Here is a 144,179-nt window from a genome sequence, read left to right on the forward strand (position 1 = left end):
GATATTGTCAGACAATAAATTCTTTGTCAACATTGGCAGAATTGATCTCACAAGACAGGGTGCATATATTGTGTATAGGGAAGTACAGAATGGAGGTAATTTCATCACAGGGTGTATGGAGAGTGCAGTACGGGGCTATATACATCACGTGTAAAGTGAGCACAGTAGTAAATATATAACAATATAGATCACGGAGTTAATATGGAGTACAGTAGGGGGTATATACATCACGGTGTGTATATAGGGAGTGGAGTAGGAATATATAAATCACTTGGTAACTAGAGGTACAGTAGGGGGTACATAAATCACAGGGTTCAAAGAGGTACTGTAGGGGGTATATAAATCACGGGGTACAAAGAGGTACTGTAGGGGAGATGTAAATCACGGGGTACATAGTGGTAAAAAGTACATGTGGTTAGGGACCGGACGACCCACTGTACTACCCAGATGTAACGCTGGCTACAGCCGCTGGCCTCTGTCCACCAAATACCCACAACTATATGCCTGGGAGCACACGGGAGATCGGGGGTGACAGACACCCACTCAGCAACCTGGGACATACAGGACAAAGCCGGACACCAGGGGCCACCAGTTCAAGTGGTTGTTTATGGTGGGCTACTCGACTAGCTCAGGTACTGACCGACAGAAGGTCAGGTACCTGGTTAGTCTTCCCTAGGGTAGAAGAAATTTGACGAACTGAGCCTCGTCACGTGTTCTTGGAGGGGCCTGCTGGCCAGCCTCTTACCAAAAGACAATGGGCCCTGTGACGGTACAATCCGTTACTCCGTCAAGCATTCCCTTCTTCCCATAAAAACAAAAATCACCAAGTAATCCACAGAGTAATAACTTGCTGGTCTCGCCAAATAATCCACACATGAGCCAAGGCTTAATGCTGGAACAAGACTGATTTACTGGCACACAGAACTCACAATTTATGCAACACAAAACTCCTCCTCTGGGCCAGGCTAGATAATTGAGTTTTAGCAATATACATAGCTCAATTATCTGCTGGCCAGAACATTTACAGTTTAACATACTTTTTACCTAACATTCATAACTCTAAAACCATACATCACATTCACATATTCACAATCAATCCATTCAGGGGAACAACATATTAAAAAAATGGCATGAATCAGACCGGGTTTTCAAAAGTTAGTAAAAGTATATTTTGTTCCCCTGACTGGCAGCATATCAATCTGGCTCAAACAGGTTTTACAGAGGCCTCTATCCTGGAGACAAAGGGGAAAGTAATCCAATTACCCAGGGCTAGAGGCAGACTCCATTGAGCACATGGTTGCAAAAAGACATAAAACACTTTAAAATACAGAAAGTCACCTTTTACACATAACGCACAGACATTTCACATATCCCCAGATAGCTGGGATCTGAACGCACAAAACTACCGAATAGCGCTCAGATCCTATTCACACAGTTCAATTGCCATGGAGCTAAAGTCTTTCCCATAGTCTTTCATTATATGAATAGGCTCCATGGCATAGCTATCTGGGGGTATCACCGCTCACACAGGGCAAGCACCGAATGGCCCCACTGTGTTTAAAGGGCCAGAATGAGTGACATGCACTCCGTTAGGGCCGAATACTGTTTTTAAAGGGCCCAATCTCCCAGGGCCATAGTCCAAAGGCAGGAGGCGGGCAGCCAGGCTTTTCCAATGCAATGTGGCGAGATTGCTCTCGTCACAGGCCCTTTAAAAAATGATGTGAGCAGACTTCAAACCCCACCCTGGAGCTTGTTAAGCCTAATTCCTACTTTGTAGCAATTCCCACTGTAGTGTTCTAAGTGTTCGTCTGGGTGGCCACAATTCCTATGGACGACCACGAGGTGGCAGCCATCTTGTTCGCATGAATGCAGGCAGCGGTGTTTGGGCATGAAACTCCCGAACAATGCCAGCATCGCCTGCGTTCGATTCTACAACACTTAGAAAGTGTTAGTTCGGTAGATACGTTCCCACGAACAAGGGGATCAAGCTCCAGGGTAAGACTATTGACTCTGTTCAGTAGTTTGTTTGTTTTTAAACTACCGAACTAGACAGACCGCAAGCCCTGTGTGGCGGAACCAGCCTCGCCACTGGGCATTGGAGAAGACTGATTGCCAGCCTCCTGCCCTGTGACTATGGCCCCTGAAATGTATTGCCCTTTAAGAAACTTATTTGGGCTTATTGGATTTTGAAACACTTTTTATGCCCCTTTGAATACATGGGAAGGTGTGCTCCTCCCCCATTTCCTGTCTATTGTTCTCCAGCAGGGCGTTGTCCCAGGGACACTGCCAGACCAGTTGGAACTTTCTGTTTTGACCCTCCTCTGTCTCTCATCAGCCCTTGCTATGGTTTAACCCCATGGCGATTTGACTGTGTTTGTGGGAGCTGAGCGCTGTTCGGATATAGTGAGCGCTCAGATCCAAACTATGAATGTGGGGGTTCTGTTCAGTGTGATGGGGATTATGTATTTTTATGTGTTTTTACTGTTGTTGTAAATGGAGATAATTTCTGTATGCTGGAGATATTTTCTGTATGCTGGAGATAATTGGCTTACCACACCCAAGCCATGCTTGCAGTTGGTCAAAAAGGGACTTCTAACTAACTTTTGACCCACTGGACCAATTTGTATGATTTTGACATTTGTTTGTATTTGGGGTATTTGGATTCTGAAAATGTAAGTTTTTTTTTTTTTTTTAATTCTTTATTTTTGTGGTGCATTCAGTTAATACAGTCGCTTGTTGTGCCACAATAGCAATAACAAGTAGAGTGGGTGACATTGTTTAAACAGGCTTGTGGAATAGAGGTACTGCACACATTTTTTTTTTTTAACAGATAAGTAAACAGGATTGTCTCCTGGGCTTCATAAAAACAAAAGGCAACTTTTCTTGGCTAACAGATAAGCATCGCCCAGTAGTCACAATAAAAGGAAAACAGGCTAGGACATGGAATTACATGACTGAGCTAAACACATCTATCGTGGTGTCTGCCTATGCAGGGTCATTGTGTAAATGTAATTTTATATGTGCTACACTGGGTGAAAATACGATAAGATTAAAATAGGTAACCAGGGAATACAGGCTAGTTCCTCATGTCTAAGGTATAGAATTTATTTTGGTAACTCAGAGAGGCTGGCTAGGCATGAAGGGTAAAACACGATAATAAAATGTTGCTTGTCATATTTATGTTTCGAAAGTATGGAGCCATCTCTACATGGCTCACTATGTTTGATGCAATATATGTGTACATAGAAGTCGCGCTGGCATTAGCTATTAAGGTAAGAGTCACTGGTAACGTTCTGTCCCTACGGCAGCAACTAAAGAAAAATGTTGTGGTTACTTGATGCGGGTAGTCCGCACAGCGATGTCTGTAAGTGTACCCTCCAGATGCAGGTGAGGCTCCTTAGTCGATGCCCATTGCATGGACGTGTCTCTTGCCGTCGACGTTTGACTCCTCGAATGCGCCCCTGGACTGGGACTCTGCTCCAGCAGCATTCAGTGGAGTGTTTAGCTGTGCGGCTCCCCGGTTTGCGGTTGTAACTTGGAGGGACGGGGTCAAGCTCCGCCGAGCGCCAGTTCTAGGGTCAGGTGAGTAGCTGGCGTGGAAGGCTGGTTTAGTGGTCTTTGTGTCATTAATGTGGGGGCAAGTGCAGTCGCCCATGTAACATGGCGTTGTTTCCTGCCCATGGGAGCAGCGGTGTTTGCGTAGCCTGGCGGCCTTCCCGGATGCCTGTGGTGGGTGTCTATAATGGCGCCGGCGGGTCACTGGACGAATCCATGTAGCCACTAGTTTTGCTGCCCGGCGGTAAGTCATTCCGCGTTCGCGCAGCATAGTCCAGAGGCTCTCGCAAAGCCGGTCAAATTCCCCCAGGGGGTGCGTATGTGCTCCGCTTTTGGGGTCCTCGCTGGGTGGCCATCTTAGCTGCGTCCCAGTGGCCTGGTGGTTGCTGGAGCTGTTCCGCCCGTGTGGGACAGTCCCCACTTTGGTTTTGCTGCTGTGTCTCAAGCTTAAAATACCGGGATATCCCTCACCGGCAGGGGGGGGAGTGTACCGGGGAGACCTCCGAGTGAGTGGCTGCAGGCGGCGTGGATATCAGGCGCCTCCCTCACTTCGTCTGAGTAGACCTCGGATCTATCCCCGGTAAGATGCCTCCGATTTCGGTCGGGATCATTGACGCTTGGCTCTGCATTTAAGTGCTCACTTCTCTAGGTCGTCTTGCATAAAAGAAAGCACTTTGGTGCTGAATAAACACAGGTTCTGCTTGACCCTCAAAGCGACGTGTCGTCTCGTTCTTGGGGGTGATCTGATTGCATGCTGTTACAATTCAACTGCCAGGGGTGTAAACTGTTTGTATGTTTTTTCCTGTTCGGCTGTTTACAGCATTCGTGTGGTTCTGGTTCAGGAGTTTGGAGAATTTGTGTGATTTGCAGTTCGGGAGATTGGTGCTTGCAGTAGCTGCGCATCTATCTGGAAGGGGAATATCGCCTAAATGGATTTTACCCCTTGTGTGCCTGGGGGATCCGTTACACCCAGATTCTCTGGAACTGTTTTGGGCATGGGACCATGCGGGCGTTTGGTCAGTCAAATTATGACTTCCAGGAAATTCCTGAACCCCTGAACTATGTGGGTATGATGGTTATCCAGATCAGGGCTATCAGGGGATTTAACTTTTGTGGGGATTGAGTATTTTAGGGGTTTTGTAAAAATGTATGTTTTCTGTGCCTGGAGCTAATGGAGTTTAATACAGTGCTGACTCAATTATCTCCAAGGCATAGGGAGGGATAGGCCTATTTTGTATTTTGGAAGTGTCCTTGACCTGAGAGCCAATGTGTATATGTTTTTACTGTAGTCTACTCAGGCCCATGGCGGAGAAATTGTGTATATACTGTAGTCTAGGTTCATGTTTGGGGGGATTGGAGAGCTATATTCACTCTGGCGATTACTATAATCACTATACGCCGTTGGATCACAACGATTGCTCTTGTAAGAGCAGCTTGCTTCGCTCTCTGGACTAGGAGAGGTCTACTCACTGATCTTGGTGTAGCGGAGAGCTGATTTCCCACAGCCTATTTCCGCTGGTAATTCCAGAAAGGCGCAGGAACAAGTAGTAAATCCAATAGAGTAGCAGGCACAATCAGCAAAACAATCCAGTAATATCCCATCACCTTTCCCAATAACTGGACGACACACAGTATCAGGAGTAGAACTGAGGCTTTATTTCACATACCCTGCTTTTATGCGGTTCTCCCCTGCAAGGTAGAAACCCACAATAATTATTACAGTACCCAATCAAATAGACGTTACCTACCACACATCTCCTCCCCTCAGCTTAACAGATAACATAATTAAAATGTACACATTTTTCCCCAATTCTTAGATGTACCCCAAATATACTAGGTACACCCCTAAATGTGGTATCCCCTGGTAGCCCTGATCTGGGTGAGCAACATATTCAAAAATCACCCAGATCGGACCAGGGGTTCGGGAGTTATGTGGAAGTAAAGATTTGACCGACCTGTACAGGCAGCAGTAGCCAAAAACAGTTCCATAAGTTTTGGCCTTGCGGTCGATCTCTGTTCGTGCGTTTAAAGTCCCAAAAATATATGCCATCCAGGGTTGAGCTGGCATTCGGATGAATCCCCTGGTTCGGGAGTTTCAAATCGGTAGTTTCTGGAGCCCTGGATGTCTTAGCGGTGTTCGGGTAGTCGAGTGTCCGATTTGAGTTCCAGACACTCGACGACCAAACACCGCTGTTCGTGTGTTAAGATGGCCGCCGCCACGTGTTCGGCTGTCGAAATGGCGGCCACCCAGGGATTACAGCAAAGCATTCGTGCTTTTTAACCAGGGGAATGTAATTGACGAACAGGGAGGTTAATTACAGCCACACTTCACATCATGGTGGTCCGGTTGTTCGGTACTTTGGTTCGGATGGTGAATGCAGCTGTTTAATGAAGATTTGTATGGCTTTTTACCGAACAACCAGACGAATGCTATTAAGGTATCATACATCCACATGAAAGTCTCTATAATAAGTTCATATGGAAATCTTTTGTGGTCAAATAAGAAATACGAAGAAAATATGCTGGACAGTCAGAGGGGTTCTGCTACACTTGGGTCCAGGGTGGGTGGAGGACAGCGAGACCCCAACCAAGCTGTGGCGTTTTGGGGGCTGTACCTTGACAATTGCTGTGCTTCACCTGACCCTGATCAGACATCAGCAGAGTATATAAACAGAGTATATAAACACAGCCTCGCTCAGTGAACTTTATCAAGTCTTTGATCCTGTTGTGTGTTACGTTTCTGTGTTCCAGATCAACAATTTCATATTGACCCCAGCTTCTGACTTTGTTCATCCTGGCATCCCTTGACTTCGGCTACTCTTCGTTGATCCTGACCTCTGGCATCCTTTGACTTTGGCTATCCCTTGACTATCCTGCTGCTTGTGTCCTTGCCTGTACTGCGACTTGGAGCTTTATCCTGCACAGCCCCCGTAGCTTTCTTATCTGGTCACCTTGGACTATGTCTATCTGTAAGGGTGAGCAACATATCTATGCTACAGACTCCCATCAGGTAAGAACCCTGACAAAAGACTTGATCAACATAGAGTCCGCAGAAATATGCAAGCAGCTTACCCAGCAAGTGTCCAGCCTTGCCCAGACTGTTTCGGAGTAGCAGCGAGAAGTTCTGATACTTAAAGGCGCTGTACGCCCAGTCCCAGAACCTGCTTATCCTGAACCGTTCGTCGTTATGCCTGAGAAATTTGACAGTGGCCGTACTTCCTTCCAGTACTTTAGGGTAGACTGTGAATTGTTATTTGCTTTGAAGCCTCGGACTTATGTTAACGACTTATAATGTCCCAGATTCCTAGAAACAGTGAGAACCAGTACCAACACTACTCCCCCCGTTTGCCTCCTTATGATCTGGTTCCTAGGAAGACTCAACAGGTAACCCATATTCCTTTCGACCCTGAGGAACATATGGAAATAGGACTTCTCTACTGCAAAGTGGCGCGTGAAGAAAGAGCCCGGAGGAGAAGCCAAGGTCTCTTTTTTTACTGTGGAGAAAGATTTTAAAAGACTTGCTGCCCCTTTAAATTGTATTGGAGCAGTTCTGCAGCTTTAAATTGGCACTTCGGATGCAGCCGAAGTGCCGAAGTAGTCGAAGTGGCCGCCATTCGACAAACGAACACGTGGCGGCGGCCATCTTTGTTCATTCGAACGAGGTCAGCGGTATGTGTAGCCAAATCCATGGAACTGAAGTCAACTACACATTTCAATGAACACCGCTGACCCTTACCTTCTCTTACACTCCGTTTTCAGCTGCAGAGACTAAGTCCCGTTCGGCAGTTTAACTCACTGCTATACTAAGCTAAATGCACGAACGGCCCTGTTCGTGCATTCGAATGGGACTTAGTCGTAATTTTTCTGTGTAAATAAGGGACTCCCAGCTAACTTTTTATCTACTGGATGGATTTGTCTGATTTTTGAGAGAGTGTTTATGTTTAAAGTGTGCTGATTCATTTTATGAAGATTGGATGTATATTTTTAAAGCTATAGTACATGTATAAAAACTTAATTTTTCCTGCTTGTGATAATTATGTTAACCCATTGTGTACCATAATTATATCACAGGCAGAGGGGGAGGATTTTGTGTATAATTGCTGGGAGTGTTTTCTGTAATGTACGTGTGTTATTGGTTGTTCTGTAAAACCCTGTGGGCAGTACTATGTGTGTAGATTGTGAATAAAAGAGGCTGTATGTGCCAGTACAGTCAGTTCTGCTTGACCTCAAAACGAAGTGTCGTCTCATTATTGGGGGAATTGGATTGTATGCTGATTGCCAGGAGTGTAAGCTGATTGTATGATTTTCATGTTCAGTTGTTTCCAGCATTTATATGCTTGAGAGCATTCATATGCTTCTCCAGTTCGGTGGTTGGGATGTCTGCTGCAGTGCTTGGAGTCCTCAGGAAGCGCTAGGAGCATCCTTCAACGTAGGTACCCAGTCAGGGTGCCAGGTGGTTCGTTACAAGCAGCATATCTGCGCTACAGACTCCCAACTCCGGTAAGACCCTGATATATACATCACAGGGTACATAGAGCTACAGTAGGGGTATATACATCACGGGGTACAGAGAGGTACAGTAAGGGTAAATACATCACGGAGTATATACATAGGGTTATATACATCATGGGACACAGAGTACAGTCGGGCGTATATACATCACGGGGTACAGTAGGGAGTATATACATTGCGGGGTACAGAGAGGTACAGTAGGGGTATATGCATCACAAGGTAGATAGAGGTACAGTAGGGGGTATATACATCGCGTGGTGCAGAGAGGTACAGTAGGGGGTATATGCATTGCGGGGTACAGAGAGGTACAGTAGGGTATATACATCTTGGGGTACAGTGAGGTACAGTAGGGGAATATACATCTCGGGGTACAGAGAGGTACAGTAGGTGTATATACATCGCGGGGTACAGAAGGGGTACAGTAGGAGTACAGAGAGGTTCAGAAGGGGTACAGAGAGGTACAGTTGGGGTGCAGAGGTACAGTAGGGGGTATATACATCGCGGGGTACAGGGAGGTACAGTAGGGTTATATACATTGCGGGGTACAGAGAGGTAAAGTAGGGGTCTATACACATTGCGGGGTACAGAGAGGTACAGTAGGGTATATACATCTTGGGGTACAGTGAGGTACAGTAGGGGAATATACATCTCGGGGTACAGAGAGGTACAGTAGGTGTATATACATCGCGGGGTACAGAAGGGGTACAGTAGGAGTACAGAGAGGTACAGCTGGGGTGCAGAGGTACAGTAGGGGGTATATACATCGCGGGGTACAGGGAGGTACAGTAGGGGTTATATACATTGCGGGGTACAGAGAGGTAAAGTAGGGGTCTATACACATTGCGGGGTACAGAGAGGTACAGTAGGGTATATACATCTTGGGGTACAGTGAGGTACAGTAGGGGAATATACATCTCGGGGTACAGAGAGGTACAGTAGGTGTATATACATCGCGGGGTACAGAAGGGGTACAGTTGGGGTATATACATTGTGGGGTACAAAGAGGTACTGTAAGGGGTACAGTAGGGGTGCAGAGAGGTACAGTTGGGGTACAGAGAGGTACAGCAGGGGGTACAGTAGGGGTACAGCAGGGGGTGCAGAGAGGTGCAGCAGGGGTGCAGAGAGGTGCAGCAGGGGGTGCAGAGAGGTGCAGCAGGGGGTGCAGAGAGGTACAGTAGGGGGGTGCAGAGAGGTACAGTAGGGGGGTGCAGAGAGGTACAGTAGGGGGGTGCAGAGAGGTACAGTAGGGGGGTGCAGAGAGGTACAGTAGGGGGTGCAGAGAGGTACAGTAGGGGGTGCAGAGAGGTACAGTAGGGGGGTGCAGAGAAGTACAGTAGGGGGTGCAGAGAGGTACAGTAGGGGGGTGCAGAGAGGTACAGTAGGGGGTGCAGAGAGGTACAGTAGGGGGTGCAGAGAGGTACAGTAGGGGGGTGCAGAGAGGTACAGTAGGGGGTGCAGAGAGGTACAGTAGGGGGTGCAGAGAGGTACAGTAGGGGGTGCAGAGAGGTACAGTAGGGGGTGCAGAGAGGTACAGTAGGGGGTGCAGAGAGGTGCAGCAGGGGGTGCAGAGAGGTACAGCAGGGGGTGCAGAGAGGTACAGCAGGGGGTGCAGAGAGGTACAGTAGGGGGTGCAGAGAGGTACAGTAGGGGGTGCAGAGAGGTACAGTAGGGGGTGCAGAGAGGTACAGTAAGGGGGTGCAGAGAGGTACAGTAGGGGGTGCAGAGAGGTACAGTAGGGGGTGCAGAGAGGTACAGTAGGGGGTGCAGAGAGGTACAGTAGGGGGTGCAGAGAGGTACAGTAGGGGGTGCAGAGAGGTACAGTAGGGGGTGCAGAGAGGTACAGTAGGGGGTGCAGAGAGGTACAGTAGGGGGTGCAGAGAGGTACAGTAGGGGGTGCAGAGAGGTACAGTAGGGGTGCAGAGAGGTACAGTAGGGGGTGCAGAGAGGTACAGTAGGGGGGTGCAGAGAGGTACAGTAGGGGGGTGCAGAGAGGTACAGTAGGGGTGCAGAGAGGTACAGTAGGGGGGTGCAGAGAGGTACAGTAGGGGGTGCAGAGAGGTACAGTAGGGGGTGCAGAGAGGTACAGTAGGGGGTGCAGAGAGGTACAGTAGGGGGTGCAGAGAGGTACAGTAGGGGGTGCAGAGAGGTACAGTAGGGGGTGCAGAGAGGTACAGTAGAGGGTGCAGAGAGGTACAGTAGGGGGTGCAGAGAGGTACAGTAGGGGGTGCAGAGAGGTACAGTAGGGGGTGCAGAGAGGTACAGTAGGGGGTGCAGAGAGGTACAGTAGGGGGTGCAGAGAGGTACAGTAGAGGGTGCAGAGAGGTACATAATATTAATGTGTATAGCTATAATAATATAATGCCAGTCTCACACAGTCTCTATAACACTATATACAGCGATATCATAATAATAATATAATAATAAATAGATATAATTATAATAATATGGATATTACAGTCTGTGATTATTTACCCCCAGCCGGTCAGTCTGTCAGTCTGTCAGTCCGTCCGTCCGTCCCGTCAATCCTTCCCCCCGGCTCGGTGGCTCCTACTTACCGGCCACATTAGCCTCTCCCGGCCGCGGCCTCTACGGGACAGTAGCTCCGCCCACTTCCGGGCTCGGTGGGAATTAAACTACAACTCCCAGCATGCACCGGGACAGCGCGGTCCGTCACTTTTATTAACCCGCGATCTCCTGTGCCGAGATTAAAGGTTCCGCCTACTGTTTACATCACATCATATAATATATATACACATCTAATATTATTAATATCACACATCATATAATATATATACACATCTAATATTAATATCACACATTATATAATATATATATACACATCTAATATTATTAATATCACACATCATATAATATATATACACATCTAATATTATTAATATCACACATCATATAATATATATACACATCTAATATTATTAATATCACACATCATATAATATATACACACATCTAATATTATTAATATCACACATCATATAATATATACACACATCTAATATTATTAATATTACACATCATATAATATATATACACATCTAATATTATTAATATCACACATCATATAATATATATACACATCTAATATTATTAATATCACACATCATATAATATATATACACACATCTAATATTATTAATATCACACATCATATAATATATACACACATCTAATATTATTAATATCACACATCATATAATATATACACACATCTAATATTATTAATATCACACATCATATAATATATATACACATCTAATATTATTAATATCATACATCATATAATATATATACACATCTAATATTATTAATATCATACATCATATAATATATATACACATCTAATATTATTAATATCACACATCATATAATATATACACACATCTAATATTATTAATATCACACATCATATAATATATATATACACATCTAATATTATTAATATCATACATCATATAATATATATACACATCTAATATTATTAATATCACACATCATATAATATATACACACATCTAATATTATTATTATCACACATCATATAATATATATACACATCTAATATTAATATCACACATTATATAATATATATATACACATCTAATATTATTAATATCACACATCATATAATATATATATACACATCTAATATTATTAATATCACACATCATATAATATATATACACATCTAATATTATTAATATCACACATCATATAATATATATACACATCTAATATTATTAATATCACACATCATATAATATATATGCACATCTAATATTATTAATATCATACATCATATAATATATATACACATCTAATATTATTAATATCACACATCATATAATATATATATATATACACATCTAATATTATTATCATACATCATATAATATATATACACACATCTAATATTATTAATATCACACATCATATAATATATATATATATATACATCTAATATTATTAATATCACACATCATATAATATATATACACATCTAATATTATTAATATCATACATCATATAATATATATACACATCTAATATTATTAATATCATACATCATATAATATATATACACATCTAATATTATTAATATCATACATCATATAATATATATACACATCTAATATTATTAATATCATACATCATATAATATATATACACATCTAATATTATTAATATCACACATCATATAATATATATACACATCTAATATTATTAATATCACACATCATATAATATATATATACACATCTAATATTATTAATATCACACATCATATAATATATATATACACATCTAATATTATTAATATCACACATCATATAATATATCTATATACACATCTAATATTATTAATATCACACATCATATAATATATATATATACACATCTAATATTATTAATATCACACATCATATAATATATATACATCTAATATTATTAATATCACACATCATATAATATATACACACATCTAATATTATTAATATCACACATCATATAATATATATATACACATCTAATATTATTAATATCACACATCATATAATATATATATATACACATCTAATATTATTAATATCACACATCATATAATATATATATACACATCTAATATTATTAATATCACACATCATATAATATATCTATATACACATCTAATATTATTAATATCACACATCATATAATATATATATACACATCTAATATTATTAATATCATACATCATATAATATATATACACATCTAATATTATTAATATCATACATCATATAATATATATACACATCTAATATTATTAATATCATACATCATATAATATATATACACATCTAATATTATTAATATCACACATCATATAATATATACACACATCTAATATTATTAATATCACACATCATATAATATATATACACATCTAATATTAATATCACACATCATATAATATATATACACACATCTAATATTATTAATATCACACATCATATAATATATATATATACACATCTAATATTATTAATATCATACATCATATAATATATATATATATATATATATATATACACACATCTAATATTATTAATATCACACATCATATAATATATTCACACATCTAATATTATTAATATCACACATCATATAATATATATACACATCTAATATTATTAATATCACACATCATATAATATATATACACACATCTAATATTATTAATATCATACATCATATAATATATACACACATCTAATATTATTAATATCACACATCATATAATATATATACACATCTAATATTATTAATATCATACATCATATAATATATATATACACACATCTATTATTAATATCATACATCATATAATATATACACACATCTAATATTATTAATATCACACATCATATAATATATATATATATATATATATACACACATCTAATATTATTCATATCATACATCATATACTATATATATACACATCTAATATTATTAATATCATACATCATATAATATATACACACATCTAATATTATTAATATCACACATCATATAATATATATACACATCTAATATTATTAATATCATACATCATATAATATATATATATACACATCTAATATTATTAATATCATACATCATGTAATATATATACACACATCTAATTTTATTAATATCACACATCATATAATATATATATACACACATCTAATATTATTCATATCATACATCATATACTATATATATACACATCTAATATTATTAATATCATACATCATATAATATATATATATATATACACACATCTAATATTATTAATATCACACATCATATAATATATTCACACATCTAATATTATTAATATCACACATCATATAATATATATACACATCTAATATTATTAATATCACACATCATATAATATATATACACACATCTAATATTATTAATATCATACATCATATAATATATACACACATCTAATATTATTAATATCACACATCATATAATATATATACACATCTAATATTATTAATATCATACATCATATAATATATATATACACACATCTAATATTATTAATATCATACATCATATAATATATACACACATCTAATATTATTAATATCACACATCATATAATATATATACACATCTAATATTATTAATATCATACATCATATAATATATATATATACACATCTAATATTATTAATATCACACATCATATAATATATATATACACATCTAATATTATTATCACACATCATATAATATATATACATCTAATATTATTAATATCATACATCATATAATATATATATACACATCTAATATCATTAATATCATACATCATATTATATATATATATACACATCTAATATTATTAATATCATACATCATATTATATATATATATACACATCTAATATTATTAATATCATTGACGTCACGGGAGAGGCGGGCACTATTCCCTTTAAAAATCTCGGCGGTCACGGAATCTCCTTACCGCTCTTGACAAAGGCGCCACATAGCGCCGAAACGCGCGTCGAGTAGGACGCTAAGCTTAGGCTGATACTTCAATACCATTTGAGTAGGACGCTAGACTTAGGCTTAGGTTTATTTTTTAATAACACTATGGGTTGTTAATTCGTGGGTGTCTGGCTTGTCTGTCTGGGAGACGTCTTTTACTGCTTAGGAGGCAGGGGAACCCCTTTTTTGGACCCATCTACTAGGTTAGCTATCTTTAATATAGCAGTAATTTATTCACTCTTTGTACCTCTTCTAATTAATTGCTTATTACTACTGCAACATTGTATCCCTACTTAGACTATTATTATTGGGATACCAGGATATTGTAAGCACCGGACTAAAGAGCAATACATTTACTTTTTGTTGCAACTTTGCCTGTAATTCTCTTTCCATAAGCCCTTATGATTTGGGCTTTGAAGCTGTCTACTACCTATGTGAATTGAGAAATGTGGGTATCTATACACAAGGGGGATAATTGAGACTAAGATTTAACTTAGATACACTCTTTCACCCCATGTATTATACTATGATCCCAATCACCCTCACCAGTGCAATCAGTACGTTTTTCAGCAATTGAGAATTATTCACTAATTAGGATTAAGTCCTGACTCAGACTCCAGGAAAGGACACTCTGTCAATTGTGTACTCTTCCCAGAATAGCAGTTCTGAACTTTCTATGCAGGCACTCCTTTACTATATGCTCTACTGAGAAGCTAACCTTTAGGTGGATGTACGGTCCCATTACCTCACAGTATCTTCCACAGTGATATTTATACTGTATTTATTCTGCTGCCTTCTATACTGACATTGAAGTCTAACAAGCTAGACCTCACCTTTAGACTCCAACCCAGGGTATTTTATACATTCTCTTCACGATTACTTTGTTTTCTTTTCGATTAAAGATTTATTTATTTTGCTTTTTACACCAGGGGAGCTTAACTATTATCCTCTTATATGGGCACACCCTCAGTTTAGCGTTATTTGGAAGCTGGACCTTTGCTCTCCCTCCCAAATACCTTGACTTCTGGGACTTCTTTACTATTTATTGCTCTCGGTTATGCCCATTATCTGTTGCCCATTTAGTCCTTCGCTTGACTCCAGGGCTAGATGTATCTAACTCTGTAGTCATTTTTCTCTCTTTAGGCAACTCATGTATGATTGGTGCATTGTGTAATTACTGTAAATCCCTCCCTTGCATGGGAGAAAGCTTTAAAAGAAGGTTGAGTGATTAAAAGTTCAGTTCTGCTCCTGATGCTGTGTGTCGTCCAGTCATTGGGATTGATGTTGGGATATTATTGGATTGTCTTACCTGCTGGAATTATTGCCTCATGGATTTTTAATACTTGTTCCTGAGCCTCACTGGGATCTTGAGTGGAGATAACCTGTGGAATATCAGCTCTCCGCTACATTGGGTAAAACCGATATTTCTAACGCTTTCAAGCTCCTACCTATTCACCCATCCCTGTGGCACTTACACGGCATCAGGTGGGAAAACAAATACTATTGTTCTACTCGGCTTACTTTCTGAGCCAAAAGCAGCCCAAAACTATTTTGACATATTTGCTGACACACTATGTTGGCTACTTCTTAACATTACTAATTTCCCCTCAGTTCTGCATAATTTGGACGACTTCCTTACTATAGAACCACCTCAGTCCTGTCCAGTCAGTCTCCAGAAGACCCTAGGCGTATTTGCAGCATTGGGGGTACCACTTTCCCAAGAAAAAACAATATAGGCCCTACCACTAATCTTACTTTCCTGGGTATTCACCTGGACACTGTTACTTTACAGGCTAGTTTACCAGGGGAGAAGGTGTGGCAAATTATAGAGATGGTGGAATATTTTCTGGTTAAGGACACGTGTACCAGGTCAGACCTACAATCCTTACTGGGCACGTTGAACTTCGCCATGAAAATTATCCCTCATTTCTAGATTGTTGGAGCTTTCTCCTTCTACTCAATACCGACACCAGCTCCTTATCACTAGATGCTCACGCCAAGGCAGATCTACACATGTGGCTGCAGTTCCTATCTCATTGGAATGGGAAAGCCATATTTCTCACTAGACATGTGAAATTCGTTTCGTTCCAAATAGGAATTCGGACGAATTTCGGAAATTCGGGTACTTCCGAATCTCCGATTGGCGATGTCCCGAAGTTCTGAAATTACCGAATTTCCGAAGTGCTGAAGTGCCGAAGATCCGAAGTGTCAAAGTGCCGAAGTTCCGAAGCCCAGTATTGCCTAAGAATGTTACATTGTATACAATTTTAAATAAAAAGTATACAAACATAGCCTGGATTCACCTGTAAGCATTTGCAACACTTACAACAATCAAGTAACATACATTCATATAAAATGTAAGTTACTTAGCCTGTCAATGTAATGACAGGAATGAATAAGTAGATAACTCCCTAATTCCCACGGTATTAGGGAGCTAACTACTAAAAGGCTGAAAGACCTAAATTGGTCTTTCAGACAAATTTACTAATACTAAGTAAAGATTACTTAGTATTAGAAAATTATGCCCCTACTCGCTATACCGCGAGTAGGGGCATGTCTATTAAACAGTGAGCAGCCTGTGGCTGCTCACTGTAACAAAAAAAAAAATAAGGTGCCCCCTTAGTTTGACGCCCCCCCCCCGGCCCCCACCCCTGAGCGGCGAGTGGGGGCCCTAATGTAAAATAATGGGGGGGGACCTATTGTCCTCCCCCCGGGCCCCCACCCCTGAGCGGTGGGTGGGGGCCCTAAATCAGAATAAGGAGGGAGGACCTAATGTCCTCCCACCTGAGCGGTGGGTGGGGGCCCTAAATTATAATAAGGGGGGGGACCTAATGTCCTCCCCTGGCTCCCACCCCTGAGCGGTGGGTGGGGGCCCTAAACTAGAATAAGTTCCCCCTTATGTCCTCCCCCCTGGCCCCCACCCCTGAGCGGTGGGTGGGGGCCGTACAGTAAAATAAGGGGGGGGGGAACCTAGTGTCCTCCCCCATTGCCCCCACCCCTCAGCGGCAGGAGGGGGCCGTAAATACTAATAAGGAGGGGGGACCTAAGGTCCTCCCCCCTGGCCCCTACCCTTGAGCGGCGGGTGGGGGCCCTAAAAAAATGTCCCCCCCTTAGGTGACTAGGGGTCCCCAAACCCCTAGTCACCCCTCCCCCCAATAAAAATTATCCCCCTACCTAACCCCCTCACCCTAAAAATAATGAGGGGGGACCTTTAACTAAGTACCTGTAAAATAAAATAAAACTTACCATTCAATGTTTTCTTTCTTCTAAAATCTTCTTTTTTAAGCCCCAAAAAAGGCCAAATAAAAAAACCATAATAACGACGCAATTATAAAAAAAAAAAAACTAGCGCAAAAAAAAAAATCCATCTTCACCCATGGAGGGCTCCGCGCAGACTGAGCTCTGAAGGGCGGGGGAAGGCTTATAAAGCCTTGCCCCGCCCTGCAATTAGTCTCAGAGCACTCTGATTGGTGGGTTTAAGCCATCCAATCAGAGTGCTCTGACAGGTAAGTCTCTACATTTACCTGTCACAGCACTCTGATTGCTTGGTTTGAAATCCACCAATCAGAGTGCTCTGTGTCATTTTACACAGCGTGGGAAAGTTCTTTGGAATTTTCCCACGCTGTGTAAAATGACACAGAGCACTCTGATTGGTGGATTAAGTGTTATGAGTCAAATTGAGGAGTGTTAGGAGTCAAATTGAGGAGTGTTATGAGTGTTATGAGTCAAATTACACAGCGTGGCTTAAACCCACCAATCAGAGAGCTCTGAGCCTAATTGTAGGGTGGGGCAAGGCTTTATAAGCCTTCCCCCACCCTGCAGAGCTCAGTCTGCGCGGAGCCCTCCATGAGTGAAGAAGGATTTTTTTTTGCGCTCGTTTTTTTTTTTTTTTTTTTAATTGCGTCGGTTTTTTATTTGGCCTTTTTTATTGGGCCCCCACCCGCCGCTCAGGGGTGGCGGCCAGGGGGGAGGACATTGGACATTAGGTCCCCCCCTTATTAGTTTTTAGGGCCCCCACCCGCCTCTCAGGGGTGGGGGCCAGGGGGGAGGACATTAGGTCCCCCCCCTTATTAGTATTTAGGGCCCCCACCCGCCGCTCAGGGGTGGGGGCCGGGGGGGGCACTATTTTTTATAATTTTTTTTAAACAGTGAGCAGTCACAGGCTGCTCACTGTTTACTAGACATGCCCCTACTCGCGGTATAGCGAGTAGGGGCAAAATTTACTAATACTAAGTAATCTTTCCTTAGTATTAGTAAATTTGGCTGAAAGACCAATTTCAGGTCTTTCAGCCTTTTGGCAGATAACTCCCTGATACCGTGGGAATTAGGGAGTTATCTACCGAGCGGCTGCAAGAGAAGTCCCAAAATGCCGAAGTTCAGAAGTGTCGAAGTTGCCGAATTTACGAGGTGTCGAAGTGCCGAAGTTCCGAAGTGCTGAAGTGCCGAAGTTCCAAAGTTGCCGAATTTCCGAAGTGCTGAAGTGCCAAAGTTCCAAAGTTGCCGAATTTCCGAAGTGCTGAAGTGCCAAAGTTCCAAAGTTGCCGAAGTTCCGAAGTCTTGAAGTGCCAAATTGCCGAGGTCCCGAATTGTGAAAATCCCGAATTTCGGAATGCCAAACCGAACCAATTTTTTTTCCCATGCACATGCCTATTTCTCACACCTCTATCAGACTCCTCACCGGTCATCTGGACTGATGCCGCAGCTCACACAGGGTTTGCGGCCATCTTCGGAAATAACTGGTTCAGAGATTCCTGGCCAGTAGAAACCCTTGGTTTACCCTCATTTAACACTACATCAGCCCTATTCAAAATCTATCTGATTGTGGCAGCCTCCAGAGTATGGGGACACCTATGGCAGGGGAAAGCAGTAAATGCTTTTCCGATAACAAAGCAGCCTCTGACATAATAAACAAGAGCCTCACTCACCATAATGAAATTAATCAGAAGGCTAACTTGGTTAGCAGCAACACAGCAATTCCACATCACATGCATACACATCCCAGGAAGCATCAATACAGCCGCTGACACATTGTCTCGATTGAACTTACAGGTCTTCTTCAGGACCCATCCCTCAGCCAACACCAGACCGGTGTCAGGATTACAGAATGATCCAGCACGTAGAATTGTGTAACACAGATGACTGATAGGTAACGTATACCGGACCTTAGAATGGCCGGACTAACGTACCAAAGAATAGTCAGGAATAGCCGAGGTCAAGGGATACAGAAAGAGACACAACGATTAGGAAAAGGCAGGGGTCAGGGATACCAGAAAACAGGGAAGTTCAAATCAATGCCAAAGTCAAATAACCAGAATGAATAATGCGCTCTCGGGCAACCACAAGGGAAACCACGAAAGGGCACTGAGCAGGATGAGAACTGGGCCTAAATACCCCTCCTCTAGATCTGATGGGCTGTAACCGGCCTTTGACCCCAAAGCAGTTACCAGGTTCCCATATGCATAATTGCTGCTCAGCATTAACCCTTCTGTGGATTTGGTTGCTGCTCGGCACAACTTTTCCTGTGTGGACAGTAAATGCCATTAACTACATTTTTATAAGCGGATGAATACGTGACAACTGGTCAGCACCCCCTCATTCCAAGACCTCATCCTGGACTAAAGAGACTGCTGTCACACAGCAGATACCTAGCCGGAGCAGCCCTCTCCACTAACACGTCCCGTGCATACAATCGAGCATTCACCCTATATACCAAGTTCACTACAGATTATCAGATAAGCGACACTCATTCACTAGACTCTATCATTGCAATTATCTCCTTTTGCCACCTTAACCTTAAATTATCATTAAACACTATAAAGCTATACCTCTCATGTATTCAACACCACATCATTAGCGTCTACCCTAGCTCAAACCCCTTTATGTCTTCTTATCCCGTCAAAAACATGTTGAAAGGCATACAACGATAAGACATACTCACTACCTCTTCCAGACTTCTTATAGACGGTCCCAAGTTTAGCGCACTCTCCAATATCCTGGACTCCAAGCCATTCAAAATCAATACTAATCTGGTTATCAAAAGAGCAGCTTATCTAGCCTTTTATGGTTTCCTACGACCAAATGACTTCACCACCAATAGTATCACGGGTCATCACCAGCACCTCAAAATAACAAACCTCCAAAGCCATACAGACCACTACATACTCAGCATAGATCACACCAAAACAAATCAGCTAGGTCCACCTACCAAGGTCTGCTATTATCCCACCGGTAATCTAAGGTGGCCCGTCACATTATTCGACACATATCTTGCTACTCTGGTAGGTCTCGGTCCTAATACTCCACTACTATCATTACACGGTAACCCTTTTACCACAGCAAAATTCATACATTACATCAGAACTCTGTTCATCAGACCCCACAGGATTTTCTGGACACTCATTCAGAATTGGAGCCGCTTCGGCGGCTTCAAGCCACAACGTCCCAACTCACATAATTAAAAGACTAGGGTTGTGGAAATCTGCTGTATACACCACTTACATTCCACAACCAGAACAAGAATTAAGATCAGCATTTAAAAGGTCTAGCGATGTAACTCATGTTTAATAAAGTTATTTGTTTACTCCAACCTTTTTGCCCTCTTTAATTACAGGCCTACCCCATACGTTGGTTCCGGCACACCACGACCGACTGTTAAATTCTTATGTACTTATCTTACGGCTTTTGTCCCCGACTACGAATAAAAAGGCGTAGCCTGTAATTGTGGGAGGGGTTACCCGGCTATAAAAGCTCAGGCCCCCTCCTAATCAGAACTGTTATCACTGGGTTCAACCCTTTATCACTATTCATGTGTAGGCCCTTTTTTATTTCAGGCCTACTCCATATGACGGTTCCAGGACACCACAATCGACTGTTAAATTCTTATGTACTTATCTTACCTTATGGCTTTTGTCCCGGACTACAATGTAATTATGTGTGTGCTTATGTTGCTCGCCCCTCTCAGGTCCAGTGGGGAATGCCCCTGGAATACGTCACCAGAAACCCCTTGCATGGGGACTTGCATAAAAAGCCAGCTGTGGCTCCAGTTTTACCCTCAACATAGAGCCTAGTCTCGTGTTTGTAGGGACAAGCTATACCTGCTTCTGTACCGCTTGGATTAATACTTGGGAATGCTTCAGCACTCTTCTTACTAGGGAGAAATGACATCTCTGGCGACGGAAACCCCTCCACTCCCGTGGTGGCCGTTACACAAAGCACTCTTCGAACACGTTCGACATTGCAGCCATCCAGACCTCGCCTTGTCTTTAGTGCTTTCCCATTTACTTAGAGACTTAGTTCCCCAAACCAGGGTGGACTCTAATGTCCCTCATCCGGTGGAGGATTCTGCATATTCTGATGCCCCCACTGGATGGCCAGCTAAACCTGCTACATTGGAAAGGGTCTAGTACCTCACAACATGAAAGGAAGGTCCCAGCAAAGCGTTGAAAGAGGACTGAGGATCAGAAGACCTCTCGTATGCTAACATGCAGTCTCGCCTCACTGACGATGGAGACTCACTGCCTCCCCGACGTTTATCAGTGTTGGAAGCCAGTCACTTCACTTCTGAGGAGAAGAGAGGTGGCAGGAAGCTCTGGAAGATTCTACTTATGTTAGGGGATACGTGGTGGACGTCCTCCACAGAGCACATAGAACACCGCTCCATTGGAGAATAGAGAACTCTTGCTAGATGCCATTTTTCAATCAGAGAATCATTTGACAGCTCTTCAGAACGGTTGCTCCCAGATCATCTGTCAGTTTTCACATTTTTGGCTGTGCAAACCCCTTGAACGGGAGGTCTGTAATCGTTTACAGACGGAATGCCCCAGGCCTTGTCTGCTGGACAAGATCACGCAGAATCCCGAATTTGACTCCACTGTGTCCATTTTCCTATCTAGGATTGAAGCTTGCCCAAGATAAACTGCTGAATGTCCTTGGGCTCTTGGCAAGGTTCTACTATTGGCAAATTAAGCTTTTTCCCAGGGCACATCATTGGACCTGGCTTGTATCAGGGACTGGGCCTTGCAAGCCATTTGCCTCCTGGGCAACCCCATCATAGCACTGTGTACAGAGTATAGAAGGGCAGTCCTGCTTTAAATCAACTCCAAGATTAAGGTTAGAATGAGTTGGGCCCACAAGCCCTCAGGCAAAACGGCTCCTGTTTGGCGAACAATTTATCTGGGAGATTCAGAAGCATGTCAACCTTTTCACTCCATGGTGGCTCTTTAGCTCTACACTGGCATGTGTTTATGGCAGGGCAGTTCGGCAGCCAGTTTTGACCTACCAGCCCCAGAGGACATTAAACCTAATCTTCAATTCACTAGCATTTAGGGAGTGAATTGTTTGTGCATTCTCTACGCCAAAGTGCATAACTTTGCATTTTTTCTACATTTGAGTGCCCAGTCCCCAAATCTATATCAATCCCCCTGTGGCGAAGTATTATCCTACTCACATTGTATTATACAGAGTTTTGTGTCATCTGCAAACACTGAAACATGACTTTCAATGCCTATTTCAAATTATTTATAAACATAAGCAGTCCCAAAATAGATCCCTGAGGGACACTGTAATGGCTACCCAAGTTGTAGAGGGGTATCAGCCGTTGGAGACATTATTTTTCCCGGGAAGATGCTGTGCTGAAGTGGAGTTTCGCTGAATCCGAGTAGAGAGTAAAGCAGAGCTCTTAAAAGAGCTAGTGATTTTGCTGAGCAGGTTCCCTTTCAATAACGAGACGAGGCTACGTTTTGAAGGGTGAAGTAGAACTCTTTTAATCAGCACCAAAGGGCTTTCTTTTATGCAGGTTTTACACACATACAGTAGTACCACCCACAGGGTTTTGTAAAACAACCAATAAAACACGTAATATACAGTTAAACACTCCCATTCATTCCCACAAAAATATACTTTTTACACATGTACTGTAACTTTAAAACTATACATCCAATCTCCATAAAAATTATTAATATATTAATACTCAGCATACTTCAAATATGAACACTGTCAAAAATCATACAAATCCCTTCAGTAGTTAAAAAGTTAGCCGGAAGTCCTTTGCGACCGACCACAAGCACATTTTCCTGCCCAAAACAGTTCCATTGATTTGGGCTGAGCGGTCGGTCAATTTCCCTCAGAAAAATGACTAAGTCCTATTCGCATGCACGAACGGGGCACCGTTCGTGAAAATATTTTAGTCTCACTGTGTGTTCAAATTGCCGAATGGGACTTAGAAGCTGCGACTGAAAACTGAGTGGAGGAGAAGGTAAGGGTCAGCAGTGTTCATTCAAATGTGTAGCCGATTTCAGTTCCATGGATTCAGGGGCACACACCGCTGACCGCGTACGACTGAATAAAGATAGCCGCCGCTTATTATTACAGGTCTGGGGACATAGTATTTGTTACGAAGTGCCCTTCGCCACTTGTGCCTGGAGAGGACTAATTACCAGCCTCTTGCCGTATGACTATGGTCCATGGGAGACTTTGCCAGTTAGAAATACCATTTGGACTTATTGGTTTTTTAAAAGACTGTTCTGGCCCTTTAAATGGTACTGGCACAGTTCTGCAACTTCCAATAACTGTCATATATACAAACACTGTCTGTCTTTAACTGTCATTTTGTTTTCCTCTGAGGAGGAGTGGTTTTGCTGCATGAGTGCTGTTGCTTTTGTGTGCTCATTAAACAGACCTGCTTGACCCTTTCTTGAAGCCTTTGCTCATGCTTGGGGGATGGGATAAGTCTGCAGTGCTGATGGTGTAGGTTGGAGTGCTTGGAGTCCTCGGCAAGCACTAGGAGCATCGATTGGCGGAGGTACTCGGTCGGAGTGCCAGCAGGTCCGTCACAGTCTTAAAGGGGCATTGTTCATCCAGGGGAACAGGGCAATTTGTAACTTAAAGGAACAGTGACAAAATACATTTTGTCACAACACGATTAATCCTTTTCAGTGAATGCAAATAAACAAATAGTCTTTGTTCACAGTTCCATGCAGCAAATATAAAGTTTAAACATGGGTTTTAGTGCACACAGTTGAGTTTAGGGTTTCCAGGCAATAATAGGGGGTTTTGTTCCAGACACCACTTACCACTTTTGTCCAGCTTGAAAATTTACCATTAATGGCAACTCGTTCTACTCTATCCTTAAGTCAATGTTCTACCCAAGAACAAGAATATTCATCTAGACCAATTTCTTTTAGTTTGAACACTAACCAACTGTGAGAAACCATATTGAATGCCTTGTCAAAATCCAAGCAGATCACATCCACTGCAACACCCTGATCTATACTCCTACTTACTTCTTCATAGAATGCAATTAGGTTAGTTTGACATGACCTATGTTTTATAAAACCATGAATTCCTGAAAATTATCCCTTAATAGACGTTCAAATAATTTCCCAGTCACAGAAATAAAGGGACTCTATAGTCACCAAGACATCTTTAGCTTAATGAAGCAGTTTTGGTGCAAGATCATGCCCCTGTAGTCTGACTGCTCAATTCTCTGACATAAGTAGTTACATTTATTTATAAATCACTCTGTTTATGCAGCCCTAGTCACGCCTCCCTGCATGTCACTTACACCGCCTTCCTAAACACTTCCTGCAAAGAGTCATCTAATGTTTACACTTCCTTAATTTTAAACTATTTTTATTTTGGAATTTCTTATCTTCTCTACTAATAGCTTGTAAGACCCTGCAGGTTAAAGTTAGATTTACAGAGCAAGAAATAAAAACTTTAAAAGTAAGTTACATCGGACTGAATGCGAAAATATTTAGTTTTCATGCAGACTGTGTCAGTCACAGCCAGGGGAGGTGTGGCTAGGGTTGCAGAAACAGAAACAAAAGTGATTTAACTCCTAAATGGCAGAGAATTAACAGTGAAACTGCAGGGGCATGATCTGTACACAAACCTTCATAAAACTAAAGTTGATTTGGTGAATAGACATGTGCAATTCATTTAGTTTCAAATGCAAATTCGGACAAACTTAGGAAATTCGGACATTCGGATGCTTCCGAATGTCCGAACGGACGAATTTCAGAAGTGTCGAATTTCGGAAGGTCCGAAGTGCTTTGGATTTCTGACAAGTGGCAAAACAGGAGAGGGTAGGGTTATGGGGTAGGGTTATGGGTTAGTGGTTGGAGTAGGGTTAGGGTAGGGGAGCCCCATATGTAGCTGGAGGTGAGTAAAGGAAACCAGAGGACAGGTATATAAAGTAAGTTTCAAAGAAGTTTAATTGAATTTTATAACATGACAGGAGGCTTCGTATTTGCTTAAGACTTTCTTTACTTAAGCTTCACAGCAGCACTTTTTTACTTAGTAACAGGGTAACCAATCAGAAAAAAGATAACATGGCATAAAAGTCCCTCCCTGTGACGTCACTCCCTCTTTCTTTGCTGCTTCACACCAGTACAGGTCAGAGTGCCACTGTCTCCTACTTTCTGTGGGTTTTTCTGTGGTTCACTTATTAATTTTCTGTCATCTGTTTTACATCATTCACTATTATTATATACTGTTATATTTGTTCTAATATTTCTTATCCTTGGGCTTTTATTTATCCACCTTATTTATCCTTTGCCTATACTTTCCTAAAACACTATTGAGATTTTTATGTTTTTCACTACATCTAAATTCTATCTTTTGTATTCCGATTCTTTATAACTGTTTTCCGTTTTCTAATATCTGTTTGCTACCTCTTTTAGTCCGGTTTGCGAGCGGCATTCTGTGCCCCGTTTTTCCCGGGCTTTTGGGCTGTGGAGAACGCCTCCATCAGCTCTCAGTGCGCACGGCGGCCATCTTGGATCTCGCACTCATCCGCGAGGTCCAAGCGGCCTCCTCGTTCGCTTGTGCGCATGCGCGAGATCGCGGCGGCCATTTTCTTGGTTCCGCGATCTGCAATCTCTCCGGCCGTGCGGCGGCCATTTTTTGCCGCATTTCGCGGCGTTTTCATATTTAACTTATCTATATGATTAAATGCAAACATTCAAGTATACCTGCTCAGTACTATATATAACTTAAATTACAGGTTTAAGTGTTCTCTACTTCCCTCTACTCACCATAGGAGGGATTTTAAAATACCTTTAGAACAACCACAATCTATTTCAGACTATCCCCCCTGGTGAAAATTTGTTTATACTACATTAACCTATATTCTCATTGAATAAAACAATCCTTGTTTATATTACTGAATACCTTGGAATACATATAGGGTAAATTCCCTGTCTATACCTTTGACTAAATACAACCCATACTTATACTGTGGATGGGTATAGGGAAAAATCCCTACACAAGATTTATGATTGCTGTTTACTTATACAGCCCATGATTGGCCCGCTTTGTCTGTGCCTCCATACCTCTATACGGGTCTGTATAATTATTCCCAGAGGTTATTTATGCTGGGTGACCCCCAGTTTCAGCTTGCACTGTGGATTTATAACATATTGTGATATATGGTGACGGCCTTAAGATACATTCTAATGCTGGCCTATTCTGCCCCATAGGTCTCAACACTGTTGCTATGGAGGCTTCAAATCAAGATCAAAACCTGCAAGCAATTATTAATGCGGCTGTAGCCGTTTCACTAGAAAAGGCCCTGGCTCGGGTGCTGCCCATTGAGCCAAAGGATCCACAAATATCTGAACCCCCGCTTTCTGACGAAGAAGCGGTGGAGTCCGATTCCACAAAAATAAACCCTTCCAAACCCAATAAGAGATATTGGAAAGGGAATGGGCCAGAACCTCTCAAACGCAAGGGGAAAGAACCGGCGAAACGCCTCAAACAGTCAGACACTAAAGAGAAGCACTCAGTCCAGCCCACTCTATCGGAAGAGGAGGAAGATTCTTTCGACCTACACCCCTTAGCCATCCTAGATGAATGGCAAGCTGACCACTCCTCTGAAGATGAGGAAGACTGGCCCGAGACATCGTTTAAAGGAGCACCTCTCCTTCAAACTGCTATGGGAGATCTCACAACTGAAGATATGGTACCCAGTTCCAATCCTTCTGGGGACGCTGAATCCTTTCTGGATTCGTTTGGTCAACCTCTTTTCGACCCAAGACAGATCAGATACCCTCGATCATCTGAATGGTCACTCCCAGACCATCTCTCCAAGTATATACATTTTTGGATCAGGAGACCCCTAGATCGGGAAGTCCGCAAGCGCCTAAGAGCCGAATGTCCTAGACCTTCTCTACCGGACAAGGTCGCTGTCACCCCAGAGTTTGACACACTGCTCTACACATATATGGCCAGATCCGGCCGTGACCCTAAAAAGGGCATTGAGCGCAGCTTGCGCCTCACGCAAGACAAAATGCTAGATATCCTGGGACCCCTGGCCAAAATTCTTCTACTGGCTGATGAAGCCCTTTCTAATGAAGATCCTTTAGACCCATCCGTGATAAGAGAATGGGCACTACGCTCAATTTGCCTGCTGGGCAATGCAAATACATCTCTCTGTACCGAGCGTAGAAAAGCAGTGCTGCTGCGTATGGATGCCAAGTTAGCTGACTTGGGAACAAAAGAATTGGGTCCCAAGGCCAAAGGCTTGTTGTTTGGAGAACCCTACATTAAAGAATTACATAAACATGTAAACTTATACGCCACACTAAACAAGGCGCAGTCATCCATGAAAAGGGTATTCCATCATCAACCCTCACGGGTTTTTGGCAGGGCTGGCCGTACAAGGGGTCGTACAGTCAGCCGCTTCTGGTCCACAAATCAACGCCAGAGAACCCCCACTTCACCATTCTTCCCCAACTATCAATCAAGGGGCTCCTACACCCAAAGGGCGGATAGGGGAAGAGGATACAGAGCCCGCGGACGCAACAGATACCCAACAGGTGAGATTCCCTATCTTTCACCTTTCTACTGTTTATCATGCGGGCAGGTTGTCACTTTGTGTAGACATGTGGAAGACGCTGTCTTCAGATACCTGGGTTCTAAACACAGTTCAAGGTTATTCCATAGAGTTTCATTCTCTCCCTTCTCAAACAGGTTATCCTCTCTATCCAACGATGTCAAAATCTCAGAATCGTCTTCTCGATTCAGAACTACGTTCTCTTCTAACAAAAGGAGCGATTCAACCTGCTCCCCTCGACGAAGCTTCCTCAGCTCCGTCTTCTTGGTCAAAAAGAAATCTGGGGAATACCGCCCAGTAATCAACCTTCGCCAACTGAATACTTTCGTGGTTTACAGGCACTTCAAAATGGAAGGAATACATCTCCTCAGAGACATTCTCCGACCAGGCGATTGGTTCACCCGACTCGATCTCAAGGATGCTTACCTCTCTGTATCAGTACATCCATCCAGTCGGCGTTTTCTCCGCTTTCCTTGGCACCACCGGATTTTTCAATTCACCTGCCTTCCATTCGGCCTGAGTTCCGCCCCGTGGTGCTTCACCAAACTACTCAAACCAGTCACCGCACATCTTCGAGAAAGGGGCATTCGTTGCCTAATCTACCTCGACGACCTCTTGCTACTCTGCGAAGACGTATCCAGGCTGCGTTCACAGACGAACTGTGGCGAAACCAGCTTCGCCACTGTGAACTGGAGAGGCCTGGCTGCTGGCCTCCTGCCCGCTGACTATGGCCCCTGGACGTGTTGCACTTTAGAAACTATATTTGGGCAGGTAATAATTTGTATTGCTGCTGCTGGCCCTTTAAAAGCATCTATGGACATATTGGGACTTTTGGGACTACTGTCCCTTTAAGACTGTGATACATATTCTAGTGTACTGCCTGTAATATTATATGTGTATTAAGTTTAACCTGGGATATGTATGCAGCATTCATCTGATTGTTCGGTAGAATCACTCCATTTATTATATTGAGTGAAACTACCGAACAACCAGACCACCCAGGAATAGGTGTGCCTCCAATTACAGTTTGCAACAATGTTGCAAACGGGTAATTGGCAATCCATGTAATGTATCCTTTGTCCTCTGGGTGGCCGCCATTCGGGAAACAAACACGTGGCGGCGGCCATCTTAAACTACCGAACAGCGGTGTTTTGCCGTCGAGTGTCTGGAACTAAAATCGGACACTTGACTAGGCAAACACCGCTGAGACCTCCATACTTCCAGAAATTCGTATGGAAACTACCGAATGACCCGCCGTTCGGTAGAAAGAACCCCACAAACAAGGGAATTCATTCTAACCCTCTCCAGGCTCTATAACACAGGCAATTCGCCTGTTTTCATTCCCTTGTTTGTGACCGACCGCAGGGCCAAAATGCATGGAACTGATTTCGGATACTTTACCCATGCGGTCGGTCAATACTTTAAAGTTCCATAACTCCTGAACCATTTATCCGAATGGGCTGATTCTTGCATATGTTGTCCCCCTGAATAAGGGCTATCAGGGGATACCTGTTTTGGAGGTGTAGCATATGTATTTGGGGTACATCCAGGAATTGGGGAAAAAGGTGTACAGTATAATTGTGTTAAGTGTTAATCTAAGGGGAGGAAATGTGTGGGAGGTACATCCATGTGATTGGTTAATTTCATCCTCCCCCTGGGAGTGTCCTGTATGTACTTGTTGGTAATAAAAGCCAGACTGGGTGTCCCAGTCTGGAGTTCCTGCTTAACCCTCAAAATGAAGTGTCGTCTCGTTCTTGGGGGGGATTGGATTGTAAGCTGACTGCCAAGAGTGTAAGCCGATTGTATGCTTTTCTTGTTCAGCTGTTCCAGTTCGGAGTGTTATTTCGTATCCAGCTCGTGAGTTCTGATGTTCTGCAGTAGCTGTGCCTGTCTATGGAAAAGGGGATTATCGCCTAAACGCATTTTTCCCCTTGTATGCTGAAACGGTCCGTTACAATTGGTGGCAAGCGGCGGGATCGTTCCCACAGCCAGAAGGACAGCTACAGAACACCAATTCCTTGGAGTTACAAATTGAGGGCAACGTTAGCATTCGTGCAGCGCCCCTGGCAGCAGAGGTATCCAGCGACTTGGAGCAGACAAGTATGGAAGGCTCTGACGCTGAAGATGATTTTATGGCCAAGGTGAGGCAGCAAGTGGCCCAGTATGGGGGTTATATATCCATGGACACATTCCAGGGGATCTGGAACCAGGTCATGGCTGAGCAAAACTCAAAGATGGACGAAGAGTATGATGAGCAGGAAGAGTGGTACAGCAGCAGAGTAGAGGCTGCATCCGAGGAGGTTAGCCGCCCCCCCCCGAGGCGGCAGGAAGAACCCGAAGTAGGGGTCCTCATAGATTGGTCCTGTGAGGAACCACAACAGGCAGGTGGAGATGGGACCGAGGTCTCTCTACCGGCCCTACAGGGATGCTGGGCAGTCGGCCCAGATCCCCAGCGGCAGAGTAAGTCCCAGGGAGCTAAAGGTGTCGTCCTTCCTCCCCAGCGGCAGATTGTATCTCAGGGAGCTGAAGGTGCCGTCCTTCCTCCCCAGCGGCAGTGTGTGTCCCAGGGAGATGAAGGTGTCGTCCTTCCTCCCCAGCGGCAGGCTGAGTTACAGGGGGCAGAGGTTGTTGTTCCTGCCCCCCAGCAGAAAAGTGATGTGCCAAGAAGGCAGTGTGAAGGGAAGGGAGAGGAGAGCAGCGTCCTCCCTCCCCAGCGGCAGTGTGTGTCTCCGGGAGCTGATGGTGTCGTCCATCCTCCCCAGCGGCAGGCTGAGTTACAGGGGGCAGAGGTTGTTGTTCCTGCCCCCCAGCAGCAAAGTGATATGCCAAGAAGGCAGTGTGAAGGGAAGGGAGAGGAGAGCAGTGTCCTCCCTCCCCAGCGGCAGTGTGTGCCCCAGGGAGCAGAAGGTGCAGTCCTTCCTCCCCAGCGGCAGTGTGTGTCTCCGGGAGCTGATGGTGTCGTCCATCCTCCCCAGCGGCAGGCTGAGTTACAGGGGGCAGAGGTTGTTGTTCCTGCCCCCCAGCAGCAAAGTGATGTGCCAGGAAGGCAGTGTGAAGTAAAGGGAGAGGAGAGCCGTGTCCTCCCTCCCCAGCGGCAGGGTGTGTCTCAGGGAGCAGAAGGTGCAATCCTTCCTCCCCAGCGGCAGTGTGTACCCCAGGGAGCTGATGGTGTCGTCCTTCCTCCCCAGCGGCCGTGTGTACCCCAGGGAGCAGAAGGTGCCATCCTTTCTCCCCAGCGGCAGTTTGCCATCCAGAGAGAGGAACTTGTTACACCCTCTCTCCCACGGCAACCTAACCCACCAAGGGGAGATGTTAAGCCCCACAACTGTGCAGATGGGACCGTAGTCTCTGCACTTACAGCACAAGGGATAGGGACGGTCGGTCCTGTTCCCCAGCCTCAGTGTGATGGATCCAAAGGGGAGACAGTCGGTCTCCCCCTCCAGCAGTCGAGCTGTGCACCTAAAGGGGAGACAGCCAGTCTCCAGCAACCAGACGCCCACCAGACTACTCCCGTGGTAGTGCTGGCAACAGGACAGAGTACCGCTGGTCTCTGCCCCCTCAGCAACCCACCAAGGCAGCCTACCCGTCTCCCACCCAGCAGTGGTGAAACACCAGAACTTGGACAAAATCCTTTCTCACCCAGATGTAGTAACCGGTTAGTGTGGGTGGGCTGCTCTGTTATTTCTGTTTTGTGGGTGGGTTGCTGGACTAACCAGGGCACTGACCGGCAGAAAGTCAGGTACCCTGTTAGTCTAATTGGCAAAGGGGAGAAATGTGGCGAAACCAGCTTCGCCACTGTGAACTGGAGAGGCCTGGCTGCTGGCCTCCTGCCCGCTGACTATGGCCCCTGGACGTGTTGCACTTTAGAAACTATATTTGGGCAGGTAATAATTTGTATTGCTGCTGCTGGCCCTTTAAAAGCATCTATGGACATATTGGGACTTTTGGGACTACTGTCCCTTTAAGACTGTGATACATATTCTAGTGTACTGCCTGTAATATTATATGTGTATTAAGTTTAACCTGGGATATGTATGCAGCATTCATCTGATTGTTCGGTAGAATCACTCCATTTATTATATTGAGTGAAACTACCGAACAACCAGACCACCCAGGAATAAGTGTGCCTCCAATTACAGTTTGCAACAATGTTGCAAACGGGTAATTGGCAATCCATGTAATGTATCCTTTGTCCTCTGGGTGGCCGCCATTCGGGAAACAAACACGTGGCGGCGGCCATCTTAAACTACCGAACAGCGGTGTTTTGCCGTCGAGTGTCTGGAACTAAAATCGGACACTTGACTAGGCAAACACCGCTGAGACCTCCATACTTCCAGAAATTCGTATGGAAACTACCGAATGACCCGCCGTTCGGTAGAAAGAACCCCACAAACAAGGGAATTCATTCTAACCCTCTCCAGGCTCTATAACACAGGCAATTCGCCTGTTTTCATTCCCTTGTTTGTGACCGACCGCAGGGCCAAAATGCATGGAACTGATTTCGGATACTTTACCCATGCGGTCGGTCAATACTTTAAAGTTCCATAACTCCTGAACCATTTATCCGAATGGGCTGATTCTTGCATATGTTGTCCCCCTGAATAAGGGCTATCAGGGGATACCTGTTTTGGAGGTGTAGCATATGTATTTGGGGTACATCCAGGAATTGGGGAAAAAGGTGTACAGTATAATTGTGTTAAGTGTTAATCTAAGGGGAGGAAATGTGTGGGAGGTACATCCATGTGATTGGTTAATTTCATCCTCCCCCTGGGAGTGTCCTGTATGTACTTGTTGGTAATAAAAGCCAGACTGGGTGTCCCAGTCTGGAGTTCCTGCTTAACCCTCAAAATGAAGTGTCGTCTCGTTCTTGGGGGGGATTGGATTGTAAGCTGACTGCCAAGAGTGTAAGCCGATTGTATGCTTTTCTTGTTCAGCTGTTCCAGTTCGGAGTGTTATTTCGTATCCAGCTCGTGAGTTCTGATGTTCTGCAGTAGCTGTGCCTGTCTATGGAAAAGGGGATTATCGCCTAAACGCATTTTTCCCCTTGTATGCTGAAACGGTCCGTTACACGAACTATACATCTTTATTGATCGAATCTTTGGGATTTGTCATCAACCAAGAGAAATCATCACTGGCCCCATCCAGAGTCATTCAATTTCTCGGCTTCGAGATCGACTCTTCAACCTGTGTCCTTCGCCTGCCTCAATCCAAGTTAACTGCGATCAGGAAAGAACTACGCAAAACGCTTCGTCAAGCAGATCTACCCCTCCGAGGTTTGGCTCGGATCGTAGGCCTACTTTCAGCCTCCATTCAGGCAATCTACCCAGGTCCACTACACTATCGGGCCATGCAACGCTTGAAAGCTCGATTCCTCCGGACCCACCCATCATACGATCAGAGGGTCCCGATCACCACCGAAGTGAGGGAGGAACTTTACTGGTGGCTCCGCCACATGTCTGCCTGGAACGGCAAGGCAATTTTCGGTCCCACTCCGGACTTCGTGGTGGAATCAGACGCGAGCCTTCTAGGCTGGGGCGCAACCTGCCATACATCATCCACCGGAGGACCATGGACCAACACAGAACATTCCCTCCACATCAATTGCCTGGAGTTAATAGCCGGCTCTTTCGCAATTCGCAGTTTGACCAATCATCTCTCAAACTGCTGTATTCTCCTTCGGATGGACAATATCTCAGCCGTCCAATACATCAACAAATTAGGCGGAGCCAGATCTCACATCCTCTCCGAAGTGACAAAGGACATCTACGAATTTTGCTTCCAACGCAACATCACACTTCAAGCAGAATATCTTCCAGGGGAGACGAACGTTACCGCGGATTGGTTCTCCCGACATTGGAGAGACGCCAGCGACTGGCGCCTACACAGGACAATCTTCCTTCGCATCTCCAAACTCAGGGGCCCGTTTGTTCTAGATCTATTCGCCTCCCGGACGAATTTTCAAGTCCCTCGTTTCTTCAGCTGGCTCCCAGACCCAGAATGCTCGGCAGTGGATGCCTTCCTTCAGAGGTGGCCGACAACGGGAGCCTATGCCTTCCCTCCATTTGCGATGATCTCCAGAATCCTTCTTCAGGTTCGCAGACAACAGGTCATGCTGGTTCTACTCACCCCACTCTGGCGGGGCCAAGCCTGGTTTCCAGATCTCCTGGACCTCTCCTGTCGACATCCTTTACTGCTACCTCCATGGCCCAATCTCCTAGAGGACCCTCAAGGGAATCCTCATCCAATGATACTGCAAGACCACCTCCACCTAGTAGCTTGGACTCTTTCAGGGGAACCTGGCATTTCGGAGAACTATCGCAGAGAACTAAGGAACTCCTCTGGGATTCATGGGCCCCTGGCACCAGAAGATGCTACCTTTCCTCCTGGAACACTTGGTGCAATTGGTGCCTGGAACGGCATACCGATCCCCTTACTGCCCCTAGACAGTTCATATTGAATTTCCTCTCTCATCTATTCGACCTGGGCCGATCCTACCGATCCATCAACGTTGCCCGGTCAGCCATCTCGGCAGCCCACGTTCCCCTAGAAGGAACTCCAGTGGGCCAGGACCCGCTGGTTTGTAGGCTTTTGCGGGGCATTAAACTGGCTCGCCCTCCAACACCGAAATACTCCCATCTCTGGGACGTCAATGTCATGATTCGCTTCCTGGAAACTTGGCCAAACAACGAAGATCTATCCCTCCGTCAACTCTCTGCAAAATTCACCCTGTTACTTTGCCTAGTGTCCTTCCGACGGGTATCGGATGTTCGAGCATTTGACCATGACGCTGTCAATTTTTCTCCAGAAGGTGTCACCTTTTTAGTATCCAGACGGACAAAATCAAACTCTTCTTCAGTTTTTTACCCGTACTTCCCTAACCACCCGAAATTGTGTGTGGTTTCACTTCTCTCCCGTTATTTACTACTCACCTCCTCTCTCCGTTCAAACTCCTCCAGCCAACTATTGGTCTCGTATGTTCGACCTCACCATCCGGTATCAACCACAACCCTTGCCCGATGGGTTAGATGGTTACTCTCCTTGGCCGGGATTGAAGCATCCTTCGGAGCCCACTCCATCAGGGGAGCGGCGGCATCGGGAGCATTCAACGCGGGAGCCTCTCTTCGAGACATTCTTCAGTCTGCTGACTGGTCACGGGAGCAGACGTTCCGCAACTTCTATTTTCGTCCGGCTGTGCACGCTTCTTTACCCCTTCTCGGGGAGCGTTAAAACAGCAAATACGAAGCCTCCTGTCATGTTATAAAATTGTAGATTATGCTAGCTTTAGTGTACCTATAATCTTAATTTTATTAATGACAGGAGGCGAGTATTTCCCACCCATTCACTATCGTTTTCCCCCCCTTTAGAGTCGCCTCAATAGGTAAGTTCATCTAAGATAAGAGTAATACACGATGTATCTTCTCCCAGGGGGGGCTAAGGGTTACACTCTATGGTAAATAGTTTAACACTTTGTTGGAGGTGGGCTATGATATATGATTTCTAACTACTGGATGTCATAATTTTAGAAATCCAATTCACGGATTAATCCTTGGTTTCGACTCTGCTCTCTCGTTTCAGCGTAAAGCTCCCTCAAGAGGACAAGCCTAGTTGCTGTATCATCAAACATTATCTCAGCTCTCCAAGAAGACATCTTTGTTTACGTTCCTGTTCCCTCTCAAGCATCAACTTTCTCACCTGGCATTCTGGATTTCGCATCTGGACTTCTTTATCAGTTTCCTGTTCCTACTTGTTCGCAGCCAGAAAGAGGAAGTGACGTCACAGGGAGGGACTTTTATGCCATGTTATCTTTTTTCTGATTGGTTACCCTGTTACTAAGTAAAAAAGTGCTGCTGTGAAGCTTAAGTAAAGAAAGTCTTAAGCAAATACTCGCCTCCTGTCATTAATAAAATTAAGATTATAGGTACACTAAAGCTAGCATAATCTACAATTAAATCATATATTCTGATTTCAGTACTTAAGATAACACTATATAAAGAAACGTTTGCGTATTGGGGAGATAATACATTTTTGATATTATCTGAGATTTCTCATAGAGGCAGATGTACCATTGTTGCCACCCATTTGTAGCACCTTAAAAGGTCAGTACCCGATTGTGGTCATTTCTAAGAATTCTGCTGGCATTATTTGGAATTTAGATTTACACATAATGCCAAAGCATGAAATAAAAATGCAACCGGAATATAAAAATAAAGCTTATACCAAAGCCTAAAACCCACGAGCGGTAATGACAGATGATAGAACCGGGGGGTAGAATAGAATGGAGGACTCTCCAGTTCTACATCACAGTGTAAGCAGAGCGTACGGAGGATATCTAATGAATGGGACGATGTTTGGTAATGGACGACAGCCCACTGTGAACTTCTGAGTGTGAGTATATCTAATACGGGGGCAGTGTAGCTAAAGGCAGGCAGTGTATCTGAGTGTGAGTATGGTTAATACGCAGGCAGTGTATCCGAGTGTGAGTATGGCTAATACGGGGGCAGTGTATCTGAGAGTGAGTATGGCTAATACGGTGGGAGTGTATCTGAGTGTGAGTATGGCTAATACAGGGGCAGTGTATCTGAGTGTGAGTATGGCTAATACGGTGGGAGTGTATCTGAGTGTGAGTATGGCTAATACAGGGGCAGTGTATCTGAGTGTGAGTATGGCTAATACGGGGGCAGTGTATCTGAGTGTGAGTATGGCTAATACGGGGGCAGTGTATCTGAGTGTGAGTATGGCTAATACAGGGGCAGTGTATCTGAGTGAGTATGGCTAATACGGTGGGAGTGTATCTGAGTGTGAGTATGGTTAATACGCAGGCAGTGTATCTGAATGTGAGTATGGCTAATACAGGGGCAGTGTATCTGAGTGTGAGTATGGCTAATACAGGGGCAGTGTATCTGAGTGTGAGTATGGCTAATACGGGGGCAGTGTATCTGAGTGTGAGTATGGCTAATACGGTGGGAGTGTATCTGAGTGTGAGTATGGCTAATACAGGGGCAGTGTATCTGAGTGTGAGTATGGCTAATACGGGGGCAGTGTATCTGAGTGTGAGTATGGCTAATACGGGGGCAGTGTATCTGAGTGTGAGTATGGCTAATACAGGGGCAGTGTATCTGAGTGAGTATGGCTAATACGGTGGGAGTGTATCTGAGTGTGAGTATGGTTAATACGCAGGCAGTGTATCTGAATGTGAGTATGGCTAATACAGGGGCAGTGTATCTGAGTGTGAGTATGGCTAATACAGGGGCAGTGTATCTGAGTGTGAGTATGGCTAATACGGGGGCAGTGTATCTGAGTGTGAGTATGGCTAATACGGTGGGAGTGTATCTGAGTGTGAGTATGGCTAATACAGGGGCAGTGTATCTGAGTGTGAGTATGGCTAATACGGGGGCAGTGTATCTGAGTGTGAGTATGGCTAATACGGGGGCAGTGTATCTGAGTGTGAGTATGGCTAATACAGGGGCAGTGTATCTGAGTGAGTATGGCTAATACGGTCGGAGTGTATCTGAGTGTGAGTATGGCTAATACAGGGGCAGTGTATCTGAGTGTGAGTATGGCTAATACGGTGGGAGTGTATCTGAGTGTGAGTATGGCTAATACAGGGGCAGTGTATCTGAGTGTGAGTATGGCTAATACGGGGGCAGTGTATCTGAGTGTGAGTATGGCTAATACGGGGGCAGTGTATCTGAGTGTGAGTATGGCTAATACAGGGGCAGTGTATCTGAGTGAGTATGGCTAATACGGTGGGAGTGTATCTGAGTGTGAGTATGGTTAATACGCAGGCAGTGTATCTGAATGTGAGTATGGCTAATACAGGGGCAGTGTATCTGAGTGTGAGTATGGCTAATACAGGGGCAGTGTATCTGAGTGTGAGTATGGCTAATACGGGGGCAGTGTATCTGAGTGTGAGTATGGCTAATACGGTGGGAGTGTATCTGAGTGTGAGTATGGCTAATACAGGGGCAGTGTATCTGAGTGTGAGTATGGCTAATACGGGGGCAGTGTATCTGAGTGTGAGTATGGCTAATACGGGGGCAGTGTATCTGAGTGAGTATGGCTAATACAGGGGCAGTGTATCTGAGTGAGTATGGCAAATACGGTGGGAGTGTATCTGAGTGTGAGTATGGTTAATACGCAGGCAGTGTATCTGAATGTGAGTATGGCTAATACAGGGGCAGTGTATCTGAGTGTGAGTATGGCTAATACAGGGGCAGTGTATCTGAGTGTGAGTATGGCTTATACGGGGCAGTGTATCTGAGTGTGAGTATGGCTAATACGGGGGCAGTGTATCTGAGTGTGAGTATGGCTAATACGGGGGCAGTGTATCTGAGTGTGAGTATGATTAATACGCAGGCAGTGTATCTGAGTGTGAGTATGGCTAATACGGGGGCAGTGTATCTGAGTGTGAGTATGGCTAATACGGGGGCAGTGTATCTGAGTGTGAGTATGGCTAATACGGGGGCAGTGTATCTGAGTGTGAGTATGGCTAATACGGGGGCAGTGTATCTGAGTGTGAGTATGGCTAATACAGGGGCAGTGTATCTGAGTGTGAGTATGGCTAATACGGGGGCAGTGTATCTGAGTGTGAGTATGGCTAATATGGGGGCAGTGTATCTGAGTGTGAGTATGGCTAATACGGGGGCAGTGTATCTGAGTGTGAGTATGGTTAATACGCAGGCAGTGTATCTGAGTGTGAGTATGGCTAATACGGGGGCAGTGTATCTGAGTGTGAGTATGGCTAATACGGGGGCAGTGTATCTGAGTGTGAGAATGGCTAATACGGGGGCAGTGTATCTGAGTGTGAGTACGGCTAATACGGGGGCAGTGTATCTGAGTGTGAGTATGGCTAATACGGGGGCAGTGTATCTGAGTGTGAGTATGGCTAATATGGGGTGTAGCGGAGTAGAGGTACGATCCAAGGTAGCTCCGCTGGTAGACAGGAACAGCAATCCAATACAGGTATCAAACGGGTAGCGTGGTTACAATCCCTTCCCTCCAAGAACTAGACGACACATAGCTTGGAGGTCAACTGTCAGCTTTATTCACACAATTTCTTTTATGGCTTTTTCCCATGCAAGGGAGGTAACTCAAAACAACCAATCACCTCACAATCACCTCCCCTCCCTCTCCTCCCCTTAGATTAGCAGGTAAATTAATTAGAGGGAACCGAGTTTTCCCCAGTTTCTGAATGACCCCTAAATACGGGGGGTACGAGGATAAATGAGGGGTCCCCTGGTAGGTCTGCTCTGGGTGAGTAACATATTCAAATTTCACCCAGATCAGACCAGGGGTTCGGGAGTTACAGGTATTTAAAGATTTGACCGACTGCAGGGACACAGTAGCCGAAAACGGCTCCATAGATTCTGGCCCTGTAGTCGGTCTACTTCACTGCCTAGAAAGTGCCGAATAGCTCAGCCATCCGACCCCAATCTTTGGTTCGGATGAATCCCCTAAACTGGAGAATACAAACTACCGAACGGCGGGCCGTTCGGCAGTTTGGATCATACGATTTGGGGATCCTGGAGGTCTGAGCGGTGTCTGGGTAATCGAGCGTCCGATTTTAGTTCCAGACGCTCGACGACCAAACACCGCTGTTCGGCAGTTAAGATGGCCGCCGCCACGTGGAGATTAGGCGAACGGCGGCCACCCACGGACCCAATAACGGTAGGTGCACATTTATTCTTCCTTAACATGCTGGTACCATATATAAGATGCATGGACATATAGGTTTAGGGACAAATAACAATGTAAATATGAGTTTCTGGTGGCTGCTTCTGCCACAATGCTCCCCCAGAACCAAGCCAGCATACACAGTCTGATCCCAACGGATCGGCTTGGGGATGTCTGGAGGAGTACCCACAGATCACTTGTCTAGTTCCGTTTGTCGGGATAACCCGTCAGCATTTCCATTGAGCTTCCCCGGGCGATATTGAATATTGAAATCAAAGGGCTGAAGCGCTAAGCTCCAGCGCAGCAGTCTGGCATTGTCTCCTGACACCCGGTTCAGCCAGACCAACGGGTTGTGATCTGTGAGCAGGGAAAAGGTTTGTCCATACAAATAGGGCTGTAGTTTCTTGAGGGCCCACACCACGGCAAGGCATTCCTTTTCGATGGCGGCGTAGCTTACTTCTCTGGGTAAAAGCTTTCGGCTGAGGTAAGCTACGGGATGTTCACCGCCATCGGCTCCGATCTGGCTCAGTACTGCTCCCAATCCGAACATTGAAGCGTCTGTATGGACGAGAAAGCGTTTAGTCGGATCGGGAGCAGCCAACACAGGGGCATTAACAAGGGCATTTTTTAGGAGTTGGAAGGCCTGTTCACACTCTGGGGCCCATACTACTAATTTGGGAAGGTTCTTGCGGGTCAAGTCGGTAAGGGGCTTGGCTAGGGCGCTGTAGTTAGGTACAAACTTTCGGTAATATCCTGCCGTCCCTAAAAAGGCTAGTACCTGGGTTTTAGTGCGGGGGGTTGGCCATTTAGCTACGGCCTCTATTTTGGCTGGTTCGGGTTTTTGGTGGCCGCTGCCTACTCGGTGTCCGAGGTATTGGACCTCGGCCATCCCTATATGGCATTTACTGGGCTTGAGGGTCAGTCCGGCTTCCCGGATGCGGTCTAGTACTGCTCCGATATGGTCTAGATGATCGGCCCAGGAATAACTGAAGATGGCTATGTCGTCTAGATAGGCGCAAGCGTACTCCTGAAACCCGTCCAATAGTCGGTCCACCATCCTCTGGAAGGTGGCCGGGGCGTTCTTCATCCCAAATGGCATGACCCGGAATTGGTACAGGCCAAATGGGGTGACGAAGGCCGACTTGGGAATGGCGTCCTCGGCTAGAGGAATTTGCCAATACCCTTTACACAGATCAATGGTGGTTAAGTATTTCCCCCTAGCCATTTTGTCTAATAGCTCGTCTATCCGGGGCATGGGATAGGCATCGGATATGGTTTTATCATTGAGCCTCCGGTAATCTACACAGAAGCGGGTAGTTCCATCCCGCTTCGGCACGAGTACTACGGGGGATGCCCAGGGGCTATCGGAATGCTCAATTACCCCTAACTGCAACATTTCCTTCAATTCCTTGTACATGTTCCCCCTCACTGCTTCGGGAATGCGGTAGGGCGGTTGACGGAGTGGGATCGGGTCTAGGGTTTCTACCCGATGGGTAGCTAACGGGGTATACCCCGGGAGGTTGGAAAAAGTGGCTCCTTTTTCCCTAATTAAACTTTGGGCCTGAGCTTTTTCTTGGGGATTCAAGCGGTCTCCTAGCTGTACGGCTGCGAGGTCCTCTTGTAGCGTTCCTCGGGCCAGCATGTCAGGGAGGGGTAGGTTATCTGTGTCCTCTGCAGCCGAGGCGCAGATGGCGGATACTTCCTCTGTGCGCTCGTGGTAGGGCTTCAGCATGTTCACATGGAACATGCGTCTGTCCCCGGTCCCGGCGCAGGGGCCGATTATATAGGTGGTATCGCAGACCTGCTCTACCACCTTGAATGGGCCCCGCCAGGAAGCCTGCAGCTTGTCAGTAGGGACGGGGCGCAGGACTAGTACTTTCTGGCCGACCTGAAAGCTGCGGTCCCTGGCTCCCTTATCATACCATTGGCGCTGGCGCGTCTGGGCCGCCTGGAGGTTGTTGCGCACAGCCCGGGTCAATTCCTCCAGGCGGTTCCGAAACTCCAACACATAGGGTACGATAGGGGTGCCGTCAATGGTCGTTCCCCCCTCCCAGTGTTCCCTTATTAGGTCTAGGGGTCCCCTTACCCTCCTTCCGAACAACAGTTCGAAGGGAGAGAACCCAGTGGACTCTTGGGGCACCTCTCGGTAGGCGAACAGGAGATGGGGTAAGAACCGCTCCCAGTTCTTCTGAGTGGCTACGAACGTGCGGATCATTTGTTTTAAGGTCCCGTTAAACCGTTCGCAGAGGCCATTGGACTGGGGGTGGTATGGGGAATTAAGGATAGCTCGGACTCCGCATACTTTCCACAGCTGTTGCGTGACCTCAGCCGTGAATTGGGTACCCTGATCTGAAATGATCTCCCGGGGGATCCCCATACGGGTAAATATACGCATGAGGGCGTCTACTATGGTCTCTGCGTGTACATTCGTCAGGGCTACTGCTTCGGGGTATCTAGTGGCATAGTCTACCACGGTCAATATGTATTTCTTACCGGACGGGCTTTTTTGTCTCAGTGGTCCGATAATGTCTACCGCTACCCGGCTAAAGGGTTCTTCAATAATGGGCAGGGTGTGTAGTTTGGCCTTGTATCGGTCCCCCCGCTTTCCTACTCTCTGACAGGTATCACAGGTATTACAGTACTGCTTAATATCCTGTGATATCCCTGGCCAGAAGAAGTTCTGTAACAGCCGATGTTTGGTTCGGCTGATCCCTAGGTGTCCGGACATGGGAATGTCGTGGGCGATTCGCATTAACTCTCGTCGATACTTTCGAGGCACAATTAACTGTTTAATGGGTACAGGAATGGATCCGGCTACTACCTTTTCGGCATACCGGTATAGTAACCCCTTATCCCAAGCATATCTCTCCCCCTCTCTGCCAGTCTGGTCTTTATCTATCCTGTCCTTGTAAACCTGTAGGGACGGGTCCAGGGCGACCTCGCTACCAAATTCTAATGGGGCAGCCCAGGGTAATACAGTGTGATCAGGGGGGTTTGTGCTTACCTGAGCCTCAGAGTCAAGGTGGGGTGCCGTGGTGCGAGCCTGTTGGCGGGTGACGACCGGGTAAGCTTCCTGTGGAGGAGGCCGGGTAACAAAAGCGGAAGTTAGCTCCCCCAAATCGTTCCCCAAAATCACATCGGCAGGTAGATCCTGCATCATCCCCACTTCAATTTGTCCTGCCCCCGCTCCCCAGTCCAAATGTAGTTTAGCAGTGGGTACCTTGTAGATAGCTCCCCCTGCCACTCGAACTGCAATGCAATCCCCAGTGAGATGGTTCGGAGCCACTAAATGGTTCCGTACCAGAGTGATGGTGGCCCCGGAATCTCTTAACCCCTCCAGCCGCTTGCCCTCCACATGGACCACTTGTCGATGGCCCTGGCGGTTGTCTGAGGCCGCCTGGACCGGGTTTACCTCATGGAGGGTGCCCAAGGGTTCTTCTATTTGGGTAGAGGTGGAAGGTTGAGCCCAGGGCCTGCCCTGATAGCAGTGTACCGCGGCTCGGGGGGTGGTTGGTGGTCGTTGAGGGTTCCAGGCTGGTCTGGCCCGGTTTTGGGGACAGTCTCGTTGCATGTGACCCAGCTGGTTACATGCATGGCACCGGACCGATGCCCGGTTGTTGTACCGGGGGGTTTGGGACTGGTAGGTCCCCCCTGGTCGGGGCGGATTTACTGGGGTAAGCTGGGGAACAGCTGGCGTAGATTGCACTCTACTGGAGAAATGCTGTTCCCGCCGGGAGTCCAGATGCTCATCGGCTAGTTGAGCGGCCTCATGCAGAGTACGGGGCTTACGTTCTCTTACCCAGATCTGTAACTGTGGAGACAAACGTCGGTAAAACTGCTCCAGCATCATCAATTGCTTGATCTCTTGGGCCGTGACGGCTTTGGCTGCCTCAAGCCACCCGTCAGCGGCCCGTTGTAGGCGGTGCGCAAATTCTGTATGTGAGTCTTTTTCTGATTTGGGTAATTGCCGGAACTGTGTTCGGTATGCTTCAGGTGTAAGGGCATACCGTGCGAGCAAGGTTTGTTTTACCTTTTGATAGTCCCTGATATCCTCTGCCGGCATTGCTCGGTAGGCATCTGCTGCGCGGCCGGATAGGTTACCCGCTAGCACTCGTACTTGTTCTTCAGTGCTAATGGCATGTAGCTGGCACAAAAGTTCAAAGTTCTGTAAATAGCCATCAATGTCCCCCTCGGTATCATTAAATGCTTTGAATACCTGGTACGGTATTTTAGCTTTCGCTGGCGGGGTGGGGGCCGCTGTTGCGCTCCCCTGCGCTGATCGCTGCATAAAGAGAGCCTGTACATCGTTGTACACCTGGTCTGCTTTCTGTGCTGCCATGGCTGGTGAGAATAGAGCCATCCTGGCCCGATATTCTCTGGTAAACTCAGTTTCTTCCCCCTCCCTTGGAGGTGCTGCAGCAGCTGCGACTCTGTCTCCTTCCATGAGTTCTGCGATTAGGATAGCCTTTGTTTTGTTGCTTGCTATCCTCCCTCTCGCTTCCAGTAACTCTTTTAGCGTGTCCCGTTTCAAGAGGGTATAATCTGTTTCCATTCAGTCCTTTTTAATTCCTGCTGAATGCCTCTTGCTGTGTAGTACGATCCCGTCGCTTGCCACCAATTGTAGCGGAGTAGAGGTACGATCCAAGGTAGCTCCGCTGGTAGACAGGAACAGCAATCCAATACAGGTATCAAACGGGTAGCGTGGTTACAATCCCTTCCCTCCAAGAACTAGACGACACATAGCTTGGAGGTCAACTGTCAGCTTTATTCACACAATTTCTTTTATGGCTTTTTCCCATGCAAGGGAGGTAACTCAAAACAACCAATCACCTCACAATCACCTCCCCTCCCTCTCCTCCCCTTAGATTAGCAGGTAAATTAATTAGAGGGAACCGAGTTTTCCCCAGTTTCTGAATGACCCCTAAATACGGGGGGTACGAGGATAAATGAGGGGTCCCCTGGTAGGTCTGCTCTGGGTGAGTAACATATTCAAATTTCACCCAGATCAGACCAGGGGTTCGGGAGTTACAGGTATTTAAAGATTTGACCGACTGCAGGGACACAGTAGCCGAAAACGGCTCCATAGATTCTGGCCCTGTAGTCGGTCTACTTCACTGCCTAGAAAGTGCCGAATAGCTCAGCCATCCGACCCCAATCTTTGGTTCGGATGAATCCCCTAAACTGGAGAATACAAACTACCGAACGGCGGGCCGTTCGGCAGTTTGGATCATACGATTTGGGGATCCTGGAGGTCTGAGCGGTGTCTGGGTAGTCGAGCGTCCGATTTTAGTTCCAGACGCTCGACGACCAAACACCGCTGTTCGGCAGTTAAGATGGCCGCCGCCACGTGGAGATTAGGCGAACGGCGGCCACCCACGGACCCAATAACGGTAGGTGCACATTTATTCTTCCTTAACATGCTGGTACCATATATAAGATGCATGGACATATAGGTTTAGGGACAAATAACAATGTAAATATGAGTTTCTGGTGGCTGCTTCTGCCACATGGGGGCAGTGTATCTGAGTGTGAGTATGGCTAATATGGGGGCAGTGTAACTGAGTGTGAGTATGGCTAATACGGGGGCAGTGTATCTGAGTGTGAGTATGGCTAATACGGGGGCAGTGTATCTGAGTGTGAGTATGGCTAATACGGGGGCAGTGTATCTGAGTGTGAGTATGGCTAATACGGGGGCAGTGTATCTGAGTGTGAGTATGGCTAATATGGGGGCAGTGTATCTGAGTGTGAGTATGGCTAATACGGGGGCAGTGTATCCGAGTGTGAGTATGGCTAATACGGGGGCAGTGTATCTGAGTGTGAGTATGGCTAATACGGGGGCAGTGTATCTGAGTGTGAGTATGGCTAATACAGGGGCAGTGTATCTGAGTGTGAGTATGGCTAATACGGGGGCAGTGTATCTGAGTGTGAGTATGGCTAATACGGGGGCAGTGTATCTGAGTGTGAGTATGGCTTATATGCGGGCAGTGTATCTGAGTGTGAGTATGGCTAATACGGGGCAGTGTATCTGAGGGTGAGTATGGCTAATACAGGGGCAGTGTATCTGAGTGTGAGTATGGCTAATATTGGGGCAGTGTATCTGAGTGTGAGTATGGCTAATACGGGGCAGTGTATCTGAGGGTGAGTATGGCTAATACAGGGGCAGTGTATCTGAGGGTGAGTATGGCTAATACAGGGGCAGTGTATCTGAGTGTGAGTATGGCTAATACGGGGGCAGTGTATCTGAGTGTGAGTATGGCTAATACAGGGGCAGTGTATCTGAGTGTGAGTATGGCTAATACGGGGGCAGTGTATCTAAATGTGAGTATGGCTAATACGGGGGCAGTGTATCTGAGTGTGAGTATGGCTTATACGCGGGCAGTGTATCTGAGTGTGAGTATGGCTAATACGGGGGCAGTGTATCTGAGTGTGAGTATGGCTAATACGGAGGTAGTGTATCTGAGTGTGAGTATGGCTAATACGCAGGCAGTGTATCTGAGTGTGAGTATGGCTAATACGGGGGCAGTGTATCTGAGTGTGAGTATGGCTTATACGGGGCAGTGTATCTGAGTGTGAGTATGGCTAATACGGGGGCAGTGTATCTGAGTGTGAGTATGGTTAATACGCAGGCAGTGTATCTGAGTGTGAGTATGGCTAATACGCAGGCAGTGTATCTGAGTGTGAGTATGGCTAATACGGGGGCAGTGTATCTGAGTGTGAGTATGGCTTATACGGGGCAGTGTATCTGAGTGTGAGTATGGCTAATACGGGGGCAGTGTATCTGAGTGTGAGTATGGCTTATACGGGGGGCAGTGTATCTGAGTGTGAGTATGGCTTATACGGGGGGCAGTGTATCTGAGTGTGAGTATGGCTTATACGGGGGTAGTGTATCTGAGTGTGAGTATGGCTAATACGGGGGCAGTGTATCTGAGTGTGAGTATGGCTAATACGGGGGCAGTGTATCTGAGTGTGAGTATGGCTAATACGGGGGCAGTGTATCTGAGTGTGAGTATATCTAATACGGGGGCAGTGTATCTGAGTGTGAGTATATCTAATACGGGGGCAGTGTAGCTAATACGCAGGCAGTGTATCTGAGTGTGAGTATGGTTAATACGCAGGCAGTGTATCTGAGTGTGAGTATGGCTAATACGGGGGCAGTGTATCTGAGTGTGAGTATGGCTAATACGGGGGCAGTGTATCTGAGTGTGAGTATGGCTAATACAGGGGCAGTGTATCTGAGTGTGAGTATGGCTAATACGGGGGCAGTGTATCTGAGTGTGAGTATGGCTAATACGCGGGCAGTGTATCTGAGTGTGAGTATGGCTTATACGCGGGCAGTGTATCTGAGTGTGAGTATGGCTAATACGGGGGCAGTGTATCTGAGTGTGAGTATGGCTAATACGGAGGTAGTGTATCTGAGTGTGAGTATGGTTAATACGCAGGCAGTGTATCTGAGTGTGAGTATGGCTAATACGGGGGCAGTGTATCTGAGTGTGAGTATGGCTAATACGGAGGTAGTGTATCTGAGTGTGAGTATGGTTAATACGCAGGCAGTGTATCTGAGTGTGAGTATGGCTAATACGCAGGCAGTGTATCTGAGTGTGAGTATGGCTAATACGGGGGCAGTGTATCTGAGTGTGAGTATGGCTTATACGGGGGCAGTGTATCTGAGTGTGAGTATGGCTAATACGGGGGCAGTGTATCTGAGTGTGAGTATGGCTAATACGGGGGCAGTGTATCTGAGTGTGAGTATGGCTAATACGGAGGCAGTGTATCTGAGTGTGAGTATGGTTAATACGCAGGCAGTGTATCTGAGTGTGAGTATGGCTAATACGCAGGCAGTGTATCTGAGTGTGAGTATGGCTAATACGGGGGCAGTGTATCTGAGTGTGAGTATGGCTAATACGGGGGCAGTGTATCTGAGTGTGAGTGACTAATACGGGGGCGGTGTATCTGAGTGTGAGTATGGCTAATACGGGGGCAGTGTATCTGAGTGTGAGTATGGCTAATACGGGGCAGTGTATCTGAGTGTAAGTGGCTAATACGGGGGTGGTGTATCTCAGTGTGAGTATGGCTAATACGGGGCAGTGTATCTGAGTGTGAGTATGGCTAATACGGGGGCAGTGTATCTGAGTGTGAGTATGGCTAATACGGGGCAGTGTATCTGAGTGTGAGTATGGCTAATACGAAGGCAGTGTATCTGAGTGTAAGTGGCTAATATGGGGGTGGTGTATCTCAGTGTGAGTATGGCTAATACGGGGGCAGTGTATCTGAGTGTGAGTGGCTAATACGGGGGCAGTGTATCTGAGTGAGTATGGTTAATACGCAGGCAGTGTATCTGAGTGTGAGTAAGGCTAATACGGGGGCAGTGTATCTGAGTGTGAGTATGGTTAATACGTAGGCAGTGTATCTGAGTGTGAGTATTGTAACGGACCGTTTCACTTACAAGAGGATAAAACCCAGTTTAGGCGATAATCCCCTTTCCAGATGCACAGGCAGCTACTGCAAACACCATTCTCCCGACTGGAACCACACGAACACTGGAACAGCTGAACAAGAAAAGCAGACATCGGCTTACACTCTTGGCAGTCAGCATACAATCCCATTCCCCCAAAGACCGAGACGACACATCGCTTTGAGGGTTAAGCAAGAACTCTAGACTGGGACACCCAGTCTGGCTTTTATTTCCAACTCACACATACAGGCCACGCCCAGGGGGAGGCATAAAAGAACCAATGACATAGATGTTACCTCCCACACATCCCCTCCCCTTAGTGTGACACATAATCCCATTATGCATACAGAGTAAAATATACTTTTACACAACTTTCATAACTTTAAAACCATACATCACATTCACATAAAAATACATATCCACAATCAATCCATTCAGGGGAACAACATATTAAAAAATGGCATGAATCAGACCAGGGGTTCAACAGTTAGTAAAACTATCTTTTATTCCCCCTGGCTCAAACAGTAAAAGTAAAACATCCCCACAATGCATCCTGGCTTCCTCCCTTCTGCCCTGGAGATAATTGGAGAAGAAATCTAATTATCCAGGACTAGAGGCAGACTCCATTAACCACATGGTTGCAAAACAACATAAAACTCTTTAAAATACATAAAGTCACATTTTATACATTAAACACAGACATTTAACATATCCCCAGATAGCTCAGGTCTGCGTGCACATTATTAGGTGAATGGCACACAGACCACACAAATACAGTTTAATTGCCATGGAGCCAAAGTCTTTCCCATAGTCTTTCATTATATGAATAGGCTCCATGGCATAGCTATCTGGGGGGTATCACTGCTCACACAGGGCAAGTACCGAATGGCCCCACTGTATTTAAAGGGCCAGAATGAGTGACATGCACTCTGTTAGGGCCGAATACTGTTTGTAAAGGGCCCAATCTCCCAGGGCCATAGTCCAAAGGCAGGAGGCTAGCAGCCAGGCCTCTCCAGTTCACAGTGGCGAAGCTGGTTTCGCCACATTTCTCCCCTTTGCCAATTAGACTAACAGGGTACCTGACTTTCTGCCGGTCAGTGCCCTGGTTAGTCCAGCAACCCACCCACGAAACAGAAATAACAGAGCAGCCCACCCACACTAACCGGTTACTACATCTGGGTGAGGAAGGATTTTGTCCAAGTTCTGGTGTTTCACCACTGCTGGGTGGGAGACGGGTAGGCTGCCTTGGTGGGTTGCTGAGGGGGCAGAGACCAGCGGTACTCTGTCCTGTTGCCAGCACTACCACGGGAGTAGTCTGGTGGGCGCCTGGTTGCTGGAGACTGGCTGTCTCCCCTTCAGGTGCACAGCTCGACTGCCGGCGGGGGAGACCGACCGTCTCCCCTTTGGATCCATCACACTGAGGCTGGGGAACAGGACCGACCGTCCCTATCCCTTGTGCTGTAAGTGCAGAGACTACGGTCCCATCTGCACAGTTGTGGGGCTTAACGTCTCCCCTTGGTGAGTTAGGCTGCCGCTGGAGAGAGGGTGTAACAAGCTCCTCTCTCTGGACGGTAAACTGCCGCTGGGGAGGGGGGTTAGCAGGCTCCTCTCCCTGCCACTCTCTCTGCTGGTGGAAAGGGGGACCAGCTGTCTCCCCTTTCATTCTCTTGTCCGGCTGCTGGGGTGCGAGACTGATTGTCTCTGCTCCCTGCAGGACACACTGCCGCTGGGGAGGATGGACGACACCATCAGCTCCCTGGGGCACACACTGCCGCTGGGGAGGGAGGACGCTGCTCTCCTCTCCCTTCGCTTCACACTGCCGTCCTGGCATCTCACTTTGCTGCTGGGGGGCAGGAACAACAACCTCTGCCCCCTGTAACTCAGCCTGCCGCTGGGGAGGAAGGACTGCACCTTCGGCTCCCTTGGACACACACGGCTGCTGGGGAGGATGGACGACACCATCAGCTCCCTGGGGCACACATTGCCGCTGGGGAGGGAGGACGCTGCTCTCCTCTCCCTTCCCTTCACACTGCCTTCTTGGCATATCATTTTGCTGCTGGGGGGCAGGAACAACAACCTCTGCCCCCTGTAACTCAGCCTGCCGCTGGGGAGGAAGGACTGCACCTTCGGCTCCTTTGGACACACACGGCTGCTGGGGAGGATGGACGACACCATCAGCTCCCTGGGGCACACATTGTCGCTGGGGAGGGAGGACGCTGCTCTCCTCTCCCTTCACTTCACACTGCCTTCTTGGCACATCACTTTGCTGCTGGGGGGCAGGAACAACAACCTCTGCCCCCTGTAACTCAGCCTGCCGCTGGGGAGGAAGGACGACACCTTCATCTCCCTGGGACTTACTCTGCCGCTGGGGATCTGGGCCTGCTGCCCACCATCCCGTTGGGCCCGGTGGAGAGACCTCGGTCCCATCTCCACCTGCCTGTTGTGGTTCCTCACAGGACCAATCTTGTTGGATCCTCTGCGTCCTTAGCAGCATGAGGTACGCCTGTACATCGTCGTAGACCCGGGATGCCATCTGCACCGCTCGGGCTGGTGAGAATAGAGCCATCCTGCTCCTGTATTCCCTGATAAACTCGGATTCCTCCTTCTCCCTTGGAGGTGCTGCAGCAGCTGCGACTCTGTCTCCTTCCATTTTCTTATTTCCTTTGTAGCTAGGGTCGCTGTACGGATACTAGCGTTGCCCTCAATTTGTAATCCAGAAATGGTGTTGTCTGTAGCTGTCCCTCTGGTTGTAGGAACGATCCCACCGCTGCCACCAATTGTAACGGACCGTTTCACTTACAAGAGGATAAAACCCAGTTTAGGCGATAATCCCCTTTCCAGATGCACAGGCAGCTACTGCAAACACCATTCTCCCGACTGGAACCACACGAACACTGGAACAGCTGAACAAGAAAAGCAGACATCGGCTTACACTCTTGGCAGTCAGCATACAATCCCATTCCCCCAAAGACCGAGACGACACATCGCTTTGAGGGTTAAGCAAGAACTCTAGACTGGGACACCCAGTCTGGCTTTTATTTCCAACTCACACATACAGGCCACGCCCAGGGGGAGGCATAAAAGAACCAATTACATAGATGTTACCTCCCACACATCCCCTCCCCTTAGTGTGACACATAATCCCATTATGCATACAGAGTAAAATATACTTTTACACAACTTTCATAACTTTAAAACCATACATCACATTCACATAAAAATACATATCCACAATCAATCCATTCAGGGGAACAACATATTAAAAAATGGCATGAATCAGACCAGGGGTTCAACAGTTAGTAAAACTATCTTTTATTCCCCCTGGCTCAAACAGTAAAAGTAAAACATCCCCACAATGCATCCTGGCTTCCTCCCTTCTGCCCTGGAGATAATTGGAGAAGAAATCTAATTATCCAGGACTAGAGGCAGACTCCATTAACCACATGGTTGCAAAACAACATAAAACTCTTTAAAATACATAAAGTCACATTTTATACATTAAACACAGACATTTAACATATCCCCAGATAGCTCAGGTCTGCGTGCACATTATTAGGTGAATGGCACACAGACCACACAAATACAGTTTAATTGCCATGGAGCCAAAGTCTTTCCCATAGTCTTTCATTATATGAATAGGCTCCATGGCATAGCTATCTGGGGGGTATCACTGCTCACACAGGGCAAGTACCGAATGGCCCCACTGTATTTAAAGGGCCAGAATGAGTGACATGCACTCTGTTAGGGCCGAATACTGTTTGTAAAGGGCCCAATCTCCCAGGGCCATAGTCCAAAGGCAGGAGGCTAGCAGCCAGGCCTCTCCAGTTCACAGTGGCGAAGCTGGTTTCGCCACAAGTATGGCTAATACGGGGGCAGTGTATCTGAGTGTGAGTATGGTTAATACGCAGGCAGTGTATCTGAGTGTGAGTATGGCTAATACGGGGGCAGTGTATCTGAGTGTGAGTATGGCTAATACGGAGGTAGTGTATCTGAGTGTGAGTATGGTTAATACGCAGGCAGTGTATCTGAGTGTGAGTATGGCTAATACGGGGGCAGTGTATCTGAGTGTGAGTATGGCTAATACGGAGGTAGTGTATCTGAGTGTGAGTATGGTTAATACGCAGGCAGTGTATCTGAGTGTGAGTATGGCTAATACGCAGGCAGTGTATCTGAGTGTGAGTATGGCTAATACGGGGGCAGTGTATCTGAGTGTGAGTATGGCTTATACGGGGGCAGTGTATCTGAGTGTGAGTATGGCTAATACGTAGGCAGTGTATCTGAGTGTGAGTATGGCTAATACGTAGGCAGTGTATCTGAGTGTGAGTATGGCTAATACGGGGGCAGTGTATCTGAGTGTGAGTATGGCTAATACGGGGCAGTGTTATTCCCTAAGTTAGTTAGTTATTCTCTATTGTACATGTAGTACTGTTACTGGAGACTTTGTATATTGGTCCAACAAAATGTGACCCACAACACCAAAGTAGGTGGTCAGCACACACACAGAGTCATCCTTCAGATCAGTCCCTAATTCTAGCGACATGTCACAGTATCTTGTACTATTGCCTTAACCTAAAATACACGGTCTGCGTTAGACAAATGCAAAAGATAAATGAAAGGTTTAAAGGTAGGTGCTACTATCACCTAGTGTAGGTCACCCAACCACACACATACAGTAACTAAAATAGTAGTGAGAGCACACTGATAAATATACGCAAAAAATACACATTGTAGCGGAATGGACCATGCTTCCATACTCTTATACTGGCTCCGGGCTGTCTGCGCCTCCTTTCCCCCTTCCCGTTGTCCCCTATGTTTGGGAATTGCAGTACATGTACGAGACATACTCCCCTTTGTTTTGAAACCTAAGCTTTTCCCCTGTTTCGCTGGCCGTTCGTCTAGTTCCATTCCCCTAAGTGGTTCCCACAGTTTTGTTCGACAACCGAACAAACTACCGAACGGTAGACAACCCAGATATGGAGTGTGCCTCTCATTAGAACCATTCACACCTCCACAAACCGCAACTACACAAACATTCTAAGCGGTCGGCTGGGTGGTCGCCGTTCGTATAGGCAAACACGTGGCGGCGGCCATCTTGGGACACGGACAAAGACAGTGGTGTTTGGTCGTCGAGTGTGTGGAACTAAAATCGGACACTTGACAGCACGAACAACGCTGGGACTTTCACCTTCAGTTACTTTATGGGAAAGCATATGAACGGAGCGGCAATCAGGGGGAGCAACCTCCCAAAACAGACATTGATACGAACGGACGCACAAACAGATTATCATGTTATTTTATATGTTTTTCGTACTCCCGAAAGAGACCGACCGCACAGCCTATTTTCATGGAACTGTTTTGGGCAGGTTGCCTCGTGTGTGGTCGGTCTAAACTATACCCCGGTGGCGTTTCGGCTGCGTTCGTGGGATCTGATCGCTTTTTGGATATCGAGTACATCTTGGAGTAACCAGTGGAGGAGAGTCCCTGCTAGGACTAGCGCTCCGCTACACACATATAATGACCACATGAAATTGCAGTGAAAAACACTCAGAGTGTTCTGGTTACTTTTCTGTTACCCTTTTTTTGTTTTCACAAATCAAGTGTTGGTAATTTGTTATCCTGTGGGAATCCTACCTGCCTGATATCAACAGCATTTATCATACAAGGCACTGAAAGTCTAAGCCTACTATTAAGTGGCTCAGCAATATGTGAGTGGGACCAATTTGTGTTAACTTGTTTTTATTACATTTATACAGATTACACTATGGTCTATTTTGGTCTGTTTTTTTACTTAGAGTCTTTGAGTGTTTTTTCACTGCAATTTCATGTGGTCATTATTATATGTGTATTTTTTGCATATACTTATCCTTGTGCTCTCACTAATATTTTATCGGTTTTAGTCACTGTCTGTGTTGGGCCTGTTGTACTTCAGAGAAAATTGTATAAATAGACTTCACCAGAGAACCCACTGTGGTTTCATGAAAAACATTATTTTAACAATCAGTATATCAGAGAATGGTAAATGGTATAAAGACACTCAGTAAAGAGAACATATGTCTTGATAGGTTATATTCATTAACGAGAACTGTGAATTCACTCAACATATTCCAAACTCCAAATGCAAGAAAAGGTTTTGCAATCCGGGCACCTAAAATATTAATGTGGAAAATCTAGGAGACATTATCATCTCTAGTCCCCGGCTCAATTCCTTTCCCAGTTATTTTATGAGTTTGTTTGTGCCGGATCAGAGCGGACTTTGAACAGAAGCTCCGCCCACAGACCGCACAGGAGTATGGCCGCTCTCCCGTGTGAGTCCGCAGGTGGATGGTCAGACTGGTTTTCTGAGAGAAACCTTTATCACACACTTCACATTTAAATGGCTGCTCCCCGGTGTGCGTCCGCTGGTGCCGGTAAAGGACAGAGCTGCACTTGAAGCTCTTGTTACACAGTGGGCAGGAGAAAGGTCGCTCTCCGGTGTGTGTTCTCTGATGGCGGACTAGGAAGTAGTTACTGTTAAACGTGCGTCCACATTCAATGCACATGTAGCGCTGATCCCCTTTATGACATGCCAAATGCCGACGAAGCTCAATGGCACTGGAAAAGCTTGTGTGGCAAATGCCACATTTACAGGGGTGCTCAAAGAACATTGGGGGAGTCCTGGGTTTAATGAATTCTCTGCTAGTTCGAAAGCTGCAGTGGGCACTACGGTGCCGCTGGAGAGATGAACGGTGCCCGAAAGTTTTCCCACAGTCAGAGCAGGTAAGGCGCTTCCTTTCCATGTGAAGAGTCCGATGTGCAGACAGAAGAGACTGGGTTTGGAAGAATTTGCCACACTCTGGGCAAATAAAGCCACTGTTCACCTCGAGATTCAGAGCTGGTGTTTCTTGGATGGGAAGTTCATGCTCCAGTGCTGTCCCCATCCCATAATCCTCCTTTTTCACCAAGTCTTTTCCACATGTGTTCTCAAAGTCCATGACAGATTTTCTTAGAAGGTCCAGGCAGTGGTCGTCCGAGTTCCACATTTCCGCACCACGACACGTGGACTCTGCATGCTCATTGCTCAGCGCTTCCAGTTTCACAGTATCAGCCACCAGTATATTCTCATCTAAAACAAAGAGAAATAGAGATAAAACTCCTCACAAAGGGTAATGCTTAATAGACACTCAACTTCCCTCTGATATAATTTGCTCTTCTCAGAATGATTTGGAAACTACAAACTAAAGCAAAACAAATGGTTTAACCCTTTCAGGACCGCTGACGGTTCAGGACCGTCAGCGGTAAAACATGCGTTTGGACCGCTGATGGTCCTGAACCGTCATAACGGTCTGGGGCTACTTACCTGATCGCCGTCGGTCCCACGGCGGCGATCAGTGCTCCACCCGGTCCAGGGGGGTTGCCTGTCTTCCCGGGCAGTCCCCCCATGGCAGATCAGGACCCTGCGGCCATGTGATCACTCGATCACATGACCGCAATAGGTGTCTGTGTATCTGCCTGCAGGGGGACTGTCTGTGCTGACAGGCAGTCTACCTGCAAGTGAAAAATCAAAAAAATAAAGTTAAAAAAAAACAGTGTAAAATCAGTGTAAAAAAATAAATAATAATATGTGTGTGTATATATATATATATGATATATATACATATATGTATTATATCTATATATAATATATGTATATGTATCATATATATAATGTCATATTAAGTGTATTTTTATATTTATATATACGTATATTAATATAAAAATACACTTATATTTAAATTACACACGAATATATACAATGTATATAATTGCTATATATATGGTATATATATATTATTATAAAATACAAATAATATGTTAATAAAAATAAATAACAAAAAATAAAAATAATTTTTAATAATTATAAAAAAATATTTATATATGCAATTTTATTCTAACAGTATTTTGATATATATATATATATATATTTATATCAAAATATACTTAGAATGTAATGATATATATATCTATGTATAAATAAATAAATAAAAACAATACGAAATATACATATGTCCATATACATAATTACATAAATAATTTCATAAATATACACGTAGACGTCAAATATATAAATATGTATATATATTAAAATTCTACATGTGTATTTATGTAATATTTTTACCTAATTAAGTAATTTTAATGATTGCAATTTGAGGGACCTGCCTGCCAACCCAGGCCAAAAGTCCAGATAATTTAATTTGCTAGCACTGTGTTTAACCCTGTAACTTTCTATGACACCCTAAAACCTGTACATGGGGGTACTGTTTTACTCGGGAGACTTCGCTGAACACAAATATTAGTGTTTCAAAACAGTAAAACATATCACAGCGATGATATTGTCAGTGAAAGTGAAGTTTTTTGCATTTTTCACACACAAACAGCTCTTTCACTGAGGATATTATTGCTGTGATATATTTTACTGTTCTGATACACTAATATTTGTGTTCAGCGAAGTCTCCTGAGTATAACAGTACCCCACATGTAGAGGTTTTATAGTGTTTGTGAAAGTTACAGGGTCAAATATAAGGCTTGATTTTACTTTTTTTTTTAATTGAAATTTGTCGGATTGGTTAGGTTGCCTTTGAGAGCGTATGGTAGCCAAGGAATGAGAATTAGCCCCATGATGGCATACCATTTGCAAAAGAAGACAACCCAAGGTATTGCAAATGGGGTATGTTCAGCCTTTTTTAGTAGCCACTTAGTCACAAACACCGGCCAAAGTTAGCGTTTCTTGCATTTTTAACACACAAACAAATATAAATGCTAACTTTGGCCAGTGTTTGTGACTAGGTGGCTACTAAAAAAAACTGGACATACCCCATATTGAATACCCTGGGTTGTCTACTTTAAAAAAATATGTACATGTTAGGTGTGTTTCAGGGATTTATGACAGATAACGGTGTTACAAGGTCACTATTGATACATTTAAAATATATATATATTGAAACAGCAATTTCCTAATTGTATTTATAGGCCTATAACTTGCAAAAAAAAGCAATAAAGCATGTAAACACTGGGTGTTTTTAAACTCGGGACAAAATTTTGAATCTATTTAGCAGTTTTTTTCATTAGCTTTTGTAGATAAGTAAAAGATTTTTCAAGTAAAAGTCCAAAAACATGTTTTTTTTTAAATTTTTCACCATATTTTATTATTTTTTTTAAATACAATATTGGACATAATACAAATAATGGTATGTAAAGAAAGCCCCTTTTGTCCTGAAAAAAACAATATATAACTTGTGTGGGAACCGTAAATGAGAGAGCGGAAAATTACAGCTAAACACAAACACCACAAAAGTGTTAAAACTGCTCTGGTCCTTAACGTACAAACATCGCAAAAACAGGCCGGTCCTTAAGGGGTTAAAAAAAAGATTCCTGCAACTTTACGTCATGTAAAGATCACCTACCTTTCTAGAATGTCCACCATGTTTTGTTACAATTTAACCTTTGTCTGGTTTGCCTGTTGTACAGCATTGTGGAATATGTTGGTGCTATATAAATAATTGTAATTGTAAAGAAGACACATATTAAGGGCTCTGAAAATCCTTGTTAAAACTAGTAGCCATTTGACGTTTGTAAATCTCATAGTCTTTTATAAAACCATGCGATTATTTTCCCTCCTATTTTTAAAGATAATACAATTACTGGTTGCAGCGCTTCCATCTTGATATATACCACTCTGCATTATTTAAGGAGGTAGGCCTACCAGTATTTTCCCACGTAGTCCTTTCTGGTAACCAGGACTGTAAATTAAAATAAGGCGCGGTTTGTCTCCCCAAACATTAGTTCAAGTGACCGGCCTTCCAGGATAAGCCCAAGCTTTCCCAACTATATTTCAGTTCATATACGGTTAGTATCTAGTTCATTCCTAGCTTTTGTCATTTCAATTTCATACTCCTGGGGATTTAGGTTATAACTCAATTATTATGACATGTTTTAGGAACAAGTAGGGGTCATTCTTACTATTACTGAATACAACAGCAGGTATGTTAATAAAAAAAAATAAAAACCCAGTTAGGTAGTACGTAAGGTTAAATAAACCCTCGCCAATAAGGTATAATTCCATAGGCCTCTTTGCAAGGCCAACAATCATTTCTTCATTCGGAGGTACAAGCCCAATCGGGCCAACGCATAGTTATAGCCTTGCACCAAATCATAGTTAGAGCCTCACTCGTCACGGCCAATCAATATTAAAATCTTATACGTGTCACCGAGAGGCCAACACCCCACCACCCACCTCAGTGGCACAAAGGCCCCAGAAGCCAAATCATAGGTAGAGCCTCTCTAAGCCACTTGGCAATTAGTTAGGGCGTCATTCGTCACTTAAGACAGTGAGCATAATATAATTTCGCCTTAGGGCACTAATCTAGTAAACTGGGTTACTGCAGATGCACACAAATACCATACTAACCAAGCTATCTGCTTTGCACCCATAGCATGTCTAACGCTTCCATACAAGGAGACGACCTATCGGTTACCAGCACCCCGACCAGATCAGGCTTGCAGAGAAGGCAAACCGTACTGGCCAGCCCAGTGTCCAGCTATAGATCCTGGACAATCCCCCAAATCACTACGGAAGTTAAAAAGAGAAATATCCCCTTCCCGGCCACAGCCAGGAAAGCCAAACTTTTCTGCCTAATAGATGCAAACGAGGACAATGAAAGACCTGGCCCTAGTTCTGAATTTAATGTTCAAAATAGCCTGTCAGTACTGCACAACATGATGGCCTCCCTGGTGTCTTCCATAGCCACAATAAATAATAGGTTGGATAATTTGGAGTCAAATAACCTTTAGCCTAGCCAGAACTTAACCTAGGAGGTAACACTAACCCTCTACCCGCTAAAAGTACCAACATTGTAAACCCAATTCATCTTATACCACATAATATTAAACGTGACATAATAGAGGGGAAAGACATTAATCTGGCTTCTCTACTCATAGTTTCTTAAGACATAATTCAGAACAGATCTTACACAGTCGATGACTTGTAAGTAGTCATGAAATCCAGAGACCCAAGACTGAACAGGAAATTAAATATCCCTGAATTTGGCCTGGCTTTCGGTCTGTACAGAGACGTAATTTGTACTGCTTTCCCCTCCGTAGAGAGGAACTTGATTTATATCTACATAAGATTATTGAGTTGGCTACGCTTTTTATGACTATCACAAGTCCTTTTCATCCAGATCAGCTGCATCACTGGCTCAATATAATACACATACCGACTGGGGCCAGTTAGGCACTGAACTCATTTTAAGGCATTTTGCAGGGGTCTCAAAACACCTTGTTCTTCAGCAGCTCATACAACGTAGCAATTCCTTTAACTAACAATGCCAACCCCGAATATCAACCCAACACGACTCAAAGAGAATTGAGAGACAAACTAGGCAGGCCAATCATTTTTCTGGGAAAGGCTCAAATCTGTAACAATTTCAATGCCGGAGGTTGTAGTTACAGTGCTGGCAGACTCCTTCACATGTGCTCTCTTTGCTACAGAGCACATGCTAAAACAATGTGCCCAAACAGATTGTGTAACAAATCGACGGGCACCCCGACTGGGTACCTCCATTGAAGGATGCTCCTAGCGCTTCCTGAGGACTCCAAGCACTGCAGCAGACACCACAACCACCGAACCGGAGAAGCATACGAATGCTCTCAAGCATATGAATGCTGGAAACAGCTGAACAGGAAAAGCATACAATCAGCTTACACTCCTGGCAATCAGCATACAATCCACTTCCCCCAATAACGAGACAACACTTCGTTTTGAGGTCAAGCAGAACTGACTGTACTGGCACATACAGCCTCTTTTATTCACAATCTACACACATAGTACTGCCCACAGGGTTTTACAGAAAAACCAATAACACACGTACATTACAGAAAACACTCCCAGCAATTATACACAAAATCCTCCCCTCTGCCTGTGATATAATTATGGTACACAATGGGTTAGCATAATTATCACAAGCAGGAAAAATACAGTTTTTATACATGCACTATAACTTTAAATATATACGTCCAATCTTCACAAATTGCATATTCAGAATCAGCACACTTTAAACATAAACACTCTCAAAAATCAGACAAATCCATGCAGTAGATGAAAAGCTGGGAGTCCTTTATGACCGACCGCAAGCACATTTTCCTGCCCAAAACAGTTCCATAGATTTGGGCTGTGCGGTCGGTCTATTTTACACAGAAAAATGACTAAGTCCCATTCGAATGCATGAATGGGGCCATTCGTGCATTTAGCTTAGTATAGCAGTGAGTTCAAACTGCCGAACGGGACTGTAACGAAATCCCTGTTTTAACAAGCCTCAGAGGAACTGCATTTTGTTTAAACATGCGTATGTATGCCTATTTCGTGCAGTTTCAAAAAACCGAACAACTACCGAACCACCCGACCTCCCACTGAGGTCGTGTGACGCTCATTTACCACCCAGACCTTGCGGTTAACCGCAAGATAATTGATGAAAGGCATGGTGGTCCTCGTTCGTTTGACAAACACGTGGCGGTCGCCATTTTAAAGTCGTTGAACGCTCAGCGGTGGAAAGGCAGCAATACTCTAAACTATTTTGGGACGCTTATTCCTCCACACACCGCTGACACGTACCGAGTCCTCGTTCATACGGTTAATACCTCCCGAACACGTTAATCACTTTGCCGTTCGGGACTTTCCTTTGACACAAGATATACCGACCCCAGGAAGCTGCAATTATGGAACTCTTTCCGGATTGAATCTCCCGAACAACTGGTGAACTAAAACTTTACTCGACGATATTGAAAACTGTGTTCGTGGAATCTGAGCGCTATTCGCCTATATTATGCGCTCAGATCTAAGCTACCTGGGGGTATGTGGAACATGGGGAATATGTACGGCTAAATATAAGTTATAGATTTTAATACAGTTTTGTTAAAATATAAAAAGGACATGTTTTTCTCTACCTGGAGATAATTAGGTTCTCTTCAACCACTCAAGTTAATTATCTCCAGGATACAGAGGAGGGGTTACACTGTTACTGTGGGTGTGTATAAGAATTGTACTGTATACTGATTGGTTCTGCATATTTTGTTTCAGTCTTCCACAAGGTCCCATGTGGGAGTTCCCTTGCTGGAAGACCATCATAAAAGGGCTGAGTTTGGCCATCAATAAACAGATCGTTTTACCCCTTCATGAAGTCTCGACTCATGTTTGGGGGATTGGGAGCTTTAATCACTACTTTACTCTACTCAACTTGGATTTCGGGAGACGCTACAAGGATCAGCGCTGCACGGATAGCAGGATCCTTTACAGGGACTTAGTCTCTGCAGTTGAAAACGGAGTGTAGGAGAAGGTAAGGGTCAGCGGTGTTCGTTGAAATGTGTAGCCGATTTCAGTCCCATGAATTTGGCTACATATACCGCTGACCTCGTTCGAATGAACAAAGATGGCCGCCGCCACGTGTTCGTTTGTCGAATGGCGGCCACTTCGACTAATTCGGCTGCATCCGAAGTGCCAATTTAAAGCTGCAGAACTGCTCCAATACAATTTAAAGGGGCAGCAAGTCTTTTAAAATCCAATCTGCTAAAATAGTCTTTAACAGGCAATATCTTTCAGGGACCATAAAAGAGGCATTGTTCCCAAAAGTCACAGTATGTCCCCAGATGGTTCTTAAAGGGCCAGCAGCAGCACAACACAAATCCATTATGCCCAAATCTTGTATTTAAAGGGCCAAATCTCCCAGGGGCCATAGTCAGCAGGCAGGAGGCGGGCAAACAGGCTTCTCTAATGCCCAGTGGTGAGGTTGGTTTCGTCTACACCAATAAACATTCCTAATTTGCAACGTTACCTGTCTAATTATCCTTCTTTACATCTGGTAGAATTTCTCACAGCGGGGTTTTCTAACGGGTTTCACACAGGTTTTGTTACACTCCCCACAGGAATTCTGGCATGCCCCAACCTACAGTCAGCACTCACAGACCCTAGTAGTCTACAAGAACTCCTTCATAAAAAAATCAACAACGGTTTCATGATAGGGCCTTTCACAACCCCACCTTTCACCTCTAGGCATAGCTACAGGGAAATGTAATAATAAAAAGAGACTCATAATTGATTTTTCAGCACCTCACTCTTCCACTACACCTAGCTTAAACGCACTAATTCCATCCTAGGATTTCTCCCTTCAATACGTAAGAATAGACGAGGCAATACAAGCTATCATTCACTCTGGCAAGGCTGCATGGTTAACCCCTTAAGGACACATGACATGTGTGACATGTCATGATTCCCTTTTGTTCCAGAAGTTTGGTCCTTAAGGGGTTAAGTAAAACAGACATCACTGCATATTCAAACTACTACCTATACTCTGGCACCTGCATGACGTTAAGTGGGAAGACAAGTACTATTTCGCTACCAGACTAACTTTTGTCTCCAAAAGTAGCCCCAAGATTTTTGATATTTTTGCCGAAACTTTGACTTGGCTCCTACTTAACAAATGCAGAGGTCCAGTAATCATTCACTATTTGGACAATTTCCTCTCTATAGAACCACACAACTTCACACCAAGCAGCCTACATCACATGCTGTCCCTGTTTGAGGATTTAGGAATCCCAGTAACCCCGGACAAAACAGAAGGTCCCAACACCGAGATTACCTTCCTGGGCATAACACTCAATTCAGTTTCTATGCAGGCCCCAAGAGAAAAGTAGACAGAATTCTTACATACATGGATCTTTGCACCTCACAAGGGTCTTGCACCAGGAAAGAGCTACAGTCACTTCTCAGGTCACTCAATTTCGCAATGAGGATAATTGTATTTATTTCCAGAATTCTCTCTCTCTTACACGATCTCCCCGACAACGATTCCACAACTAACATAGACGAACCAGCTAGAGCTGATTTTAAAATGTGGCATCTATTCCTATCCTCTTGGAATGGCAGGTCATTCTTCGTTCCCCCTATTTCTGACGATTCCCCGGTAATCTGGACTGACGCAACAGGTGCCATAGGTTATGCAGCGATATTTGGTAATGACTGGGTATGCGACTCTTGGCCACCAAAGACTACCTCACTAGAAAATTTCAACACCACCTCAGCACTATTCGAAATCTTTTCGATTGTAGCTGCTGCACACATATGGGGTAAAGAATGGAGAGGTCAATCAGTGAGGTGTTTTTCAGACAACTTGGCGGCATGTAACATCATTAATAAAGGCCGCTCTCAATCCCTTACTATTATGAACTTAGTAAAGAAACTCACCTGGCTAGCGGCAAATCTACAGTTCTGTATAACTTGTATTCACGTTCCAGGTATTCAGAATAACGCAGCTGACGCACTCTCATGTTCTAATTTGCAGGAATGTTTTAGAGTCCATCCGGCAGCAAACTTGCAACCCAGAGAACCTCCAAAATTCAGAGACCTAGTAATGCTCTAAATATCCTGTTAAGTCATAGTAGGTCACTCGCACAGGCTGGGTTGTCACTCAATACCAAGAAAGCCTATGCCAGATGTAACGGATCCACTGGCACCCCGACTGGGTACCTCTGTTGAAAGATGCTCCTAGCGCTTCCAGAGGACTCCATGCACTCCACCAGACACCATAAGCACCACAGGCTGCAGTTATCTCCCTTCAGAACGAAGCAGGAACAAGCTCTTACAAGAGCTCAGTGATTATAGCAAGGGAATATGCCTAGCATAGCAATCCCTTGTAGCAGATTCCCCCAATAAGAGACAGGACTCAAGTTGAGGGTAAAAATAGAACTCTCTGGCTGCTAGCTTGCAGCCCTTTTTATTAGGTGCTCCCATGAAGGGGAGGGACACACACAGTAACGTACATTAACCAATCACACAATAGTTACATCCCACACATAGCCCTCCCCTCTACCTGTAAACTAATTATCTGTACACACAGGAAAATACAATTATCATAGGTAGGGAAAATACAGTTTTTACACAACATTCATAACTCCCAAAATATACATCACATTCGCATAAAAATACATATTCACAATCAATCCATTCAGGGGAACAACATACTCAAAAATCATACGAATTGGACCAGGGGTTCAAAAGTTAGTACAAATGTGCATTTGACCTTCTGGAAGCATGGTTTTACAGGGCCCTATATCCTGGAGACAATGGGGGGAAGTAATCCAATTATCCAGGACTAGAGGCAGACTCCATTAACCACATGGTTGCAAAACGACATAAAACACTTTAAAATACATAAAGTCACATTTTACACATAACACAGACATTTCACATATCCCCAGATAGCTCAGGTCTGAGTGCACATTATTAGGTGAATGGCACTCAGACCAACCGAATACAGTTTAATCGCCATAGAGCCAAAGTCTTTAATCACACGAATAGGCTCCATGGCATAGCTATCTGGGTTACCACAGCTCACACAGGGCAAGTACCAAATGACCCCACTGTATTTAAAGGGCCAGAATGAGTGACATACACTCTGGTATGGCCGAATACTGTTTTTAAAGGGCCCAATCTCCCAGGGCCATAGTCCAAAGGCAGCAGGCGGGCAGCCAGGCTCTCCAATGCAATGTGGCGAGATTGCTCTCGTCACACCAGAGCATATGATTTGTTCACAACATTTGTACGTGATTACTATGTAATAAATGGTTTTTCCATAGAAACCATGGTCGCATTCACAACTTTTTGCCCCATATCTCTCAAATTAGCATACAATACAATCAAACTTTACTTAACTGGCATACAACACTACATGTTAACTAGTTATCCAAACAAAGCTCCATTTCTAGCATCTTACCCAGTCAAAAGTGTCCTTAGAGGCATTCCGAGATTAACAGTTCATAATCCCATTAAAAGACTTCCAATAGATAGTAACCTATTTAGGAACATCTCTGATCTACTAGACGAGACCCCATTTGAGAAGGTCACTAATCTGATAATTACATTTGCAGCCTACATAGCTTTCTGCGGTTTCTTGAGACCTAAAGAATTTTCTTTGGAAAAGGCATCCGACTTTAAGTCATGCCTTAAGAAAAAACACCTAACTAAAACACAAGACCACTTTATCCTGTCAATCTCTCATACCAAAACGAGCAAGACTGGCCCGCCAGTACAGATTAAATATTACCCTACCTCTACCAAGTAGTGTCCTTAAATTTTTGCCCTCTTTTTTACAGGTCTAACCTCACGTCGGTTCTGGCACAACACAACCGACTTTTTCCTTACTAAACATTCGTTATATCATACCATACGTTCCTCTAAATGTGCTGTACACAAATAGACATTTATTATATAAATATAATATATGTCTATATATATATATATATATATATATATATATATATATACACACACTTATATAATTATATTTTTTTATGAACATTAACATTTTTTTGGGGGGGGGATTTTACACGTGCAGGGAGACTGGCTGTCAGCACAGACAGTTCCCCTTCAGGCAGACACTAGGACACCTATTGTGACCATGTGACCGTGGTCTTACCGACATCTTACCGTTATGACAGTTCAGGACCGTCATTGGTCCTCAACGGTAAAATACAGATGACGGTCCTGAACCGTCTGCGGTTGCGAAGGGGTTAAAACACTCATATTTGTGTTAAGCGAAGTCTCCATAGTATAACAATACCCCCTATGTAAAGGTTTTATGGTGTTTTATTTCCTATATATGTATAATATATTATAATTAAATCATTTTATAATATATTATATATATATATGAGCATATATATGATTTCATTATAAGTGTATTTTGAGATAAATGTGTATATATCTCAAAGTACACTAATAATGAAATCTTACATATGCATTTTCAGCTGATGAAGGCCTCCTTGAGATAAAGGTGAAAAGGATATATTAGAACCTCAAAATTAAAAAGGGACCCCATGACACCTAATATTAAAAATGATAAAAGCTTATTTCAATCAAGTTTTTTTTTTTTTATTATTTTTTTTTTAGTGTCCCAGATAATCCCAGGGAATTCAATCACCCCAATTAAAATGCATAATAATTGGCTTAATTGTCAGGTGATCAGTATTATCCATATTGATCATAATACCTCAAAAACTAACTTTGGCCTGGATTTTAATATTTTTGAATACGCTTTTAAAAAAAATAAAAAAAATATTATAATAGTAAATAATTGAAAAAGCTTATCCAAAAATATTAAATTGAGGCCTTTATTGTTTTGCCATATTACAAATGAGAAAAAAAAAATGGCCGTATGGTGTAACTGAATCCCCATATTGTTTTGCTAAAATATGTGATTGTGATGGTTGTCACCATCACTGGGAGCAGAAGGACACTTTACAAAGGTTCCTAAATTCTTCCTATGTCTAAGTCACCCTGTTCACATTATAGGTGCAGGGTGTTTATAATGTGTTTGTATATTGTTAATTGTTTTGGGTGCTCTCCTGTCTTGCTGATGCTTGTTACCAAATAGTGGATTTGGCTATGGAGCCTGTAAAGTGCCCTCTGTTGGTGGCAACAGCAATATGCACTACCTGTATAGCAAGGCTTGTTAATGTGCATATTCAAATACATTTGCATATTCAAGTAGATTTGCATATTGCCAATTCTAAAGGCAGGAAAGATATTTTGTGTTGGTTATTGACTTCCCCACCCCTTTGTATATATGTTATTGTGTTATTATTACTCCCTGTATGTTTTCTGATATGTTTTGATTATTTGTATTTTTATTGAATTGTCACCATAAGTTACATGTAAGGAACATTTGGGCCAGTACCAAGAAAAAATTAAGTTTTGTATTGTGACGGAACGCTGGTACACCGTTACTTGGGTATCAAGGGCTCCTTTCTTTGGGTGGGAAGCGGCCATTTAGACCGCACAAACTTAGACCTAGGCACAAAGATGGAGCCGAACCAGAGACTGTGTGACCACGTGGGTGGGGGTTGGGACTTTCCCCATTGTGACTTGGTCACCTATTGTTGACTGTGTCAATCCCTTTAAGTAGATGTTCTGTGATGGTGTGTCCTATTGGTAATTAATGGGCTTAGGGTGATTGGCGGTTTGTTTAGGCCCCAGTTTAATTGGTTGCTGTTCCAAACCTTTGTGTGTTTACTAATGAGTTTACTTGTATACAAATACCTGGGTGTGTCTAATAAACATTAGTTCCTGTTCTACCCTCAAGCTGTGTGTGTCTGCTGTTCATGGGGGAGAGGTGTTAGCTGACTGGATCTTCGTGAACGGGCTGACATCTGTGGTTTGGCGGTGGGAAGAAGCTGTTCGGACGGGTGTGCTCAGTTGGGGCACAGAGGACCCATCACACTGGTGGCTAGCAGCGGGATCTGCTTCTTCTAGCAAGGATGCAAACCACAGCAGAGAAAATAAAGTGTACCCTGACGAGGAACAGCCAACAGAGAGAGCCACGAAGTGCAAACGGCTGATGTGGACGCCTGGATACAAGGCGATGCTGAAAGGAGCAGAAAAGAGGAATCGCAGCAGAGTACAGAGCCAGCCCCACTAAGGCAGCCGTCCGAGTAATAGGACCGAGGTGGGGAAACCGACCATACTGTCAGGATTCCGCAGGCGGCTGCGAGGGGAGGCTGCAGTCCGCTCGCAGCACTCACCCTCTGACTTTGTGACTTTCTCCTACCCTTTGACCTCTGCTTGTTTCTCGTTATTCTATCTTCTGGTTCCCCTTACTTGGCTTGTCTCCTGACTATTCTTTGTGTGCTTAGCCCGGCCACTCTAAGGTCCGGTGTAACGGAATGCAGTATAATAATGCACGATATCCGTTGGTATCCTCAGGAAATCCACAGTCAGAGTAGAAAGCACGGCAATATCCCCAATCCTCCCAATAACCGGACGAAACACAGTTTGGGAGTCAACTAACTCAGTTTATTCGCAAGCTGGCATATTTAAGCAGTTCCCCATGCAAGGGGTTTCCTTACAGATAATCCAGGGGATTTCTCCCAACATGCATTGTTACTTTCCCAACAGGCATTGCTGCACGAGAAGGATACTCCCACTAAAATGGACGATTAAGTGGATTATCCCCTCGTGCAGCAAAACTGACAATTGACTTTAAAATACATATTTTACGCAATATTCGGTACTTTGAGATGAATGAACGTTCGGCAGATAGCTGGGGTCGAAGCGCACACTTCGTGAGAATACCGCTCTGATCCCAGCTGAATTGACCGAACGCCGCACAGAATACATTCAAACATTGAGGTCGGTTTAAAAGTACCGAACAATTATGGGGAACATAATGTACCGAACGCGGAACTCCCGAACGCTCTGGAAGTCCAGCGGTGTTCGTATCATTGAGTAGCCGTTTTCAGTTCCAGGCTCTCGACGACCGAACACCGCTGCAGAGACAAAGGATCCAAGATGGCCGACCGCCGCATGGTCGGTAGCCGAACGGCGGCCACCTAGGAGAGCCCTTAATTACCGATTGCAACATTGTTGCAATCGGTTAATTGGTGCCACACGACTTGTGAATGTGTGGTCTACCTGGGGAGCCCACATTCGTATGGTGAACGGCCGGGATAGCAGTGTTTCGTCAAACGAATGCTTGGTATGCTGGCAGCGTACGGCTGCCAGCATGCGAACGGCCATAATACAGCACATATACAGTTAAAGATACACAGTATGCAATCAGCCTACGGACAACCCAAAATAAATATAGTTCAGAAGTGGCTAGGTTTGCCACAATGCTCCCCCAGAACCAAGCCGGCATACACAGTCTGATCCCAACGGATCGGCTTGGGGATGTCCGGGAGAGTACTCACAGATCACTTCTCAAGTTCAGTCTGTCTGGATAACCCGTCGGCGTTACCGTTTTGCTTTCCTGGGCGGTAATGTATGGTGAAGTCAAAGGGCTGTAGCGCCAAACTCCAGCGCAACAGCCTGGCGTTGTCCCCAGATACACGGTTTAGCCACACCAACGGGTTGTGATCTGTGAGTAAGGAAAAAGGTTGTCCGTACAAATATGGCTGTAACTTTTTAAGGGCCCACACCACGGCCAGGCATTCTTTCTCAATGGCGGCGTAGCTCACTTCACAAAGCAACAGCTTTCGGCTTAAGTAGGCTACGGGATGTTCTCCGCCATCGGCCCCCACTTGGCTCAGTACTGCCCCCAATCCAAACATTGAAGCGTCTGTGTGAACAAGAAATCTTTTAGTTGGATCAGGAGCAGTTAACACAGGAGCATTAGTTAGAGCTGTCTTGAGTCGTTGGAATGCCTGCTCACACTCTGGGGCCCAGACAACCAGTCGGGGAAGGTTCTTTTTAGTCAGGTCCGTTAGGGGTTTGGCCAGGGTACTATAGTCGGGAACAAACTTCCTGTAATAGCCGGCCGTCCCTAAGAACGCCAGCACTTGAGTCTTAGTCCTGGGGGTAGGCCACTTTGCTACGGCCTCAATCTTGGCTGGCTCGGGTCTCTGCTGCCCACACCCTACTCGGTGTCCCAGATACTGCACCTCGGCCATACCTATGTGGCACTTACTAGGTTTTAACGTTAACCCAGCTTCCCCAATACGATCTAGGATCGCTCCTATATGGTGTACTCTTGAAAACCGTCCAGTAGCCGATCTACCATCCGCTGAAAGGTAGCCGGAGCGTTTTTCATTCCGAAAGGCATGACCTTGAACTGGTACAGGCCAAACGGAGTGACAAACGCCGACTTGGGGATGGCGTCATCGGCTAGAGGAATTTGCCAGTATCCCTTACACAAGTCAATGGTAGTGAGATACTGGCCCCGTGCCATCTTATCTAACAGCTCGTCTATCCGGGGCATAGGGTAGGCATCAGACACCGTTTTGTCATTTAGCCTCCGGTAGTCGACGCAGAATCGGGTGGTACCATCCTTTTTAGGCACCAGGACTACCGGCGATGCCCAGGGGCTATCGGAGGGTTCGATAACCCCTAGCTGTAACATTTCATCTAGTTCGGCTTTCATATGGGTACGGACTGATTCCGGAACCCTATATGGAGCCTGTCGCATAGGTAGCTGTCCCGGGGTTTCAACTCGGTGGGTGGCTAGCGGAGTGTACCCAGGTAAATTGGAGAAGGTAGCCCCTTTGGCTACAATCAGCGCTTGTACCTGGGCACGCTCCTGGGAGCTTAGCCGCTCCCCCAGCTGAACTCCCCGGGAGGGCTCTATCGGTTCTTCTGGTTCTAGTAGGTCAGGTAAGGGTAGGTTCTCCTGATCTTCTAAGGAGGAGGCACAGATCGCCGTCACATCCTCTATCCTCTCATGGTAGGGTTTGAGCATGTTCACGTGGAGCATGCGTCTCTTCCCTACCCCTGAGCAGGGGCCAATCACAAAGGTAGTGTCGCATCGCTGCTCCACTACCTGGTATGGGCCTTGCCAGATGGCCTGCAGCTTATCTGTGCGGACGGGTTTTAAAATTAAAACCTTCTGTCCCACCTGAAAGCTGCGGTCTCTGGCTCCTCTATCATACCAGCGTCGCTGGCGTTGCTGAGCCGTCTGGAGGTTGGCGTGTACAGCCTGAGTTAGCGCCTCCAGACGGTCTCTGAACTCCAGTACGTATGATACGATAGGGGTTTCGTTAGTAGTACTCTCTCCCTCCCAGTGTTCCCTAATCAAGTTCAAGGGTCCCCGCACCCTCCTTCCAAATAGTAACTCAAACGGGGAGAATCCTGTCGACTCCTGGGGGACCTCTCTATACGCAAAGAGTAGGTGAGGTAGGAACCTCTCCCAGTCTTTGTGGGTCTCCCCGAACGTCCGAAGCATCTGCTTCAGCGTCCCGTTGAACCTCTCACATAGTCCATTGGACTGGGGGTGGTAGGCGGAATTGACTATTGGCTTAATGCCACATACCTTCCACATATGTTGGGTGATTTCGGCCGTAAATTGGGTGCCTCGGTCCGATATTATCTCTTGGGGAAACCCTACCCTAGAAAACACTTTCATTAAAGCTTCAGCTACGGTCTCAGCATGGATATTAGTGAGGGCCACAGCTTCGGGGTACCTGGTGGCGTAGTCCACTACAGTTAAAATGTACTTTTTGCCAGAGGGACTGGGTTTTGGCAGGGGCCCTACTATATCCACCGCTACCCGGCTGAAGGGTTCTGCGATAATGGGTAGGGGACATAGCTTGGCCTTGTGGCGATCCCCTCGTTTACCTACTCGCTGGCAGACGTCGCAGGAGGTGCAATACTGTCGCACATCCTGAGAGATTCCGGGCCAGAAAAAGGCATGTGTTAAGCGGTATCGGGTACGGGTCATCCCTAGGTGTCCTGACAGGGGGATATCATGAGCGATTCTAAGCAGCTCCTGCCTATACTTTTGCGGTACCACTAACTGTTTGTTAGTCAGGGTGACAGACCCCCCCACATCTTTTGCCGTGACACGGTATAATAACTCTTTCTCCCATGTGTACCGCTCCCCCTCTAGCCCTGCTTGGTCCGCTTTTGCCCGGTCCCTATATACTTGGAGGGTGGGGTCTGTCTGGACTTCGGTCGCAAATGTAGTCGGGGTATCCCAGGACATGGAAGTCGGTTGGGGGTCATGGTCTCTTACCTGAGCCTCAGAGTGTATCGGTGTAGCCGTGGTGCGAGCCTGCTGCCGGGTGGTTACGGGGTGGGCCTCCTGGTATGGAGCCTGGGGGATAAAAGCGGAAGTCATCTGGCCCAAGTCATTCCCCAGCACAACATCTGCGGGTAAATTTTGCATAAGCCCCACTTCCACAGTTCCCTCTCCCACACCCCAATCCAAATGTACCTTGGCAGTGGGTAGCCGGTATACTGCTCCCCCGGCCACCCGTACTGCCACTGAGCCGCCAGTGTGGGTTGCGCCTGGTACCAAATGTGGTGCAACCAAAGTTAAAGTGGCTCCCGAATCCCGGAGCCCTTGTACCTCCTTCCCCTCCAGGGTCACTAGCTGCCGGTGATGTTGTCGGTTGTCGGTGGCTCGGACTGACATTACTTCGTGGAGCACCCCTAGAGGCTCCTCAATTTGAGCGCTCAGCATTTCCTGGGTGGCTGGTGCTACCTGGTAGTGATGTGCAGCAGCCCTGGGTGTTACATTTTGTCGCACCTGGTTCCAAGCTTGTCGGCTCCGGTTTTGGGTGCACTCCCGAGAAATGTGTCCCCACTGCTTGCAGGTGTGACACTGAATGTTAGCCCGGCCGTTGTATCGGGAGGGGGGTGGTGGAGTATTCAGTGCTGGCCTGTGCAGGGGTACTGTGGGGCCGGTAGGAGTAAAAGTATTGGGTGTCCCGGTAATCCGAGGGAGAGTCTTATTTTGGATTCCGTGATGCCTCCTGGCATCAAAATGCTGATCCGCCAATCTAGCGGCTTCGGGTAGGGTGAGTGGTTTACGGTCTCTCACCCATTCTTGTGCTTCTGGGGACAAACCATTAAAGAACTGTTCCAGCAGCATTAACTGTCGCAACTCTTCCATATTAGTAGCGTTGCTGGCCTGTATCCAGCCTAGTGATGCTTGATCCAGCTTGTGCGCCCACTCTGCATGAGAATCTTTCTCAGGTTTGCGCAAGCCCCTGAACTTGCGCCGGTATGCCTCTGGGGTAATGGCATACCTCTCCAAGATCGCCCTCTTTACTTTAGGGTAATCTTTGCTGTCCTCTCGGGGCACAGCGCGGTAGGCTTCAGCTGCCCTACCCGATAATTTGCCTGCCAGCAGCGGCACCCATACTGCGGGTTCCAAGTCGTGCAAATCGCACAGCCGCTCAAAATCCTGTAAATACCCATCAATCTCGTCCTTTTCTTCAAAAAACGCTTTAAATGCGTGATGTGGGACTTTGGGTTTTACCTGGCCGTATGTGGAGGCAGTAACAGACTCTGCCCTAGGCGGTGTCTCCGGTGTGCGGTTTGCCATCAGATAATCATGTACATCTGACATCAGCACGGTCATTACTTCCATAGGCACTGGCTGTGGCAGAAAAGCCATCCTGGTCCTTAGCTCTTTCTGGTATGGGGTCTCTTCCATGGCTGGTGGAGGTGTAGCGCTGCGGGCTCTGTCTCCCTCCATCAGTTCAGCGATCAGCACAGCCTTAGATTTGTTGCTGGCTATCTTACCCCTGGCTTCCAGTAGCTCTTTTAAAGTCTGTCGTTTCAGTATGGTATAATCAATCTCCATACGAATTGCCCTTGCTTTCCTTGTTCGGTAGTTCCAGTTTACACGAACGCTGCTTTTCGGCTGTAAGGTTCGGATCCCGTCGCTTGCCACCAATTGTAACGGAATGCAGTATAATAATGCACGATATCCGTTGGTATCCTCAGGAAATCCACAGTCAGAGTAGAAAGCACGGCAATATCCCCAATCCTCCCAATAACCGGACGAAACACAGTTTGGGAGTCAACTAACTCAGTTTATTCGCAAGCTGGCATATTTAAGCAGTTCCCCATGCAAGGGGTTTCCTTACAGATAATCCAGGGGATTTCTCCCAACATGCATTGTTACTTTCCCAACAGGCATTGCTGCACGAGAAGGATACTCCCACTAAAATGGACGATTAAGTGGATTATCCCCTCGTGCAGCAAAACTGACAATTGACTTTAAAATACATATTTTACGCAATATTCGGTACTTTGAGATGAATGAACGTTCGGCAGATAGCTGGGGTCGAAGCGCACACTTCGTGAGAATACCGCTCTGATCCCAGCTGAATTGACCGAACGCCGCACAGAATACATTCAAACATTGAGGTCGGTTTAAAAGTACCGAACAATTATGGGGAACATAATGTACCGAACGCGGAACTCCCGAATGCTCTGGAAGTCCAGCGGTGTTCGTATCATTGAGTAGCCGTTTTCAGTTCCAGGCTCTCGACGACCGAACACCGCTGCAGAGACAAAGGATCCAAGATGGCCGACCGCCGCATGGTCGGTAGCCGAACGGCGGCCACCTAGGAGAGCCCTTAATTACCGATTGCAACATTGTTGCAATCGGTTAATTGGTGCCACACGACTTGTGAATGTGTGGTCTACCTGGGGAGCCCACATTCGTATGGCGAACGGCCGGGATAGCCGTGTTTCGTCAAACGAATGCTTGGTATGCTGGCAGCGTACGGCTGCCAGCATGCGAACGGCCATAATACAGCACATATACAGTTAAAGATACACAGTATGCAATCAGCCTACGGACAACCCAAAATAAATATAGTTCAGAAGTGGCTAGGTTTGCCACATCCGGTACTGCACCTTTTCTGTGTGTGTGTTAGCGTGTTTGGTTCCCGGAATCGTGACACATACGGTATAAGGAGAATCAGATGACAGAAATGCTGGGGACTTCGAACGCAGAGTTGAAGTTGCCCTCGCAGTGATAGGAGGGTCAATTCCAGAGGAGACGTGCCTGAAATGAAGAGCTTTGATTAGGCTAGAGTTGTGGAAGATGCTCGCGAGGACTGGCACAGGCGCAGAGGGACCAGGTTAATTTGCGGTTCCACGTCCTCGGGGATCAACCTACGAGTGGCGAAGCAGCCGAGTTATGGAGGCCTGTGCAAGAAGAGAAGCAGCTCAAGGAAGGATACCGAGCTTTATATTGGTTTGCGAACCAACAGCAGGTGAGGTCAGGGGCACTCTATTCCCCGGAAAGTGACGATCTCGGCAGTAGCGGCCTACTATGTAAGGTGTTTGCAGAAAAGCAAGACTTTAGCAGTCCTGAAGGATATAGGTTTTAGGACATCCAAGCCAAGAGGCAGGAGAGACTGCTTCCCTCTGAGGTACTAGCCCTAGGTCAAGATCTCGAAAGGCTAGTGTACCAGGAGTGGTACCTCGAGGCAGACTATCTAGAACAGTTGAGCATAATCTCTCACTGCCCCGGGAATACACGGAATCAGGACACCTGAAGCTGACGAGGCAGATGGGACTGTGGCCTCTGTACCTGGAGAGCTGGATGGCTGACCCAGAACTGCAATAACCCGGGTTAGAGATCCTTGCTGCTGTACCACCTACCTCACAACCAGCTCCAGAAATAGAAGATCTAATAGACTGGTCCTGGGAAGACATCAAGTTGGCAGGTGTGGATGGGACCGAGATCTCCACACCAGATCCACAGGGATGCTGGGCAGCCTTCCCAGACCCCCACCAGCAGAAAAGCTGGGATCAGGACAGAGTGCCATCGGCACTCCTCATCAGAAGCTTGGGAGGAAAGGGATTAAGGAACATTTGCCCAATACAGGTGGATGAGACTGTGGTTCCTGGGGATGCTGGACAGCTGGCCCTGAATCACTACACTTGGCTAATGTGGGCACCTGGGGTTGGCAAAGTGTTTGGTATCAGGCCCTGGTTCCAAACTCTGCATGGCCTTTTGCTGATTGTAACGGATCGCCTGGCACCCCGACTGGGTACCTCCGTTAATGGATGCTCCTAGTGCTTCCTGAGGACTCCAAGCACTCTGGCAGACACCATAATCACCGAACCGATGCAGCATATGAACCTTCTCAAGCATATGAATGCTGTATACAGCCGAATAGGACAAACCATGCAAATAGGTTTGTACCCCTAGCAGTCAACTGGAACAGCATACAATAAATCCTTCCCCCAATAATGAGACGACACATCACTTTGAGGTTAAAACAGGAACTCTGGACTGGCTCATCCAGCCTGGCTTTTATTCACAATCCACAAAACATAGTGCTGCTCAGAGGGTTTTGCAGAACAACCAATAAACACATTACAACACATACAATGCAAGTACAGCAGCCAATCAGACACAATGGGACAATAGAAACACACCCAGCATATTCCTCCCCTCTGCTTAGGAGATAATTGAGTCAATTACTGTATCTACTCAATTATCTCCAAACTGAAAAGTTACACTTTTTATACATTTTTATAACTTGGTGAGTTAACATCGTACATACATAAAACTTATATTATTTTAACCAGAATAACTTGGGGACAAACATATCCAAAATTCACTTGAATAGGTTCAGGGGTTTAACGGTTAGGTCGAAGTCCTTTGTTGTCACTTGCAAGCATGGCTTTTCCTTGTCCCTGGGACAACACCCTGCTGGAGAACAATGGATCCGGGGGAGGGGAAAAGGAATTGTCCAAAAAGTTTCAGTATGTCCATACACTGTTTTTAAAAGGCCAGCACAGTACAATAAAAGTCCATTCACTGTGCTTAAAGGGCCAGTAGCCGCACAATAAAATACAATATGCCCAAATATTGCATTCAAAAGTACAACTGTACCAGGGGCCATAGTCAGCAGGTAGGAGGCGGGCCGCCAGGCCTCTCCAATGCCCAGTGGCGAGGTGGGTTCCGCCACATTTCTCCCCTTTCCCATTGAGACTATCCAGACTCCAGACCTTCAATCGGTCTGGGGCTCTGATAGTCGGTCGGCTTTTCTCACCCGGTGTAGCTGTCCCGGTGTTCTCCTGCCACATGTGTCCAGATTGAAATCCATAGTCTGGTGGAAAGGTAACCAGGGTGCTCTCTCTCCTGGTTGGACAAAGCTGTTGCTGGGGAGAAGGGGTAACAGGCTCCTCTCCCTGTGACGACCTCTCTTGTAGTAGGGGAAAACAAACTGCCTTCTCTTCCAATACATTGTCCTGTTGTTGGGGGCCAGGACAGACTGTCCATATCTCCAGTGGTGCAGGTGCAGAGACTACTGTCCCATCTGCACTGTTGTGGGGCTTACTGTCTCCCCTTGGTGGGCTAGGCTGCCGCTGGGGAGGGGAAACAAGACTCTCCCCACCCGGTAAAATATTCTGCCGCTGGGGAGCAGGACTGACCATCCGTACTCCCTGTAGATTGGGCGTAGAGACCACGGTCCCATCTGCGCTGTTGTGGGGTTTACTGTCTCCCCTTGGTGGGCCAGGCTGCCGCTGGGGAGAGGGGGTAATAAACTCCTCTCCCTTACCCACTTCCAGCCGCTGGGGAGCCTGGCTGACCATCCGTACTCCCTGTAGCTTGGGCGCAGAGACCACGGTCCCATCTGCGCTGGTGTGGGGCTTACTGTCTCCCCTTGGTGTGCTAAGCTGCCGCTGGGGAGAGGGGGTAACCAACTCCTCTCCCTTACACACTTTCAGCCGCTGGGGAGCAGGGCTGACCCTATGTACTCCCTGTAGGCAGGGCGCAGAGACCACGGTCCCATCTGCGCTGGTGAGGGGCTTACCGTCTCCCCTTGGTGAGCTGCGCTGCCGCTGGGGAGAGGGAATAACAAACCCCTCTCCCTGAACCGTAGACTGCCGCTGGGGAGCAAGGACATCTCCTTCAGCTCCCTGTAGCTTGGGCACAGAGACCACGGTCCCATCTGTGCTGGTGTGGGGCTTACTGTCTCCCCTTGGTGTGTTAAGCTGCCGCTGGGGAGCAAGGATGGCACCTTCAGCCCCCTGTAATACACACTGCTGCTGGGGATCTGGGCCAACTGCCCAGCCTCCCTGTAGGGCCGGCAGAGAGACCACGGTCCCATCTCCACCTGCCATCTGTGGGTCTTCCCAGGACCAGTCGAAAAGGTCCCCCATTTCTGGGGCTGGTTGGGCAGTAGGAGGTACTAAATGCAGGTCTCCTGCTGGCGGGCTTAGTTGTTGGGGAGGGGGAACAAAACTCACCGCTCCCAATGGTGTACAGTCCAGAAGCCCCATCAGGTTAGAGACAGGCGGTGTCACTGGATCATATAAGTCCGCATAATTCTGTTTGATCTCCCACTGCTCTGGTGGTACTTGTGGGGTATATGGTAACTGACTGGCGCTGAACAGGTGTTGGTAATCCTGCTCCAGCTCCCATTCCTGGACAGCCAGTTCAGTCAAGTCTGGCCTTAGGTCCTCGGCCATAGGGAGATCCAGCACGGCTTCTCTGTAGTCAAATATGTCCCAAAGCCGTGACTCTGCCACACTCCCAAAGTCTGGTTCTGCAAATGTCCCCCATAATAAGCCAGGGCCATTATAATCCTCACCCTCGGGTTTGCCAAATTTGGCCATTCCAGGCACCCGCTGAACCGCGTACCAACGTAGCGCTTGGTATGCGTCCTCGAGACCCAGTTCTCTCCATGCCAGTGAATCAAGTTGCATCACCCATTCCTCCTGAGCCTGTTCTCCCAGCATAGGTATCCGTAGGGCCACTCTGGCTTGTAATCGCTGCTCCTTGCTGGGGAGACGCTCACCTCGCCAACGCTGGACACCCTCTAGGGTTTCTTCCCACATCCCCTGTCGGGCATCCTCTCTGCATGCCAACCTGGATGCCTCCGCTATCGGCTTATCCAGTGTGACCAAGATGCTCTGTAATCTCCAGTTAAACTCCTCTTCCACTTGGAGCACTGTCCAGGGACTCGCTGGTTCTATGCCGCTCCATAATAATTCCTGTGTCTCCAGGGTGTTGTTCCTCTCACACCAGGACGCCATCCCACCGCTTGCCACCAATGTAACGGATCGCCTGGCACCCCGACTGGGTACCTCCGTTAATGGATGCTCCTAGTGCTTCCTGAGGACTCCAAGCACTCTGGCAGACACCATAATCACCGAACCGATGCAGCATATGAACCTTCTCAAGCATATGAATGCTGTATACAGCCGAATAGGACAAACCATGCAAATAGGTTTGTACCCCTAGCAGTCAACTGGAACAGCATACAATAAATCCTTCCCCCAATAATGAGACGACACATCACTTTGAGGTTAAAACAGGAACTCTGGACTGGCTCATCCAGCCTGGCTTTTATTCACAATCCACAAAACATAGTGCTGCTCAGAGGGTTTTGCAGAACAACCAATAAACACATTACAACACATACAATGCAAGTACAGCAGCCAATCAGACACAATGGGACAATAGAAACACACCCAGCATATTCCTCCCCTCTGCTTAGGAGATAATTGAGTCAATTACTGTATCTACTCAATTATCTCCAAACTGAAAAGTTACACTTTTTATACATTTTTATAACTTGGTGAGTTAACATCGTACATACATAAAACTTATATTATTTTAACCAGAATAACTTGGGGACAAACATATCCAAAATTCACTTGAATAGGTTCAGGGGTTTAACGGTTAGGTCGAAGTCCTTTGTTGTCACTTGCAAGCATGGCTTTTCCTTGTCCCTGGGACAACACCCTGCTGGAGAACAATGGATCCGGGGGAGGGGAAAAGGAATTGTCCAAAAAGTTTCAGTATGTCCATACACTGTTTTTAAAAGGCCAGCACAGTACAATAAAAGTCCATTCACTGTGCTTAAAGGGCCAGTAGCCGCACAATAAAATACAATATGCCCAAATATTGCATTCAAAAGTACAACTGTACCAGGGGCCATAGTCAGCAGGTAGGAGGCGGGCCGCCAGGCCTCTCCAATGCCCAGTGGCGAGGTGGGTTCCGCCACACTGATTATGGGTGGGCAACTGGGGGCAACCAACAGGCCCACTCTTGCAAAGCACAGAGGGCTAAAAGTGGATAAAGGGGTCCTCATGCAGGCTGGGGAAGAAAAAACAGTTGAACTGCTGGAGAGGATGGGAGGCGGGCCTCTTACCCACAGACAATGGGCTGGTCCTCCGGGCAGCCTCTTACCCCAACAGACTATGCGGACAGCCCGGACATTCTCCGGCGAACCCGTTAGGGTTACGCCAGGTCTGCCGGATTTGATTTGAGGGTAGATATGTTACGGAACGCTGGTACGCCGTCACTTGGGCATCGAGGGCTCCTTTCTTTAGGTGGGCTTGATGGGGAGCGCCATTTACCCTGCACAGACTTGGACCTAGCCACAACATGGAGAGACAAGATGGCGCCGAACCAGAGACTGTGTGACCATGTTGGTGGGGGTTGGGACTTTCTTCTTTGTGATTAAGGGAGCTGAGTCACCTATTGTTGACTGTTTGTTAATCTCTTTACCTAATGCATAATGTTTTTCCTGTGTATGCATAGTAGGTGTTCTGTGATGGGGTGTCCTATTGGTTTTTAATGGGCTTAGTGTGATTGGCGGTTTGTTTAAGCCCCAGTTTGATTGGTTACTGTTCCAAACCTTTGTGTGTTTACTAATGAGTTTACTTGTATACAAATACCTGGATGTGTCTAATAAAAATTTGTTCCAGTTCTACCCTCAAGCTGTGTGTGTCTGCTGTTCTTGGGGGAGAGGTGTTAGCTGACTGGATCTTTGTGAACGGGCTGACATTTGTTGTTTGGCGGAGGGAAGAAACTGTTCGGACGGGTGTGCTCAGTTGGGGCACAGAGGACCCGTCACATGTATGTTAGTTCCATTTGTCCTGTATGGATTTTTAGGGATCCCAGCCACAAAGTTGTCTTAACTCAAGGCTGGCTGTATGGTCCCTCTAGCCTTGGGATAAATCAAGAGAGCTAGGCCTCAGAGCAGAAACTGCCTTTGTAAAGGCAATAAAAATCCCATTGCAGGCATAGGTGGATACCTGCCTAGAAGAAGGGCTGCAGCGGAATAGGCAGAAGGGACGATACCTGCCTGGAAGCTGCAGCCTGGTCGGGTGAAAAAAGGTCCAGAAGAACCCCAGAAAAGCCACGGCGACTGGGGAAGAAGAGCAGCGTTTTTTCCCGGTTCCAACTAGGAAGCGATTCTGGGCCGAGATACAGTGATTTTAAGTAGCTTAATTTTTCAAATTAGTTTTTTGTGTGTCTGTTGCCTAATCTGTATTCTGTATATAATTTGGTCTTTATGGCAGTAGCACTACTTAAGAGGTGCATGTTCTGGGCGCATCCTCAATTCCCATTTTTACTATATATGTTTGGATTCCCCCCCTTTGGAGGTGACCATGGGGAAGCATAAACTGAGGAGTCTCTGGAAGCAGTTGAAGCAGTTCAGTTAGCATGTTGATCTCCCTTGATAAAATAAGTGTAAGACCCCCGATATTGGGATACTGTGACGTAGTGGTGCGCTTAATATAATATGGCGACATAGCAGAACTGAACCCTTATATTTGTTTGACAGTATTGGTGATTTTTAGTAGCCTTATAAGATTTAAAACTGCATTTTGTGTTTGTTAGCTGTTCTCAAAATTGTATTTCAAATGAGCAGGGCCAGATTAACATAGGGGCTGATGGAGCTGCCGCTCCAGGCCCAGGCCCTGGTCCATGGAATAGGCCCATTTTAAAAAATAAGGTGTTTTTTTTACTTTATTTTTTTTCTCACACTACTCTTAGGTTTGCCACCTGACTGGTATTTTAAGGCACAGCCAATATTTGAGGCTGCCTGTCCATGACGGTATTGCAGTAATACCAGCAATACAAATGCAAATATTTTTCTCAGAATAAACGGAGATTACTCTGCAATACCAGCACCGGCCAGTAGGGGTCACTGTGTATGGAGAGAGGCAGGGGTACGAAGTTACAGCATATCCCTGCCTCTCTCCTCACTGACCCGCGGGGGAGCAGCTACACAGCACAGAGAGTCTACACAGCCGCTCCCAGCCTGCAGAGACAGACTACAGCTCAAGTAAGTGAAGGATGGGGGGAAAGGCAGCAGGGAGACATAGGAACACTAGGGGACACTGAGATACTTGGGGACACTGTGAGACATGGGGATGCTGTGAGAAACATTGGGACACGGAGACACTAGGGACACAGTATCTCCATGTCTCCCAGCCAGTGTCCCTAGTGTCTCAGTGTCCCCATGTCTCCAAGGGTCTGTGTCCCCATGTCTCTGTGTTCCTGGTGTCCCCATGTCTCTCAGTGCCCCATGTCTCCCAGTGTCCCCATGTATATGTCCACAAGTGCCCCCAGGTCTCCCAGTGTCCGTGTCCCCCTGCCTCCCAGCCAGTGTCCCTAGTGTCCCCATGTCTCCCTGTGTCCCCTAGTCTCCCAGTCTCTCAGTGTCTGTGTTCCCATGTCTCTCAGTGTCCCTAGTGTCTTAGTTTCCCCATTTCTCCCAGTGTCCCCAAATGTCTCAGTGTCCACACTGAGACAGTGTCTCCATGTCTCCCAGTGTCCCCATGTCTGTATCCACAAGTACCCCCATGTCTCCCAGTGTCCCCAAATGTCTCAGTGCCCTCATGTCTCCCAGTGTCCCCATGTCTCCAAGTTTCTCAGTGTCCCCCCGGTCTCTCAGTGTCCCCATGTCTCACTGTGTCCCCATGTCTCACTGTGTCCCCATGTCTCTCAATGTCCCCTAGTATCCTAGTGACAAGGGACACACTGAGACATAGGGACATTGGGAGAAATGGGGACACAGACACTGAGAGACAAGGGAACTGGGCGACATGGGGACACTGACACTGATGACACGGATACATAGGGACACTGATGCCAGGCTGGCCTTCCAATTCTTTTTGGTCATGTTTTTGGGCATGTTCGCCCCTTTTGGCAGTTCTGGTCACGTGATTCGCGTCAGTGGCCCACCCTTTGCGTCAGTGGCCCACCCTACCCCACCCATTGACTTCCTGCTTCACTGGACACTGCTGTTAGGAGGTATGGATTTATTTGAAAGATGAAAGCATAAATTAGAGAGAGATTAGAATAGAGTATGTGTTTTCTTATAGCTGCATCCTTTGAGTTTTCCTACAACATCAACTCCATCAGATACATGACGCTTGAGAGGTATGACTCTTTTAGTGTTTTTGGTCGATAAATTCTGTAATTAGGCCCCATGATAATTGTCAGCACCAGGCCCACTGGGCTCTTAATCTGGCCCTGCAAATGAGACACCCTTGGGCATCTCTTGCTAAATATGGGGCTATATTGTAGTAATATTATTAGGAGACAGCCAGGAAGCTCACCTGCCCATTGCGCGTCTTGTCCGTGGCTGTGTTCATGCCGAATCAGAGCGGACTTGGAACAAAAGCTCCGCCCACAGACAGCGCAGGAGTAAGGCCGCTCTCCCGTGTGAGTCCGCAGGTGGATGGTCAGACTGGTTTTCTGGGAGAAACCCTTATCACACACTTCACATTTAAATGGCTGCTCCCCAGTGTGCGTCCGCTGGTGCCGGTAAAGGACAGAGCTGCACTTGAAGCTCTTGTTACACAGCCGGCAGGAGAAAGGTCGCTCTCCAGTGTGTGTTCTCTGGTGGCGGACTAGGTAGAAGTTACAGCTGAACGTGCGTCCACATTCTCCACATTTATATCGATGGTCATCGGAGTGACTTCCCAGGTGTTTTTTCAGCTCGTTAGGGCTTGGGAAGATTTCTTGGCAAATTCCACACTTGTAGGAGCGTTGGACCTTACTCAGGATGCGGTTACCAGACGTTTTACCCATTTTTACATTACAGTGAAAGTTTCTGTGTCTTATAAGTGTTGAGTGATGACCAAAGCTTTTTCCGCAGCCAGTACAGAGGAAAGGTCTCTCTCCAGTGTGCATTCGGTAATGTACAGTTAGGTTAGCCTGAGATGAAAATGATTTTCGACAAACAGGACATTCAATGCGGTGTTTGGCAAGTGGGGTCTGCATCACATCTCCTCCCTCATCGATGTTTTCTGACGGATGGTCATTGTCACCACTCAGATAGATAAACGCATTGTCACTCGGTGAGTCACTGGTGGCTATCTCTGCAGGCTGGCTTGATTGGATTGAGCTCTCATTTAACGGAGTCTTTACCTTTTGTTTTTTGGTGAAATACTTTCCTGCAGCAGAAAAAAAATATTATATCATTTATGCAATATTCTATTCATATTATATTTATTTCGTTCTAAAATTTAATTCGGCCAATTTTGGATGCTTCTGTATGTCCGAATTGCTTCGGAGTTCTGAAAAGTGTCAAAACAGGAGAGGGAGGGAAAATTAAGGGAATGATGACAGGAATCTAACCCTAAGGGTATGGTTAGTGGTAGCGGTAAAGTTAGGGAGTTGCAGAATTCCTGAAGTACTGAATTTCAAAAGTTCGGAACTATGTCTTGTCCAGTTACTGGGGGGGTTGGGTTAATGGATGCCTGCTTGTTGTAAGGGTTTCTGAACGGCTGAAGGAAGGGAATTAGAAGGTAACTGGTTGGGTTAGCCGGGGAATCGCTACACTTATAGTATTAGGTGATTTGTTTGACGATGATTATGACCTCACTAAATCCCATGAAAGTCACCATGTGAATATGTAGCGGTTCATATGTAGCGAGAAAATTCCAATTGATCTTAATATTTTTTTTAAACATCGGTTCAGCTATAAAATATCTATTTTTGTGTAGAGTATTGATCTCACCATTAACAGAACTGGCCTTCTCATGCACTGGCTTGTATACAAACCCCAGAGATGGAACAGCCAATAAGGTGGGAGAAGAGACCAGGAGCATGCTGGAAAATGTGTTCTAAACACCAAGGATGGTACGAAAAGCCCGGAAAAGCTGTTCAACAGGCTTATAAAATGTTACAAAACCCAGAGATGTCTTTCATGCTCTTGTGTAAGTGACAGATCCGCCGTAATGTATTTGAAAATAGAGTGATTGTTTACCTCTCCGACTCCTCCTCTGCATGTGACTCTGATTGTGTCGGACCATGGATGACCGGGAGCAGAAGCCCTGGCCACAGACCTGGCAGGAGTACGGCCGTTCTCCAGTGTGCTTCCTCACGTGGATAACCAGGGTGGTCTTCTGGGAAAAGGCTTTCTGACACATGTGACACTTGAATGGCTGCTCTCCGGTGTGGACCCTCTGGTGTCTCACTAGAAAGTAGTTACAGGAGAAAGTACGTCCACAATCATTGCACTTGTACCTCTGTGGTCCTCTGTGGCTTGCCAAGTGCCTCCTAAGCTCCTTCGTATCTCTGAGGTTTTCATTGCAGATTCCACATTTATAAAGATGGTGAGCAGCTTCTGGGTTTTCCAAACCCTTTCCATGAGCCATGGCATGGGGCTTTCGTTTGTTAATGCTGCAGTAGGATTTACGGTGTCGTATGAGTGTGGACTGGTGGCCAAAGCTTTTACCACAAGAAGGACAAGTAAAATGTTTCTCAGCAGTGTGCGTCTTCTGATCTACGGTGAGAAAGGATTCAGAATCAAAGGTTTGGCCGCAGTCTGGACAGATATCACCATGTTCATCGTACAGAGTTCTCTCACGCTGGTCTGGAGCCGCATAATCTGGGAAGATCTCTGCTTTACATCCATCGGTCACATCACGCAGCCTTGTTTTCTGTTTGGACTGTTTTTCCTTTGTCTCCGAGTCTTCTGGAATCGTATTAGAATTGTGAGGGGACATATGCTCTCCTCGATCCTGTGAAACATTTTCAAATTTCACAAAACTGCTCGTGGGTAAACACTCATTTTGGTTTTCATCTATGGAAGAAAGTGGGATATGTCCTTGTTAAAAAGACAGATTAAAACAACATATTAGTAAACGGTCGAAGTATCAGCTAAATCTAATAATTTCTGAACTAAAGTATGGATTTATCCCCAGCATAAAAAATACAGAGACGGATACTATTTGCCCCATGGAATTTCCCCAAACTCCTCCTTTTCTTGGTTTTACAATTTATATTCTATTTCTTTTACTGTGCCTGTTCCTTCATTCTAGGTGATCATTAATACTGAAACCAAGTGGGCAAAGAAAAGAAAGAATAAGCATATCATTTATTACAAAGATGGATGTTTATCTAGCAGTAACACATAGGATAAAATGTCAATATCACAATATAGATCATTGTTCAGGGATACTATACACTAACCAGCATTGCTTCTCCTCTGATCGTGGCTGTTTTCGTGTCGGATCATAGCAGAGCTGGATCCAAATCTGCTTCCGCAGGTCACGCAGGAGTAAGGCCGCTCTCCTGTATGCGTTCGCAGATGGATGATTAGACTGATTTTCTGGGAGAAACTCCTATTGCACACTTCACACTTGTAGGGCTGCTCTCCTGTGTGCGTCCGCTGGTGCCGGTGAAGGACAGAGCTGCACTTGAAGCTCTTGTTGCACAGAGGACAGGAGTAGGGGCGCTCTCCAGTGTGTGTTCGCTGGTGACGCACTAGGAAGTAGTTACAGCTGAATGTACGGTTGCACTCGTAACACATGTAGCGCTGGTTTCCACTGTGACTTCCCAGGTGTCTGCGCAGTTCACTTGGGCTTGGAAAAGTCATCTGGCAAATGCCGCACTTGTGGTGGTGATGGACATGGATTGCAGGGGAGAGTTGGCTGACATTAACCTTGCATTTTCCTGTCCGTGCGCTACAGTGTGCATTCTGGTGGCGTCTGAGAGAGGAACGGTGGCCGAAGACTTTGCCACAGTCAGAGCAGAATGGCCGGTTCCCGGCGTGGATCATGCGGTGAGTATTGAGGAGGGATTGAGATTGCAACACTACGCCACACTCTGGGCATATAAATCCACAGCCCATGTCGCCTTCCTCAAAAGGGTTTATGTGATTCTTTGTATACTCCTCCCCATTCCATTCATCAGCCACATTATCGCAATCATCCAAACTTTGCTTATTTTCAGGTTGCCTTGGGTCCAATGCTTCCCCATTAAGTCCCACACGATCCCTGGCCATGCAAACAGCCTGAACAGCATCCTCCTCCTGAGGCCCGGCATAGTCCGGGTAAATGTCAGTCACTGGGTGATCTGTAAAACACAGGGAGTTACTATTATTATTAGTTATCATGCACCAACAAATTCCGCAGCGCTGTACAATAGGTGGACTAACAGACACGTATTTGCAAGAAGTCTAATAGAACGCACGGAAACAGACGGTCAATGGTTTTAGCAAGCCATGAACATTACAGTACGATGCCGCACTGTAACCAACACGCAGAGGAACATCCATTCAACCAACCATTTAATCAGGTCAGGGAACACATTTTAAGAGTTGATTATAAAATGGGATTAAACGCAGTGGATGAAGGGAGATTATTCTCAGAGCAAAATAATAATAAAGTGTGATGTTAAAACTATAGTGTGTTATTATTACTAGGTACAGTATTACAGTATTACTTTACTAAGAACACAGGGGTATTATTTATAGTAGGGTATTAATATTAATTATAGTGTGGTATTATTACTAGGTGAACATAGGGGTAACACTGGGGGTATTATTATATATAGTAGGGTAGTAATATTAATTATAGTGTGGTATTATTACTAGGTGAACATAGGGGTAACACTGGGGGTATTATTATATATAGTAGGGTAGTGATATTAATTATAGTGTGGTATTATTACTAGGTGAACATAGGGGTAACACTGGGGGTATTATTATATATAGTAGGGTAGTGATATTAATTATAGTGTGGTATTATTACTAGGTGAACATAGGGGTAACACTGGGGGTATTATTATATATAGTAGGGTATTAATATTAATTATAGTGTGGTATTATTACTAGGTGAACATAGGGGTAACACTGGGGGTATTATTATATATAGTAGGGTATTAATATTAATTATAGTGTGGTATTATTACTAGGTGAACATAGGGGTAACACTGGGGGTATTATTATATATAGTAGGGTATTAATATTAATTATAGTGTGGTATTATTACTAGGTGAACATAGGGGTAACACTGGGGGTATTATTATATATAGTAGGGTATTAATATTAATTATAGTGTGGTATTATTACTAGGTGAACATAGGGGTAACACTGGGGGTATTATTATATATAGTAGGGTAGTAATATTAATTATAGTGTGGTATTATTACTAGGTGAACATAGGGGTAACACTGGGGGTATTATTATATATAGTAGGGTAGTAATATTAATTATAGTGTGGTATTATTACTAGGTGAACATAGGGGTAACACTGGGGGTATTATTATATATAGTAGGGTAGTGATATTAATTATAGTGTGGTATTATTACTAGGTGAACATAGGGGTAACACTGGGGGTATTATTATATATAGTAGGGTAGTGATATTAATTATAGTGTGGTATTATTACTAGGTGAACATAGGGGTAACACTGGGGGTATTATTATATATAGTAGGGTATTAATATTAATTATAGTGTGGTATTATTACTAGGTGAACATAGGGGTAACACTGGGGGTATTATTATATATAGTAGGGTAGTGATATTAATTATAGTGTGGTATTATTACTAGGTGAACATAGGGGTAACACTGGGGGTATTATTATATATAGTAGGGTAGTGATATTAATTATAGTGTGGTATTATTACTAGGTGAACATAGGGGTAACACTGGGGGTATTATTATATATAGTAGGGTATCAATATTAATTATAGTGTGGTATTATTACTAGGTGAACATAGGGGTAACACTGGGGGTATTATTATATATAGTAGGGTAGTGATATTAATTATAGTGTGGTATTATTACTAGGTGAACATAGGGGTAACACTGGGGGTATTATTATATATAGTAGGGTAGTGATATTAATTATAGTGTGGTATTATTACTAGGTGAACATAGGGGTAACACTGGGGGTATTATTATATATAGTAGGGTATTAATATTAATTATAGTGTGGTATTATTACTAGGTGAACATAGGGGTAACACTGGGGGTATTATTATATATAGTAGGGTATTAATATTAATTATAGTGTGGTATTATTACTAGGTGAACATAGGGGTAACACTGGGGGTATTATTATATATAGTAGGGTATTAATATTAATTATAGTGTGGTATTATTACTAGGTGAACATAGGGGTAACACTGGGGGTATTATTATATATAGTAGGGTATTAATATTAATTATAGTGTGGTATTATTACTAGGTGAACATAGGGGTAACACTGGGGGTATTATTATATATAGTAGGGTATTAATATTAATTATAGTGTGGTATTATTACTAGGTGAACATAGGGGTAACACTGGGGGTATTATTATATATAGTAGGGTAGTAATATTAATTATAGTGTGGTATTATTACTAGGTGAACATAGGGGTAACACTGGGGGTATTATTATATATAGTAGGGTAGTAATATTAATTATAGTGTGGTATTATTACTAGGTGAACATAGGGGTAACACTGGGGGTATTATTATATATAGTAGGGTAGTGATATTAATTATAGTGTGGTATTATTACTAGGTGAACATAGGGGTAACACTGGGGGTATTATTATATATAGTAGGGTAGTGATATTAATTATAGTGTGGTATTATTACTAGGTGAACATAGGGGTAACACTGGGGGTATTATTATATATAGTAGGGTATTAATATTAATTATAGTGTGGTATTATTACTAGGTGAACATAGGGGTAACACTGGGGGTATTATTATATATAGTAGGGTAGTGATATTAATTATAGTGTGGTATTATTACTAGGTGAACATAGGGGTGACACTGGGGGTATTATTATATATAGTAGGGTAGTAATATTAATTATAGTGTGGTATTATTACTAGGTGAACATAGGGGTAACACTGGGGGTATTATTATATATAGTAGGGTAGTGATATTAATTATAGTGTGGTATTATTACTAGGTGAACATAGGGGTAACACTGGGGGTATTATTATATATAGTAGGGTAGTGATATTAATTATAGTGTGGTATTATTACTAGGTGAACATAGGGGTAACACTGGGGGTATTATTATATATAGTAGGGTATTAATATTAATTATAGTGTGGTATTATTACTAGGTGAACATAGGGGTAACACTGGGGGTATTATTATATATAGTAGGGTAGTGATATTAATTATAGTGTGGTATTATTACTAGGTGAACATAGGGGTAACACTGGGGGTATTATTATATATAGTAGGGTAGTGATATTAATTATAGTGTGGTATTATTACTAGGTGAACATAGGGGTGACACTGGGGGTATTATTATATATAGTAGGGTAGTAATATTAATTATAGTGTGGTATTATTACTAGGTGAACATAGGGGTAACACTGGGGGTATTATTATATATAGTAGGGTAGTGATATTAATTATAGTGTGGTATTATTACTAGGTGAACATAGGGGTAACACTGGGGGTATTATTATATATAGTAGGGTAGTGATATTAATTATAGTGTGGTATTATTACTAGGTGAACATAGGGGTAACACTGGGGGTATTATTATATATAGTAGGGTATTAATATTAATTATAGTGTGGTATTATTACTAGGTGAACATAGGGGTAACACTGGGGGTATTATTATATATAGTAGGGTAGTAATATTAATTATAGTGTGGTATTATTACTAGGTGAACATAGGGGTAACACTGGGGGTATTATTATATATAGTAGGGTAGTAATATTAATTATAGTGTGGTATTATTACTAGGTGAACATAGGGGTAACACTGGGGGTATTATTATATATAGTAGGGTAGTGATATTAATTATAGTGTGGTATTATTACTAGGTGAACATAGGGGTAACACTGGGGGTATTATTATATATAGTAGGGTAGTGATATTAATTATAGTGTGGTATTATTACTAGGTGAACATAGGGGTAACACTGGGGGTATTATTATATATAGTAGGGTATTAATATTAATTATAGTGTGGTATTATTACTAGGTGAACATAGGGGTAACACTGGGGGTATTATTATATATAGTAGGGTAGTGATATTAATTATAGTGTGGTATTATTACTAGGTGAACATAGGGGTGACACTGGGGGTATTATTATATATAGTAGGGTAGTAATATTAATTATAGTGTGGTATTATTACTAGGTGAACATAGGGGTAACACTGGGGGTATTATTATATATAGTAGGGTAGTGATATTAATTATAGTGTGGTATTATTACTAGGTGAACATAGGGGTAACACTGGGGGTATTATTATATATAGTAGGGTACTAATGTTAATTATAGTGTGGTATTATTACTAGGTGAACATAGGGGTAACACTGGGGGTATTATTATATATAGTAGGGTAGTAATATTAATTATAGTGTGGTATTATTACTAGGTGAACATAGGGGTAACACTGGGGGTATTATTATATATAGTAGGGTAGTGATATTAATTATAGTGTGGTATTATTACTAGGTGAACATAGGGGTAACACTGGGGGTATTATTATATATAGTAGGGTAGTGATATTAATTATAGTGTGGTATTATTACTAGGTGAACATAGGGGTAACACTGGGGATATTATTATATATAGTAGGGTATTAATATTAATTATAGTGTGGTATTATTACTAGGTGAACATAGGGGTAACACTGGGGGTATTATTATATATAGTAGGGTAGTAATATTAATTATAGTGTGGTATTATTAATAGGTGAACATAGGGGTAACACTGGGGGTATTATTATATATAGTAGGGTAGTAATATTAATTATAGTGTGGTATTATTACTAGGTGAACATAGGGGTAACACTGGGGGTATTATTATATATAGTAGGGTATTAATATTAATTATAGTGTGGTATTATTACTAGGTGAACATAGGGGTAACACTGGGGGTATTATTATATATAGTAGGGTAGTGATATTAATTATAGTGTGGTATTATTACTAGGTGAACATAGGGGTAACACTGGGGGTATTATTATATATAGTAGGGTAGTGATATTAATTATAGTGTGGTATTATTACTAGGTGAACATAGGGGTAACACTGGGGGTATTATTATATATAGTAGGGTAGTGATATTAATTATAGTGTGGTATTATTACTAGGTGAACATAGGGGTAACACTGGGGGTATTATTATATATAGTAGGGAGCTAGGTGATTCCAGTGGTGCCATGATTTGCCAGGTCTGTTTTAAGCCAATAATAATAATAGAACATCGAGGAAGCTCACCTGCCCATTGCGCGTCCTGTCCGTGGCTGTGTTCATGCCGGATCAGAGCGGACTTGGAACAGAAGCTCCGCCCACAGACAGCGCAGGAGTAAGGCCGCTCTCCCGTGTGAGTCCGCAGGTGGATGATCAGACTGGTTTTCTGAGAGAAACCCTTATCACACACTTCACATTTAAATGGCTGCTCCCCGGTGTGCGTCCGCTGGTGCCGGTAAAGGACAGAGCTGCACTTGAAGCTCTTGTTACACAGCGAGCAGGAGAAAGGTCGCTCTCCAGTGTGTGTTCTCTGATGACGGACCAGATAGAAGTTGCAGCTGAACGTGCGTCCACATTCTCCACACTTGTAATGGAGGTCACCAGAGTGGCTCTTCAGATGTTTCTTTAAGTCATTAGGGCGTGGAAAGGCTTCTAAGCAAATGCCGCATTTGTAGAAAGACGGGGCCCTGGGAGCCACAGAAAGTGATCCGGCGGCAATTGGTGGCTCTACGGTCTTTCCGCTGCAGTGGAAGTTGCTATGACGTATGAGAGTTGAATGGTACCCAAAACCTTTACCACAGTCAGGGCAAGAAAACGGTCTCTCTTCCACATGCATTGTCTGGTACAAACAGAATGGAGCGAGTTTTAAAAGGATAATTTATACTAGAGATTCCTTCCACGGACACATTTGCAGTCTATAGAGGACAGTCCTTACTAAACAACAACAAGGAAAATATCCTTGACTACCGTAATCAACTTCTCAGTGGTCTTACGTGCTCCCAACTTGCCCCGTAATAGTCTATAATGAATGCAGCGGAGAGACTCATCTTCCTGTCCGCCTGCTTCTCCCACGCCTCCCCCTCTGTCAGTCCCTACATTGGCTTCCCGTAAGATTTTGGGCTCAATTTAGGATCCTGATACTTTCTTGCAAATCTCTACAACATGCTGCTCCGACCTACCTATTCTCATTAATACACAAATATGTTCCATCTAGGCCCCTACGCTGTGACAAAGACCTGCGTCCATCCTCTGTTCATACTCCTACCTCTAATGCTCAACTTAAAGACTTCTCTAGGGCTGCACCGTGGAACACCCTTCCCCTCTCTGTTACACTTTCACCCAGTCTCCACTCCTTCAAAAAAATCATTGAAAACTCACTTCTTGTGTAATTCTTTCGTTCCGAATTTACATTCAGACAAATTTCGTGCAGTTCAGACGCTTATGAATGTCCGAAGTTCGGAGGTGCCGAACCAAACCATAGTACTGAAGTTCGGAAGTGCTTCGGATTTCTGAAAAGTGGCAAAACAAGAAAGAGGGAGAGAAAATTACGTGAATGATGACTGGAATCTTGACCAATAAGCTAATTAGTGTATTAGTGTTATAGATGTGTAGGTGGTTGTGGTAGCAATCCTGGCACTGGGAGCCCTACAGATGTGTAAGTGGTTGTGGTGGCAGTCCGGGCACTGGGAGGCGGGAGCTCTATAGATGTGTAAGTGGGTGTGGTGGTAGTCCGGGCACTGGGAGCCCTATAGATGTGTAAGATGTTGTTGCTAGTCCTGGCACTGCGAGCACCCTGCCTAGAATGTGTCAGGACTGCCACCACAACCACTTTCACATCTATAGGGCTCCCAGAGTCCGGACTGCCACCACCACAACTTACACATCTGAAGGGCTCCCGTCTCCCAGTGCCCCGATTGCCATCACAACCACTTACACATCTGTAGGGATCCCAGTGCCACCACAACCACTTACTAGACATGTGCAATTTGTTTCATGCAATTCGAATTTTGGTAGTTCGGAAGTGCCGAACCGAACCAAATGCCATTGGTCCGAATTGCCGAAGCAGCCCAATTTTTTTTCACCCTGAATTTCCGAACCGAACCAAATAATTTGCCCATGCCCATCCCGATCAATTAAACTGTTAATAGCCCCTCCCCGCACCCTGACTCCTCTCCTAAAACTGTCATCAAAACAAAACACTAAGCCCTGAGTGAATACTATTCTAGTAACATGACATGCATCCTACCTTTATCCTATGTGTCACTATACCCCACTCCCTCTAACATGTAAGCTCACTGAGCAGGGCCTCAATCCCTCTGTTACTGTCACTTTACCCCACTCCCTCTAACATGTAAGCTCACTGAGCAGGGCTCTCAATCCCTCTGTTACTGTGTCACTAAACCCCACTCCCTCTAACCTGTAAGCTCACTGAGCAGGGCCTCAATCCCTCTGTTACTGTGTCACTATACCCCACTCCCTCTTACATCTAAACTCACTGAGCAGGGCTCTCAATCCCTCTGTTACTGTGTCACTATACCCCACTCCCTCTTACATCTAAACTAACTGAGCAGGGCTCTCAATCCCTCTGTTACTGTGTCACTATACCCCACTCCCTCTAACATGTAAGCTCACTGAGCAGGGCCCTCAATCCCTCTGTTACTGTGTCACTATACCCCACTCCCTCTTACATCTAAACTCACTGAGCAGGGTCCTCAATACCTCTGTTACTGTGTCACTATACCCCACTCCCTCTAACATGTAAGCTCACTGAGCAGGGCCTCAATCCCTCTGTTACTGTCACTTTACCCCACTCCCTCTAACATGTAAGCTCACTGAGCAGGGCTCTCAATCCCTCTGTTACTGTGTCACTATACCCCACTCCATCTAGCATGTAACCTCACTGAGCAGGGTCCCCAATCCCTCTGTTACTGTGTCACTATACCCCACTCCCTCTAGCATGTAACCTCACTGAGCAGGGCCTCAATCCCTCTGTTACTGTGTCACTATACCCCACTCCCTCTAACATGTAAGCTCACTGAGCAGGGCCTCAATCCCTCTGTTACTGTGTCACTATACCCCACTCCCTCTAACATGTAAGCTCACTGAGCAGGGCCCTCAATCCCTCTGTTACTGTGTCACTATACCCCACTCCCTCTAGCATGTAAGCTCATTGAGCAGGGCCCTCAATCCCTCTGTTACTGTGTCACCATACCCCTCTGTTACTGTGTCACCATAACCCATGTAAGCTCACTGAGCAGGGCCTCAATCCCTCTGTTACTGTGTCACTATACCCCACTCCCTCTAGCATGTAACCTCACTGAGCAGGGCCTCAATCCCTCTGTTACGGTGTAACTATACCCCACTCCCTCTAACATGTAAACTCACTGAGCAGGGCCCTCAATCCCTCTGTTACTGTGTCATTATACCCCACTCCCTCTAACATGTAAGCTCACTGAGCAGGGCCTCAATCCCTCTGTTACCGTGTCACTATACCCCACTCCCTCTAGCATGTAACCTCACTGAGCAGGGCCTCAATCCCTCTGTTACTGTGTCACTATACCCCACTCCCTCTAACATGTAAACTCACTAAGCAGGGCCCTCAATCCCTCTGTTACTGTGTCATTATACCCCACTCCCTCTAGCATGTAAGCTCATTGAGCAGGGCCCTCAATCCCTCTGTTACTGTGTCACCATACCCCTCTGTTACTGTGTCACCATAACCCATGTAAGCTCACTGAGCAGGGCCTCAATCCCTCTGTTACTGTGTCACTATACCCCACTCCCTCTAGCATGTAACCTCACTGAGCAGGGCCTCAATCCCTCTGTTACTGTGTCACTATACCCCACTCCCTCTAACATGTAAACTCACTGAGCAGGGCCCTCAATCCCTCTGTTACTGTGTCATTATACCCCACTCCCTCTAACATGTAAGCTCACTGAGCAGGGCCTCAATCCCTCTGTTACCGTGTCACTATACCCCACTCCCTCTAGCATGTAACCTCACTGAGCAGGGCCTCAATCCCTCTGTTACTGTGTCACTATACCCCACTCCCTCTAACATGTAAACTCACTGAGCAGGGCCCTCAATCCCTCTGTTACTGTGTCATTATACCCCACTCCCTCTAACATGTAAGCTGAGCAGGGCCCTCAATCCCTCTGTTACTGTGTCACTATACCCCACTCCCTCTAGCATGTAAGCTCATTGAGCAGGGCCCTCAATCCCTCTGTTACTGTGTCACTATACCCCACTCCCTCTAGCATGTAAGCTCATTGAGCAGGGCCCTCAATCCCTCTGTGTCACTATACCCCACTCCCTCTAACATGTAAGATCACTGAGCAGGACCCTCAATCCCTCTGTTACTGTGTCACTATACCCCACTCCCTCTAACATGTAAACTCACTGAGCAGGGCCCTCAATCCCTCTGTTACTGTGTCACTATACCCCACTCCCTCTAGCAAATAAACTCACTGAGCAGGGCCTCAATCCCTCTGTTACTGTCACTATACCCCACTCCCTCTAACATGTAAACTCACTGAGCAGGCCCTCAATCCCTCTGGTACTGTGTCACTATACCCCACTCCCTCTAGCATGTAAGCTCACTGAGCAGGCCCTCAATCCCTCTGTTACTGTGTCACTAGACCCCAATCCCTCTAGCATGTAAGCTCACTGAGCAGGCCCTCAATCCCTCTGTTACTGTGTCACTATACCCCACTCCCTCTAACATGTAAACTCACTGAGCAGGGCCCTCAATCCCTCTGTTACTGTGTCACTATACCCCACTCCCTCTAACATGTAAACTCTCTGAGCAGGGCCTCAATCCCTCTGTTACTGTGTCACTATACCCCACTCCCTCTAACATGTAAACTCACTGAGCAGGGCCCTCAATCCCTCTGTTACTGTGTCACTATACCCCACTCCTCTAACATGTAAACTCACTGAGCAGGGACCTCAATCCCTCTGTTACTGTGTAACTATACCCCACTCCCTCTAACATGTAAACTCACTGAGCAGGCCCTCAATCCCTCTGTTACTGTCACTATACCCCACTCCCTCTAACATGTAAACTCACTGAGCAGGCCCTCAATCCCTCTGTTACTGTGTCACTATACCCCACTCCCTCTAACATGTAAACTCACTGAGCAGGCCCTCAATCCCTCTGTTACTGTGTCACTATACCACACTCCCTCTAGAATGTAAGCTCATTGAGCAGGGCCCTCCACCTCTCTGTTCCTGTACGTCCAATTGTCTGTTACAATTACATGTCTGTTAGTGCACCCATTGTACAGTGCTATGGAATGTGATGGCGCTATATAAAAAAAATAATAATATACAGTCAGTGAGTGTTATATACAGTGAATGTGTTATATACAGTCTGTGCGTTATTTACAGTCTGTGCGTTATATACAGTCAGTGTGCGTTATATACAGTCTGTGCGTTATATACAGTCAGTGTGTGTTATATACAGTCAGTGTGTGTTATATACAGTCAGTGTGTGCGTTATATACAGTCAGTGCGTTATATACAGTCAGTGCGTTATATACAGTCAGTGTGTGTTATATAAAATGTAAATGTAATATGGACTGACAGTGAGAAATAAATATACCCAATGAGATGAAATAACAGTAGGGCTGCGTCACATACAAGGGAGCGACTTATTAAATGAAACCGAAAAGATATAACTGGTATGTGAGCGCTCCAATTAATTATGCAGATCTACATAAAAATCAAGATAAAAATATCAATAAACTTAAAAATGACCAATCTCGCCGAGATCACCACAATGACCACCATAAACCACAATTGAATGTACTGGGTGAGTCTTATCTGAATCAGAATACTCTACACATATATATAAGAGTATAACAAAATATCATTTATTGTATAATAAACCAATCATAAAAAATGAAACAACATCTCAAAACGTCCAGTATCAGATGTAATCGTGATGAATAGTAAGGGGCCCCTTATTCATATTCTTGTCGACAAAGGACTGATGTAAAAAATCAGAGATGTGCACATTAGCATAAAAACTATATGTGAACTCAAAAAAGTTCAAGCAGTAGGCTCCAGTCCAGTCCGTGAAAAAATATATAAGTGGATAAACGGATAGTGCCCAGACGACCAAGCCGTCTTACGGAGAGGGAGCTCAAACACCAGCCAAACACCCTGGTCAAGACTAAGAGGGAAGCGATAGGGATGGCCCCAAAGGTGAAAAATCACATCCAGATATGGAAAACTATGGGGATATCACTTCAGCAACTTACCCTATCCGTCCGACCATCGGGTGAGAAACTGGGAGCACATAAACTCCAAACCGTGAAGGCTGCAGGAAAAAGGCCGTTCTCGCCAGGTCGCTTGCCGAAAATCAATGGCGGGTCGTAAAGGACGAATCGGCTGGGAAGTTCAAATCCGTCGGCGGTGTGGTGAGGTAGCAGACAGCACGTCTACGCGTTTCGTCCTAGCTGGAGGACTTTTTCAAGACAATGTCTGCTGTCTAAGAGCCGGGTTTATATACCCACTCTTAATTGATTCATAGAATGGTCATGATTGTTAATTGATTCATAGAATGGTCATGATTGTTAATTGATAAACTGAGATCATTACAGATCTAAAGTAAATGGTCATAATTGTTAATTGATAAACTGAGATCATTACAGATCTAAAATAAAATATGCTGCAAGTGGATAGAAAAACACAAAATATAATAAATGAAAACATATATCCTTATTAGGACAATCTCATATTATTAACATCGAAAAATTATATATATATAGACATAAAATAAAGATTAAAAATATATTTTTATTTTTACTTTTATTTTTACTAATAAAGTATTTCAATCTCAAGTTTAACAGAGATAATTAATCAATCTTGATTTGTGAGCCTTTTTTTAAAAATAATAATAATGATAATATAGTTCAATTGTTTTATAAAAATCTGTTATTTATATATATTAGATTAGGAACAAGAACATTAAAATAAATGTTGAGCACTATATTTTTGTATATATATTTATATGTATAATTAAGAAAAAGAACATTGGAAAAAAATGCTGAACACTCATATAGGATTCATATAAGTGTTAAAGAGACCATGGGGTCTAAGGTGAATCGTAATATATATGTGGTTCCCGATTCATCCTCTCCCACATATAGAGACAGTGAAAGATCTTTCACTCACAGGGACAAATAAGTATGTCTTCCAAATTTTAAATGTTACATTCCACTTCTTCATTTAACCCATTAGGAGTAAGTGTGTTGAGTCTAAAGATCCATTTAGTTTCTGCTGTAATTAAGGCTAATTTTCTATTGGGTATATTCTCTGCAATATGCTCGATGCCCATTACTAAAAGCTGTGAAGGGTTACTGTCATGGGCCATTTGGAAGTGTCTGGCTACTGGAGATTTTTTATCACGGTTGCTGATGGCTCGTCTGTGTTCCCTGAACCTGGCTTTTAATGGTCTCGAAGTCTGACCTACATATAGCAAGTCACAAGTACATATCAACAGATATACCACAAATGAGGTATTGCACGAGATTCTAGTGGTTGTATGGAAGTTCTCATCTTTAGAGGAAGGGGGGAAATTCTTTTTTCCGTGACATATGTGTTGGCAGGTTAAGCATCGGGTGGCACCACATTTGAAATTTCCTGCTTCACATAATATCGATGTTTGATTAGTTTTTGCAGTCGGAAATTTGGAAGGGGCCAATAGGTTCTTTAGATTCCTATTTTTACGGAATGTTACTCTGGGTACTTCAGGGATACTGAAACGAAGCCATGGATCCAACCGCAGAATAGACCAATGATTGTTTAGGATATGAATGATCTGGTTGTACGCCCTATTGTACGTTGTCGAGAAGATGGGACCTTTATTCTGACCCACCTCTCTAGTACTGATGTGAAAGTCTATCCTCGGTTTAGGTCTCCTTATTATCGGATGATTCTCCAATAGAGATAGAATCTCCCTATGTTTGACTGAGGGGGAAGGTGATGAAATCAGTATATCAGCTGCAAGCCCAGGGATAATTTTAGAGTTCTTTCCGTCCATTCCAATTTTACGCTGGTTGATAAGGGAATCTCTATTGAGCCCTCTAGCCTTCTGGTACGCCCGACCAATGATGCTAGGGTCATAATTCTTATCCAGAAATCGCTGGCAAAGGTCCAACGACTCCTCTTCAAAATTCTCCAAAAAGGAACAATTGCGTCGGAGCCTGGTGAACTGGCTAAACGGGATATTATTAATCCACGTAGGATGATGACCACTCGTGGAGTGTAAAAAACCATTGACATCCACCTGTTTTTTATATGTTCTGGTGTGGACATAACCAGGTTTCCCACTCAGGATTAAATCCAGAAATTCAATAGTAGATCTATTTTTGTTGCTCGTGAAGGAGAACCCCCACTCGTTGTTATTGAGACTTTGAACGAACTCCTCAGCTTCATTTAGATCACCTTCCCAAATGATCAGGATGTCATCAATGAAGCGTTTGTAAAATTTCAGGTGCCTCTTCCAGATAGGGTTATGGTAGATGTTGGAATGCTCCCATAAACCCATAAAGATGTTGGCGTATGCTGGGGCAAAGCTCGCCCCCATTGCTGTCCCTTTCTTCTGTAAATAAAATTGCCCATTGAAACTAAAATAGTTGTGGGTTAAAATGAAGGATATACTTTCAACAATGGCTTCCACTTGAAATCGTGGAAGAAGGGGGTCTTCCAAAAGGAAATGTTTGACCGCTTTCAAACCTAACTGGTGGTCAATGTTGGAGTATACATTTACTTTAGATCTGTAATGATCTCAGTTTATCAATTAACAATCATGACCATTCTATGAATCAATTAACAATCATGACCATTCTATGAATCAATTAAGAGTGGGTATATAAACCCGGCTCTTAGACAGCAGACATTGTCTTGAAAAAGTCCTCCAGCTAGGACGAAACGCGTAGACGTGCTGTCTGCTACCTCACCACACCGCCGACGGATTTGAACTTCCCAGCCGATTCGTCCTTTACGACCCGCCATTGATTTTCGGCAAGCGACCTGGCGAGAACGGCCTTTTTCCTGCAGCCTTCACGGTTTGGAGTTTATGTGCTCCCAGTTTCTCACCCGATGGTCGGACGGATAGGGTAAGTTGCTGAAGTGATATCCCCATAGTTTTCCATATCTGGATGTGATTTTTCACCTTTGGGGCCATCCCTATCGCTTCCCTCTTAGTCTTGACCAGGGTGTTTGGCTGGTGTTTGAGCTCCCTCTCCGTAAGACGGCTTGGTCGTCTGGGCACTATCCGTTTATCCACTTATATATTTTTTCACGGACTGGACTGGAGCCTACTGCTTGAACTTTTTTGAGTTCACATATAGTTTTTATGCTAATGTGCACATCTCTGATTTTTTACATCAGTCCTTTGTCGACAAGAATATGAATAAGGGGCCCCTTACTATTCATCACGATTACATCTGATACTGGACGTTTTGAGATGTTGTTTCATTTTTTATGATTGGTTTATTATACAATAAATGATATTTTGTTATACTCTTATATATATGTGTAGAGTATTCTGATTCAGATAAGACTCACCCAGTACATTCAATTGTGGTTTATGGTGGTCATTGTGGTGATCTCGGCGAGATTGGTCATTTTTAAGTTTATTGATATTTTTATCTTGATTTTTATGTAGATCTGCATAATTAATTGGAGCGCTCACATACCAGTTATATCTTTTCAGTGTGTGTTATATACAGTCAGTGTGTGTGTGTGTGTTATATACAGTCAGCGCGTGTTATATACAGTCAGTGTGTGTTAGATACAGTCAATGCGTTATATACAGTCAGTGTGTGTTATATACAGTCAGTGCGTTATATACAGTCAGTGCGTTATATACAGTCAGTGTGTTATATACAGTCAGTGTGTTATATACAGTGTGTGCGTTCTATACAGTCAGTGCGTTATATACAGTCAGTGTGTGTTATATACAGTCAGTGTGTGCGATATATACAGTCAGTGTGTGTTATATACAGTCAGTGTGTGTTATATACAGTCAGTGTGTATTATATAAAGTCAGTGTGTGTTATATACAGTCAGTGTGTGCGTTCTATACAGTCAGTGTGTGTATTATTTACAGTCAGTGCGTTCTATACAGTCAGTGTGTGTTATATACAGTCAGTGTGTGTTATATACAGTCAGTGTGTATTATATACAGTCAGTGTGTTTTATATACAGTCAGTGTGTGCGTTATATACAGTCAGTGTGTGTTATATACAGTCAGTGTGTTTTATATACAGTCAGTGTGTGCGTTATATACAGTCAGTGTGTGTTATATACAGTCAGTGTGTTTTATATACAGTCAGTGTGTGTGTTATATACAGTCAGTGTTTGTGTTATATACAGTCAGTGTGTATTATATACAGTCAGTGTGTGTATTATATAGTCAGTGTGTGTTATATACAGTCATTGTGTGCGTTCTATACAGTCAGTGTGTGTATTATATACAGTTAGTGTTTGTGTTATATACAGTCAGTGTGTGTATTATATACAGTCAGTGTTTGTGTTATATACAGTCAGTGTTTGTGTTATATACAGTCAGTGTGTGTATTATATACAGTCAGTGTGTATTATATACAGTCAGTGTGTGTATTATATACAGTCAGTGTGTATTATATACAGTCAGTGTGTGTATTATATACAGTCAGTGTGTATTATATACAGTCAGTGTTTGTGTTATATACAGTCAGTGTGTGTATTATATACAGTCAGTGTGTGTATTATATACAGTCAGTGTGTATTATATACAGTCAGTGTGTGTGTTATATACAGTCAGTGTGTGTTATATACAGTCAGTGTGTGTTATATACAGTCAGTGTGTGTATTATATACAGTCAGTGTGTATTATATACAGTCAGTGTGTATTATATACAGTCAGTGTTTGTGTTATATACAGTCAGTGTGTGTATTATATACAGTCAGTGTGTGTTATATACAGTCAGTGTGTGTGTTATATACAGTCAGTGTGTGTTATATACAGTCAGTGTGTGTTATATACAGTCAGTGTGTGTATTATATACAGTCAGTGTGTGTTCTATAGTCAGTGTGCGTTCTATAGTCAGTGTGTGTGTGTTATATACAGTCAGTGTGTGTTATATACAGTCAGTGTGTGTTATATACATTCAGTGTGTGCAATAAACAGTCAGTGTGTGTGTTATATACAGTCAGTGTGTGTGTTATATACAGTCAGTGTGTGTTATATACAGTCAGTGTGTGTTATATACAGTCAGTGTGTGTATTATATACAGTCAGTGTGTGTTATATACAGTCAGTGTGTATTATATACAGTCAGTGTGCGTTATATACAGTCAGTGTGTGTATTATATACAGTCAGTGTGCGTTATATACAGTCAGTGTGTGTTATATACAGTCAGTGTGTGTTATATACAGTCAGTGTGTGTTATATACAGTCAGTGTGCGTTATATACAGTCAGTGTGTGTTATATACAGTCAGTGTGTGTTATATACAGTCAGTGTGTGTGTTATATACAGTCAGTGTGTGTTATATACAGTCAGTGTGTGTGTTATATACAGTCAGTGTGTGTTATATACAGTCAGTGTGTGTTATATACACAGAGAAGCAGAAGGACACAGGCAGCACTCCAGGATCCAGAAGGTAAGTTTAGTTCAGGATACTCCACCTCATAAAGTGCAACGTTTGGGCCCAAAAGAGCCGTAATCACGCACAAGGGAAACAACATGATACAGTGCTTTAATAACCCACACCCCAATTAAACAGATTTTTTTTTATATATATATTTTATTTTTCATAATATTTTCTTTCACCATTACATACATTTCTCTCTTATATTCCATTTCATGTATTCAGCATTTCAAAGCTTTAAATCCTGGTATACATAGGAATATAAATATATACACAGAATTACCAAATGAAAATACAAACATGCAGCGAGATCAAAGCCACGCACAAAGGAATACGTATGGCATCTGTCTACCGTCTCCGTCTGTAATATTTATACCAAACATGTAATCTCTCAGCTCCCTCTGGGTCCCATTCATACCCCTGAGACAATATGCATTTTATTCCACTCTAATCCATCATTTCTACACTCCCTCTTTTATTATACGATATTACTTTATCCATCTCTGAGCCTCTCCACAATTTGTATCCATTTGTTCACTTTCATCAATCCATATGTATTATTAATAATTCCCGATTCCATTCACATTGATATATCGTGTGGTTTTTTAATTTCGTTTACTTTTCCAATTTCTTTACCTTTGTTGCCATTAAGATATGAATTATCGTCATACTTTTTTCAATAGGCATGCTGAGCCAACCCTGGTGTAATAGAAAACTCTGCGGAGTAAAAGGTATATTTACCCCACATATTGCATATATCTGGTCTTTAATATCCTTCCACTGGCGTACAGACCGGGCCCAGCCCCCTGCGTCCCAGGTATGTACGACAGTGCGGCCACATTTTGCCAGCCTCTTCTCCCGGTGCGCGCAAGGGAGCATTCTCCCCTGAACTCTCTCTGCCCAGCTCCCTCGCGCGCACCGCAGTGATGCCGGAGCCGGAATATGACATCACTCCAGCTCCGGCATCAGTAAGCGGCGCATGAGGGAGCTGAACAGGAGGATCAGAGCTCCCTCACGGCCTGCGGGACCGGCCGCCCAGCAGCCCCACTGGACCCAAGGGAAATCTGGAAACACCCCTCAGCACGCCCAAAGGTAGGGAGGCTGGGGGGTTAAATTAAAACAAAAAAAAATGTGAGTGTGTGTTAGTTTTTGTGTCAGTGTGTGTGTTACTGTGTGTGTGTCTGTTAGTGAGGTATCAGTGTGTGTGTGTTAGTGTGTGTCTGTTACTGAGAGTGTATGTTTTGTAAGTGAGTATGTGTGTCTGTCTAACAGTAAATGTGTGTGTCTGGTAGCTAGTATGTATGCGTCTGTTCGTGACAGTGTGTGTGTGGTTAAAACCCCTTCCGCACTTACCTTTCTCCAGTGCCGGGCTCCCTTGGCGCTGGGGATCTCTCCCCCCGATCCGCCTCTCAGCTCCGAATGCGCATGCGCGGCAAGAGCCGCACGCCCATTCAAACCGCCCACAGGAAAGCATTACTCAATGCTTTTCTATGGACGTCCAGCGTCTTCTCACTACTAGAGGCTGGATTAACCCTCAGTGAAACATAGCAGTTTCACTTTCACACTTCATTCACTATATACAAAAACTATACACACACACACACAGCATTCATTATATACACAAACTATACAAACACACACACACACTGCATTCATTATATACACAAACTATACAAACACACACACACTGCATTCATTATATACTCAACCTATACAAACACACACACACACTTCATTCACTATATACAAAAACTATACACACACACACTGCATTCAATATATACACAAACTATACAAACACACACACACTGCATTCATTATTTACACAAACTATACACACACACACACACACACACACACTGCATTCATTATATACACAAACTATACACACACACACTTCATTCACTATATACAAAAACTATACACACACACACACAGCATTCATTATATACACAAACTATACAAACACACACACACACTGCATTCATTATATACACAAACTATACAAACACACACACACTGCATTCATTATATACTCAACCTATACAAACACACACACACTTCATTCACTATATACAAAAACTATACACACACACACTGCATTCAATATATACACAAACTATACAAACACACACACACTGCATTCATTATTTACACAAACTATACACACACACACACACACTGCATTCATTATATACACAAACTATACACACACACACACTTCATTCACTATATACAAAAACTATACACACACACACACAGCATTCATTATATACACAAACTATACAAACACACACACACACACTGCATTCATTATATACACAAACTATACAAACACACACACACACTGCATTCATTATTTACACAAACTATACAAACACACACACACACTTCATTCACTATATACAAAAACTATACACACACACACACTGCATTCAATATATACACAAACTATACACACACACTGCATTCATTATATACACAAACTATACACACACACACACACTGCATTCTTTATATACACAAACTATACAAACACACACACACACTGCATTCATTATATACAAACTATACAAACACACACACACTGCATTCATTATATACACACTATCCAAACACACACACACTGCATTCATAAAATACACACTATCCAAACACACACTGCATTCATTATATACACAAACTATACACACACACACTGCATTCATTATATACACAAACTATACAAACACACACACACTGCATTCATTATATACTCAAACTATACAAACACACACACACACTTCATTCACTATATACAAAAACTATATACACACACACACTGCATTCAATATATACACAAACTATACAAACACACACACACTGCATTCATTATATACAAACACACACACTGCATTCATAATATACACAAACTATACACACACACACACTGCATTCATTATATACACAAACACACACACACTGCATTCATTATATACAAACTATACAAACACACACACACACACACACACACACACACACTGCATTCATTATATACACAAACACACACACACTGCATTCATTATATACAAACTATACAAACACACACACACTGCATTCATTATATACACACTATACAAACACACACACACACACACACACTGCATTCATTATATACACACTATACAAACACACACACTGCATTCACTATATACACAAACTATACACACACACACACACTGCATTCATTATATACACAAACACACACACACTGCATTCATTATATACACACTATACAAACACACACACTGCATTCATTATATACACAAACTATACACACACACACACACTGCATTCATTATATACACAAACTATACACACACACTGCATTCATTATATACACAAACTATACACACACACACACACACTGCATTCATTATATACACAAACTATACACCCACACACTGCATTCATTATATACACAAACACACACACACACACACACTGCATTCATTATATACACAAACTATACACACACACACACACTGCATTAATTATATACACAAACACACACACACACTGCATTCATTATATACACACACTATACACACACACACACACACTGCATTCATTATATACACACTATACACTATACAAACACACACACTGCATTCATTATATACACACTATACACACACACACACACACACACACACTGCATTCATTATATACACAAACTATACAAACACACACTGCATTCATTATATACACACACTATACAAACACACACACACACACACTGCATTCATTATATACACACACACACACACTGCATTCATTATATATACAAACACACACACACACACACTGCATTCATTATATACACACTATACAAACACACACACACACTGCATTCATTATATACACAAACACACACACACACACACACTGCATTCATTATATACACAAACACACACACACACTGCATTCATTATATACACAAACACACACACACTGCATTCATTATATACACAAACACACACACACACACACTGCATCCATTATATACACACACTATACACACACTGCATCCATTATATACACACACTATACACACACTGCATCCATTATATACACACACTGCATCCATTATATACACACACTGCATCCATTATATACACACACTATACACACACTGCATCCAATATATACACACACTATACACACACTGCATTCATTATATACACACACTATACACACACTGCATCCAATATATACACACACTATACACACACTGCATCCAATATATACACACACTGCATCCAATATATACACACACTATACACACACTGCATCCATTATATACACACACTATACACACACTGCATCCATTATATACACACACTATACACACACTGCATCCATTATATACACACACTATACACACACTGCATCCATTATATACACACACTATACACACACTGCATCCATTATATACACACACTATACAAACACTGCATCCATTATATACACACACTATACACACACTGCATTCATTATATACACACTATACAAACACTTTGCATCCACTACGCACACAGCTCCCCTGTCTAAACACACTGCATTCACTACATGTGGCATGTATATTTTGTGCATTTACCGTTAGAAATAGTTTATTTTTTTCAAAATGGTAAATGTACAGAATATCAGCAAGTTATCGGCTCTAAAAAACCAATATCGGTCGATCCCTAGTATTTACTTAGATTCCTTAACCATTGGTTTCTATTCATTTACGATTGGTTAGTCCATGAACTTATGGGATGTTATCTAAATGGTTCATTCTTGGTTGACTTATAAATGTTGGGAATTTCCAATAGAGTGATCTTTGGATCCAATTATTTGCTCCTATGTCTCATTTATTCATATAATTTAGGATGTTTACTATCCAATGTTTCTTATTATGTTATACAGACTCGTATTCTGCTTTGTACCTTTAAGATGAAATAGGGTGTTATACCTTTAAGATGATTGAGAACTACTTGGGATTTCTATCAGACTCCTTGTCATGTTTTAGAGTTCTCTCTATGGATATGTTTAATTAACATGTGATGCAATTTATCAATCAGTTTAATTGGGGTGTGGGTTATTAAAGCACTGTATCACGTTGTTTCCCTTGTGCGTGATTACGGCTCTGTTGGGCCCAAACGTTGCACTTTATGAGGTGGAGTATCCTGAACTAAACTTACCTTCTGGATCCTGGAGTGCTGCCTGTGTCCTGCTTTGGGGAGTATTCTGGGGGATTCAGCGTTGTCCACCTTTGGCACAGAGCACCTCCGCGACAGAGGGCCGGAATTTGCAGGCGGAACCTGTGGGCAGGGATTCCTGTTTGTGTAGTGTGTTCTATACAGTCAGTGTGTGTTCTATACAGTATGTGCCTTCTATACAGTATGTGCCTTCTATACAGTGTGCGTTCTATACAGTGTGCGTTCTATACAGTGTGCGTTCTATACAGTCAGTGTGCGTTCTATACAGTGTGCGTTCTATACAGTGTGCGTTCTATACAGTGTGTGTTCTATACAGTGTGTGTGTTCTATACAGTGTGTGTTCTATACAGTGTGCGTTCTATACAGTCAGTGTGCGTTCTATACAGTGTGCGTTCTATACAGTGTGCGTTCTATACAGTCAGTGTGCGTTCTATACAGTGTGCGTTCTATACAGTGTGTGTTCTATACAGTGTGTGTGTTTTATACAGTGTGTGTTCTATACAGTGTGCGTTCTATACAGTCAGTGTGCGTTCTATACAGTGTGCATTCTATAGTCAGTGTGCGTTCTATACAGTGTGCGTTCTATACAGTGTGCGTTCTATACAGTCAGTGTGCGTTCTATACAGTGTGCGTTCTATACAGTGTGTGTTCTATACAGTGTGTGTGTTCTATACAGTGTGTGTTCTATACAGTGTGCGTTCTATAGTCAGTGTGCATTCTATACAGTGTGCGTTCTATAGTCAGTGTGCGTTCTATAGTCAGTGTGCGTTCTATACAGTGTGCGTTCTATACAGTGTGCGTTCTATACAGTGTGCGTTCTATACAGTGTGCGTGTTCTATACAGTGTGTGTTCTATACAGTGTGCGTTCTATACAGTCAGTGTGCGTTCTATACAGTCAGTGTGCGTTCTATACAGTCAGTGTGCGTTCTATACAGTCAGTGTGCGTTCTATACAGTGTGCGTTCTATACAGTGTGCATTCTATACAGTGTGCATTCTATACAGTGTGCATTCTATACAGTGTGCGTTCTATAGTCTGTGTGCGTTCTATAGTCTGTGTGCGTTCTATAGTCTGTGTGCGTTCTATAGTCTGTGTGCGTTCTATAGTCTGTGTGCGTTCTATAGTCTGTGTGCGTTCTATAGTTTGTGTGCGTTCTATAGTTTGTGTGCGTTCTATAGTTTGTGTGCGTTCTATAGTCTGTGTGCGTTCTATAGTCTGTGTGCGTTCTATAGTCTGTGTGCGTTCTATAGTCAGTGTGCGTTCTATAGTCAGTGTGCGTTCTATAGTCAGTGTGTGCTCTATAGTCAGTGTGTGTGTGTGCGTTCTATATACAGTCAGTGTGTGTTATATACACTCAGTGTCTGCCTTCTATACAGTCAGTGCGTTCTATACAGTCAGTGTGTGCGTTCTATACATTGGGCTTAGTGGGTACTGGGGGGCATTGGGCTTAGTGGGTACTGGGGGGCATTGGGGGGCATTGGGCTTAGTGGGCACTGGGGGGGCATTGGGCTTAGTGGGTACTGCGGGGCATTGGGCTTAGTGGGTACTGGGGGGCATTGGGCTTAGTGGGTACTGGGGAGCATTGGGCTTAGTGGGCACTGGGGGGCATTGGGCTTAGTGGGCACTGGGGGGGCATTGGGCTTAGTGGGTACTGCGGGGCATTGGGCTTAGTGGGTACTGGGGGGCATTGGGCTTAGTGGGCACTGGGGGGCATTGGGCTTAGTGGGTACTGGGGGGCATTGGGCTTAGTGGGTACTGGGGGCATTGGGCTTAGTGGGTACTGGGGGGGCATTGGGCTTAGTGGGTACTGGGGGGGCATTGGGCTTAGCGGGTACTGGGGGGCATTGGGCTTAGTGGGTACTGGGGGCATTGGGCTTAGTGGGTACTGGGGGGCATTGGGCTTAGTGGGTACTGGGGGAGCATTGGGCTTAGTGGGTACTGGGGGCATTGGGCTTAGTGGGTACTGGGGGCATTGGGCTTAGTGGGTACTGGGGGGCATTGGGCTTAGTGGGTACTGGGGGGCATTGGGCTTAGTGGGTACTGGGGGGCATTGGGCTTAGTGGGTACTGGGGGGCATTGGGCTTAGTGGGTACTGGGGGGCATTGGGCTTAGTGGGTACTGGGGGGGGCATTGGGCTTAGTGGGTACTGGGGGGCATTGGGCTTAGTGGGTACTGGGGGGCATTGGGCTTAGTGGGTACTGGGGGGCATTGGGCTTAGTGGGTACTGGGGGGGCATTGGGCTTAGTGGGCACTGGGGGGGCATTGGGCTTAGCGGGTACTGGGGGGCATTGGGCTTAGTGGGTACTGGGGGGCATTGGGCTTAGTGGGTACTGGGGGAGCATTGGGCTTAGCGGGTACTGGGGGGCATTGGGCTTAGTGGGTACTGGGGGGCATTGGGCTTAGTGGGTACTGGGGGAGCATTGGGCTTAGTGGGTACTGGGGGGCATTGGGCTTAGCGGGTACTGGGGGGCATTGGGCTTAGTGGGTACTGGGGGGCATTGGGCTTAGTGGGTACTGGGGGGCATTGGGCTTAGTGGGTACTGGGGGGCATTGGGCTTAGTGGGTACTGGGGGAGCATTGGGCTTAGTGGGTACTGGGGGGCATTGGGCTTAGCGGGTACTGGGGGGCATTGGGCTTAGTGGGTACTGGGGGCATTGGGCTTAGTGGGTACTGGGGGGCATTGGGCTTAGTGGGTACTGGGGGAGCATTGGGCTTAGTGGGTACTGGGGGGCATTGGGCTTAGTGGGTACTGGGGGGCATTGGGCTTAGTGGGTACTGGGGGGCATTGGGCTTAGTGGGTACGGGGGGGCATTGGGCTTAGTGGGTACTGGGGGGGCATTGGGCTTAGTGGGTACTGGGGGCATTGGGCTTAGTGGGTACTGGGGGCATTGGGCTTAGTGGGTACTGGGGGGGCATTGGGCTTAGTGGGTACTGGGGGAGCATTGGGCTTAGTGGGTACTGGGGGGCATTGGGCTTAGTGGGTACTGGGGGGCATTGGGCTTAGTGGGTACTGGGGGGGGCATTGGGCTTAGCGGGTACTGGGGGGCATTGGGCTTAGTGGGTACTGGGGGGCATTGGGCTTAGTGGGTACTGGGGGGCATTGGGCTTAGTGGGTACTGGGGGGCATTGGGCTTAGTGGGTACTGGGGGGCATTGGGCTTAGTGGGTACTGGGGGCATTGGGCTTAGTGGGTACTGGGGGGGCATTGGGCTTAGTGGGTACGGGGGGCATTGGGCTTAGTGGGTACTGGGGGGCATTGGGCTTAGTGGGTACTGGGGGGCATTGGGCTTAGTGGGTACTGGGGGCATTGGGCTTAGTGGGTACTGGGGGGGCATTGGGCTTAGTGGGTACGGGGGGCATTGGGCTTAGTGGGTACTGGGGGGCATTGGGCTTAGTGGGTACTGGGGGGGCATTGGGCTTAGTGGGTACGGGGGGCATTGGGCTTAGTGGGTACTGGGGAGCATTGGGCTTAGTGGGTACTGGGGGGCATTGGGCTTAGTGGGTACTGGGGGCATTGGGCTTAGTGGGTACTGGGGGGGCATTGGGCTTAGTGGGTACGGGGGGCATTGGGCTTAGTGGGTACTGGGGGCATTGGGCTTAGTGGGTACTGGGGGGGCATTGGGCTTAGTGGGTACTGGGGGGCATTGGGCTTAGTGGGCACTGGGGGGCATTGGGCTTAGTGGGTACTGGGGGGCATTGGGCTTAGTGGGTACTGGGGGGCATTGGGCTTAGTGGGTACTGGGGGCATTGGGCTTAGTGGGTACTGGGGGGCATTGGGCTTAGTGGGTACGGGGGGCATTGGGCTTAGTGGGTACTGGGGGGCATTGGGCTTAGTGGGTACTGGGGTGCATTGGGCTTAGTGGGTACTGGGGGGCATTGGGCTTAGTGGGTACTGGGGGCATTGGGCTTAGTGGGTACTGGGGGGCATTGGGCTTAGTGGGTACTGGGGGGCATTGGGCTTAGTGGGTACTGGGGGGCATTGGGCTTAGTGGGTACTGGGGGGCATTGGGCTTAGTGGGTACTGGGGGGCATTGGGCTTAGTGGGTACGGGGGGCATTGGGCTTAGTGGGTACTGGGGGGCATTGGGCTTAGTGGGTACTGGGGGGCATTGGGCTTAGTGGGTACTGGGGGGCATTGGGCTTAGTGGGCACTGGGGGGCATTGGGCTTAGTGGGTACGGGGGGCATTGGGCTTAGTGGGCACTGGGGGGCATTGGGCTTAGTGGGTACTGGGGGGCATTGGGCTTAGTGGGTACTGGGGGGCATTGGGCTTAGTGGGCACTGGGGGGCATTGGGCTTAGTGGGTACGGGGGGCATTGGGCTTAGTGGGCACTGGGGGGCATTGGGCTTAGTGGGTACTGGGGGGCATTGGGCTTAGTGGGTACTGGGGGGCATTGGGCTTAGTGGGCACTGGGGGGCATTGGGCTTAGTGGGTACGGGGGGCATTGGGCTTAGTGGGTACTGGGGGGCATTGGGCTTAGTGGGTACGGGGGGCATTGGGCTTAGTGGGCACTGGGGGGCATTGGGCTTAGTGGGTACTGGGGGGCATTGGGCTTAGTGGGTACTGGGGGGCATTGGGCTTAGTGGGCACTGGGGGGCATTGGGCTTAGTGGGTACGGGGGGCATTGGGCTTAGTGGGCACTGGGGGGCATTGGGCTTAGTGGGTACGGGGGGCATTGGGCTTAGTGGGTACGGGGGGCATTGGGCTTAGTGGGTACTGGGGGGCATTGAGTGTAATCACCTCATTTCTTGTCTCTCCGATCCGGATCTCAGTTGGAATGTTCCTCCCCCCCTCTGGTTGCAGTTGGAATGTTCCTCCGGCCGGCCGCCTGACAGGAATTATCCCGGAATGGTCCATTAGCAGCACAATGGGGGAGTCCGCACCTACTGGAAGATCAGTGATCGTCACGTGATGCTCTCTGCCCCGCCCCCTCACTGAGCTCCTCCCTCAAAATACAACATAACAATAACAATACCCCCCCCCCCACTGTAACACTACCCCCCCCCCACTGTAACACTACCCCCCCCCACTGTAACACTATCCCCCCCCCAGTGTAACACTATCCCCCCCAGTGTAATACTATCCCCCCCCCCACTGTAACACTATCCCCCCCCACTGTAACACTATCCCCCCCCACACTGTAACACTATCCCTTCCCCCCCACTGTAACACTACCCCCGTAACACTATCCCTTCCCCCCACTGTAACACTATCCCTTCCCCCCCACTGTAACACTATCCCTTCCCCCCCACTGTAACACTATCCCTCCCCCCCACTGTAACACTACCCCCCCCCCCACTGTAACACTATCCCTCCCCCCCACTGTAACACTACCCCCCCCCCACTGTAACACTATTCCCCCCCCCCCACTGTAACACTATTCCCCCCCCCCACTGTAACACTATTCCCCCCCCCCCACTGTAACACTATTCCCCCCCCCCCACTGTAACACTATCCCTTCCCCCCCACTGTAACACTGTGATACATTAATGCACTCTATTCATGCACATTAGAGAGAGCCAGCAGGTGGCGCACATTGCTCAATCCGTAGGAAGTGGTATAGAGACCGTACCTTCTAGTACAGGGGTCAGCAACCTGTGGCACGTGTGACATGCACGGGCACTCGAGGGGTGTCTATGCATGGGCACTGGAGGCTGCCAGGCCAGAGCCTGGCTGGCGCTATCAGGAGTCCTGCTGAAACTTCAGATATTTGCGAATACAAAAGGTGGTGAAGGACAATCCTCAGTTTATGCATTGCAGCACATAGAGATAGTGATCTCAGATTGTGAATGGGAATCCGCACTGGAGTAGAGCAGCCCACAGCTGTTGTTGCAGCTCCTGCCCTTGACGTGTATGGCCAACCTGGTCCCCACTGGAACCCAGGGAAGCATATACACAGAGCTGCAGGATAACCCTCCCCCCATACAAATAATACGGACAGCCCACACACACACATACACACAATCCGCACAAACTCACCACTGACAATCCACATACATGCACACAACCCCACATGCAGCCTCTCACATGCAATACTCCAAACAGCCCCACACATACACACAATGTGACAAATCCATCCACACACAATTCCACAAGCAGCCCACATTCACAGGTATCATACACAAACTACTCGTGAACATATTATAATATCATAGCTCATATACAACAATACAAAGCAACTGCGGAATAAGTAACACAAGCAGAATGCGTCAACATACAAACCTCAATTTAAAAAAATCAAATAGGACCGGCGCGCTACGGTTATCAGGACAGGCTATGACGGTGCTTGTTTATATCTAATGTTTGGGATCTGACTGCACATTATCAGGACAGGCTCAGACAACATGCGTTCAGATCCCCTATATTGGGTATAAACTCAGCGCTAACAGGACAGGCTCAGACAGTGCTGGGTTTATATCTAATGAGGGGATCTGATCGCACGTTATCAGGACAGGCTCAAACAGTGATGGGTTTATTTCTAATGTAGGGGATCTGAACGTGCCTTATCAGGACAGGTTCACACAGCGCTGGGTTAATATCTAAAGTAATGACCGCATGTTATCAGGACAGGCTCAGGCAGCGCTGTGTTTATCTTTAATGTAGTGAATACATGTTATCAGGACAGGCTCACACAAGACTGTTATGGTTTGAGGCAGTGAATGTCTCTAGTAGTAATGATCACATTGCTGCAGGTATCAGTAGTTTTTCCAGTTTTCTGACAAGTCCGGACTCGTTCCCTTGTAATACTGAGTCTGGGAATGGATCACGTTACTCAGATAAGACCAGTGTGTGGATGAGGGCTAGACTGAGACTGGCTTTTCCTGGCAGCCTTAAAGGGACACTCCAGGCACCCAGACCACTTCTGCCCATTTGAGTGATTTGGATGCCAACTCCCACTACCCTTAACCCTGCAACTGTAATTATTGTCCTCCCCTAGTGGCTGTCTACCTCCAGCATCGATAAAATCCCCATAGGAAAGCATTGAAAGCATTTTCAATGCTTTCCCATGGAGAGGTCTAATGCGCATGCGCGGCATTGCCGAGCATGCGCATTAGGTCTCCCCGGCCAGCGGGCGTGATCAATTTCCCCCGCCGGCTGACGTAATGAAGGGGAGGAGCAGAGGAAGAAGCGGCGGCTGCCTCTGGTAAGTGACTGAAGCGGTTTTCACCCCTTCAGCAACTGGTGATGGGAGGTGGGGGACCTGCAGTGCTAGGAAAACATTTTTTTTCTTGGCACTGGAGAGTCCCTTTAAGGAGAAGAGCCAGGGTTATTCACTAAGGTGAGAATTCAAAGTGAATTCAAAGGAAGCATCACATTTATTACTAATGTAACCAAAGTGGAAGCATAAACACTATACAGGTGATACTCGAAAAATTTGAATATCTTGCAAAAGTTAATTTATTTCAGTAATGCAACGTAAAAGGGTTAATTAAATATATGAGATAGACTCATTACATGCAAAGCAAGATGGTTCAAGCCATGATTTGTCATAAGTGCGATGATTATGGCTTACAGCTCATGAAAACCCCAAATCCACAATCTCAGTAAATTAGAATATTGTGAAAAGGTGCAATATTCTAGGCTCACAGTGTCCCACTCTAATCAGCTTAGTAAGCCATAAGACCTGCAAAGGGTTTCTGAGCCTTTAAATGGTCTCTCAGTCTGGTTCAGTAGGAATCACAATCATGGGGAAGACTGCTGACCTGACAGTTGTGCAGAAAACCATCATTGACACCCTCCATAAGAGGGTAATTGTGAAGGAAGTTGGATGTTCCCAAAGTGCTGTATCAAAGCACATTAATAGAAAGTTATGTGGAAGGGAAAAGTGTGGAAGAAAAAGGTGCACAAGCAGCAGGGATGACCGCAACCTGGAGAAAAACAGGCCTGGTCTGTTGCTCAGTGGTCCAAAGTCTTCTTTTCTGATGAGAGCAACTTTTGCATCTCATTTGGAAACCAAGGAGCCAGAGTCTGGAGGAAGAATGGAGAGGCACACACTGCAAGATGCTTGAAGTCCAGTGTGAAGTTTCCACAGTCTGTGTTGATTTGGGGAGCCATGTCATCTGCTGGTGTTGGTCCACTGTGCTTCATTAAGTCCAGGGTCAACGCAGCCATCTACCAGGAGATTTTGGGGCACTTCATGCTTCCTTCCGCAGACTAGCTTTATGGGGTTGCTGACTTCATTTTCCAGCAGGACTTGGCACCTGCCCACACTGCCAAAAGCACCAAAGCCTGGTTCAGTGACCGTGGGATTACTGTGCTTAATTGGCCAGCACACTCGCCTGACCTGAACCCCATAGAGAATCTATGGGACATTGCCAAGAGAAAGATGAGACATGAGACCGAACAATGCAGAAGAGCTGAAGGCCGCTATTGAAGCATCCTGGTCTTCCATAACACCTCAGCAGTGCCACAGGCTGATAGCTTCCATGCCACGCCGCATTGAGGCAGTAATTGCTGCAAAAGGGGCCCACACAAAGTACTGAGTCCATATGCATGCTTATACTTTTCAGAGGTCCGATATTGTTCTATGTACACTCCTTGTTTTATTGATTGCATGTAATATTCTAATTTACTGAGATTGTGGATTGAGGGTTTTCCGAGATCTTCCCGCCACGCCGCCATCTTGTCCATCAACGATGCAGGCATCCACTGACCTCCGGCTCCCTCCTACTCTCGCCGGGGAAGTCCTGGCGGTGCCGATCCGCTCACCCCACTGCCAACCTCGTCGTCTGGACACCGGACTGGGGGACAGCCACGTAGGAGGCTTTGAACGCCTGGCCCTCCTACCGCCATCCGACAAAACCAGCGAAGTCCCTGAAGCTGCAGCAGGCGCCGGGCGGGTGTCCACCCCAGCTATCACCTCCTCCAACGCTCCGGATCCATGAGACTCAAGGTACGCCTGCAATAAGGCTACCACATCATCCTTGGACACAGCTGAAGCCATTCTACCGATGCCAGATGAGGGAAAGGTAGGTAAATAGAAATGGAAGCAATTGAAGGAAAATGAATAATAGAATTATTATTATTATTTTTTTTTTTTTTTAAACAGTCCCAGGGGAAGCTAGCAACACTACACCTCTGCCCGGGAACTGGTGAGTACCCTCCCCTTGTTCCCCATCTTAATGTGCCACAATGTATCCCCTTATCCCTGCCAGCAGTCATGCCATCCCTTCCCTTCCTTAAGATTTCCAGGGAGGTACTGGACAGCAGACTAGTTCCCAGTAAACCATTTAGCGATTTCTCAGATGGTTCTAAATAATCTCAGCTCAGCCAAACAGTGGTGAAGTCACTGATCCCATCTCATTCTTCACTCGTTTAATAATAGAATTTCCTGACAACGGATCCTCCTGCTGATTCACCAGTAAAGGAAGCAGCTCCATTCTCCTCAAATCCCACCTGTTACCCCCTTCTCACGTACGGTGAGAATTCCTGGCCGTCACAGAAACACCAGGGAAAAGCCACTGGGAATTGAATGACCCAAGCATGCCAAAATCGTACAAGTCTACAAGTCAGCCCTAATATTTTCATTCCTTTATTCATTTCCAGAATCAATTTTTTAGGGATTGATCCCTGTTAGATTTTTATAAATGGGGTGTTTATCGCACTCATTCAAAGAGTAATACACGGATTGACGGCTAATCTCACCGGATGTGTTCCCCGAACGTATTCACTAAAGTCTTCATGAATCTGAGTTAACACCGTTATGTGAATATCACTTGATTTAAGCCAACTTTACAGTGTTGTAGTGCCGGGTTTAAAAGGTGTGAACTCCCGGATTTATCAAATCCCATCTCATTCAGTGCCGGGTTTAAACGGTGTGAACTCCCGGATTTATCAAACCCGTCTCATTCAGTGCCGGGTTTAAACGGTGTGAACTCCCGTATTTATCAAACCCGTCTCATTCAGTGCCGGGTTTAAACGGTGTGAACTCCCGTATTTATCAAACCCGTCTCATTCAGTGCCGGGTTTAAACGGTGTGAACTCCTGTATTTATCAAACCCGTCTCATTCAGTGCCGGGTTTAAACGGTGTGAACTCACGGATTTATCAAACCCGTCTCATTCAGTGCCGGGTTTAAACGGTGTGAACTCCCGTATTTATCAAACCCGTCTCATTCAGTGCCGGGTTTAAACGGTGTGAACTCCCGTATTTATCAAACCCGTCTCATTCAGTGCCGGGTTTAAACGGTGTGAACTCCCGTATTTATCAAACCCGTCTCATTCAGTGCCGGGTTTAAACGGTGTGAACTCCCGGATTTATCAAATCCCGTCTCATTCAGTGCCGGGTTTAAACGGTGTGAACTCCTGGATTTATCAAATCCTGGATTTCTCCTGGATCTGCTACGGTTGGAAGGAAATTTGGAAAATTAAATTCACCTGCTCCTTGCAGGAACCTATGGAAATCCATGATATTTGGCCACTGGCAGCACAAGAGTCCAGCCGGCATATAATTGAAATTTAAAAATAGCAAAACCTGCAGGATTCTAGCTGCCTCCTCTCTACTGTTGCACCACTCATGGCAGTGAGTGGGTTAAAAAACTGTGATTGGTGAACATTTACTAGTCAGGTGCCACCACTATTCAATAAATAAATGTCGGGGTCGAGATGACCCACATATAACTAGCAGGAGAATTAAAGCATGCCGACTTACCCACCGGAATCTATTGGTTCTCCAAACGTTATCATTAACCCCAACCACTTGTTTATATGTTTAATCCTCCACACCCTCCCGGCCTGGATGGGGAGGGGGGGGGGGGGGGGGTTAGAGAGGGACCAGTCTGTCTGGAGCCTCTTCCAGTGCCCAGAATTGGCGACCCCCTAGCTGGCATAACCCCTGACTTTACCAAGGCTCTGACAGGCTATGCAGACATTTGTTGTAGCAAATCTACTTTTTAGTTTTCCTGGTCTATAATTGGCAATACATGTAAAAAATTGGTGGAAGTGCACTCAACCCTTTGCCCAGAAATCCAGGGTGCTTTACTGGATACGTCCCAGTACCAGAATGGACCAAATCCAACTTGTAAAATGTAGAAAATGAGTCCAGGCACTCCAAATGAATTCCAGGAAATAGGCAATTTATTAGAACCAGCAGCTACATAGCGACGTTTCAACCCCTCAGGGTCTTTTTCACCATTTCTTCATTAGATTATTAGATATATATCACTTTATATTTGATATATCTGGCTTTAGAGCGAGATACAAATTTGCTTTTTAAGTATAGAATTCTTTGCTACTAATATTGTTATAATATAATATTACCTATTATGATATTTCACTTTCTTTATTATGTTATTTTTATATTTATTATGTGTATGACGAATTATAATTGTTTTTTGATGTATTTTTCACTGTTTATATTTTTGCAATTTTTGTCCATTAGATTACCTATAGATGGGCCTATCTTCAGGTCGCTTAGCAATCTCCTTGACACAGCCCCATTTGACATCGGCACAAATACCGTGATCAAATCTGCCATATATCTCGCTTTCTACGGTTTTCTCAGACCTAGAGAGTTCACCGTAATTTGTCAAGGAGATATTAAGCTAAGCCTTAAAATATCACATCTCACTAAAATAGAGGATCACTACCTACTTTCGATCCCTACAACTAAAACCAACCGGACACTACACCCTCCATATTGGGGCAACCTCGAGGCTCCAACATTTGTCCCTGGAAACCTAGCCGGGACATCATGCACAACTTGAATGGAAAACGGGACTAACAGGTCAACCCTGCTTACGGAGACTCTCAGGTCATTGATCGTGTCAAGAGGAGGGGAACAACTTCAAAAATAGATTCCTGTCAAATTCTTAAATGTGCAAACATGAATCCTGAAAGTACAGAAAGTACAGTGCTTAATCGTATTGGTGTACTAATTTCCAGTATATCTAAAAATGTTTTACATATTTTCTGATTTTAATTGCCATGTGTACCTTTCGTATGCCCATGTGAAACGTTTTACCATTTAGGGCCCGAGTGGGGTCATTTAAACAGATCATACCTCAAGTGCAGAGTGCGTTTAAACCGACTCGTTAATGTTAGTTATTCACTAAGCTTAGTGAAAACATAGTTGGCTTAAAGATGTTTTGGATTCAAGTTCTTGTGCCCCACAGTTCAAATTAACATTCAAATGACAATTCATGACAGATCACACAAGTGAATAGCCCTGCCAATGTCGTCTCAGAATTTTTTTGTTATCTAAGAAGAAATAAAAATGCATATCAATGAAAAATGCTGGCGGGCTAATAGTTCGGACAAGCCAACTGTCAGACGCTGGGCAAGGGGGTGATTTTGTGACATTGGCTTCTTACGCTCAAACATGTCCTTGACAGACACCTGACTGTGGGCAGATGAGCGAGAACTGCTCAAGGCGAGAGACGGAGTGGCGGATGGTTGAGAGGGGGCAAGGAGGACAGCAGTGGTTGACGTGGCTGAAGATGCTGGACCAGGAGGAGGATGGCGGCTTTGAGTTTGTGTGCTGCTTGTACTCATGTGTTGATCCCATAGGCGTTTGTGATGTGCGATCATGTGCCTACGCAAAGCAGTTGTACCTAGGTGGGTGTTGGACTTCCCATGACTCAGTTTCTTTTGGCACAGGTTGCAAATGGCATCGCAGTTGTCACAGGCAGGCACACCAAAAAAATGCCACACTGCTGAGCTCTGCAATGACGGCATTCTGGTGGTGGACACAGCATGCGTTGATTGGCGTGCTGTCGGGCTGACCCCGGGTGCCGATGCATGATGTCTGACTATGCCACTAGCTCCTTGCGATGACCTCCCCCTGCTTCCAACTCGTCTCCTCCTCCTCTCTGTCTCCCCATCTGAACTTTCCCCCTGTTCTTCTTCTCTTCTAGCGGGCACCCACGTGACATCCATGGACACATCGTCATCATCAACCGCTTCACTTGTATCTGACAACTCAGCAAAGGAAGCAGCAGCGGGTACAACATCATCCTCATCACACCGTACGTCCATGTGTGTAATGCTGCCTGCCTGAGACATAGACCAGATATGAGTGGCACTGTGCAGTGGCAGAGGTCTGCAGAGTACACGATGTAGGCCTGACACACCCGCTTGAAGACAACTAACTGCTATTCAATCTATAACAGTGAAAAAAGTTTTGGGGTTTTAAATGCACGCTATTGTGACACCAGATATGAGTGGCAATGTGCAATGGCAGAGGTCTGCAGAGTACACGCTGTAGGCCTGACACACCCGCTTGAAGACAACTAACTGCTATTCAATCTATAACAGTGAATACGTTTTTTTGTTTTTAAATGTCAAGATTAAGCTATTGTGACACCAGATATGAGTGGCAACTGTCAAAGTACACTGGCAGGGGTCTGCAGGGCACACGCTGAAGGCCTGAAACACCCGCTTTAAGGACACTGACTGCTATTAGCTTACACTGGAAAACTTTTTTTCTTTGTAAAAGCACGCTATAGAGACACCAGATATGAGTGGCAACTGTCAAGGTACACTGGCAGGGGTCTGCAGGGCACACACTGAAGGCCTGACACACCCGCTTTAAGGACACTGACTGCTATTAGCTTACACTGGAAAACTTTTTTTCTTTGCAAAAGCATGCTATAGAGACACCAGATATGAGTGGCAACTGTCAAAGTACACTGGCAGGGGTCTGCAGGGCGCACGCTGAAGGAAGGCCTGACACACCCGCTTTAAGGACACTGACTGCTATTAGCTTACACTGGAAAACTTTTTTTTCTTTGTAAAAGCACGCTATAGAGACACCAGATATGAGTGGCAACTGTCAAAGTACACTGGCAGGGGTCTGCAGGGCGCACGCTGAAGGAAGGCCTGACACACCCGCTTTAAGGACACTGACTGCTATTAGCTTACACTGGAAAACTTTTTTTCTTTGTAAAAGCACACTATAGAGACACCAGATATGAGTGGTGGCACAGTATCCACTGTGAGCCTGACACAGGAGCTGGCAGGCAACTAACTGCTATTGAATCTATTACAGTGAAAAAAGTTTTTTTTTCTTTTTAAATGTCAAGCTTAAGCTATTGTGACACCAGTGAGTGAGTGGTGGCACTGGGCAAATGGGCACAGTATGCACTGTGAGCCTGACACAGAAGCTGGCAGGCAGGCAACTGCAATTACATTACACAAAAAAAAAAATTAAAATAATAAAGCAGACTGATGTTCTAGCCCTAAAAAGGGCTTTTTGGGGTGCTGTCCTTACAGCAGAGATCAGATGAGTCCTTCAGGATTGTAGTGGACACTGAATACCCTAGCCTAGCTATCAATTTCCCTATCTAATCAGCAGCAGCTAAACTTTCCCTCCTCTCACTAAGCATGCATCTTCCGAATGAATCGAAAATGGATGCTGGGAGGGAGGTTGGAGGGTGTGGAAGGGAGGGTCTGCTGCTGATTGGCTGGAATGTGTCTGCTGACCGAGAGGCGCAGGGTCAAAGTTTGCCCAATGATGACGAATAGGGGGCGGATCGAACCGCCCATGTGTTCGCCCGCGGCGGCGAACACGCTATGTTCGCCGGGAACTGTTCGGTACATCACTACTCATCACATGTGACAGGACCCGGAAGGGTAAGTACCTGTGGCAGATAAGGACATTTAAATGATTTTACTCATTCAATGATTATTGGATACCTCTTGTGTATGATAAATTCATTAAAGTGATGTAGTTTAATGGATTAATAAATTGTAAGCTCATTGGCTGTGCTCATCCAGGCTCCCTGACATCCTTGATTTATAAGATGATGATTGGTGAGACAATTGTATTTTATTCAGATGTTTAATTGATGATGTTAATCATCAATTATTGTATCACATGTGCATTGTATTATCTGTGTGCTTCAGTAGCTTGAAAAAGACCCTGAGGGGTTGAAACGTCGCTATGTAGCTGCTGGTTCTAATTGCCTATTTCTTGGAATTCATTTGTTGTGCCTGGATTCATTTTCTACATTTTACAAGTTATAATTGGCAATACATGATAATGTGAAATAATGAGTAAGGAAGGAGTATTTTTTTAAAGGTCAGGATCAATAGCATTGTACGATGGTGATCGAAGTACAAAGCTATTTTAGGCTCCGAGCTGCTTAATGGCCTCCATTGTGTATCCCACCGGCATCCTCGACTGTCTCCTGTCCATCTCTGTAACGTGCTGAAAGTTATTTCCTGGCTAGCAGGAGGCAGCTGCTCTTCCTTCCCCCTCACTGGTCCTGCACTGAGCTCTCAGAATGTGCATTAAGTTGGAAGGAGGGGGGTAAATGGAGTTTACATGACACAGGAGACCGTGAGATTAGAGATGGGAATAATCGGAGAATATGTTGGAAACAGAGAGGTAAACAATGGTGTAACTTCTTCTCCAGGTGATTAGCATACAAAGGATCTACTTCAATAAAAGAGGAACGGTGTTTAAATAGACAGGAGGAAGTAAAGGTGAAGAGGGCGGAGACCAGGGAGGAAGTAAAGGTAAAGAGGGCGGAGACCAGGGAGGAAGTAAAGGTAAAGAGGGCGGAGACCAGGGAGGAAGTAAAGGTAAAGAGGGCGGAGACCAGGGAAGAAGTAAAGGTAAAGAGGGCGGAGACCAGGGAGGAAGTAAAGGTAAAGAGGGCGGAGACCAGGGAGGAAGTAAAGGTAAAGAGGGCGGAGACCAGGGAGGAAGTAAAGGTAAAGAGGGCGGAGACCAGGGAGGAAGTAAAGGTAAAGAGGGCAGAATATATGAGTATATCTTCGAGATACACTAATAGAAACGAATAAATGAATTCTCTAATTACATCGTTTATAAGATCCTGAAATACGGCTGGGGCATTACATAAGCCAAAAGGCATGACTAAATATTCGTAATGCCCATTTCTAGTATTGAAAGCCGTTTTCCACTCATGTCCCTCCTTTATCCTCACCAAATTATACGCACTCCTAAGGTCGAGTTTGGCAAAAACGTTGGCATCTTGAAGTCTGTCAAATAATTCGGAAGTGAGCGGTATAGGATAGGCATTTTTCACAGTGATCTTATTTAATGCCCTATAGTCGATACAGGGATGTAGATCTCCTTTTTTAGATACAAAGAAGAAACCAGCACCGGCTGGAGAAGATCTACGTATGTGACCTTTAGACAAGGACTCGTTTATGTATTGCTCCATGATTTTGTTTTCCTGAGGGGATAAGGTATATACACCACCCTGAGGGGGTATAGTACCAGGAAGAAAATCAATGGAGCATTCGTAAGACCTGTGAGGAGGTAAAAATCAGTGTGTACTGTAACGGATCACCTGGCACCCCGACTGGGTACCTCCGTTGAAGGATGCTCCTAGCGCTTCCTGAGGGCTCCAAGCACTCCAGCAGACACCTCCAGGCACTGGACGCTACTCAGTCCTGGGAACTCTGGAACCGAATGGGGAAGCTGGAACAGCAGACACAGGAGCAAGTCTTCTTCCCTCCAATAACTGGACGACACACAGTTTTGGAGTGTAAACAGGAACAGCCGGAGCTGTGGTTTTATTGTTTCTTATATACACATTTTTACACAATGTTGCCACCCACATGGTTTTGTAGCACAGGCAATCAAATACACTATAAAACAGTTAAACACTCCCAGTCAGGACAAACAAACCCTCCCCTCTGCCTGTGATATAATTACTGTACACAATGGGTTAATGTAATTATCACAGGCAGGAAAATACAGTTTTTACACAATTCTTATAACTTCTAAAATATACATCCAATCTACATATTAATCAGCACACTTCAAATATAAACATATCAAAAATTCAGACAATTCCCTTCAGTGGTTAAAAAGCTAGTTGAAAGTCCTTTTTGACCGAGGAGGGACAAATCAGCCAGTTCCAACTGGTCTGGCAGGGTCCCAGGGACAACGCCCTGCTGGAGAACAATAGGGGGGAGACACACCTTCCCATGCATTCAAAGGGGCAGAAAAAGTGTCCCAAAATCCAATAAGCCCAAACAATGTTTACAAAAGGCAAACTCTCCCAGGGGCCATAGTCAGAAGTTAGGAGGTGGGGAAACAGGCCCCTCCAAAAACCAGTGGCAAGGTCATTTTCGCCACATGTACCTTGTTAAACACTTCTTTAACTTCCAAATAGGGGACAGGAACGTCAGTAGAAAGAGGAGCAGTAGTAGGTACATTAACCATGCACAAGTTCTTAGAAACGGGTTGAATACATTTAAGTCTACATTCACCTCTCCCTTCTAAAATCTCTGTAACGGACCGTTTTGCTCAGAAGGGGATAAAACCCAGTTTAGGCGATAATCCCCTTTAGATAGACCAGCAGCTACTATAAGCACCAATTTCCCGAACTCCCAAACTGCACGGATTCACCAACTCTCGAACAGCAGACACACAAACCCTGGAAGCAGCCGAACAGGAAAAGCAATACGAACAGCTTACACTCCTGGCAGTCGGCATACAGTCAGATTCCCCCCAAGAATGAGACAACACTTCAGCTTCAGGGTTAAGCAGGAACTCATTTACTCAGGGCTACCTGCCCAGTATTTATGCAGAACTCCCACCGGGTGGACACTCCCCTAGGGGACCGAATGGAAGACTGTAACAAAGGACAGACATAAACCAATTACAGACACACAGCAGTAAACATTCCCACAATGCATCATGGCTTCCTCCCTTCTGCCCTGGAGATAGTTGTAGAAGTAATCCAATTATCTCCCAGGACAAAGACAAGACTCCATTACACATGTGGGGACCTAAATACAGTATTATGCTTTAAAATATATAAAGTTACTTTGAGTATACTAAACACAGACATGTTACATATCCCCAGATAGCTCAGGTCTGGGTGCACATTATTAGGGGAATGGCACCCAGGCTACACGAATACAGTTTAATCGCCATGGAGCCAAAGTATTTAATCACACGAATAGGCTCCATGGCATAGCTATCTGGGTTACCACAGTTCCCATAGAAATACCGAATTCCGGTGTTCGGTTAACCTTGTACGATTAGGAACCAGGCGACGGACGGCTCAGCGGTGTTCGTGCAATTAAGTGTCCGTTTACAGTTCCATAGTTTGAGCGCTGAACACCGCTGGCCGTTCAGGAGTTAAAATGGCCGCTGCCACGTGTTCGGCAAACGAACAAAGGCCACCCAGCGTTCACCCAAGCCTTTCTGCAGGGAACATAAGCTTCTTAAAGTCTGGTCCATAGTCCAAAGGAAGCAGGCGAGCAACCAGGCTTCTCCAGCTCATAGTGGCGAGGTTGGTTTCGCCACAATCTCACCCTTAACCCAATCAATACGCGGATTGTGCTTGAAAAGCCAAGGAAAACCAAGAATTATGGGACAAGAAGGAGATGAAATAACTTGGGAGGTGATAAGTTCCTTGTGTAAAGCCCGTACCGTTAGAGGTAAGGTTTCCTTTGTGATCAAAGATTGAGACAGTGGTCTACCATCTATGGCCTCGACGGCCAAAGGTGTGGTTCTTTCTTTGAGTGGCACTACATGGTTGGTAACAAACTGTTGGTGTAAAAAGTTTTCAGCTGCACCAGAATCAACCAAAGCATAACACAAGAAATGTACATTATTGCTTTGAGCAAAAATCTATTATGAGGTGTACCAGGGGACATATACATCACACCTAAGGCCGGTCACCGGACGGGTCTTAGGTGCGCAAGTTTTCCGGCCAAATAGGACAAGCTATTCTTAAATATATTTTTTTCAGCCTCGGATAATCTCATCACCCCTAATTGCATGGGTTCATGTTCAGGAGGGGGAGATGGAGCAAGTAAAATAGGAGTGGACAAACGGGGGGGCAATAGACAAGTTCTGGTTCTGTCTCTCTCTCTTAGATGGTTATCAATATGCATCATGTAAGTGATGTACTCTTTAAGTTTTTCTGGTAATTCTTTAGCAGCAGTCTCATCGAGTACTGCATCAGACAGACCTTCGGAAAAGGCAGTTATTAAACCACTGTTAGTCCAGTCGACCTCTGAAGCAAGGGTATGAAATTCAATGGCGTAATCTGCAACAGACCTATTGCCTTGTTTTTACGCATTAATGCTTTGGCAGCAGTTTTTTCTTTACCCAATGTCTCAAATGTCAGTTTAAACTCCGCAAGGAGTTCATATAGTCATACGCTATAGATTTATTTCTTTCCCATAGAGGATTGGCCCATGTTAGGGCCTTACCTGTCAATTGGTTCATTAGAAAACCTATTTTGGATCTATCAGAAGGGAATGATCCAGGAGACGCCTCAGTGATATTCTATTTGATTAAGAAATCCGCGACACTCCTAAGCATTGCCTCCAAAATGAGGAGGAGGTGATAAGTATATCGAAGGAGCCTTATATACAATAGAAATACTCACAATAGGAATACTCACAATAGGAATACTACACTAGGAATACAAACAACGTATACCGGACCTCAGAATGGCCGGACTTAACGTAAAAGAGAATGGTCAGAGAACAAGCCACGGTTGGGGAAATAGAATAAGTCAATACGAATAACTAGCCAAGGGTCAGGATACCAGAAGAAGGGAAAGTAAAAAAACAATAGCCAAAGTCAATAACCAGAAAATATACCAAGAACACGCTCTCTGACAACCAAGTGGAAACCACGACAGGACACTGAGAAAAGGCATTACAGGGTTTAAATATGCCTCTCAGTGCTGTGATTGGTAAGTACATGGCCTTTCTCCCCAAAACATGCGTGTGCGTCGATAATGTGACGTCACACGCAGACCGGCGCCATCTTTAATGTGGGCGGTGTGCCCTTTAACAGTAAGAACTGGGACGCAGCGTCCAGCGTCCCTTAGAACGTCACATCAGCCGGGACCCATCTTCTTGGAGGATCGGGCTGCACTCCGCCGCGATCCAGGTAAGTACATTTCTTTTTCCTCTTCGGCATGACTGCCCTGCTCATGTGCGGCCTCGCTGATCAGGGACATTTATCTAAAATATCGGCATGGCCGCATTGATCAGGCGCGACCACAACGATACAGAGCCCACGCCGCGCCGTGACTCTAGGTGAGGAGGAAGTAAAGGTGAAGATGGTGTAACGATCGCTTACGTTTCCCCGCCGGTCCCGCGCAGCGCGGCGTTCTCCTCCCATACTTTCGGGAGGTGGCTCAGTCCTTCTGACGCCGGCCGCTCGGAACACGCCCACCTTTATGACGCGGCGCATGCGCGCCGACGTCAGAAAGAAAGTGCCGCCAAAATTTAAACGTGGCCACGCTCCCGGACCTTTTGGGGGCGTGGCTTTAAAGTTAAAGTCAAAGAACCCACACTATAAAAGGGCTATGGTGACACTTGTCAGATGCCCTAGTGTGGTTCTTGTTTGAAGTCCCCTAGTGCTATTCACTACTGCTTGTCCTTTTTGGTATTTGACCCTTGGCTATCTCTCCGAATATTCTGTTTTCTGGTTTCCCGTTACTTGGCTTGGATAATCGTGTGCCCATCTTCTGTATCCCTTGACCTCTGGCTATTCCTTTAACTATTCTCAGACGCTAGTCCGGTAAACGTCTTCCTGTGGGTTTCACGCTGTGTGAAGAGGTCACTTTGACAGACCCATCTGTATAGCCTAAGATTGCTGGTTCGTCTGTTTGCCCCTTTTCGTCTATTTGCCTGTCCGTATACTCCTGTTCGTTTATTTCCTGAAAGAACCGATTAAAACTACCGAACGGTCGGCCACCCGGGAGAGAAGTGTGCTGCTGGTTAACCTCTTGGCCCCAATTAGAACGTTGTGGTTAACCGCAGACACCTCTCCATTCCAACCGTATTCAGGGTGGTCGTCGTTCGTATGCCGACCACGAGGCGACGGCCATTTTACACCATACAAAAAACCAGAGGTGTTCGGCGCAGATTCTATGGAACTAAAAACAGACACTCTTTCTGCCGAACACCGCTCAAATTACCGACCGTCCTTCTCAGTCGACAAGGCATACGAACACCGGCTGTTCGGGAGTTTGGATTGCACGGATGAACTTAACCCAGATAGCCGTCCCATGGAGTCAATCGCATACCGAAAGACTGTAAGAGACTTTGACTCCATGGCAATTGAACTGTACGTATGGGATGTGAGCACTATTCGCTAAGAATATGCATTCAGATCCAGGCTATCTAGGGGTATGTTGCACGAATATAATATGTTCGGTACTTATAAACTTATGCAATTTTACACGGTTTTTATGTATAATTTAAAATGGCGATTTGCCTCTGCCCTGGAGATAATTGAATTACTTCTTGATTATCTCCAGGGCAGAGGGGAGGAAGCCAGGATGCATTCTGGGAATATTTTGTGCCTGTACGTCTAAAAGTGACATATGTCTGTCTGCCATTACAGTCTCCCATTTGGTCCCCTAGGGGAGTGTCCACCAAGTGGGAGACCGGCATAAATACGGGCGGGTAGCCCACAGTAAAGCCAGTTCTTGTTTTACCGTCAATGCGGAGCTTGGTCTCGTTATTGAAGGGGATATTTACTACACGGCTAGAGACTGATTATTGGGAACGTAAGCCGCTTGGATGTTATATTTGATCGTCTGTTAGCCGCGGTTCGTGGATTTCGTATTTGTGAGTTTTGAGATCCGTACGGGAAGTTTAACTAAACGGCGCTTTTACTCCTTTATGCCAGAGGGGTCTTAACAGTCACTGCAGGTGTTAACCCTCTTGGGACGGGATCTGATGACCAGTTTGAAGAACTGGACCATCGCATGGACCAGTTCGCTATTGCTGTACAAACGTTGCTAGCACGTACTGCCCATCTCCAACCGGAGGAGCAAATCCCAGTACACAGACCTCAGGAACAACCTATGGAAATGGTTGCTATGGGTACTGCCAATCATGCAACCTCCCCTCTCCATTACGGGGGTGATCCTAAAGGTTGCCGGGGTTTTTTGAACCAAGTTAGTATTTATTTTGAGCTTCACCCGAGAGCATACCCTACGGATAGGGTGTTAGTTTGGGCGAATCCTCTATGGGAGAACGACAACCCGATAGTGTTTAACTATGTTGAATTTGTCGCAGCTTTTAGGAGGACTTTTGATCCCCCAGGGAGGAGGACTAATGCTGCCAAGACCTTGTTCAGTATGAGACAGGGGTCTCGTTCTCTTGTTGATTACGCTCTAGAATTCCGTACACATGCGGCTGAGGTTAGATGGAATGAACAAGCATTTGTTGACGTATTCATGAACGGGCTTTCTGATAAACTTCTAGATGAAGTAGCCACTAGAGACTTACCCAATGTGCTGGAAGAATTGATCACATATCTTTCCCACATTGATGAGCGCCTCCGACAGAACACCAGAGACAGACATAGACGGGTGCCAGAACGCCTGGCATTGACTTATCCTTCATCCGAGACAACAGCAGTCACTCCCCCAGAACCTATGCAACTGGGAGTTACACGTTTGTCAGAGAATGAAAGACAATACCGTCGTAGGGAGGGACTATGCCTATATTGTGGCCGAAAGGGTCATTCTCGTTCAACCTGTCCCAACCTGTCCCAACCTGTCCCAACCGGCCGGAAAACTCCCGCACCTAAGCCCTAAAGGAGGACAGGCCTTGGGTGTAATGTGTATGTCCTCCTTTAATGATAAAAAAGAACATAGGCTTCTTCTACCTATAGTAATTGAGTGGGAAGGAAAAAAGGTGCCAACCATTGCCTTGATAGACTCTGGGGCAGTCGAGAATTTTGTTGATCACAAATTCGGTCAGGAACATGCTCTCCCATTTCAAAGCAGATCAACATTCTTGGCTGTTGAGGCCATAGATGGTAGACCATTATCAATCCCTTTTATTACACAAGAGACTCTTCCAGTGGTATTGTCCGTAGGTTCCCTGCATAGGTGTCAGGATCGGGACAGGGATCCAACACGCAGAGTACAAACAGTAGCCAGATACGTATACCGGACCTTAGAATGGCCGGACTAACGTAAGTAGTACAGTATAGAATGGTCAAAGACAAGCCGAGGTCGAGGGTAACAGAAGACAGGTAAGCGAGAGACAAGCCGAATCAAGGGTAACAGAGATAAGCAGAGTAAGGTAAACAAGCCGGGTCAAAACCAAAAGGGATAATAGAATACACAAGCACTGAGTGACTAGAACAAGCTAGAACCACGACAGGGCAATGAGCTAATGAAAGAAGCTCTGTTAAATACCCTGTTCAGAGCAGTAACCACGCCTCCGAGGCGTCTTGATTGGTCCTGCAGCAATTGACTGACAGGTCGTTCCGGGGGAGTGTCCTGATGACTACTTCCTGCCTAGATGCTGTAAAAGGCAGTCACTCCCTCGCGGCCGGCCTAGCATGACCGGATAGACCGCGGGGAAGGGAGCCATCAGACCGTCTGGATGGAGGAACAGCTAAGTCTCTACCTCTTTCGGAGGTAGAGACCACAGGTACCCTGACAGTACCCCCCCTCTCAGATACGCCCACCGGGCGGAATGAACCGGGACGAGATGGGAAGCGAGAGTGATACGCCCTGCGGAGACGGGGAGCATGAACATCCTCCTGAGGTACCCAACTCCTCTCCTCAGGACCATATCCCTTCCAATCAACCAGATATTGTACTCTCCCCCGGGAGATTTGAGAATCAATAATAGAGTTAACCTCATACTCCTCCTGACTCTCCAACTGAACGGAGCGAGGAGGGGCTATTGTGGAGGAAAATCTGTTACATATGAGTGGTTTCAGCAATGAAACGTGAAACGAGTTTGGGATGCGTAAGGTATTAGGAAGAGCTAAACGATACGCAACTGGATTGATACGGGTCAGCACCCTGTAGGGTCCAATATAACGAGGAGCGAACTTCATGGATGGCACTTTTAAACGGATGTTCCTCGTGCTCAGCCATACCCTATCACCTGGAACAAAGACCGGAGCCGCCCTTCTACGTTTAATAGCGTGTTTCTTAACCAACATAGAGTTGTGCACAAGGATTTGTCGAGTTTGATCCCACAACTTCCTCAAATTGGCAACATGAACATCATCATGAACATCCATCCTGGGAAGGAGAATCCGAAGGAAGAATAGACGGATGAAAACCATAATTCATGAAGAAGGGGCTTGAATGAGTAGAATCGCAAACGAGATTGTTGTGTGCAAACTCCGCCCAAGGAATCAAACCGACCCAATCATCCTGGTGTTCAGAAACAAAGCATCGTAAATATTGTTCAATTTTCTGGTTGGTACGTTCAGCAGCTCCGTTAGACTGAGGATGATAGGCAGAAGAAAAGTTTAATTTAATACCAAGTTGAGAGCAGAAAGACCTCCAAAAGCGGGAAACAAATTGGGAGCCTCTGTCCGATACAATTTGAGAGGGTATCCCATGTAGGCGAAAAATCTCCTTAGCGAATATCTCTGCCAATTCGGGAGAAGACGGGAGTTTAGGCAGGGGAATGAAGTGTGCCATCTTAGTAAACCTGTCAACCACGGTGAGGATAACAGTCTGTCTTTTAGAGATAGGTAGATCGACAATAAAGTCCATGGCCAAACAGGACCATGGCTTTTCTGGAACCTCCAAGGGGTGCAGGAATCCACACGGAAGCGTATGGGGTTGTTTGGTTTTAGTACAAACTTCACATGCAGCGATGAACTCCTCAATATCCCTCCGTAAAGCAGGCCACCAGAAGTCCTTAGAGATCAACGCGTAAGTTTTGCGAATACCAGGATGTCCCGCCATCTTGCTATTATGTAAACACTGTAAAAGTTCCAGTTGAAGAGCAGGAGGAACGAAATGACGACCCGCAGGAGTCTGTTTAGGTGCTAGATGTTGCAACTTAATGATCTCGGCCAGTAATGGAGAATGAATCCTGAGATTCGTATTAGCAATGATATTGCATTTCGGAACTATAGAAGAAAGAACTGGTTCAGGTACAGTAGAAGGTTCATATTGGCGAGATAATGCATCGGCTTTAGAGTTTTTAGAACCAGGTCTGTAAGTCAGTACATAATTGAAGTGAGTCAGGAATAAGGACCAACGAGCTTGTCTAGAGGATAAGCGCTTAGCCTCCCCAATATAGGACAAGTTTTTGTGGTCCGTCAAAATCGTAATAGGGTGTAGGGTCCCCTCCAACAAATGTCTCCACTCCTTTAAGGCTTTAATGACTGCTAACAGTTCCCTTTCCCCGATGTCATATCTGCTCTCAGGCCCAGAAAATTTCTTAGAGAAGAAACCACAAGGGTGTAACGGTTTATCCACCCCTAACCTTTGAGACAGAACAGCCCCAACTGCTGTCTCAGAGGCATCGACCTCAAGCAAGAAAGGCAGAGTCGTATCAGGATGGACTAGAATGGGAGCCGAGGCAAAAAGTTCCTTGAGAGTCTTGAAAGCACCAAGAGCTTCCTTAGACCAGAACTTAGTATCAGCCCCTTGTTTGGTCATATTGGTAATAGGCGCAATGATAGAGGAGTATCCTTTAATGAAGCGCCTATAGTAGTTGGAAAAACCAATAAACCTTTGGATAGCTTTGAGTCCTTTGGACAAGGGCCAGTCTAAAATAGATTGGAGTTTTACAGGATCCATTTTAAAACCTTCCCCAGAAATCACGTATCCAAGAAAGTCTACCTGAGACTGATCAAAACTGCACTTCTCCAATTTGCAATATAGACCATGTTGCAGCAGCTTGTGTAATACCTTTCTGACCTGTCTATGGTGAGTCTCAATCTCCTTAGAGTGTATTAGTATGCCGTCCAGGTAAACAATAACACAATCATGCTGAAACTCCCTAAGTACCTCATTAATCAAATCTTGAAATACTGCAGGCGCATTGCATAGTCCAAATGGCATAACAGTGTATTCGTAATGGCCATACCGGGTATTGAATGCCGTCATCCACTCGTGACCTTGCTGGATTCTCACCAAATTGTAAGCCCCTCTGAGATCTAACTTGGTGAAGATTTTGGAGCCCTTAAGACGATCAAATAACTCGGTAATCAGTGGGATAGGATAGGCATTTCTGACAGTTATTTTATTCAAGCCTCGGTAATCGATACATGGTCTCAGCGTGCCATCCTTCTTCTTAATGAAAAAGAACCCAGCCCCGGCCGGAGAAGAAGACCTCCTGATGAATCCCTTTTCTAAATTCTCCCGAATATACTCCTCTAGAACCGAGTTTTCCTGAACAGACAAAGGATATACATGGCCCCTCGGAGGCATAGTGCCGGGTAGAAGCTTAATCTTACAGTCAAATGACCTGTGTGGAGGCAAAGAATCGGCATTCTTCTTGTCAAACACTGCCCTTAAGTCTAGGTAAAGGTCTGGTATTTGTCTTTCTGTGGACTGAGTAGGATTCTCCGGTATGTTAATATTAGCTAATGGAGAAACCTTGCACAAACACCGATCCTGGCAGCCCTGGCCCCACGAGAGTATCTCTCCTAACTCCCAATCGATAATAGGGTTATGTTTTTTCAACCATGGGTACCCCAGAACTATGGGAACGGAAGGAGACGAAATGAGCATAAGAGATAAATTCTCCACGTGTAGGATACCAACATTTAAATCAATGGGTATGGTCTCACGAAAGATAACAGGGTCTAGTAGTGGTCTACCATCTATGGCCTCAACGGCCAAAGGTGTCTCCGTTAGCTGGGATGGGAAATTGTTCTTACTAGCAAAGGCTTGGTCGATAAAATTCTCAGCAGCACCGGAATCTATCAAAGCCATAGCCCTTACTACTTCCTTCCCCCAAGTTAAGGAAACTGGTAGCAGAAGCCTGTGATCTTTATAATTAGGAGTAGAGGACAAAATAGAAACACCCAAGGCCTGTCCTCTAGAGAGACTTAGGTGCGAGCGTTTCCCGGGCGGTTAGAACAGTTCGAGAGTAAATGACCCTTGGCCCCACAATACATACACAAACCCTCTCTTCTCCTGTGCTGTCTTTCCTCCTCAGAGAGGCGGGTATACCCTATCTGCATAGGTTCAGTAAGCAAAGATATCGTGGAGTCAGGACTTGGAAAAGCGGGAGCTAACCTAAAAGAAGGTCTCTGGTTCCTCTCTCGAGTGTTCTGTCTCTCTCTTAGACGTTCATCTATACGAGAGATGAACGAAATTAAATCCTCTAAATTCTCAGGGAGTTCTCTGGTAGCAACCTCATCAAGGATTACATCAGATAGGCCATTCAAAAATACATCCATATACGCCAGCTCATTCCACTTGATTTCTGCCGCCAGAGACCTGAACTCTAGTGCATAATCCCCCAGTGTTCGGTTCTCCTGTCTCAGGCGCAACAGTAATCTGGCTGCATTAACCTTTCTACCTGGAGGATCAAATGTTCTTCTAAAAGCAGCTACAAATGCGTTATAGTTATAAACTAATGGGTTATCGTTCTCCCATAGTGGGTTGGCCCATCTCAGAGCTTTCTCAATGAGTAGGGTGATAATAAATCCTACTTTTGCCCTATCTGTAGGATAAGAGCGAGGTTGCAATTCAAAGTGGATACTAATTTGGTTTAAAAAAACACGACACTTCTCAGGAGCCCCACCATAGCGTACTGGGGGGGTAATGTGAGAAGAAGCACCCACTGTGGCTACCTCTAGACCTGAACCGACAGGAGAAACAGGGGTATTACGTATCTCCTCTGGTGGGTTATTGGCACAAGCTAATAGAGCCTGTAGCGCAAGCGCCATCTGATCCATTCTGTGATCCATGGCTTCAAACCTAGGATCAGGAGCAGCCAGCTTACTGTTTGTACTTGCAGGATCCATTGGCCCTGTCGTAATGTCAGGATCGGGACAGGGATCCAACACGCAGAGTACAGATACGTAGCCAGATACGTATACCGGACCTTAGAATGGCCGGACTAACGTAAGTAGTACAGTATAGAATGGTCAAAGACAAGCCGAGGTCGAGGGTAACAGAAGACAGGTAAGCGAGAGACAAGCCGAATCAAGGGTAACAGAGATAAGCAGAGTAAGGTAAACAAGCCGGGTCAAAACCAAAAGGGATAATAGAATACACAAGCACTGAGTGACTAGAACAAGCTAGAACCACGACAGGGCAATGAGCTAATGAAAGAAGCTCTGTTAAATACCCTGTTCAGAGCAGTAACCACGCCTCCGAGGCGTCTTGATTGGTCCTGCAGCAATTGACTGACAGGTCGTTCCGGGGGAGTGTCCTGATGACTACTTCCTGCCTAGATGCTGTAAAAGGTAGTCACTCCCTCGCGGCCGGCCTAGCATGACCGGATAGACCGCGGGGAAGGGAGCCATCAGACCGTCTGGATGGAGGAACAGCTAAGTCTCTACCTCTTTCAGAGGTAGAGACCACAGGTACCCTGACAATAGGGAAGTTATAATCCTGCAACAGGTCACTTCTCCCATTTTTCCTGTTATTCTTGGCTTTCCTTGGCTCTCTAAACATAACCCTTCTATAGATTAGAAGAAAAAATTAATTTTAAAATGGAGTGAGACTTGTCACAGAAAGTGTATTACTCCTATTAAGCACGTAGGTTTACTTAATGTACCTACCATGGAACCTTTAACCACTTAGATACCCAAACAATATTGGGATCTGAAAGCTGTTATTGAACCGCGAGAGGCAGAAAAATACCTCCACATCGGACATATGACTGTCCCATTGACTTATAACCCGGCACTATGCCCCCTAGAGGCACAGTCTATCCTCTCTCTGTGACCGAGAATAAAGTACTAGAAGAATATATCACAGAAAATTTAAGAAAGGGATTTATGACTAAATCTTCCTCCCCAGCTGGCGCTGTTTTTGTTTTTTGTTTCCAAGAAGGAAGGGGATTTAAGACCCTGTATCGATTATCGGGGTTTAAACAAAATAACTATATGTAACGCCTATCCTATTCCTTTGATTACAGAACTTTTTGACAGATTAAAAGGGGCAACAATATTTACGAAATTGGATCTGCGGGGATCATACAATCTAGTCAGGATTAAGAAAGGGCACGAATGGAAGACTGCTTTTAATACTCGCTATGGTCACTACGAGTATCGGGTCATGCCCTTCGGGTTATGTAATGCCCAAGCAGTCTTTCAAGACTTCATTAATGATGTTTTAAGGGAATATTTACAGATGTTTGTAATTGTCTACTTAGACGATATTCTAATCTACTCCAAGAATATTAAAGACCACCATACTCATATTAGGCTGGTTCTTTCTAAACTCTTAGAAAACTGGCTTTACTGTAAGTTAGAGAAATGTCTATCTGATAAGGACACTGTGCATGTCCTGGGCTATATAATTTCAGGGTCTGGATAAGAAAAAACTAGAAACTATCCTAAATTGGCCCCTGCCTGTTGGACTCAAAGCCATCCAACGTTTCCTGGGATTTGCCAATTATTATAGAAAATGTATTAAAGGAATCTCCTCTATCATTCCCCTTATCACTGCCATGACCAAAAAAGGACGGAATTCCATGGAATGGAATCTCGAGGCCAAGGAAGCTTTTGAGAGATTAAAAAGGGCTTTTTCTTCAGCGCCGGTATTGAGACATCCCAATCCCTCACGTCCTTTTATATTAGAGGTGGATGCATCAGAAACCGGTATTGGAGCGGTGCTATCTCAACGTCCATCTGATGATCAACCATTGCATCCCTGTGGATTTTTTTTCTAAGAAATTAACTGAGACAGAAAAGAGATACGACATTGGGGACAGGGAATTATTGGCTATTATCTCAGCTCTTAAGGAGTGGCGCCATCTGTTAGAAGGGTCAACCATTCCTATCACCATCCTTACAGATCACAAAAACCTTTCGTATTTTGGAGAAACCAAAAGAATGTCAGACAGGCAGATTCGATGGTCTTTATTTTTAACACGATTCAATTACACTGTAACTTACAGACCAGGGTCAAAGAACACTAAGGCCGACGCCTTATCCCGTCAACATGAACATTTATCACCTCCAGTAACTAATTTTTCTTCCATAATCCCATCCAACCACATAATCGCCACCGTCCATGCCAAAATCTCTTCGGGGTTAATGGAAGAATTATCAAGGTTTCAGGATCATACCTCATTAACTGTTCCCAGGGGAAAATTATACGTACCCTTGGCTTATAGAAAAAAGGTCTTATTACTTGTACACAACTCCAAAAAGGCAGGGCATCCGGGCATTCACAAAACTGAGTCTTTACTCGAAGAACAATTTTGGTGGCCTTCATACAAGAAGGACGTTCGCGACTTCGTTCTTGCTTGTAGGGCCTGTGCCTCCACGAAATCATCCAAAGGTCGTCCTTTGGGCCTCCTCTTGCCATTGCCCATTCCCGATAAACCGTGGTCGAGTATTGCCATGGATTTTGTAGTGGACCTACCTCCCTCCAAGAATCATAGGGTTATATTGACTATAATCGACAGATTCTCTAATATGACCCATCTCATCCCACTAATCAAATTGCCTTCTTCTTCTGAACTGGCCTCTTTATTTATAAAAGAGGTAGTACGTTTACATGGCATACCTCAAGATATTACTTCCGACAGGGGGCCACAATTTCACGGTTCTGGGGGGCATTTTGTGACCAACTAGGTATTATCCTTAACCTTTCTTCTTGCTACCATCCCCAATCTAACGGGGTTACGGAAAGGATGAATCAATGCCTGGAACAATACATCCGTTGTTTCACTTCTGAGCACCAAGACGATTGGGTGGAACTGCTTCCATGGACTGAATTCGCCCATAATAATCTGATGCACGAATTTACTCAACATAGTCCCTTTTTTATTAATTATGGTTTTAATCCTACAACTTTGCCGAGTTCTTTTTCATCTACAGGAGTGCCTAGTGTTGACAGCACTCTTAACAATATGAAAGAAACTTGGTTAGGGATTAAACATATCTTAACTCAAAAGGCTCAGATTCAAAAAGATAATGCGGATAGACGACGTAGAGCTGCTCCTACATTCGTAGCAGGTGACAGGGTATGGCTGAGTACTCGCAACATAAAGTTAAAGGTACCCTCTATGAAATTCACTCCCCGTTTCATAGGTCCGTTCCAAATACTCAAACGTATCAATCCGGTCTGTTATAGCCTGAGATTGCCGAATACTATGAAGATTCCTAACGCTTTTCATGTTTCCCTCCTCAAACCTTTACTATGTAATCGTTACACTCAGAATATCTCTACTCCTCCTGCCGCACTCGTGGAAGATCATGATGAATACGAAGTTAAGTCTATATTGGTTTCCCGGATTTCCCAGGGTAAATTGCAATATCTCCTTGATTGGAAAGGGTACGGTCCCGAGGAACGTTCGTGGGTGGATGTCTCTGATGTTCACGCCCCTCGCCTGGTTAGTCTATTTGAGAGGTGACGTTCTCGTGGGTCTGGTTCTGCCCGCCCTCTGGGCGGTTCTCGAGGGGGGGGTACTGTAACAATCGCTTACCTTTCCCCGCCGGTCCCGCGCAGCGCGGCGTTCTCCTCCCATACTTCCGGGAGGCGGCTCAGTCCTTTTGACGCCGGGCGCTCGGAACACGCCCACCTTTATGACGTGGTGCATGCGCGCCGACGTCAGAAAGAAAGTGCCGCCAAAATTTAAACGTGGCCACGCTCCCGGACCTTTTGGGGGCGTGGCTTTAAAGTTAAAGTCAAAGAACCCACACTATAAAAGGGCTATCGTGACACTTGTCAGATGCCCTAGTGTGGTTCTTGTTTAAAGTCCCCTAGTGCTATTCACTACTGCTTGTCCTTTTTGGTATTTGACCCTTGGCTATCTACCCGACTATTCTGTTTTCTGGTTTCCCGTTACTTGGCTTGGATAATCGTGTGCCCGTCTTCTGTATCCCTTGACCTCTGGCTATTCCTTTAACTATTCTCAGACGCTAGTCCACTCCACTCTAAGGTCCGGTAAACGTCTTCCTGTGGGTTTCACGCTGTGTGAAGGGGTCACTGTCGTGACAGATGGCCAAGGTCAGGTGGAAGTAAAGATGGCGGAGGTCAGGTGGAAGTAAAGATGACGGAGGCCAGGGAGGAAGTGAAGGTAAAGATGGCGGAGGTCGGGAGTAAGTACATAAAGAATTGTGACTCTGCGATAAACCCAAATGCCAAAGTTTGAAACACTCGATGGACGAGCCATTTTGGTGATTTGAGGTTCGGTCCATTGAGTAGAAAAACCTATATAACTATGATTGATGGAAAAGATTCAGGACACCCACTGAATGTGGATTTCTATTCGCAGATCAATAGTGATCAATAGATTGTATAACTGCCATTTCTTCAATTTTACATCTATTGTGTGCTTCTATTTTACATCTTCTTCTTACTTGATCTGTGAACCAAATGGCAGAACAATCCTTGTAGCGGAGAGCTGGTCTCCCACAGCCTATTTCCGCTGTTATCCTAGTATGGCTCAGGAACAAGTAGTAAATCCAATAGAGTAGCAGGCACCATCAGCAATATAATCCAAGAATATCCCATCACCTTTCCCAATAACTGGACGACACACAGTATCAGGAGCAGAACTGATCTTTAATCACACAAACCCTACTTTTATGCAATCCTCCCATGCAAGGGAGACACCCACCATAATTATTACAATAACCAATCGGATACAAGGTACAACCCACACATCTCCTCCCCTCAGATAAACATTTAACATAATTAAAAAGGTACACAATTTTCCCCAAGTTCTAGATGTACCCCAAATACATAAGGTACACCCCTAAATACCCCCTGATAGCCCGGATCTGGGTGAACAACATAATATAAAATCACCCAGGTCGGACCAGGGGTTCGGGAGTTATGGAGGTGTAAGGTTTTGACCGAAAACAGTTCCATGAGTTTTGGCCTTGAGGTCGGTCTCTTTTTGTGTCTAAAAAGTCCCGAACTCAATGCCATCCAGAGCTGTGTTTACATTTAGATTAATCCCCTTGTTCGTGGGCTTTAAACTACTGAACGGCAGGCCGTTCAGGAGTTTCTATCAGTCTCTTCCATAGCTCTGGAGGTCTCAGCGGTGTTCGCTTAGTCGAGTGTCCGATTTTAGTTCCAGACACTCGACGGCAAAACACTGCTGTTCGGGAGTTTAAGATGGCCGCCGCCACGTGTTCGGCTCCTGAAGCGGTGGCCACCCAGGGACTTTAACAATGAGTTTGTGCTTTTCAATGGGGAATTCAATGAAGCGAACAGGGAGGTTAATTGAAGTCGCACTTATGCATCAAGGTGGTCCAGTGTTCGGTAGTTTGTGTTCGTATGGTGAATAAAGTATTTCAGTACAGTTTATGGGAACAATTAGTCGAACGTTTTAATTCACACAAAAGTCTATGGGGAAACCAATGGAAGGGGAATATGCTGGACAGCCAGGTGGATTTTGCTATAATGCTCTTATAGTTGTACTATATCACCTGAAACAAAAAATCATTTTGGACTACCCACATTTTTTCGTTGTGCACAAATGTAGTTTGTTCACTAGTCAATGTTATGAGAGGAACACACACATTGAATTCCAAATCAGATTCAGAAAATAGGCCAAGCAGATAAGATTTAACAGCTCTTCTGTCCGGAAGTCAGGCTGCATCCAATGGCATTATCGATGTAATGTGCCAGCAACGGTAATCCATGGTGACATGCTCAGGGAAGACAAAACTGTGACTTGATGGTGCAATGACCTGGAGCTTCCCTTTTCCTAGTAACCCGTCATTCATTTTCCTGTTTTGTAGACTTTTTGAATTTAAAATTAGAAATTGGAAGCCGCCACAATGACATCATCTAAGCACTGAATTAATGCAAGTCAGAGCTAAAAGCAGACGTTTATCCAGAGCAAGAATAGATCATGGATAGCAGCAAACATATCCTTCATCCAGAGCAAGAATAGGTCAGGGCTGGCAGCAGACGGATAATTAATCCAGAGCAAGAATAGGTCAGGGCTGGCAGCAGACAGTGCATTAATCCAGAGCAAGAATAGGTCAGGGCTGGCAGCAGACGGATCATTAATCCAGAGCAAGAATAGGTCAGGGCTGGCAGCAGACGGATCATTAATCCAGAGCAAGAATAGGTCAGGGCTGGCAGCAGACGGATCATTAATCCAGAGCAAGAATAGGTCAGGGCTGGCAGCAGACAGTGCATTAATCCAGAGCAAGAATAGGTCAGGGCTGGCAGCAGACGGATCATTAATCCAGAGCAAGAATAGGTCAGGGCTGGCAGCAGACGGATCATTAATCCAGAGCAAGAATAGGTCAGGGCTGGCAGCAGACAGTGCATTAATCCAGAGCAAGAATAGGTCAGGGCTGGCAGCAGATGGATCATTAATCCAGAGCAAGAATAGGTCAGGGCTGACAGCAGACAGATCCTTCATCCAGAGAAAGAATAGGTCAGGGCTAGCAGCAGACGGATCCTTAATCCAGAGTAAGAATAGATCAGGACTGGCAGCAAACAAATCCTTAATCCAGAGTAAGAATAGGTCAGGGCTGGCAGCAGACAGTGCATTTATCCAGAGTAAGAATAGGTCAGGGCCGGCAGCAAACAGATCCTTCATCCAGAGTAAGAATAGGTCAGGGCTGGCAGCAGACAGATCCTTCATCCAGAGTAAGAATAGATCAGGGCTGGCAGCAGACAGTGCATTTATCCAGAGTAAGAATAGATCAGGGCTGGCAGCAAACATATCCTTCATCCAGAGTAAGAATAGGTCAGGGCCGGCAGCAAACAGATCATTAATCCAGAGTAAGAATAGGTCAGGGCTGGCAGCAGACAGTGCATTAATCCAGAGTAAGAATAGATCAGGGCTGGCAGCAGACAGTGCATTTATCCAGAGTAAGAATAGATCAGGGCTGGCAGCAAACAGATCCTTAATCCAGAGCAAGAATCGGTCAGGGCTGGCAGCAGACGGATCATTAATCCAGAGTAAGAATAGGTCGGAGGCAGCAGACAGATTATTAATTTAAGAGTAAGAATAGGTCAGGGCTGGCAGCAGACAGTGTATAAACTGAGTAAGAGTAGGTCAAGACTGGCAACCAACAGCACCTAAATTCAGAGTAAGAATAGGTCAGTGCTGGCAGCCAACAGCACATGAATCCTGGACTTCAAGGCTGCATGCTGCATGCAATAATGACCTCAGCTGGGTGCTGGATGTATGCATTGTATGCAGCCAGCCCTGACCTACCCTTTCCTTTGTAATTATACATTGTCTCCATAATTTGGGCAACACATAAATTTAGAAGAAGGAAAATATCAGAACTGGCTGCAGACAATGTATTATATGTGAGGTTCTAACTTTCCGCCTCGCAGTCCATACCTCCCAATATTGAGAGGAACATTATACCTGTGTTATCTAAGTAAAAACATTGGGTTTTGGGATAGTTTGCTGGTAACTTTTTTGTGACGGACCGCCTGGCACCCCAACCGAGTACCTCCGTCAATCGATGCTAATAGTGCTTCCCGAGGGCTCCAAGCACTACACCAGACACCATAAGCACTGTAGACCCCATGAACCGCCGCAGCTTGGAACTCGCAGCTTGGAACTCAGGAACAGCTCTTAGAAGAGGTAGTGATTATACTCAGGGGAGTATAGTGATTATAGCAATCCCCAGGGTGTAATTCTCCAATCCCGCACACATGAGCC

At 45.1% G+C, this 144,179-nt stretch overlaps 2 protein-coding genes across 3 annotated transcripts in view; both read right to left on the reverse strand.

Annotated features, from left to right (window-relative positions):
* LOC134573493 (zinc finger protein 585A-like) overlaps window positions 1-10,682 on the reverse strand; it is a 95,227-nt gene extending 84,545 nt beyond the window's left edge. Inside the window, exon 1 of one of the 2 annotated variants that reach the window (XM_063433264.1) lies at window positions 10,623-10,682. The gene's annotated coding sequence lies outside the window, so the exon portion shown is untranslated. Of the gene's footprint in view, window positions 1-10,539; window positions 10,559-10,622 lie in introns of those variants that run through there. The other variant, XM_063433272.1, reaches the window with a different exon arrangement.
* Window positions 10,683-52,924: 42,242 nt separating this feature from the next.
* On the reverse strand, window positions 52,925-113,527 carry LOC134573483 (zinc finger protein 850-like). Its single transcript, XM_063433253.1, has 6 exons — window positions 113,456-113,527; window positions 92,076-92,667; window positions 86,065-86,949; window positions 84,857-85,675; window positions 83,202-84,041; window positions 52,925-55,682 (listed from the first exon to the last, which is right to left on the reverse strand). Exons 2-6 carry the CDS (start codon window positions 92,662-92,664, stop codon window positions 54,748-54,750), a joined length of 4,068 nt encoding a protein of 1,355 aa, XP_063289323.1. The 5' UTR covers window positions 92,665-92,667; window positions 113,456-113,527; the 3' UTR covers window positions 52,925-54,747.
* Between the last annotated feature and the right edge of the window lie 30,652 nt (window positions 113,528-144,179).

Source organism: Pelobates fuscus, chromosome 1 (genome assembly GCF_036172605.1).
Source record: "Pelobates fuscus isolate aPelFus1 chromosome 1, aPelFus1.pri, whole genome shotgun sequence".
In the NCBI taxonomy this organism is placed as follows: Eukaryota; Metazoa; Chordata; class Amphibia; order Anura; family Pelobatidae; genus Pelobates; species Pelobates fuscus.

Excerpts from the sequence above, each read along its gene's own strand:
- LOC134573483 (XM_063433253.1), bottom strand. The coding sequence starts at position 92,664 with ATGCATGTGGAAGAGAGACCGTTTTCTTGCCCTGACTGTGGTAAAGGT. Across the intron at positions 85,676-86,064 it reads TCAGAGGAGAAGCAATGCTG|ATGAAAACCAAAATGAGTGT; the intron begins GTTAGTGTATAG and ends TTTCTTCCATAG. Across the intron at positions 84,042-84,856 it reads GCAGAGGAGGAGTCGGAGAG|GAAAGTATTTCACCAAAAAA; the intron begins GTAAACAATCAC and ends TTTCTGCTGCAG.